General features: G+C 41.4%; 4 protein-coding genes across 14 annotated transcripts in view; 1 reads left to right on the top strand and 3 right to left on the bottom strand.

Moving 5' to 3' along the window:
* Positions 1-23,063, bottom strand: part of LOC132349814 (bMERB domain-containing protein 1) — a 199,764-nt gene extending 176,701 nt beyond the window's left edge. For 7 of the 8 annotated variants that reach the window (XR_009497751.1, XR_009497750.1, XR_009497749.1 and 4 more), the window contains exons 1-3: positions 22,745-23,063; positions 20,018-20,088; positions 15,070-15,099 (exon numbers count right to left, since the gene is read on the bottom strand). Coding sequence is in view for 5 of the 8 variants with exons in the window: in XM_059898615.1 (XP_059754598.1) it covers positions 15,070-15,099; positions 20,018-20,088; positions 22,745-23,054 (411 nt within the window). In the remaining 3 variants the exon portion in view is untranslated. Of the gene's footprint in view, positions 1-14,320; positions 14,987-15,069; positions 15,100-20,017; positions 20,089-22,744 lie in introns of those variants that run through there. The other variant, XM_059898618.1, reaches the window with a different exon arrangement.
* Positions 23,064-40,721: 17,658 nt separating this feature from the next.
* Positions 40,722-98,367, top strand: PDXDC1 (pyridoxal dependent decarboxylase domain containing 1). The gene is made up of 24 exons (XM_059898173.1): positions 40,722-40,918; positions 59,967-60,040; positions 60,546-60,611; positions 62,362-62,442; positions 64,177-64,323; positions 65,813-66,002; positions 68,015-68,083; positions 68,911-68,989; positions 73,351-73,435; positions 74,322-74,370; positions 74,523-74,624; positions 75,504-75,629; positions 80,083-80,133; positions 85,323-85,386; positions 87,102-87,190; positions 88,331-88,436; positions 89,923-90,094; positions 90,698-90,816; positions 91,086-91,207; positions 92,184-92,276; positions 92,365-92,461; positions 93,339-93,443; positions 93,961-94,187; positions 96,868-98,367. Exons 1-24 carry the CDS (start codon positions 40,898-40,900, stop codon positions 96,925-96,927), a joined length of 2,394 nt encoding a protein of 797 aa, XP_059754156.1. The 5' UTR covers positions 40,722-40,897; the 3' UTR covers positions 96,928-98,367.
* NTAN1 (N-terminal asparagine amidase) lies at positions 96,182-109,980 on the bottom strand. 3 transcript variants are annotated; one of them, XM_059898174.1, is made up of 10 exons: positions 109,819-109,980; positions 104,167-104,269; positions 104,025-104,090; positions 103,632-103,740; positions 101,676-101,749; positions 100,074-100,127; positions 99,478-99,531; positions 98,369-98,466; positions 96,922-97,035; positions 96,182-96,527 (listed from the first exon to the last, which is right to left on the bottom strand). In XM_059898174.1, the coding sequence occupies exons 1-10, from the start codon at positions 109,897-109,899 to the stop codon at positions 96,348-96,350; spliced, it is 933 nt and encodes a 310-aa protein (XP_059754157.1). In that variant the 5' UTR covers positions 109,900-109,980; the 3' UTR covers positions 96,182-96,347. The 3 variants fall into 3 exon arrangements, with proteins under 3 accessions (XP_059754157.1, XP_059754158.1, XP_059754159.1); XM_059898175.1 differs by lacking the exon at positions 104,167-104,269 and having other exon boundaries at positions 109,819-109,900; XM_059898176.1 differs by lacking the exons at positions 104,025-104,090; positions 104,167-104,269 and having other exon boundaries at positions 109,819-109,901.
* A 1,622-nt stretch (positions 109,981-111,602) lies between these two features.
* RRN3 (RRN3 homolog, RNA polymerase I transcription factor) lies at positions 111,603-137,490 on the bottom strand. Of its 2 annotated transcripts, none has more exons than XM_059897479.1 (18): positions 137,362-137,490; positions 135,975-136,080; positions 134,784-134,840; positions 129,940-130,029; positions 129,698-129,827; positions 129,245-129,304; positions 128,831-128,894; positions 127,994-128,063; positions 126,647-126,745; positions 124,523-124,615; positions 123,383-123,521; positions 122,050-122,180; positions 120,473-120,603; positions 119,335-119,519; positions 118,211-118,319; positions 115,460-115,612; positions 114,393-114,480; positions 111,603-113,491 (listed from the first exon to the last, which is right to left on the bottom strand). In XM_059897479.1, exons 1-18 carry the CDS (start codon positions 137,448-137,450, stop codon positions 113,330-113,332), a joined length of 1,956 nt encoding a protein of 651 aa, XP_059753462.1. In that variant the 5' UTR covers positions 137,451-137,490; the 3' UTR covers positions 111,603-113,329. The 2 variants fall into 2 exon arrangements, with proteins under 2 accessions (XP_059753462.1, XP_059753463.1); XM_059897480.1 differs by having other exon boundaries at positions 135,975-136,029.
* Between the last annotated feature and the right edge of the window lie 6,330 nt (positions 137,491-143,820).

Below are 143,820 nucleotides of genomic sequence, written 5' to 3'. Positions count from 1 at the left end.
GTGCATTAATTTTGTATCCTGCAACTTTACCAAATTCATTGATTACCTCTAGTAGTTTTCTGGTGGCATCTTTAGGATTCTTTATGTATAGTATCATGTCATCTGCAAACAGTGACAGCTTTACTTCTTCTTTTCCAATTTGTATTCCTTTTCTTTCTTTTTCTTCTCTGATTGTTGTGGCTAACACTTCCAAAACTATGTTGAATAATAGTGGTGAGAGTGGACAACCTTGTCTTGTTCCTGATCTTAGAGGAAATGCTTTCAGTTTTTCACCATTGAGAATGATGTTTGCTGTGGGTTTGTCGTATATGGCCTTTCTTATGTTGAGGTAGGTTCCCTCTATGCCCACTTTCTGGAGAGTTTTTATCATAAATGGGTGTTGAATTTTGTCAAAAGCTTTTTCTGCATCTATTGAGATGATCATATGGTTTTTTTCTTCTTCAATTTGTTAATATGGTGTATCACACTGACTGATTTGTGTATATTGAAGAATCCTTGCATCCCTGGGATAAATCCCACTTGATCATGGTGTATGATCCTTTTAATGTGTTGGATTCTGTCTGCTAGTATTTTGTTGAGGATTTTTGCATCTATGTTCATCAGTGATATTGGTCTGTAATTTTCTTTTTTTGTAGTATCTTTGTCTAGTTTTGGTATCAGGGTGATGGTGGCCTCATAGAATGAGTTTGGGAATGTTCCTTCCTCTGCAATTTTTTGGAAGAGTTTGAGAAGGATGGGTGTTAGCTCTCCTCTAAATGTTTGATAGAATTCACCTGTGAAGCCATCTGGTCCTGGACTTTTGTTTGTTGGAAGATTTTTAATCACAGTTTCAATTTCATTACTTGTGATTGGTCTGTTCATATTTTCTGTTTCTTCCTGGTTCAGTCTTGGAAGGTTATACCTGTCTAAGAATTTGTCCATTTCTTCCAGGTTGTCCATTTTATTGGCATAGAGTTGCTTGTAGTAGTCTCTTAAGATGCTTTGTATTTCTACGGTGTCTGTTGTAACTTCTTTTTCATTTTTAATTTTATTGATTTGAGTCCTCTCCCACTTTTTCTTGATAAGTCTGGCTAATGGTTTATCAATTTTGTTTATCTTCTCAAAGAACCAGCTTTTAGTTTTATTGATCTTTGCTATTGTTTTGTTTCTATTTCATTTATTTCTGCTCTGATCTTTATGATTTCTTTCCTTCTAACTTTGGGTTTTGTTTGTTCTTCTTTCTCTAGTTCCTTTAGGTGTAAGGTTACATTGTTTATTTGAGATTTTTCTTGTTTCTTGAGGCAGGCTTGTATAGCTATAAACTTCCCTCTTAGAAATGCTTTTGCTGCATCCCATAGGTTTTGGATCGTCGTGTTTTCATTGTCCTTTGTCTCTAGGTATTTTTTGATTTCTTCAGTGATCTCTTGGTTATTTAGTAACGTATTGTTTAGCCTCCATGTGTTTGTGTTTTTTACGTTTTTTTCCTTGTAATGCATTTCTAATCTCATAGCATTGTGGTCAGAAAAGATGCTTGATATGATTTCAATTTTCTTAAATTTACTGAGGCTTGATTTGTGACACAAGATGTGATCTATCCTGGAGAATGTTCTGTGCGCACTTGAGAAGAAACTGTAATCTGCTGTTTTTGGATGGAATGTCCTATAAATATCAATTAAATCTATCTGGTCTGTTGTGTCATTTAAAGCTTTTGTTTCCTTATTTATTTTCATTTTGGATGATCTGTCCATTGGTGTAAGTGAGGTGTTAAAGTCCCCCACTATTATTGTGTTACTGTCGATTTCCTCTTTTATAGCTGTTAGCAGTTGTCTTATGTATTGAGGTGCTCCTATGTTGGGTGCATATATATTTATACTTGTTATATCTTCTTCTTGGATTGATCCCTTGATCATTATGTAGTGCCCTTCCTTGTCTCTTGTAACATTCTTTATTTTAAAGTCTATTTTATCTGATATGAGTATTGCTACTCCAGCTTTCTTTTGGTTTCCATTTCCATGGAATATCTTTTTCCACCCCCTCACTTTCAGTCTGTATGTGTCCCTAGGTCTGAAGTGGGTCTCTTGTAGACAGCATATACGTGGGTCTTGTTTTTGTATCCATTCAGCAAGTCTGTGTCTTTTGGTTGGAGCATTTAATCCATTCACATTTAAGGTAATTATCAATATGTATGTTCCTATTACCATTTTCTTAATTGTTTTGGGTTTGTTTATGTAGGTCCTTTTCTTCTCTTGTGTTTCCCACTTAGAGAAGTTCCTTTAGCATTTGTTGTAGAGCTGGTTTGGTGGTGCTGAATTCTCTTAGCTTTTGCTTGTCTGTAAAGCTTTTGATTTCTCCATGGAATCTGAATGAGATCCTTGCCGGGTAGAGTAATCTTGGTTGTAGGTTCTTCCCTTTCATCACTTTAAGTATATCATGCCACTCCCTTCTGGCTTGTAGAGTTTCTGCTGAGAAATCAGCTGTTAACCTTGTGGGAGTTCCCTTGTATGTTATTTGCCATTTTTCCCTTGCTGCTTTCAATAATTTTTCTTTGTCTTTAATTTTTGTCAGTTTGATTACTATGTGTCTCAGTGTGTTTCTCCTTGGGTTTATCCTGTATGGGACTCTCTGTGCTTCCTGGACTTGGGTGGCTATTTCCTTTCCCATGTTAGGGAAGTTTTCAACTATAATCTCTTCAAATATTTTCTTGGGTCCTTTCTCTCTCTCTTCTCCTTCTGGGACCCCTATAATGCGAATGTTGTTGCGTTTAATGTTGTCCCAGAGGTCTCTTAGGCTGTCTTCATTTCTTTTCATTCTTTTTTCTTTAGTCTGTTCCGCAGCAATGAATTCCACCATTCTGTCTTCCAGGTCACTTATCCGTTCTTCTGCCTCAGTTATTCTGCTATTGATTCCTTCTAGTGTAGTTTTCATTTCAGTTATTGTATTGGTCATCTCTGTTTGTTTGTTCTTTAATTCTTCTAGGTCTTTGTTAATCATTTCTTGCATCTTCTCAATCTTTGCCTCCATTCTTATTCCGAGGTCCTGGATCATCTTCACTATCATTATTCTGAATTCTTTTTCTGGAAGGTTGCCTATCTCCACTTCATTTAGTTGTTTTTCTGGGGTTTTATCTTGTTCCTCTGCCTTTTCATCTTGTCTATCTTTCTGTGAATGTGGTTTTTGTTCCACAGGCTGCAGGACTGTAGTTCTTCTTGCTTCTGCTGTCTGCCCTCTGGTGCTAAACATTTGTTGAATAAATGGATAAATGAATGAATGAGCAGTAGGTAGTGTAGTGAATTGTTTTTTTAGTTCCCTACCACCATTTATTGTATGCATGGCCCTACCCTAGTCCCAGCAGCTCAGAGGAAGTAAAATATAGTAAAAAAAAAAAAAAAAAAAAAAAGGTGCTGATAATTCACAAGTCAGTCAATTATTAGCTTTTGGATTTCAAAACAGGTTTTGGAAACTAATCATAGAAGGATTCTGAAAAGCTCTACAGTCCCCAAACTAACCTCTGAGTATCAAAAGTCAAGTCCCAAAGGGCTCACAGCATAAAGTTTCTGCAATCATGGACAGATTTATGAAGAACAAATGAAGAGCCAGATGACCTTGCCCTGGGAGATAGATTCCTTAACAGAGGAAGGTGAAAAGGAGGGGTGCTGGGGGCCCTGGGAGAGAGGTCCCTGGGGCTGGAGAGACTGCTTGGAGAGTTGAGTCACCACTGAAAGGCCTCCAGCCTCTCTGGAGTGAGCACTGGACCTCATCGGCAAAGGGGGACCAGGTCAAGGCTCACAGATCACCCGAGTCACTGCCTAAGCCAAGGCCTACCTAGGTCCACAGCCAGGAGCTCTGTGGCAGCCCTCCTCAAGGCCCGCATGTTCATTTTCCAGCAAGACAGACACATCTGCGGCTCAGATGTGGCCCAGCTCTCTAAATTACCCTTGTGTACATAAGCCTACTGTTCTTAATCCTGGAGGGGAAGTGGGGGGAAACGGAAGGGAAAGCCTTACGAGCCCATCCTGACTGGAGCCAGCATGGGGATGAATATTAACCTGGCAGAAAAAAATCTTTTTTTTCAAGTTTGATTAACAAGTAGAATTTGAATAAAAAGAAGGCAAGGACACAACATCCTAGGAGGGGACACACAAGCAAAATGTCAGATGTTCTGATGGAGCCACAAAGAAACCAGTAGTAGCAGGAGAAGCATACATAGTGGGGAGTAATAAAATTGATTTTCGCAAACCATTTGCCTGTATTGTTCATCATTCTGTCTACACATTTGCATTTAGAATTTGCCTCTTCTTGGAAATTCCCTGGTGGTCCAGTTGTTAGGACTCCTTGCTTCCACTGCTGGGGGCCCAGGTTCAATCACTGTTCAGGGAACTAAGACCCCTGCAAGCCACGCGGTGCAACCAAAAAAAAAAAAAGGAAAACTAAATAAATAAATAAAATAAAATTTGCCTCCTCTAGCTTTTGCTTTACGATAGACTATTTTATACACCTTTTTTTCTTCTTTTATACAGAGTGAAAAGTTTTTCATTTCTTCAAGGCAAAGCTTAATTGTGCCAAACTGTTGAGAAATGACTCAAGATGTATATGTTGCTCCTTATTTCTCCCAGAGGATAAAATAAACTACTTGCATTCATTAACTCTATTCAAAAATTTCACACATCGGACTTCCCTGGTGGCACAGTGGTTAAGAATCCACCTGCCAATGCAGGGGACATGGGTTTGAGCTCTGGTCCAGGAAGATTCCACATGCCACGGAGCAACTAAGCCCGATGCACCACAACTACGGAGCCTGCAATCTAGAGCCCACGAGCCACAACTACTGAAGCCCACCCACCTAGAGCCCGTGTTCCGCAACAAGAGAAGCCACCACAATGAGAAGCCCGCGCACCACAACAAAGAGTAGCCCCTGCTCACCGCAACTAGAGAAAGCCCACGCGCAGCAACAAAAACCCAACGCAGCCATAAATAAATAAATAAATTAGTAAATAAATAACATATTAAAAGCAACTTACCTATCACCCTTTAAAAAAAAAATTCACACATCACCTGCAGAAGATTCTCTAATACTGTTCTCACAAATTCATTATTGGCCAAAAGCCTGGAAATCGTGGTTCACTTTAGTAATACTTATCATTATGGAGGAAAAACAGACTGCAAAACTTGGCAAATTATAATTTCTGTGTGGTGGGTTTGTATCTTACTGTTCAGTATATTAATTTAATACTTCATGTCCCTTTATTAAGTCCTCTAAATATTATTGTTTTCTCTGGCATTCAACCCATGCATAAACTGACTTTTTCCCATTTTCCTTTCATAGCAAAAAGTTAAAGTAAAACTGGCCAAATGTACAACAACTTTACTGACATACCTTTTTTTCCCCTAAGAACATTCTCTTAATCTTCAATTTAGAGGCCTGCTATTGAAGAAATCAACTGGACGGGGAATATTTTCACTTTGGTTTAGCAGTTTCTGTTTCAACTTTCCAATTTACAACCCTTATGCAGAGAAGACATTCAGAAAGAATGACGCATGAAAATTTAACAAACCTGAACTCTACATGTAACTTTATTTCAATTGTTCTATCCCCCTTCAAATTCTAGAACTAAAAGCTAACAGATGGGTACAAGGAAAGGAATTCCATCTCCCACCCTCCAAGTTAACTTCCTGACAGCCACTTACTATTTCCATTATATCCACAACAGTTTAATTATAATATTGAAACAACAGAAAGGGACCTGATGGGAATGTTAAATCAGTACAGCCACTATGGAGAATAGTATGGAGGTTCCTTAAAAAACTAAAAATAGAGCTACCATATGATCCTACAATCCCACTCCTGGACATATATCTGGAGAAAACTCTAATTCAAAAAGATTCATGCACTCCAATGTTCATAGCAGCACTATTTACAATAGCCAAAACATGGAAGCAACCTAAATGTCCATCGATAGATGAATGGGTAAAGAAGATGTGGTATATATATATATATACAATGGAATACTACTCAGCCATAAAAAAAGAATGAAATAATTCCGTTTGCATGGACCTAGAGATTGTCATACTGAGTGAAGTAAGTCAGAAAGAGAAAAACAACTATCACATGATATCACTTATACGTGGAATCTAAAATATGATACAAATGAACTTATTTACGAAACAGAAACAGACTCACAGACATAGGAAACAAATTTATGGTTACCAAAGGGGAAGAGGCAGAGAGGGATAAATTAGGAGTTTGGGATTAGCAGATACACACTACTATATATAAAATAGATAACCAACAAGGACCTACTACATAGCACAGGGAACTATATCCAATATTCTGTAACAAACCATGATGGACAAGAATATGAAAAAGAACATATATATATATATATGAACTGTACACCAGAAACTAACAGCATTGCAAATCAACTATTCTTCAATAAAAATTTTTTTAAATAAAAAATAAAATTTAAAAATAAAACAATAAAATAAAGAAGGGGACCTGAACTGAAGATGCAATCATACAGAAAGGGGAGCCACAGAAAGATCTAATGTGACCTCGTGGCATGTATGTATACATGTTCACAAACAGCATAAATGTATACATTTGCTGAACTCAACTCCAGAACAAACCAATATATTTTTCAAATACGCATTTGCAATTCCTTCATGGAATGTGTCCAGGGAAATCTATTTCAGTCACGATAGTAGGAAGGAAGGAATTTAAATCACGAAGGAAGAAATGAGTGGACTCCAGGCCAAAGGAGCCACAAGAACACTGGATGGTGGAAAAAGCAGCTTCAGTAACTTGCAGCTGAAGCTCAAGTTGGCCTCCTCAGTATTAATATGAGGAATCTTAATACTGCATTTTTTTCCTACTTTATGCTCAAAAAGAATGGTTTTTGAGAAGTCACTTGGGAATGATTTCAACTCTAAATTTTCAGCTCTATGAGAGTACAAACATACACAGGAAGTACACCATAAGTGACGACGAGCACATATAGACAGATAAGGACAACCTGTATCTCAATCCAAAGTAAAGGCATAAATCTTACATTTGCAAAAGAGGTGATTAGGAAAGATTACAGGATGTAAATCTCATTTCCTTTACATATTTCCCAGAATATTCATACCACCAATAATACAAAACAGCCAGAGTCATTTGCTTTACCTAACTAAAATTCATTTATTTTTCATTTACATTAAATCACACTACCCTAAAAATTTAATATACATATTTTATACATAAAATTTAAACTTAGAAATGAAGCAACTGGTGTTGCTTTTACAACCCTTTCCGCCCAAAATATGAAGAGTATTCTGGCTCCATGGCTCAGAGGGATAGGCCACTGATATGAGTGTTAGAAAATGAACAAATAGTTCTTCATCATGAATAGTAGAAAGGCAATATTCAGAAACGGCAGGTGTCTGCCCAACTATCGGACCTCAGTATTGAGGTAGAGTATCAATCACACTGACAGAGTCCTTCACTAGGAAGCATCATCAAACACTGTGATAGTCTCAGCTCCAAAATGGCTTGCCACCTTACCGGAATCAATTCTCGGTCCCCAACATTCACAGAATTCACAACATACATATTCCATCCACTGTCAACCTAAAGTGAAAATGTAGTCCGTTCTGTTGTTGGGCCATTATCTGGCTACCTGGCTGAATTTCCATTTTCAGGTTATATATGGAGGCTGTGGAGTAGGAGTGGATGACCACCTACATATTATGATTTCAGGGGGGTCCCAGAAATTAACATCCAGAGTAAATCTGTAACAGTTGTGAGCTGGTGGTCATCACCCAGACAACCACACTGCATGAACCACAAACTATGAAATATTAACATACATAAACAGGGGGAAATATTCAGGGTTCTCCCAAAAAACAGAACCAAAGGGCTGTGTATAGAGAAGGACATTTATTATAAGGAATTGACTCACATGATTATGGAGACAAGCCCCAAATCTGCAGGGTGAGTCAGCAAGCTGGAGACCCAGGAGGGTCGATGGTTTAGTTCCAGTATGAGTCTGAAGGCCTGAGAACCAGGTGAGCCGATGGGGTAGCTCCCATCTGAAGGCCGACAGGCTCAAGACATAGGAAGAGCCAATGTTTCGAGTCCAACAGTAGAAGAAAAGCCAATGTCCCAGTTTGAAGGCAGTCAGGCAGTAAGAATTCTATTACTTGGGATGAGGCCAGCCTTTTTGTTCTATTCAGGCCTTCAGCTAATTGGACAAGGCCCACCCACATTAGGGAAGGCAATCTGTTTGACTTAGTCTACCAATATAAATGTTACTCTCATCCAAAAACACCTTCAGAGAAACACCCAGAATAATGTTTGACCAAATATCTGGGCACCCCGTGGCCCAGTCAAGTGGACACATAAAATTAACCATCACAAAGGGTAATTTAGTGGTTTGGAGAAGGCCCAACTATCACGATTCCACCCAATTCCCCCTTTTTTGTTTTGGCCACGCCACGTGGCTTGCGGGATCTTAGTTCCCTGACCAGGGATCAAACCCAGGGCCCCTGCAGTGGAAGCATGGAGTTCTAACCACTGGACTGCAGGGAATTCCCTCCACCCAATTCTTTCTTTTTTTTAAAAAAATTATTTATTTTTGGCTGCATTGGGTCTTCATTGTTGCGCACGGGCTTTCTCTAGTTGTGGCGAGTGGGGGCTACTCTTCATTGCGGTGCACGGGCTTCTTATTGCAGTGGCTTCTCTTGTTGCGGAGAACGAGCTCTAGGAGCATGGGCTTCAGTAGTTGTGGCGTGTGGGCTCAGTAGTTGTGGCTCGCAGGCTCTAGAGCGCAGGCTCAGTAGTTGTGGCACACGGGCTTAGTTGCTCCGCGGCATGTGGGATCTTCCCAGACCAGGGATCAGACCCGTGTCCCCTGCATTAGCAGGCAGACTCTTAACCACTGTGCCACCAGGGAAGCCCCCTCCACCCAATTCTTAAAGACAAACAATCCAGTCTTTGTAGAGCTGGGGAGAGGTGTGACGAGACGGTTTTCAGAGGGTATGTGCAAGTTGGGCCAGGGGCATCAAAGCCTACAAGTCATAACCATCTCCAAGAAAATACAATTTTATGGGCCTGAGGCCAAAGTAGGTAAGGGTCTGGACTGTGCCCAGCTTAAGACAGAACAGCTGCCTGCACAAGGGGATGAAAATGAAAGGGCCATCAGTACAGACTGCTCAGCAGCAGTCCAGAGGCAAAAAACAAAGATGAGAAATCCACAAATTACATTCATTCATTCAGCAGTATTACAGGGCCTCTGCTACATGCCCAACACTGTGCTAGACATTTCAGATACAAGTATGAATAAGAAATATATTCTTCCCTCCAGGAGCTCAGTCTAGTAGGGAATACAAATATGCAAACAAATAATGATCATCCATTGTGGAAGGTTCACAACACATTGCAGTGATAGACAGCATAATGTAAAGTGTATCAGAGGTCTTCTGCTAAAAAATACCCTCTTATTTCCACCCCCTCCCACCACAGCAATAGTTACTAAAATTCCATCCAGAGAGTCCTTTGTGTTAGCAATTAAAACAAAACAAAACAAAACTCAACTAGAAAGGCTGTCATCCACATCTCAGTAAATTAGCTTAATAAACCTACTTTTCTAAATGTAGCTGAAATCAGTCAGATAGAGAGAATGGGAGTTTTGAAAGGTGAGGAAAAGACATGAGAACCGATTTGGAAGATATTGCACTAAGTCAGAGAGAATGCAGGGAACGGGCATCCAGAGGAAGGAGAGGATCTCTGAAAAGAAAGGGGACACTTCAAGGTCAAAATCTTCAAGTACAAGGACCCATTAAGTTTCTAATACTTTCAGAAGATGAACCTAATTTCTAATGGAAGCTGCCTCCAGAATGTTCACTCACTTCAAAATTCTCCCTAGGGCTGATTGATCCTTCCTCATTTTCTTCCCCCAGAGGGAAGAAAAGATCCAAAGAGGAGGCTCTGCTACCATCTCTCTAAATCATGACTGTCGTGTCACTTAAGTAGTCTGATCCCTAACTTCATCACAGTTATTCTGTCCCCTTGGATTGTCTGGGTGGTCAGGGTTAGGGAGGGATGAAGGACAGGAGAAGGGGGCTTGTTATGGCCATTCAACAGAGAAAGGAAGGAAGGTATGGATAAATAAAGATTTAAGGAAAGAAAGACACAATGGGGAAGAGAACTAAAAAAAGATAGGCTTCTAACTGATACATGCCAATAATGTTACTCAGTTACTAACTATTCCCTTTTATTCACTTGGTTGGCTACTGCTCACAGTAGCTTGAAATTCCAAGTACATCCTTTATTGTTAAACTCCAGATTTCCCCTTTCACTTATTCCCCATTATTAAAAGAAAAATTTTCAATAGTTGTTTAATTGCATTTTCTGTTCCTTTAGATTCTAAACATTGTGGGTAAAACTAGATTAAGTGTAGCCAATGCAAGGTCAAGATCTTCAGGCACAAAAAATCCATTAAATTTCTAATAGTTTCAGAAGATGAACCTAATTTCAAATGAAAGCTGCCTCCAGAATATATGGTTAAGCATGTTCTGGGTATAATTTGTTTTGGCAAACACTATGGAAATTCACATAAAATTTCACTGAACTAAAAGTAAATTGCCCACCTAGCAAAAGATATTTTTCAATAGCTTCAAATGAATCCTAAAGGATGACAATTCTTGGAGAGAAATAAAGTATGGGTGAGTTAGAAATTGTAATTCTGGGTCATCTACCTCAATCAGAGAGACTATCTATGTTTAATTTGGTTGTGGTTAACACAGTTGATTTGGAGGCCTTATTTAGACACAACCTGAAATACCAAAGTTAAATCTCTATATCTATGTGTTTTATAGTGAAAGAAATGAAACAAAATTTTCTTCAAAGTATTAAAAACCAAAATTGCAATTATTAATGAAGTACTAGAATGTGAAAATGTTTTCCTCTTTGAATTATCTTTTAGTAGCTGTAATTCCTCTCATTCATTAAACACTTTTCTTATTCTGGCCCCCCAAAATATCAATACAAATAAGATAAAGTTTTCCTAAAGCACCCTTCATTTTCATGAACCCCTAAATGCAAAATTTCACTATGTAGTGGGCAAATAATCACTTTGTCTGCTGAATCACCTTACTGACAGATTTTGAGGAAAATATTTTTACATGCCACTCTCAAACTTGTTATCAGAAATTTTTAAACACATGCAAACTCTCACATTGCCTAATTTTTCCTCACCAAACCCACTATGATATAGCTAAAAGGGAATAACTTTCATTAATTTTCCTATAAATGAAAAAGACTGATAGGTAACAAATTATGCATGATTTTTAATTACAAGTAAGCTGGACAGAAACATCTACTTTATTCAAAGTTGAGGAACAGCCAATGGAAATTTCCTTCTAATTTAGAACTTAAATGCCTTTTCTTTTTCTTCTCTTTCAAGATCTCATCTCGGGCTTCCCCGGTGGCGCAGTGGTTGAGAATCCGCCTGCCAATGCAGGGGACACAGGTTCAATCCCTGGTCCGGGAAGATCCCACATGCTGCAGAGCAACTAAGCTCGTGTGCCACAACTACTGAGCCCACGTGCCACAAATACTGAAGCCTGCGCGTCTAGAGCCCGTGCTCCAGAATGAGAGAAGCCACTGCAATGAGAAGCCCGTGCACTGCAACGAAGAGTAGCCCCCGCTCACAGCAACTAGAGAAAGTCCGCGTGCAGCAACGAAGACCCAACACAGCCATAAATAAATAAATTAATTAAATAATTTAAAAAAAATAAAATCTCATCTCATCTGATCCTACCATCACCACTCCAGTTCACAGACCTTCAGTCTTGCGACTTTCCATCCTTCAAGACCCAGCTCAGGCATCTCCTCCATGGAGCCTTCCCAGGTTGCCTCGGGCACCATGTTTCAAAGTACCTACTGCTTATGTCACTAACCTACAGCTGGGAGGCATTACTTGAGTAATATTCAAGCTTTCTATTGACCACTTGTCATGGATGCTGTTCAAGCAATGAATGATGAATCGGATTAGATGTCCTGAGAACCTGATTATCAATTTCTTCACTTAAACTCCCAACTAGACCACGGACTTCTTTTAACAGTTATCGCCTTGTTGTTTACCCTCTTCACATCCCTACAGTGGCCCTTTAATAACATTTATTATTTACATAAGGGTTATGAAATTTTATCTACTGTGGTTATCCTGGTGGACTATAAAAGGGTGGTTGCATCCACTTGTACAGAAGGAAAAGATCTCCCTTGAACTGAGAAATCATTTTTCAGTTATCTGGGTAAAAGACCTATATCTGAGACTGGAAATGGAAACTACGAGTCCAAAAAGATGGGACTAGGCACTCCTGATTTTACTGGTAGCGGGGCCAAGAAGACAACTCCCTGGTAGTGGTGGCCAATGGCATTACCATACGATGGCCATCAGGGCATCAGAAAAGTAGGAAAGCTGGGTAGGTGCCATTGGAGTTACAAGGTAAATATCTCAAATGCCAGGACCCAGGATCAAAAAGCAATATTCTGTAAACTTTTTTCAAAAAAATGCTTCAACATCCTCTAAATTTCCTTTCTGTTTTCTACGTGTATTAGGTAAAGTTGTTTTGAAAATCCAGTCTACCTCAACTCTGTCAAGGGAAATGAATGAAAGGTTTTGCCTTTGCCTGAGCAACCAGGGGCCCCAGAAAAGGAGCCAGGTGGCAACACACAAGCAAGTTAAAGAAACCTTATGAATGGGGAAATCTGGAAGAAGAATAAGAGCCACCTGCTCTGTTCTAAACACTGGAAGGTTGAGAGTGTGTTTTACCAAGGACAGCAGCATTTTAAAACAAACACTGCATTATTTCGAATGAGTTCCATTTCTCACACTAAAAAAAAAAAAGTACTCCTGCATAAAAATTAAAAAGGTATTATTTGCAAAAATTCAGAGAATACATGCTACATATTCTCTCTACAGTACAGAGTAACACATTATTGAGTAAAGATTATCATACTTTTATGAATAATAAGCTTTTCCCCCTTGACAGTATAAACAAGGTTTGTTTTCTGAAATATTTTCCCAAACACTATTCTTCCACCATAAGTAATATTGAAGCTCATCTAAAAGATTGCCTGGTAGTTCTTTCTATAGTTACTCTGGATATTCTTTTTAAACGACAAAACGTGTCTTATACGTTGTGAAATAGCTCTTCTGTTGTATGAACTAACTTTTAGAACTACTGAAAAAAAAATTAGGGCTTCCCTAGTGGCGCAGTGGTTGAGAGTCTGCCTGCCGGTGCAGGGGACACGGGTTCGAGCCCTGGTCTGGGAGGGTCCCACATGCCGCGGAGCAACTAGGCCCGTGAGCCACAACTACTGAGCCTGCGCGTCTGAAGCCTGCGCTCCGCAACGAGAGGCCGCGATAGTGAGAGGCCCGCGCACCGCGATGAAGAGTGGCCCCCGCTTGCCGCAACTAGAGAAAGCCCTCGCACAAAAACGAAGACCCAACACAGCCAAAAATAAATAAATAAATAAAATTTAAAAAAAAAATTATTTTAGAATTAAACTATCTAGAAATCCTTACTCTCGCCCCAATAATGTAAAATATATTCATATCTATTAAATTCAAATAAATCCACACTTAAAAGTTATTTACTTATGACATATAAATTTATATTACAAGTTATATAAATTATATGCTTAAAATATTTAGGCATACATTCTTAAATTAATCTTAAATATAAATTCTCAAGATAAATATATTAACATCTCAGTGCTTCACATCTTTAAATCTGTGAAACACTCCATGGGAAGCAACAGAATAGTGATGCAATTCTCGGGTGAAAATTGCTAAAACTTCTTGAAATAGTCAAATAATTGATAAACCCACTGGTTTTGTAGTTAGAAAAACAGTAAATCTGAAAAACTGGATCAAGTTTCTCATGTACACCTTAAAGATTACCTATAAAGATTTATGTTAAAGCACTAATTTTAAAAAAGAGAACATCAGTGTGAATTTGGGGTAACTATTTTCCCTGGAACTTTATGGAATAGAGTTCTTCCTTCCAGAAGAAAACTTATTAATTTTTTTTAGAAACTTCACTCAATATATTTTTTTTAAAAGCCAAATATTTTATATATTTCATATATCTAGGAAATGGGATATTTAGCCAAGTGACTATGCTGAAAACTAAAAAACATTAACTAAAAAAATAATTAAAAACTATAAAAGTAGAAGACATCAGTAAAATACACTCTATACAGAACACTAATCATACACTGCGCACATATTTTTTTACATAAAACGTACTTGCAGAACTTTAATATTAGCATAACAATAAATTATTATACAGCATTTTAGGGGAAAATCTGGTTATTCAATCTTCCTGATTGAATTCTGTGTAAACAGAAATTAACTATAAGGACTATTTTTGGTATAAAAGGTAATCTGATCCAAAAGTGTTTAAGAGATAACCTGAGATTTTAGAAGAGAAATGTATACAATCAAAATGGAAGTTCCTTAAATCAACTGGCAATAAAATATTAGACCAGAAATAGTAACGATTATAAATTGCCATTTTGCCACTGTTATTGATATTAACCAAAGTATTAGGGAAGTGAAAATACTAGAGAAGTATCAATAATACTTTTGGATTAGAATGAAAAAAAAGGAGATTTGAATAAAATTGAAAGTTATCATTGCTAATTAAAAAACAATCGGGTCTACAGAATAGTAATTCTTCAAAATGGAGCACATAACTGGTAAGCAGGGTACTTCATCTGCAGGCAATCCTCTGTATTTAAGGGAAAAAAATTAGTCAATTTCAGGGAGTTCTTGACTTGTCATTTCTCTGGGGGTCTTTCAACTTCATTTGTTCCCTTTATACAAAGGAAAGTAAAAGCTGACTTCAAGGTACCATCACCACCCTGTTGTGAAAAGCAGAGGAAAGTGGCCCACAGAAAACCACAGAGCCCAGTGTAAGCTGTTCTCCAGTGAACAGGAACGAGGCTGAAGTTGGTCAGCTATAACAGAGAGAGAGAGAGTCTTTTAGGGCTCCATATAAACCAGACCCATGAGTTAGCATTCTAAGTAGTTTGAAACTCACCTGTACAAAAGGCCAGTACATCAGACCACTCTGGAATAAAGAAAAACTTTATTAGGATGCTTTTTAATCGCACAAAACAATCACACAGTTCGTTCTATAAAGCATTAAGAAACACCAGGCAGGTGGAATGTGGACGTGGTATTATATTTCAGACTAAGCAGATTAAATTAGACTACTTATGGTCTCTTGAGTGGAAGAGGGTAAGGAGTTGTACAAACAGCTGTTAGGCACAAGAATAAAGATTTTTATTATATTCACAAATTTACAATAAAAAGTCTACCTGAATCAGTACCAATTCTGGAAGACAACTGCTTTCAAAATAACAACACATATTTATTTATTTAAATTTATTTATATTTTATTTCTGGCTGTGTTGGGTCTTTGTTGCTGCATGCGGGCTTGCTCTAGTTGCAGCGAGGGAGGGCTACTCTTTGTTGTGGTGCGCGGGCTTCTCATTGCAGTGGCTTCTCTTGCTGTGGAGCACGGGCTCTAGGCGTGCAGACTTCAGTAGTTGTGGCATGCAGGCTCAATAGTTGTGGCTCACGGACTTACTCGCTCTGTGGCATGTGGGATCTTCCCAGACGAGGGCTCGAACCCGCGTCCCCTGCATTGGCAGGCAGGTTCTTAACCACTGAGCAACCAGGGAAGTTCACAACACATATTTATATATTGCAATTTTCCTGTTTGCCCAAGGGAAATATTGGATAAAATACAGGCTCATCAATGAATTTTTAAAACTCTAGACTAAACTGTTCTTTATGGTGATTTGATAATAATATATTCTAACTACTTCATGCTGCAGAATAAGTTTAGCTTTTAAGATGTATTTATTTGTGGGAATTCCCTGGTGGTCCAGGGGTTAGGACTCGGGGCTTTCACTGGTGGGGCCCAGGTTTGATCCCTGGTCAGGGAACTAAGATGCTACAAGCCACGTGGTGCGGCCAAAAACAAAAAAAGATGGATTTATTTTAACAGGCTTTAACCTGTTCATTCTGACAAAAGAGTCATCATTATGGATTTTTTTTAAAGATAGAGATCTTGGTATGTAAATTACATCTTAAAAAAAAAAGCTAGAGGTTTTTGTTTTGTTTTGTTTTGTTTTGTTTTGTTTTTGGCTGTGTTGGGTCTTCGTTTCTGTGCGAGGGCTTTCTCTAGTTGCGGCAAGCGGGGGCCACTCTTCATCGCGGTGCACGGGTCTCTCACTGTCGTGGCCTCTCTTGTTGCGGAGCACAGGCTCCAGACGCGCAGGCTCAGTAATTGTGGCTCACGGGCCTAGTTGCTCCGCAGCATGTGGGATCTTCCCAGACCAGGGCTCAACTCCGTGTCCCCTGCATTGGCAGGCAGATTCTCAACCACTGCGCCACCAGGGAAGCCCTAGAGGTTTTTAAAATAGTCCTTACAAATGGTGTTACACTAGTAATATAAAGATGGTATTATTCTTTTTTTTTACTAATTTTTATTTTCTAAAGTTTCTATAATAAACTGTTGCAATGAAAGCTATTTAAAGTTTAAAGTGTATACTCATTTAAGAATTTACTACTTTAGGGGCTTCCCTGGTGGTGCAGTGGTTAAGAATCTGCCTGCCAATGCAGGGGACACGGGTTCGAGCCCTGGTCCGGGAAGATCCCACATGCCGTGGAGCAACTAAGCCCATGTACCACAGCTACTGAGCCTGCGCTCTAGAGTCCGCGAGCCACAACTACTGAAGCCCACGTGCCTAGAGCCCGTGCTCTGCAACAAGAGAAGCCACCGCAATGAGAAGCCCGCGCACCGCAGCAAAGAGTAGTCCCTGCTCTCAGCAACTAGAGAAAACCGTGTGCAGCAGCAAAGACCCAATACAGCCAAAAATTAAATAAATGAATAAATAAATAAATTTATTTTTTAAAAAAAGAATTTACTACTTTAGGAAAAACCCATCCAAACATGGCTTCACTTCTTATGGCAATTTTTTTTCTTCAGAATGTAGCATCGCTCAGTGTGCAGATCTTGGTCTCCCATGCCATTCCCCACAAAAAGGAAAAAGGACTCCTCAAAGAAATGGTTGATTCCAGGGCCAGAATAGGGGAGGTACAAGGTACAAGGTACAAGATGAGCCGAGAACATCTATCTTTATGATATAAAGTAAGAAAGTGGCTTAAAATAAAAAAAAGATGGGGGGGGTATCACAAAGACATAGGAGCCAGCTTGAAGCAACTCTCACTGGCCAAGTCTGGGACATTTGCACACCAAAAATAATTAAACACAGCAATGAATTATAAACCATCGATAAAATGGGAATCCCTGAGTCCCTACTGGTAACAGAGAAATAAGCAAATAACTGGGAGAGAAAAGTGGGCTCTTGCTTACAGAATGCTGTGTGCTACCCAGTAAATGCGGATGGGTCACCGTAGATGTGTCCTTGCCCATCAACCCTACTTCCAATCCATCATCAAGACCTACCAATTCTATCTCCTAAGTATTTTTGAAATCCTTCCTCTGCCCACTGCTTCATGATTTCTTACGTGAACTTGGTCACAATAACCCCCTAACTGGTCTCCCTTGCCAGTAATTACTTAAGTTCAAGATCCTTGGCATGGCCTTCAACACCTTCCAAGATCCAAAGTCATTTGCAGTTGCTCCTCAATTCATATTTTATATTCTATGAATAGCATCCCTTGTAGTTTCTCCCTTACAGGTACACCACAGTGTTTTATGCATTCCTTACTCGGCTCCTTCTGCCCCTGGAAAGGCCCCAGGTATCTGCCTAACTCCCCTGAGTTCTTTAAGACTCCGCTCAGGCATAACCTGCCCCCGGAAGCTTTCCTTGAGCCGCACCCCTACATCTCCATGCTGTGCTAAGTACCCGTTTCCATGCTCTGAGCAACGCTCGTGGCACTGAGGTTAATGTTTGTCTATTCACTTGTCAATCTACCCCACTACATTGTAAGTCCCTTAAAGACAGTAGCAATGTGTGTGTGTGTATATCTCTCTCTATATATATTTATATACATGCTTTGTGTTATCTTCCGCTAACACCTAGCGCAATGCCTAGCAGATAGTTTCTTGTTATGCGAGATCTTCAGGAAAGTCCCCAAATGGTGCTGGGCATCAGACTGCCGGTACCCTCTTTCTTCTCAAGGGCATGGATACAACTGACTCATTTGGAACCACTGTTTTTGTTGTGTTTTGCTTTTTTTAAAAAAAATATTTATTTTTTTTTTTATTTGGCCGTACCGGGTCTTAGTTGCAGCATCCAGGATCTTCGTTGCTGCGTGCAGGATCTTTAGTTGCAGCATGTGGAATCTAGTTCCCTGACCAGGGATCGAACCTGGGCCCCCTGCACTGGGAATGCAGAGTCTTAACCGCTAGACCACCAGGGAAGTCCCAGAACCACTGTTTTTAAAAAGGTGTGTAAAAGCTGCCACGTTTCTACCCAATGAAGATAGCCTGTATGTCTTCATTAAAGAAGGAGAATCTGAAATATCTGCAAATCCTTGGTCAAAGCCCCTTTCTTTTACAACTCTGCTTGGCTTGCTCTTCGTATAAATGTATAAATGTCAGATGTACCTATCTCCATGAGATCCATGACATCATGGGCAAACTTGTTCCTTTTCCAAAGTAAAGCAGAAGAAAATCATATTTGGATGTCACCATGGGCCTATAATTTTTGCCTCAAGAGAAGTAACAAGAGTTCTGAATGCTTTCCCCCCGGAGGGGCTCGGCAGCATGTGGCTTCCACCCTCCCTGTCATCTGCTTTCAACCACCAAGCGGGTGATAATGGTTCTCGTGCTCAGAATAGTTCAACAGAAGATGCTGGCGGTGTGGGTGAGGGTGGCGGGATGGCTGGGGTGGCTTGGCACTGCTTTTGATCGGGAATTAAGTAGATGTGGAGCCCTAGACAAGGCTGTGTATATTCTGGAATCCTGAAAATTCACCTCATTGTCATTAATAGAATCAAATAGAATCAAACATTGTCATTAATAGAATCACACTAGGCCAGAGATGGAAAGCATCCCTGACTTTGCCAGGTCTTGAGGACACTGCTCAATAAATCTTCATTGAATAAATGAATAGATATTTGTGGGATTGGATTATATATATATTTGTATTGAGCAAACAGGACAAGAGGTGACTTGATTCCAGCCTCAGGATAACCCTGGGAAACATCTTCCTTTTCTGTAAATACCTTTGTGATGTCAAGAAGGTTCCTTTCAGGGCTTCCCTGGTGGCACAGTGGTTGGGAATCCGCCTGCCAATGCAGGAGACACAGGTTCGAGCCCTGGCCCAGGAAGATCCCACATGCCGCGGAGCAATTAAGCCCATGTGCCACAACTGCTGAGCCTGCGCTCTGGAGCCCACGAGCCGCAGCTGCTGAGCCCGCATGCAACAACTGCTGAGGCCTGCGTGCCTAGAGCCCGTGTTCTGCAACAAGAGAGGCCATCGCGATGAGAGGCCCGCACACCGCAATGAGGAGTAGCCCCCACTCGCCGCAACTAGAGAAAGCCAGCATGCAGCAACGAAGACCCAACACAGCCAAAAATTAATTAATTAATTAATTAATTAAAAAAAAAAAAAAAAAGAAGGTTCCTTTCATAGGGACTCAGCAGAATGCACACTTGGAAACATCGGCTCTAAATGTGAGAATGATTCCATGAAGCCACTCGCATTCTACTATTCCTATTTTGCAATAACCTCTTTGGTTCCAAAAAAATCACTGTGATCACTAACAAGAATAAATATAAGAATGTCAGAAATCGTTGTGAACATTGACTAAAATTCAGAGACACTCACATATAGACACTCTTAAAGCTTCTCATTCAACTATCAAAACAAATTTAAGATCTGTCAAAATATAGTACCCTGTGCCAACCAACTGGAGCCCTAATTTAAGAATATTTTTATTTAAATGTATTTAATGTTAAATAGATACAAAAAGATCCTGGTCATATTTTCAAAAGTCTGTCTTACCTTATATGTATTCCAGAATTTCTGTCTCAGGTCCAAAAATATGTCATCCTTTTCCTGGAGAATACTCATACCTATTTGAAAAAACACACACCAAAAGAATTTTAAAAGATTTAATATGAAGAATACTGTATAACAGTTCATGTTCAAGTTTTCTATTCCAATATGCAAGGTAACCACCACTATCACTCACTCAGTATGTTCCGTCTGACCCAACAGTGAAAACAAAAGATAATCTCCATTCTAAAGTTAGGTAAATTTTAAAGTGATGATAAATATGAAGTGAGAATAGCAGGGTACCGAGTTATAGCAGAATGATTATTTTTTTAAAAAAGCTGTTAGAGAATTCAAAAAACCTCAGTGTTAGCATGGTGGAACTACTGGTGACTTTTCTTCTCTCCCTTCAAAACATTTTGTGAAATGTTTAAAATTTTAAAAATTTAATTTCCTTCTTTTACAAAAAGGCTGCCAGACTCTGGGTATTCTAGCAACTACAGATTTCCCATCTAAGAGGCTTTCTAAACAGGATTTGAAAGCAGAACACCAGTTCAGACTTCCTAAAAACATCTGGAAAACTTTGATGTTCAACAACCCTGAAAAGGAAGTCAGGGAACAAGGACAAAACCCTCCTAATTTAGGAAAGGTGTGAAAATGAGAATGCTTTAAAAAGTCTCCCCCAACTCTGATTAGGAAGAAGGGGAAATAAAATCTTTTTAGTCAATTGCAGGGGATTCTTAGAACAGGACCAGTAAGAAAACCGAGCCCAATATTGGTAATAGTATTCCACTTACCCAGCACTAATTAAGGGCTAAGCACTTGATGTGTTTTCTTTCATCTGACCCTCCTAATCCTCAGCTAAGGATGGTCGAGTTGCAGAGGAGGAAAAGAGCTCAGAGAGGTTGACAGTGATCCAAGTCTAACCCAGGTGTGGATTCCGAGCCAGACCTTTTAATCACAACTATTCTAGCTCCCAAGGCAGCCCCAGCACAAAGGATCATCTGATACAGGCAATTTCCAAGTCTGAGGTGCCTTGAACAAACATCCAACCCACCCCCTTCCCACCATTCCCCCTTCAGTTTAACATGAGGAGAGGGAAACAGGGCCCAGAAATCTGAAATGCAAAACAAAGAAGCAATGTGGGCAGGAATCGGTTTCAGGGGCCTCGGGCTTGAACCACAGGCCCCAGCAGCCCTGTGACTGCAGCATCTTTCTGGTTTCAGGAACGCTGACATCCCTCAGGGAGATGAAGACCATGACGTGGATTGTGTTGCTTTCGGGCAGGTCGTTTAATCCCTTTGAGCCTCAGTTTCCCTGTCTGTAACATGGGAATAACAATACCTGCCTCACTGGGTTGTCTGAGGATTAGATAGGAATCTGACTCCCAAACACCAACAGCCCCCAACCTTCCATCCCATCACCAGAGTACAAGGGCACTGCAGTAACAGGCATGAGGAACCTGTCTGCCAATCTGGCCTGGAAGTCGTGCTGGGATCAGGCACAGATCTTCTGATAAATCAGGCAGCTCCTGCTCTCAGGTCCTCTATCCCCTGACCTCACTGACCCCATGGGCCATGCGGTTGGCACTGCATCAGGCATGTTTCCTGTGGAGTTTGTGACTCTGGCCCCCAAAATAAGATCCATGGGGCAGTGTAGGTTCCTTCAAAGTGGTGACTTGACCACTTCAACACGGTTTAGAAGAAAGCACCAACAGCCACTGACAAGACCCCTTGGGGGATCTGTGATCCCCAATGCCAAGGCCAGGCCCAGGACCCTTGAATTTTCTTAGGGGATTGGGTGCCCCTCCCCTGCCCACTCCCTTCCAAGCAATAGAAAACGCTATGAAGATGAAGGCCACAGAGCCCTTGCCATTGTTTTTAGAATTTAGGGTGCTAAGAAAGGTTCCCAAAGTCAGGCCCTCAGGCTCCAGGGTGGACTTTTTGAGGAGGGGGCGCCCCAGACCCTCACAGGTACAGAGACCTCTCATGACAGGGGTCCGAGGTCTCCTGACAGTTTCTGTGGGTTTTGATATGGGGACGGGACCCCCTTCAAGGAAATCTTGTTACAAAAGCAGGACTACCGCCCTGAGCACACATTTTGAGGGGAACCGGGCCGCACCTCAGATGCCACCGGCTCTGCCTGCACCATCCTGAATCCCCTCACCTTTTGTTTGTATGTTGGAAAGGAGGCCCCTAGCCCCCGGGTGGATCTTCCCAGGAGCAGGACCAGCCCTGCCCCACAACGTGGTCACGGGGCTCACAGCTGACATGGTAGCAAGCTGGGGTCTCCTCGACGTTCCCGTGGACCTTTATCAGGGGAAAATGGATCCCCAGCCCTGCCTCCCCACTTCCAGCCTACATACGCCCCAGGCCCCCTGAAACCTCCAGCCCCAGACTACGGGCAACCCAGCGTCCGAACTGCGACCCTGGTCCCCTGATCCCTGGCCTCTCCGGCAACCGCCCCTCAATTTCTTTCCCCTCAATCCTGTTAATCCACGGTCCCCAGACTTCTCGACCCTCGCACCTCGACCTCCGGCCCTCGTCCAGACCCTCCCAGTCCCCTGAACCCTGGCCCCCACCCCAGGATTCCAGCCCCGGTCCCCGGCCCCCAGAGCCACAGGCTCCTGCCCGGTCCCAGCCCCTTGAAACCCCGACCCCTGCCTCTCGTCCCCCAATTCCGTATCCGCCTCCGTCCCCCAGTTCCGGCCCCCAGGTGCCTGGCCCGGCTACTCACCGAAGTAGAAGGCAGAGACGTACACCGGCCCGCCGAACGCCTGGTCGCACAGCACCTTGGCCAGGACGGCGCGCGGCGCGCGCCCCGGCAGCGCGCGCTCCAGCAGGCGCAGCCACACGTAGTTGAAGTTTGCGTGGAAGGCCACGGCCACGGTGGCCACGTGCCGCGTCTGCCGCCAGTCGGCAGGGCCGCCCCGCAGCCGCTGCTGCAGCGCGTCGCCGGCTGAGAAGAGCGCGGCGTAGAGCAGCACGTTCGTGGGCCAAGGGTAGCGCCGGGCGGTGCGCAAGAGCTCCCGCCGCCAGCCCGCCATGCCCGTGCCCTGGGCGCCGGCCAGCGACCGCCGCCAGCTCCGGGCCACGCCCACCGCCCCCTGCCCCCTACGCCCCGGCCTCCGCCCTCTGCCCCCAGACCTCGGCGCACCGCCTCCCGCCACCTGCACCTGCCTCCTCTCCACGTTCGAAGGCGATTGGGCGCCCCGCGCACACCCAACTGCACCGACCAATCCCGTGGCCACTGGCGATCCTGGAGGCTGAGCTTTTGAAATACTGCTGGTCCGCATATGCATGATCCCCTTACAAGTCATGTCCAGAGAGGCAAATCCTTACAGACTTCAGGGGCTGGGCGATGGGGGGGATGCGAAGTGACTGCTAACCGTGTGTGGGATTCTTTTTTGGGGTGATGAACTATTGTATAATTAGATAGTGGTAACGGTTGCACGGAAAACCATTAATGACACTTTTTAAAAAAAAAAAATTATTTATTTATTTATTTTTGGCTACTTTGGTTCTTCGTTGCTGCGCGCAGGCTTTCTCTAGTTGCGGCGAGCGGGGGCTACTCTTCGTTGTGGTGCGCGGGCTTCTCCTTGCGGTGGCTTCTCTTGTTGGGGAGCACCGGCTCTAGGCTCACGGGCTTCAGTAGTTGTGGCGCGTGGGCTCAGTAGTTGTGGCCCACGGGCTTAGTTGCTCTGCGGACCAGAGCTGGAACCCGTGTCCCCTGCATTGGCAGGCGGATTCTTAACCACTGCGCCACCAGGGAAGTCCCTAATTACACTTTAAAATGGTGACTTGTATGGTATGTGAATTATATCTCAAAACGAACCAAAAAAGGTTAAAAAAGAAGGGGAAAATTGGGGAAAAAAAGTGGTGTGGGGGGAATACCAAAACTCAGTTACCAAGATGGCAGTGTATTTTAAATGTCTTAACATACAAGGAATTCACACTTTCGACACACACACTGACTATGTAACAGTCTTTGGAGACAACGTCAGAAGTTAAACTTTGAGGCCTTTCATGAATGTGAGGTGGGATTCAATGGGACTACTGCCTTCTCTTCAGAGTCTGTGCCTCAATGAATATTACCTCCCAAATCATACGCTGAGCTCCCAGAAGCAGGGGGTCACTGGAAACCCAAACAGCAGATGTAACCTCTGACCTCATGGAAATCAGTTTCTTTTTGCTTCTTTTCCTCTATTTTTCCTTCCTTCATTGTCACACCCAATTCCATTCTCATTTTCTCCCTCTCTCTTCTATTTGTTTACCCTATTTTAGTTAATTATTAATTTTTTGATTTTTAACTTTTCATTTTGAAATAATTCCAGACTTTCTGAAAACTTGCAAAAATAGTACAGAGTTCCCATATATTCTTCAACCAAGCTTCCCCAAATATTGACATCTTACTTAACCATAGTACAATTTTCAGAATGACTGATGTAATACTGCTACCCAATCTACAGACCTTATTCAAACTATTGCCAATTGTCCCACTAAAGTCCTTTTTCAAGGACTGGCTTTCAATTCTGGATCACTTTGCCTTGTATTGAATTGTCATAGATCACCTTAGTCTCCAATCTGGGGCACTAATCAGTTATATTGTAGATTGTTTCTCAGTTTGTCAACCTTATTGTTATGGGCTGCATTGTGTCCCTCCAAAATTCTTATGTTGAAGCCCTAACACCCGGTACCTCAGAATATGACTGTATTTGGAGATAAGACCTTTAAAGAGGTGATTAAGTTAAAAATGAGGCCCTGGGACTTCCCTGGTGGTGCAGTGGTTAAGAATCCACCTGCCAATGCAGGGGACACGGGTTCAAGCCCTGGTCCGGGAAGAACCCACATGCCATGGAGCAACTAATCCCCTGCGCCACAACTACTGAGCCTGTGCTCTAGAGCCTGCAAGCCACAACTACTGAGCCCGCGTGCCACAACTACCGAAGCCCTCGCACCTGGAGCCCATGTTCCACAACAAGAGAAGCCACCTCAATGAGAAGCCTGCACACCGCAAAGAAGAGTAGCACCCCCTCGCCGCAACTAGAGAAAGACTGCGCGCAGCAACGAAGACCCAACGCAGCCAAAAATTAATTAATTAATTAATTTTAAAAAATTTTTTGAAATGAGGCCCTTAGGATGGGCCCTAATCCAATCTGACTGGTGTCCTAATAAGAAGAGGAAATTTGGACACACAAAGAGACACGAGGGCGGTGCATGCACAGAGGAAAGATCATGTGAGGACATGGTGAGAGGGAGGCCACCTGCAAGCCAAGGGGAGAGGCCTCAGAAGAAACCAAACCAGCTGACACCTTGACCTTGGACTTCTAGCCCGGAGAACTGGAGAAAATACATTTTTTAACCCACTTTGTCTGTGGTATTTTGTTCTGAGAGCCCTAGGGCAGATTAATACACCCCTTCTCTTCAGTTCTTGGGAATCTGCCAATTTCTGTGTTCTTTGACCCTTTCTATCTGCCCACATGCTGATTCTCATCCCTCCCCTCTCCTTGTGCTTGTTACTGGTCCCAAGCAAATCTTTCTGTCAGACTTGTCCCAGCTAAGCAGCCTCCTAGCGCGCACCTTTCTTTGTTTACTACTTACATTCATTCCCCTTGTATTATTTTCCCATTGTTGCTGTGACAAGTTGCCACAAATTTGTTGTCCTCAGAGGTTTGGAGGTCAGAAGTCTAAAATGGGTCCATGGGGACTTCCCTGGCAGTCCAGTTGTTAAGACTCCACGCTTCCACTGCTGGGATCCCTGGTTGGGGAACTAAGATCCTACATGCTATGCAGCGCAGCCCGAGAAAAAGAAAAACGGGTCCATGGGCTGCATTCCCTCCGGAGGCCCTAGAAGAGAATCCATCTCCTTGCCTCTTCCAGCTTCTAGAGGCCCCCTGGCATTCCTGGATGGCCCCTTCCTTCAAAGTCAGCAGCATAGCATCTGCCAATCTCTCTCTCTGTCTTTCCATTGTCACATAGTCTTTTCTGACTCTGACCCACCTGCCCTCCCTCTTAGAAGGACCCTTATGATTACATTCAGCCTACCTGGATAATGCAGGGTAATTTCCACCTCTCAAGATCCTTATCTTAAGAGTCATCTATAAAGTCCCTTTTGCCATGTAAAATAGCATATTCACAGGTTTTGTGGATTAAGACATGGACATCTTTGGAGGGCCATTATTCGTGCCTTTCTTCTCTGTAATCCTTTTGATCTCCTCTAACAGCAACTGATCACATTAGCTGAAATCAAACTACCCATTTCTCAGCACACTGAGATCAGGACCATCGGTTTTTCCAGGCAATCTTTCATTCATTCATTCAGTTGATCAATATTCATTGAGCACAGTTATGTGCCAGGCACTAAACTATGGGCTTGTGGGAAGGATTTGTATTTGCAGTGCTTAAAAAAAAAACCCCAAAAACTAATTCCTGCCTAGATTAGAGAAAATTGTGGTCTTCATTATGAAAAAAAGAAAATCTCCCTAATGATTCCTACACAATTCCCTTAACCAAAGTTTTTAGAGAGAAAAATAGAGCAAAATTGGAGAAAATTGCAGGAAAGTAGGGTGGGGGGAGGGATTAGGGTTTCCAGGTAAAATATAGGGTGCCAAGTTAACTTTGAATTTCCTATGAACAAAGAATAACTTCTTGGTGTAAGTATGTCCCAGTGCAATATTTGGGGCACACTAAAAAAATTTTCACTGTTCATCTGAAATTTGAAGTGAATTGGGCATCCTATATTTTTCTTTTTTTTTGGCCTCACAGCATGCAGGATTTTAGTTCCCTGACTAGGGAGCAAACCCATGCCCCCTGCAGTGAAAGCTTCGAATCCTAACCACTGGACCACCAGGGGAGTCCCAAGGGCATCCTGTATTTTTAAAATTTATTTTGCTAAATTTGGCAACCCCAAAGGGATGGGACTGACATTTATGGAGAGCCCACTGCAGGTGTCAATTTTCTACTAAGCACTTTACTACATGAATTCATTTTCTCCTCACAGAAAGCCAGTGAGGCTGGGGATTGGTAACAATCTGTAGAGGCAAATATCCTCCAAAATCTATGGTGATCTTTATCAAGCAGCTCAATGTATTTACTTAATGGGAATTGAAAGAAAGAGAAATGAATACTTCGAAGGCTGAGATGGTTTTACGACTATTGCTGTATATTTGTCTCTTCTTAAAAGCAACAAAAAAATGCAGTAGTTAAAGACAATCTAATTCAGTAAAGATGCTAAAGAACCTGCTTGGCCTTCAAAGGGAAGAGATGCTCTAAGATTAATTCATTACATTGATGCTTCATCATCTGTGCAAGCTGTGATTCAGAGCCCTCTGGCAATAATGGGACAACACATTTATGCGACATTAATATCTCTGAACACTGGGGGATAACCAGAGAACATAGTTCTGTGTTAAAACGGAAACAAGGTGTTTTGTTAAGAGCTTTTTCAGCAGGGAATAAAGTACTGATGTGGGAACTGAGCTTCAATTTACAACTAAGGATCACATTAAACATACATTAAGATGATTACAATGAAGCTTATTTGTAACCATTATTATTTCATTTTATTTAAATGAACGGGGGCTTAATAAGAACCACCAAGTGGGCTGCAGTGTCTAAAATCTTCTACCTTCTCTTGCTAATCTGGAAATTTCTACTGACAAACAAAAGGCTACTACTCTTAACAGGCTCCAAGACCAATAGGTCTGTTTTCCAATGAACGGAGGAAGCAATCAGCTTCAAAAACAGTCATGACCTTCAAAAAAGGTCATGGAAGTTCCTCCAGCCCCTTCAGTATCACCTCTGAGATATCAATTGTCTCTGAGGGTGTGAGTACAGAGCCAGAAACTGAAGCAACTGTCTTCCTCCTTGTCACCTGAAGTGAGGTTGGCAATAAAAACCCTTATCTAATCCTCCTTCTTTCAAGATTTTCTCACCCACCCACCCCTTCATTCCAGAACCCTTCATTCTTAATGGAATTTCTCCAGCTTAGATCTGAATGGAAGAGGGTACTTTGATTTGAAGCTGGGCATGCCCAGTAAACACAAGGTTTTTGTTTAGTGTGGCTACAGATGAATAAAAAGAGCTATGCTTTATGCAAATGTTAATATGATTTTCTTTTTCAAAAATTATTTTTATTTGGATGAGTTCCAGTGGGTGGGATTGAAATGATGGAGGTGGGGGTAGGAGGCACCACCACTGCTGACTCCCTATCTGAATGTGCACGGGAGAGAAAGAATGGGTGCTCAGCTGGAAAAGGTCAGGAGGGGAGGTTATTAGAAAGAAGATACAAGCCTGGTTCCCACCAGAGCGTTAATTTTTCCTGTTAACAGAAATGATATTAAACAATTCTTTCATGAAATCATTACATTTCAGCTCTGCTGTGGAAAAACCATGCCTAAGAATTCTGCCTCTATGACCTAGGCAACTCTTATGCCCTTGACGTTGGCACCAATTATGTGAAAGGTGCTTGGTTCCATATGGTCATTTTCAGACCATCTTAACATTGGAACTAAAACAAAGTACTAAGGTGAGAATTGTACCCGTCCTTTGCTCTTGTTTAGAAGTTTGGAACACTTCCCCATCCTTCTATCCTGCCCCCAATAGAGTACGAAAATGTGGCAACAGATTTCTTAAGAGGGATGGTGGCCATCAGAGATTCCACCTTTGACTTGGTGCTTTGAAAATGTGCCATTTGGAAGAAATATTCGAAGTAGAGTGTTCAGGAACTCTGTTTTCACCAGCTTTATTTTAAGAAACTATTCTGCCCACATTGGTGTGGGATAATAAAGCAGCCAATTAAATTATTTCATTAATTTTTTCATTGTTAAGCTTTGAGAAAAGAAATACCTTTTTAAGTTCTAAAATACATAAAGAAGAGATAAAATAAAAAATCTGAAATTATGAAAAACCCAACATTAGAGGTAGCTTTAAAGATCTTGCATATTCAAATATGCAAATGATTAAGAATTCCCACATAAAAGGTGGAATTAATTTCAGAGAGTTTTCTTCTCCAATTATGCTTTTTTGAACCTCTGAAACTTCAATTACTATAGAAAATGTGTGACTCTACTAATATGTGGAAGAAATAACTAATTAGTGGAATAATGGTTTAGAGATGATTTTAGTACTCTGTATGATCCAATCAGGAGGGAGAAATCACACTGTAATTAGAACAGGGAAAGTTTAATCCAGTCGATTCTTATTACTTGAAGTAGGTACATTCTATAAAGTTACTATGAAGACTGCAGAACTAAACTCGAGGGCCATTTAAAACAGTGAAATTCCTGACAAAAAGCTCAAAAAATGTGGGAATAGACTGTGAAAAGGACACTTGCTTGCAGTATGAGAGACACAACAAAAAGGCCAAGCATCACCTTGTTTGACTGTAGCTGGGAACGTGCAAGCTGGGTGATTCAAATTTTTTGCTGCTCTGAGCATGTGAATGTCTTCAAATGACGGCAAAAGCATCAGGAGTATTTACTTTGGGGTTCCAAAAAAATTTTAGCAAGTAGGTGAATTTGCAAATATGGAATCACCAAATAATGATTATCGACTGTATAAATAATTATTAACAGGGAATTGGAATGATGAGGGGTTGAATAATAAGAGAACCCTCAAGAGTATAGAAATAGCAAACATAAGGACCAGCCACTACCACTAGGACTGAGATAAAACACCCAAGAAGAACCCTCCCTACCCTCTAGGGCTGAAATCCTGATCTTATTGGGAGGGTACAGCCCTGTCTCACCGAATGACAAAGAAGTCAGTTGCTCTAATGCCCTGACAACCGGTGGAATTCGCTGGACATCTGCTCTCTAGGGTAAACTGTTGTGGGAACTCATTGGAGGTACTCGGCTACAAAACCACCAGAGTGTGTACCAGGGTTTGATACAGTGATTTATAATAAGAAATATTTATTTGGTCTGTGTCCTGTTTCTGGTACAGAGTTCCTAAAATGCTTGGAATTTCCTGAGTGATAAGAGCAATGGGAGCATCATTTTGTTGTAGTATTTGGTCCACAGTTTTGTACTCTGCCTGAAATAGCTTCTGAGTCCTCGAACTGAAAGGAGTGTCTTGTTGTTCATAGCAAGTCCCTTTCAACCACACCTGAATTTATGTTATTGCGGTAACTTTTGGAAAGCTTCTAAGGGTGGACTTGTTGCCAGGGGAAACCGATCTCATCATTAGAGGGTTGGAACTTTTAGTCCCACACCCACATCTGGGGATGCAGGCTGGGGACTGGAGATTGAAGCAATCACCAGTGGACAAGGGTTTAATCAACTGCACCTTTGTAAAGAAGCTTCCATAGAACCCCAAGATGATGGGGTTCAGAGAGCTTCCAGGTTGGTGAACGTGTGGAGATTTGGGGAAGAGTGGCCCCCAGAGAGGACATGGAAGCGCCGAACCCCTTCCCACATACCCTGCCCTGTGCATCTCTTCCATCTGGTTGTTCCTGAGTTATATCCTTTTATAATAAACTGGTGATCTAGCGAGAAAACTGTTTCTCTGAGTTCTGTAAGCCACTCTAGCAAATTAATCGAACCCAGTGAGGAGGCTGTGGGAACCTCTGATTTATATCCAGTTGGTCAGAAACACAGGTAACAACCTGGACCTGTGATTGGCGTCTGAAGTGGGAGGAAGTCTCGTGGGAGTGAGACCCTAACCTATGAGATCAGACACTCTCCCCAGGTAGATAGTGTCAGAATTGAGTTAAATTTAGGACACCCAGCTGATGTTACAGAACTGCTTGATGAGTGGAAACCCTCACATCTGGTAGAAGTGAAGTAGGGTTGTAGTAGGGTGTCGAGAGTAGAGGAGACACAGGAGGAGTAAGTTTTTCCTTACATCCGGGGGAAGCTTCGCAGGGCTGGTGGGAGAAGCCCACCAGCAAGAACCTGGAAGCAAACCCCTTTCCTCCTGCAATGTCTCTCCCACGCCCTCTACTGATAAAACTTAACATTGTGCCAGCTGGCAAAGGAGAAATATTTAAAGGGCCCAGATCCATTTTTAGAGAGCAGGCAAAAAGAATGGATTTGGAGCCAGGAGATTACAAATTAATAACTAGCACAAGTACTATTTAATGTTATACATGCTATTTTCTTAGATATCTTTTTGAGTTAACTACATATCATCTTTCCATGTCAATAAGTAGGTTATCTACATCATTGTTTGAGAAGGTGTGTTTTGACCAAGTTTACCATAACTTAACCAATTTTTTATTATATTATTGAATATACAGATTGTTTAAAATGTTTCACCAATATAAACAATGCTGATGTGACATTCCTATAGTAAAGTCTTTAACTTGATGTCTTTAGATTAAATTTCTGGGAGCAGAATTTTGCGGACAAAAGATACGTATATTTTAGGCTTTTTTGGTTGTTATTACTGAATGCCAAATTGCATTCAGTTGAATATAATTGAAACCTATAAAAGGTTTATAACAATTTGAAATTCAACCAGTAATGCATGAGAGTACTTCTTCTCTCCTACTCTAATAAACCGTAGATGTTATTATTAAAAGCAAAAAAAAAAAATTGTTAATTTAATAGGCAAAAAAATTCACTTGGATTTTGCATTTTTTTAATCACTAGTAATGTTGACACTTTTTCATGTTAATTGAGCATCTGCACATGTTTTTCTTTTCTTATATCGTCTGTTAATGTCTTTGCTCATTCTTTTGAGGTACACAGTTTTAGAGAAGGCTGAATTCTTTCATAAAATATAAATAAATCTGAAACAAATGAAAGGTGAAATCACCTTTTTATACTATTTCACCTTTTTACAGCATCACCTAAAATTTAAGTATACTCTAAAATCCTACTTAGAAGAAAGTATTCTATTTATTTCTTTATTTATTTATTTTTAAAGTTTTGGCTGTGCTGGGTCTTAGTTGCAGGATCCTCGTTGCGGCATGTGGGATCTTTAGTTGCAGCATACGGGATCTCTTTTTAGTTGCAGCATGCGAACTCTTAGTTGCAGCATGCATGCGGGATCTAGTTTCCCGCCCGACCAGGGATCGAACCCAGGCCCCCTGCATTGGGAGCACAGAGTCTTCCCACTGGACCACCAGGGAAGTCCCTAGAAGAAAGTCTTAAACATAAATTAAATCATAGTTTAAAATGTTAGCAAAAATTTTTTTCATATGGCTGTATCAATGTTAACATATCTGCTTCAGATTTTCCAAGACATCACACCCAATCCTGCTCCAGGGATAATTAGATGATGGTAGAGTGTAAATTACCAGAGGTGCTCAAACATCAAAGAAAAGTCCTTTAAGTAACAGAAATCAACAGAAACGCCTCCCTGAAGGTCTTGAAAATTAGTAAATTGTTGATGGTAGTAAGTTGGCTTTGCTTAATTTTCTTCTATTTCCAGCTAGTTATCACTGAACAAATATTTTCAATGTTTTAGAACAAAGATTTCAAATTTACGGCCTGAGGCATGGATTCATTTATAATTTACTCTCCATTCTTGTAACCTGCTTAATTTTCCTTATGATACTTACAACAAATTAATATATTATAGAGCCATTTTTTATCACCCCATTCCAAAAGAATGTAAGATCTGCAAATGCAGAGACAATCTCTTAATCATGGTATCCCCTATTCCTAGAATACTGCCTGGCGTATAGTGGACTCTCAGAAAGTACTTGCTGAATCAATGCATTCAGTATTCATTCATTGAACCCCCACTGCATCCTAGACACTGACCTGGCTAGACTTGGGAAGTAAAATCGCCACTTGGACTGTGGAGTTTTTTTAAGATGTGATACCCATTAAAACCAGATTGAAAATAATGGGAATGTTTAGGAATAAAATCTGCACATCATGCCAGTATGTAGATTCATCATTCATGCATTCATCCATTCACTCCACAAATAATTTTTAGAGCCTACCTGCTAGTCACTGGGGACAAAATAACATTAAAGACAGACTCCATCTCTGAAGAAATGGCATTTATATAGTCTTTTGGGGGGAAGACATTAAATAACTAATTAATTACAGTTATGCTAAGTACATTAAAAGAGAGACATAGGGGCCTATAGGTGCCTATATGTACATAAGACATTTCCCAAAGAATGACAGCCGAGACCGAAGAGGTAGAAAGGGTTCATACCACACTTGTGGGCCATGTGAAGGATGCATGCTTTATTCTATCATCAACAGAAGGCTTATAAGCAGAGGATCCAGTTTCTCTGTTTAACAGACTACTGTTGTTACCGAACACAAGTTCAAGTGCCTGACACACAGTGAGGCCAAAAAACCTCAACGTCAGAGTTTGGAGCAGAGAAAGGTTTATTGCAGGGCCATGCAAGGAGAATGGGTGGCTCATGTCCGCCCCCCCCACCCCTGAATTCCTTGCAGGGTTTCAGCAAAGCCTTTTTAAAGGCAAAGTGAGGAGGGGCATCCCAGGGTATGTGATCAGCTTGTGCACAGTTCTCTGATCCGTTGATGGTGAGGTAGCAGGGACGTGTCACAGGGGTTAAAATTATCTATATCTATCCTGAGGCATCAGTAGGTCTGGGGGCTATGTGCTCATGATCAACAAGTAATTAATTTCTTCCATTTGGTGGTGAGTTTTTTGGTTTTTGTTTTTGGCCATGCCACTCAGCATGCGGGATCTTAGTTCCCCATCCAGGGATGAACCTGTGCCCCCTCCATTGGGAGCACGGAGTCTTAACCACTGGACTGCCAGGGAAGTCCCAAGGTGGTGGTTTTTAGCATCTGAAAAACTCTGGAGATATGCATGAGATACTATTATCTGGGTACTTCAGAGAGGAGCTACAGCAGAGGATATAGGGGAAGGGTCTATCCTGGGAAGGCCCCATAGGCTCAGTTACACTCTGGGTTCTGTGTGGCTACAGAGATCACTTATATAATGGCAGTACTCAAGGTGTGGCAACAGAGATAAATTTGTAGACAGCTTTAGGAGATATTTAGGAGGTATAGGTGGCAACAGTGATTGAAAGTGACTAGGGAAGAGGAAGTTTGTGTGTGTGAGAGAGAGATACCAGGGTTCCTGGCTTGAACTACTGGGTGGATGATGGTGCCTTTACTGGGATGAGGAATGTTGAGGAATTTGGGGTGGAAGAGGATGAGTTCAATTCAGTCACTGCACGTATCTATATATACATAACTGGAAGAGGAGTTTCAGAAACAATGATTACCCTTACTACAGTTGATGCACTCTGATATCTTTTATCAACTTTATTGAAGTATGTTTTACATGCAGTGAAATACATTCATATTACTTGTACAGTTCAGTGGGTTTTGACAAATGTGTATACCTCTGAACCTCCACTACAATTAAAATACAGAACATTTCTATCACCTGCAAAAGTTCCCTAGCACCCCTACGCACTCAATTCCCTTTGACCCCTGGCCCTAGGCTTTCTGTCATTATAGATGAGTTTGCATGGTATAGAATTTCATATAAAGGGAATCACACAGTATACATACAGTATCTGTGTCAATTTGTATTTGGCTTCTTTCACTCAGCATAATGTTTTTGAGATTCATCTGTAACAGGGATCAGCAAACTACAGGCTGTGGGCCAAATCTGGCCCACTGCCTGTTTATTTAAAGGCTCAAGAGCTAAGAATGGCTTTATGTTTTCAAACAACTTTAAAAAAATCAGAATAAGAATATTTCATGATGTGAAAATTATATTAAATTCAAAATTCAGTGCCTATAAATAAAGTTTTATTGAGACATGGTCATGATTCATTTCCTTACGTATTATCTATGGCTATGTTCAAGCTACACAGAGTTGAGTAGTTGCAACAGAGACCAAATGGTCTGCAAAGCCTAAAATATTTTCTACCTGGCACCTGACAGAAAAAGTTTGCTGATCCCTGCTCTATGGTATTCTGTATATCAGCGGTTTGTTCCCTTTTATTGCTGTGTAATATTCCATTCCATTGTATGGGCAGACCACAATTTATGTCTTCACCTGTTGATGGACATTTGGAGTTTTTCCTAATTATTCTTATTCCATATGTCATGTGCTCTGATGTTTTCTATTCCATTTGATTTGCTAAAAAATGCTAAACATGACCCAGTAAACTCGTTTCACAACGCATTAATGAGGTGACTCTCAGTTTAAGAGCCCAGGTATAGATGTTACTTGAATAATGGAGGATGAGAGTGTGTAGAATAAGGAAAGAAAGGGGCTTTAGGGCTGAGTGCTGAGGAAATCCAACAACTATATGTTGGTAGATGGAGGAGCTACTCCAGAACACACTATTCCAGACTTTTACTCTCCCAGACTTTACTGGGATAATTGTCAAGACCTGAATAGAGTCCATTGATTAGAAAATAGTATCAAACAACAATGAGGTACCACCTCACACCAGTCAGAATGGCCATCATTAAAAAGTCTTCAAATAGGGACTTCCCCGGTGGTCCAGTGGTAAAGAATCTGCCTTCCAGTGCAGAGGACACGGGTTTGATCCCTGGTCAGGGAACTAAGATCCTACATGCCACGGGGCAACTAAGCCCATGTGCTACAACTACAGAGCTCGTGCGCCTCAATGAGAAAGCTCATGCACCACAACTACAGAGCCCACGCGCGCTGGACCCTGAACACCACAACTAGAGAGAGAGAAAACCCGCATGCCACAACTAGAGAGAAGCCTGAGCGCTGCAACGAAGAGACCGCACGCTGCAACTAAGACCCGATGCAGCCAAAATAAATAAATAAATAAAATACATAAATAAAATAAAATAAAAACAAAAGCTACTACTACAAAAAAAAAAAAGGTCTTCAAATAAATGCTGGAGAGTGTTTGGAGAAAAGTGAACCTTCTTACGCTGCTGGTGGGAATGTAAATTGGGGCAGCCACTATGGAGAACAGTATGGAGGTTCCTCAAAAAACTAAAAATACCGAGCTGTCATATGATCCAGCAATACCACTCCTGGGCATATATCCAGAGAATATATTCAAAAAGGTGTAATTCAAAAAGATGCATGCACCCCAATGTTCATAGCAGCACGATTCACAATAGCCAAGACATGGAAGCAACATAAATGTCCATCAACAGATGAATGGATAAAGAAGATGTGGTATATAGGTACAATGGAATATTACTCCACCATTAAAAAGAATGAAATATTGCCATTTGCAGCAACATGGATGGACCTAGAGATTATCATACTAAGCAAATTAAGTCAGATAGAGAAAGACAAAGAGCAAGTGACAACACTTATATGTGGAGTCTAAAATACGACACAAATGAACCTAGCTACAAAACAAAAACAGACTCATAGATATAGAGAATAGGCTTGTGGTTGCCAAGAGGGAAGGAGGGGGCGGGAGGGAAGGATTGAGGGTTTGGGGTTAGCAGATGCAAACTATTATATATAGGATGGATAAACAACAAGGTCCTACTGTATAGCACAGGGAACTATATTCAATATCCTGTGATAAACTGTAATGGAAAAGAATATGAAAAAGAATATATATATGTATAACTGAGTCACTTCGCTGTACCGCAGAAATTAAACACAACATTGTAAATCAACTATACTTCGATAAAAATTTTTTAAAAGAGGAAATAGTATCAATGTTAATTTCCTGATTTTATTACTTGTATTGTGGTTGTGAAGGAGGATGTCCTTCTTTGGGGGAAAATATACACTAAGTTATTTAGAAACCAAAGGGCATCATCTGCAACTGACTATGAAATGATTCAGAAAAAAAATAATGTGTGTGTATACATATTTATTTAGAGAGAGAGAACAATGAAGCAAGTATGGTAAAATATTAACATCTGGGGAATTTGGGTGAAGAGTTTTAAAGAATTCTTTGTACTCTTCTGGCAACTTTCCTACAAGTTTGAAATTACATTAAAAAAAAACCAAAAATGAAAGTAGGGTGATATGAAATCATATCTCGGACTTACACTCTCGAAGAACCTTCCTCAGATATAAAAATGTATATGGTATAAGAAAATCCACAGTTCTTCCCATTCAGGTCAGAATTAATGTAAGTTAAAGAATATTAGTGCCTGCTAACAACACAAAAAGAGAGAAAACCAGGTACTATGTGCCTCTTGGTGAAGAGAACAACACCATCTTTGAATACTTTTCCCCAAACTTCAAATCTGAATCTGATTAAGCCTAAGTCCAACTGCCAATTTGCAGGAAATATAGAGAACAGAGGAAAACCCAGACTAAGGGAAATTCTAGAACGATAATCTGGTGTCTTCAACAAATAAATTGCAAAGGAGGAAAAATGTGTAGGAAAACCTACAGATTAAAAGAGACTAAAAAGATATATAGATATAGATACAGATATAGATTAAGGTGGGGCTTTGTTTTTGTTTTTAAAGATGAAGCTAAGTTGTAGTGTTTAGGGATGCATCTTTGGGTGATAAAACTACAAAGAAAACGTAAGTGCATGATTACTATAAATGTGGGAAAGTGGTTATTTTTTCTTGGGAGGGGACTGGGATTGTTTTGGGGCTTATGGAGTATCTGAGAAGGTTCCTTTCATGGGGAGGATGGTGATTATAGGGTGTTAGTGATTATAGGGTGTTAGTCAATGACAATTCATTTCTTTTAAGTTGTTTTCTATATTTTAACAATAGAAAGATTAAAAAAAAATTGTTAGTGAACTTGGTGTAACTAATGAAGTAAGGTAGGATACAAATTGTCTCAGGGTTGCCACCTCAAGTCGCCTTGAGGGACTGCAGACTTCTCTCTCAAATTTTTAAAATATTAAAAAATGATTGCAATCTATTTTTTACAGGCAATTTACATTTTTTAATTCATAAGAGAAAATGCATGCAAATGATAAAAATTCAAATAGTGCAGAAGAATATAAAATGGAATATTGCCATTTCTTTCCTTTCATCTCCAAACTCCTAGTCCCATTCCTCCAAAGCCTTTACCGTCTACTTTGTAAAAAAATATCCTTATACCTGTTTCTTAATTCGGAAAGAATCTATTGACTCCTTACTATAAAAATGAGAAATTTATTGCCATTTGCATCAGCTTTCCTGTCTTCTCCAACTCCTGATTTTTGTTAATTTTATTTCTTCCGAGGTTTCATTTATGTCTTTAAATATTGTAGTTAAAACTTTGAATATTGATTTAGCCCTTTTATTTACTATTTTAAATGCTTTTGTTTGTTTATTTATTTATTTATGCCCGCGTTGGGTCTTCGTCCCTGCGCGCAGGCTTTCTCTATTTGCGGCGAGTTGGGGCTACTCTTCCTTGTGGTGTGTGGGCTTCTCATTGTGGTAGCTTCTCTTGTTGCGGAGCACGGGCTCTAGGTGCACGGGCTTCAGTAGTTGTGGCATGTGGGCTCAGTAGTTGTGGTGCATGGGCTTAGTTGCTCCGCAGCATGTGGGATCTTCGTGGACCAGGGCTCGAACCCGTGTCCCCTGCATCGGCAGGTGGATTCTTAACCACTGCGCCATCAGGGAAGTCCTTGATTTAGCCCTTTTAGAGAGTATCTACTTACTTCCTGGAATGAAGTTGAGGACATTAGTGATCCCCCTTACGTTCCTCTTCACCTCGCCTCTTCCTGCCCACTTTTTGGTAATTTATTATTTTTACATAACCATGGTGAATAATAACTATATCTTCCGTATGTGAAATTTGGTTGATTCTAAAACTTAAAGACTTAAAAACAACATCTACAATATGGGTATGTAAATATTATTCAGGATACAACAAAAATCATGTGAATGGACCCAAAAGGAAAAATAACCACAAACTTCCTTTATTTGGTTTGCTTTTTGCCTGTTAATCAGGAAAGGTCTATATCAGAACATATAAGCCAAATTGTCCCCACAATGAGTGGTTTCATGTTCTGGCTTCCTACAATATTTTCCTCATCTCTCTCTTCTAGCCCATAGAATGCCACATTATAATTTATCAGCTTACATATCTATCTACAAGGCAAGTGGTTTTAATTTCTTTTGACAGGAGTGTGTGTGTGTGTGTGTGTGTGTGTGTGTGTGTGCCCAACTTGATCTTGAAAGCTATGCAATGCTCCCCAGAAAAATGCACTCATGCAAAATTTAGAGCATAGTTTCAGGAGTTTCACAGACTTCCCCCTGGGTCCCAAAGTAAAAACCTCTGCCCTAAACAGCATTTTCTTAAGGGCAGGATCTTGTATTTCTAGCCCCTAACTGTCCAAGATGGCAGTCGATAAACATTTGGATAAATATTGAATGAACCAATTATTCCCACTTTCTTCATGTTGGCTTTTAAAGTCTACTTTTAAAATAGAAAATGTAAGTTTCATCTCTCTAGTATTTGTTTTGTAGAATCTACTTTTTAATATAATCCAGATACTTGGAGGTGTCTTTAAAAATCAGGAGTTTTTAATGATACCCAGGCTGAGGTGTTAAGGGGTGAAACGTACTGATGTCTGCAACTTTGGAACGTATCAAAACATAAGACGTATTGATGGATAGATAGATGGATACTTATGTAAATATCATATTTGTAAAGCAAATACAGGTAGATGTTCATTGTAGGATAGGCATATGGGTGTTCATGGTATAACTCAACTTTTCTAAATGCTTGATAATAACACGTTGGAAAAGGTGACTTATTTAGCTCAAAGAGGTACATTCCACTTTTACATCTTGGAAGACATAAATCTATCATCCTTTTCTGTTTGCAGAGCTCTGTGGAGGATCTGAATAGTTCCCACTGTACACAAAGCTTCTTTTGGTTGAAAATAATTTTATTAACATAACTGGGCAATTTATCTAATACAGTTTAGAGACCTCAAATAATATAATTACTACACTGAAAATGTAACCCAGTCATTTACACAGATTTTGGAAGAGAGGCGCCCAAAACAGGAGAGAAGAGATATGGTTTTGCGGTTGTAATGTCATCGGTGTTCCAGTGGTGAATTGTTTTACGGACTGTAACCGTGATAGACTAGTTCATTTCAGTTTTCCTCATTTAGAGGTAAGAATAAGGAAATTTATGTCCTCTCTTATTCCCTGGAAATACCTTATGATTATACAGGAGGGGTGGAAGCGGTTATAGAGGCAGTATGTGTAGTGTACAGACGCTGGGGTCAGGGTGCTTGGATCCTACCTAGATTGGCACTGTGAAATGGAGATAATAATGATCTCTACATCACAGGGCTGTTGTACCATAAAATGGAATAGCAGCAACTGATCTATTATTATTACCTAACAAGTCATAATTGTGGCCTGACACGAAGAAAGAGGCTGAGCCAGTTGTCTCAAAGTCGTTTCCGTCTAGAATTCTGCGGTAAGGTCTGAGACAAATACCTCCGCTCTGATCAGCGCCTTTTCAGAGTAGCGGTCACTGGTCAGAGAGTCCAATACCTGAAACCCGCGAAGCCCTGAGCACCTAGGAAACCACCGAAGCTGCGCGTGCGCGGGGGCGCACGCTCGCCCCGCCTCTCCGTGGTGAATGGCCTGTTCCATTCCTGAGGAATGTCGATAGCGGGGGGAACTTGGAACACTAGGCCCGGAAGTACAGGTGCGTTACTAGTATCTCCAGCATTTTGCTACATGAGTGATGCCTTGTAATTATTATACTTCTACTCTGACTCCCGGACAGGCTTCTGAAGAGAGTTTGGAACGGCTCCACCATCCATTCTCCCCCTCTCACCTGGGAACATTTGGGCTGGCCAGAGTGACGGCCCGGTACGGAAGCCTGGAGGGCCCCGCCCACACCGTGGGCCCCGCCTCCTCCGCCTCCCCGAGACCCGCTTTCCCCTCCCCGCGGCGCCGCCAGGAAGTTCTTTCTCATCTCCGCCCCGCCGGCCGCGGGCGAGCGGGACGTCAGCGCTGCCAGCGTGGAAACGGCGGCGGGGCGCGGGAGGCGGAAGTAGTGCCCGGGATCGCCGGGCCTCCATCGGGCTCTACCGGCCGCCTCAGCCATGGACGCGCCCCTGGAGAAGGTCCGTACCGGGGGTGGACGCGGAGCGGCGGCCCGAGGCCCCCGACTGCGGGGCGCCTGTTTCCTGGTCGCGAGCTGCCATTGTGACCGGGGAGGGGGCCGGGGGCTAACGGGCCCACCTGAGGAGGCCTGGTCGCGAGGGCGTCCGGCCCGTCGCTCGAGGCTGGGGCCTGGTCACGTCACGGGGCCGGTGGTCTCTGGGGTCCCCGTAGGCCGGGAGAGGCTGCGCCGGGTTCTGCCCGGGGCCGCGAACGACCCGGAACCCAGTCGGGGGCCGCGGGGCCGACCTTGGGGCCTGCGAGAGCTCGGCTCACCCTCTCGGATGACGGAGCTAACAACTTGCGGCCGCAGAAGCGCCTGGAATGAAGCCCCAGTTGTTTCGGAGCCAAATGGAAACCTGTAGGTCGTCTGTGGTCTCCAAGTTAGGAAGGGAGAGGTGCAAGCAGTAATTTGCCATCTTCAGCGAGCCTAGGAATCACCTGGGGCCCTTGGTAAAAATCCAGATTTTCAGTCCTCGGGTCGGAGCCTCGGGGGGCGGCACCGGGATCTGTGGGTTTAACGAGGTCCCCACGTGATTTTGATGCAGTAGTTTGAAAGACCCCTGAGGTCCAGAAAGGGGCGGGGCTTCTGTAGATTGTGAATTTCGTTTTTGGGGATGCTGCTGCTCCACAACTTTCTGGCTCCCCCTTTCCGTGGCGAGGGGAGACCCTGAGGTCAGTCGGAAATCCACTGGTAGCAGCGTTTTACTCTGGTTTCCTCTTGGGGGAACAGCAGCGTGATGTACCTGGCTGACCGCTCTGGCATGTGAAATGGATTCTAATTGTCCCGGATTTAGGGCTAGTAAACGAGAACCAGTGCTTGGATTTCTTCACGGATACCTACCTTCAGACCCTGACTTTCTGCCCTCCCTCAAAGTCCTTCTTTCTTTTCAAGCTTGGGAGTCCGCTTGTCCAGATCCGGTTTTTCATATATGTGGAATTCAGGAGCAGTGCTAGTGTTTCAAGACTGCTTTATTTTAATTTTGAACTGGCAGAAGTAACATATTTTCTCATTTTTTCAGTGCAGCAGCTGCTGTGGATTTGTTCACTTGTCACTGGAGAGTTGAAGGGAGTAATTGTACAAGTTGAGCCAGATGTCTTCATATGCACACAGTGGTATAGCCTACGCCTCCGTTGTTTCTCATATATTGGGTGGAAGGAATCAAGAAAGGACAAAGATAATATGTTTTTCTTACACCGCCTCTGTGGTGAATGTTACATGTTTTTCTGTCTAGGAATAAAGTCTTCCCAGGCTTTTGATGAGCACAGTGTCTACCTTGTGGTACTTTGAGTTTCAGTCTAAATCAGTGATTCTCAACCACCAGGCTGTTTTGTTCCCCAGGGGATATTTGGCCAACGTTTGGATACACTTTTGATTGTCACAATCAGGCGTTAGGAAGGGGCTGCTGGTACCTAGTGGGTAGAGGCCAGGGATGCTGCTAACATCCGACATTGCACAAGACAGACCCTGTACCAGAGAATTATCAGTAGTGCTGAGGCTGAGAACCCCTGGTCTACACCGTGTGTGGACCAGTAGTTGAATACAAACGCCAGTGGTTGAATACAAAATGATGCTAAAAATGTCCCTTCAGTGTTGTTTCCTTTCCAGTTTCATAAAGAAGATGGGAGGGGCTTTGTGGCATTTCACTTAGAAACCTAAAGAACTGGAGTGTTCTTTCCTCCAAAAGTAGTTCGTTATAGGCAGATCTGCAAAACAGAATGGGTTGGAATCCTTCATATATTACTTTTCTGGTATTTGATTACTAGATTACAGTGGTTGCTCCCTAAATGTTAATTGATGATAAAAGATCTTAAACTCTTCAAATGAAGATCTGAAGAGGTACTGAAACTCCAGCGTGCTTAAGCCTGGCACATTCGCAAAAATTGCAGGGATCTTTCAGGAATTCAGAATGTGTGGGCTGGAAGTCTCTGCCTTAGGCCAGTGTGTAAATTCTGAATGTAAGTTTTTCAGAACTAGTACTGTGTCTTATTTTTATATTCCCTGAAGGAATACAGGGCTTTACTTGTAATGAACAATTTCTCTTGGTGCTAAGTGGGCAGAAAAGAAAAAGCATTGCTGTAATATGAATGTTGAAAATTTTGTGTTGTGAAAAATAGTTTGAATCAAAGCAAAACATTGAATTGTGTCCATTATTCTGGTTTCTCTGAGGAATAGACTGCTGGGTTAAATTCTACATTGCTAGTATAAATTTAAGAACTATTTGAGCAGTTCTGAAGGATCCCATTTAAACTAATCCTTGCATAATTCAGACTGGCTACAGAAACCACAATGTTATTTGATACCCATCCTCTAAAATTTCAAGTAATCTCTCTCACTCTAAAATGTAGTGTGCTATCATTGTTTAATAGAATCACTCAGTACATTTCCTTTGCTCCAAATATAATTTTGTACCCTTGCTTTTTCTTTAAGTAATATGTAGACATGCAGACCTGCGATGACAGAGCCATTTTCTTGCCTTGATTTGCTTTTCTTTCACAATATATGTTTTCTTTTTGTATTCGAAATTAGTGACATCCAGAGAAACTAGAGATAGGTTAATTATAGGGACAAGGAATTCAAACTAGAAGAGTAAGGCGCCTCAGCCCCCCCAATACTGTATGTCCAACTCGTAAGGAACAAATCTCACAGTGTTTACTTATGTTAATATCCAAGTTTAAAAATGCCACAGGAAGTAATAACGCTGATGCTGAAGATCTTAATAAGGTATTCAACACACCTACACAACACCTGTTAGTAAAAACCTGCTACTTTAAACTTGTAGAACAGCCCAGATCTTTTCCTGCTGCTTGGAAAAATCTCATTCTTCCTGGGTATTATGTTTAGACAAGGTGTATAGCAGTTTGTTTTGCACTTTTAATTCCAACCTTGAGTAAACTTAGAGCAGATGTCTCAACCTTGGCACCACTGACATTGGGCTGGATAATTCTCTATTGTAGGAGGCTGTCCTGTGCACTGTAGAATGTTTAGCACCGTCTCTGGCCCCCACCCACTAGATGCCAGTAGCATCCCCTCCCCCCAGCGTGACAACCAAAAACACCTCCAGTTGAGGCAGTTGTCCCCTGGGGGTGAGAGGATCCCCTCTGGTTGAGAACCACTGACTTAGAGAATCTAGAGCTGCACTGTCCACCAGCCACATTTTTAAAAAAGATTTAATTTATTTATTATTTTTGGCGGCGTTGGGTCTTTGTTGCTGCGTGCAGTCTTTCTCTAGTTGCGGCCAGCAGGGCTACTCTTCATTGCGGTGTGCGGGCTTCTCGTTGCAGAGCACAGGCTCTAGGTGCACAGGCTTCAGTAGTTGTGGTGCATGGGCTTATTAGTTGTGGCGCACAGGCTTAATTGCTCTTCGGCATGTGGGATCTTCCCGGACCAGGGCTCGAGCCTGTGTCCCCTGCATTGGCAGGCAGATTCTAAACCAGTGCGCCACCACGGAAGCCCCACCAGCCACATTTGGCTATTTAAATTTAAATGTAATTAATTAAAATTAAATAAATTTAAAATTCATTTCCTCAGTCACATTAGCCACATTTCAAGCGTTCAACAGTCACAATGTGGTTTGTGGCTGCAGTACTGGGGCAGCACAGATAATAGAAATGTTCACCACAGAAAGTTCTATTGGATAGTGCTTTAGAGCGGGGCCAATTTATTTATTGGTCCGTATATCTAATTCTTGTCTCTAAAAGAGGCAACCTCGACCCTGTTTCTGACCTAAATAATTACAACCAAACCCATTTTTTACTGTTGTACTCATCCTGAGCTAAGTCCCCCCCTACCCCCTTGGACCTGATTTTGGAAAATTCTGTTACCACCTTACTGTTTATAAGGAGCAATAGGAGCTGCGTGGATGGAACATTGCTGATCATTACTGATAAGGACGACCAGAATTTCTGTTCCTGCTCTTTACTTAAAAAGCTCATGAAAAGAACCCCTACTAGCCAAGCTTGAAATGACCAGTTTCTGTGATAAGCCTTTGTAGATCCCTCTCTTACCTAGAATAGAAGGACTTCCGTGAGGATATGATAGCCTATAATGTTACCATTCATTTAAAGCTGATCTCTATATCATCATGATTGAGGGTTTTGCATACAGGTGCATGGTGCCTAAGGCAGTAAATGATTATCAAATGCTGGGTGTCAGGGAAAATGAAGTACAAAGTTCCTGATCCTAAAAATTTATGGCGTTGGTGGTTCTCGATTTATTCAAAATTTCAGCTGTAGTTAGCAGAGCTGTTGGTGGTCCCCAGTCCTGTGTGTTCCACCTTATCTAGAATTATAAGTTATAATTATAGATAGCAGTTGCTTGAGCTTAAAGTCATCTGTTTTCACCCGAAGCAGAAACCTGTTTTTACTTAAATTTTTTATTGCTGGCCAACTATGGTCAAAGCCCAGTGCTGAGTGCTGAGAGAGACACAAGGTGAATAAGACATGATCCCTGGGAGAGGTTACATTATAGTAAGGGGCATACAAGTTTAGGCAAAGCCTTGTATAGCAAAGAAGGGTAAAAAGAATCCCAGGAATTAAGAAACAAAGGGCATCGAGTGAGTGACCAGGAAAGAGTATGTGGAAGAGATTCTTTAGGTAGAATATTTAGTTCAGAATCATGGCTTTTCTAGGTTTGTTTTAAATGTAAATATAATGTAGATTTTTACTTTATAATATGTTTGTGCCTAATGTTATTGCTGGTAGAACATAAGAGAAAGGAAGCCATTTTACCTTTTAAAGTTAGATAGAGAAAATATGCCTCCAGTCACTTTGAAAATGTTTAAAAATTCCTTTCAGAAATTTAATTTATCTAGCTTAAATTAAATCCATTCTCTCCAAACAATAGTCAAGGGCCATAAAACTATTTTGAGTTTAATATTTTGTTTATTTAATTTCTGTTACTATTGCAGTAGTTTTTGTTTTTTGTGGCAAATGCTAAGTGTTTAGCTGCCTTAAGGTTAGTTAGTCCTTGAGGCCCAGCCTGGGGCCCTGTCCACTTTTTTTTCCCCTAGCGCCTGTGGAAAAGGCATTCTGAGTTTCAAATGACTGAGGGCAAAGTAAACCTTTCTGAGATCTTTTTCCTATGCGCAGAAAAACAAACAGCAAAGTAAAGCCTTCAATTTGAAGGTGGAACTCAGGGACATTGAACATCTTGCTACAATGAGATTTTCAGGAGCCTAGTGAGACTGAATTACTTATTAGACTGGACATTGTATTGGGTGCAGTCATATGAAATCGCTGTTTTTGTCCCCTAGAAATATCTGGATGTTGGCAGTTTCACACAGTTTACAGTTTTACAACAGTAAAGGTCTGAAGATACATAGAAGGAAGGAATTGATGCGTTCCTTTCCTTAGAATTATTATTTTTAAGATAAGGTTGGCAAGATTAAACCTGCATAATTCCAATTCAGTTTTGAAAATAATGATATTGATAAGGGTAATGGATATCTTTATCTTTCTGAATTGATCCCCCAACAAATCCTAGGAAACACCTTCTTTAAGAAGCATATCTTAGTGACTTATTTTTTCCAGTGACTATAGCATGTTTTGCTTTAAGCAATTTTCTTTTTGTTCCAGAATAAGTATGTGATTCCAGATAAACTAGTAAACTTCTTAGAAATAGAGCTTGCCTGTTGTGGTATTTTTCCATCCGTGTAGTTATCGGCAAACACTCATAATAAAATGTCTGAATGAACTATATGTAAAATAGATAACTAATAAGGACTTTACTGTATGGCACAGGGAACTCTACTCAATACTCTGTAATGGCCTATATGGGAAAAGAATTTTAAAAAGAGTGGATATATGTATATGTATAGCTGATTCACTTTGCTGTACACCTGAAACTAATGCAACATTGTAAATCAACTATACTCCAATAAAAATTTAAAAAATAAAAAATAAAATAAAATGTCTAAGTGAATTGATTCTCTTGGAATACATTTTTTGAAATTTAGACTTTGATCTCTGGCCTTCCCATCATGTATCTTAAGGCAAGTAAATTGAATGCCCCTTTTTTCCTTCTGTGTACTTCTATTTTTTTTTTTTTTAACTGTTTTATTTATTTATTTATTTTTGGCTGTGTTGGGTCTTCATTGCTGCACACAGGCTTTCTCTAGTTGTGGTGAGGAGGGGCTATTCTTTGTTGCGGTGCATGGACTTCTCATTGCGGTGACTTCTCGTTGTGGAGCACGGGCCCTAGGCGCGAGGGCTTCAGTAGTTGTGGCACACAGGCTCAGTAGTTGTGGCACACGGGCTTAGTTGCTCCGCAGCATGTGGGATTTTCCAGGACCAGGGCTCGAACCCGTGTCCCCTGCATTGGCAGGCGGATTCTTAACCACTGTGCCACCAGGGAAGTCCCTGTGTACTTCTACTGATGCCAGGTTTGATCTGGTGTTACTAACTTTGCTGCCTCCTTATTGCTACCAGATTTTCCCCGCTCTTTTGTATATTTTTGCCCCTTTTTTTCCCTATATGTTGTTTTTTGCCTCTTTTCATGAGGGATTTGTAAGTTTAAATACTGACACCTCATGCAATATTTGCAAATCCCTTTTCAACTAAAATATTATGCTTAATGAGCCAATAAGTACAGTATGTCTTCATGTTCTCACACACTCAAGCGTAAAGTCCACACTCAAGCATAGTTAAAAATAAGATTTTCCAAGAGTATCCAATTCTTAAAAGACAAACATAGACGAAAGTGCCTTGTTCTTAATTAAATACTTTTCTGTTGGAACTACACAAAAGTATTTACAGATGTAGAAATTGAGGCTCCAGTGAGTAAGTCAGGTTTGCAAGGTGCTATTATTACCTTGGAGAATCCATACATTTTCTCTCGTTGTTGACCCGTAAGGAACAGCTGTGTTCCTGAAGCAGCTGCTGCTGTTCTTATTGCTTCTCTGAGATGTGTAATATTTGGGGCACTTGTTTAGTGCTAGACAGCAGAGCTGTCTTTGTGTTTTCACCTGGGAGGAAAATATATGGTTTTTGGAGAGTTGATACTTGCATGCTTATCACTATCCAGGATTAACCTTGCTTAGAAAGCTGTGGAAGGCAAAAGAGTAGGTGAAATGTTAGAAACATCAATTCAGAGCTTTATCTGATCACGTTGATCAATTGAAGAAAGGTAGTGATTTGTTTTTTATTGAAGTATAGTTGATTTATAGTGTTGTGGTAATTTCTGTGTAGTGATTTTTTTTTTGTAAGTCTAATGCAAATGTTGGAAACTAGCATTTGTTAACATCAAGCCCTTCTATCTGGTACGATCAGCTGGTATTCTCACATGCTTTAGTTTTTCTTCTGTCAATAGTCCTAGAACCCCCCAAAATGAACATTCCTCCCCTGAAAAAAGTTTATTGAAACATGGTATTGTATACTTCTATTATTAATGAATGTTGTGATTTATATATTTTAAAATTACTATTTAAACTTCCCCTTTTCTGGACGTTGCTTCTTTTTAAATGTTTAGCTCTGCGTTTTTCAAATAGCTAACAGTTATTCATATACCATCTTTGTGAATTTTGTCACAGCAGTTACCACTTGTACTGTTATTTGCTTAATATTTCTTTTCAGTCGACTAAATCAATTCGACCTCCTTCTTTAAAATTGAGGAACAATTTATATACAATAAAAATATGCACTTTAATTATACAGTTTGAGTTTTGGCAGTTGTGTATAGTCGTATAACCACCAGCATAATCAAGATATGGAACATTTCCATCTCCCTAAAAAGTTCCCTTGTGCCCTTTTGCAAGTGGATCCCAGATCTGCTTTCTGTCACTACAGCCCTTTTTTTTTAAACTTAGATTTGTGCTAAACAATAATGTTTATGAATTCAGGGTTTAAGGTATTATTTTTTCCCTAATTCATGTGAAAGTAAATCATATAGTTTTTGGTCACACTTTGGTAGGCTGGTTTAACTTAAGAAAATGTATACAAGAGCTTGATTAAGCATTTGAAAGCTGAGAAAATTTTAAGTGACTGGAGAGCAGTAGTTCCCAAATCTTAGGCCCTAAGATTTTATTATTCTTCTGCTGTAGTTTCCACTTTTGAAAGGTTATTATAAACAACTTCTCAGTTAATAAACTTTATTAACAAATGATTGTTTATTCCATTACTAATAACTGGATGTTAATTTTCAATAACATCCATTAAAATAGTGTGGGTTTTCCCCCCCCAAACTGCAGGTTACATCCTATATATGAGATGTCAAATCAATTTAGCAGGTCATGACCAGCAGTTTTTTTTTTTTAATGAAGTAGAATAAAATGATAAATATAGTGTGTTCTGAATAATACGGGTAAGAATAGTACCAGTGTTACCTCATAACTAAGTTGATATATTTCTAGCCAAAAGCAAAAATAAGTGATTTTTTTCATTAACCCATGTTGCCTTATTCCAAATAAATTTATAATTTCCTACTAGCTTGAAAAATAGAGAATTACTTCCTGACCTCCTTTACTGTTTTATTTTGCATTTGACTTTCAACTTTTTTCCTCCAACATTTAAATTGTGAGAATTTTAATGATATTTTAACATTACGTATATACTATTTCTTCTTCTGATAGTGGCAGGATATTTTAATATTTAATATTTAATATCCCACACTGACTGAAAGTGATGGAAATCAACTAGTATAAAAATGATTGTTGAAAAGATGCTTATAAAAGGATGAATGGTGAGGCTTGTTTTACAAAATGAGCTGTCTAGTTCTGTGACAGTTATCATATGAACAATTGAATGGTTCTCCTTAGGAGTTTTGAACTTGCTTTAAGCCATGCCATGCATCTATGTTAGACGTAATTGAAGCAAAAATACTGAATCCACTTCATTACACAGAATCGACATAGCTGAAATATAATTTACAAATTTGCAATCTAATGACTAACAGTCTAATAATGGTTTCTGAATCTTCAGTAGTGAACATGTGGTAGTTTTGTAATTAGAAAGTGAACCTGTGGATATACACACTCCATAGGTGCACAGGCTTCAGTAGTTGTGGCACGTGGGCTCAGTAGTTGTGGCTCACAGGCTCTAGAGTGCAGGCTCAGTAGTTGTGGCACACGGGCTCAGTTGCTCCGTGGCATGTGGGATCTTCCCGGACCAGGGCTCGAACCCGTGTCCCCTGCATTGGCAGGCAGATTCTTAACCACTGCACCACCAGGGAAGTCCCCTAGGCCCCAGATTTTTAATCAGGTCACTGTACTCAAGATTTAAATGAGGGGGACTTCCCTGGTGGTGCAGTGGTTAGGAGTCCGCTCCGCAACAAGAGAAGCCACCGCAATGAGAAGCCTGCGCACCGCAATGAAGACCCAACGCAGCCAAAAATAAAAATTAAAAGAAAAAAGATTTGAATGAGGGAAAATGTACTCAGGTATATTTATAGGTAGGAAAAGAAGTCTCTTGTAGCAATACTGTGTGATCTTGAGCATTGAGACAAGTGCCGTGGGCAGTACTTGCACTGCGGTGCACTCCTTTCAAATTATATGTCGTCTTTCATTTTACCTTATAACTCATAAACAGCCACCACTGCAAACATTTGCATGGCCTTCGCTAGGTGGAATACTGGTTTAAGATATGAAGTAAACATTGTAGTAAATGCTAGGGTAACTGTACATCCTGGTTTGCCCAGGACTGTCCCAGTTTGTACCTGTTGTCCTGACTTAATTATTAATAGTATTGCCTTGCACTCTTAAAAATGCCCTGGGTTTGGGTGATAAGTTTATGGTTGGGGCTGTTGCAGAATAGAAATTTTACCTATAGGGAGAGTCTTCTGATATACTAACTTTATCTAGGTGAAAACATCAATCAAGCAAGGATTATCTTTATTTGTTTTTTAATTAATTAAGTTATTTTATTTTTGGCTGCGTTGGGTCTTCGTTGCTGCATAGACTTTCTCTAGTTGTGGCGAGCGGGGGCTACTCTTTGTTGTGGTGCGCAGGCTTCTCATCGCGGTGGCTTTTCTTGTTGTGGAGCATGGGCTCTAGGCACACACGTGGGCTTCAGTAGCTGTGGCACGCGGGCTCAGTAGTTGTGGCTCGCAGGCTCTAGAGCGCAGGTTCAGTAGTTGTGGTGCATGGACTTAGTTGCTCCACGGCATGTGGGATCTTCCCGGACCAGGGCTCAAACCCGTGTCCCCTGCGTGGGCAGGCGGATTCTTAACCACTGCGCCACCAGGGAAGTTCCAAGGATTATCCTTAAAATGAGACCTTACTTAGCTCTAATTATGGTTCTTGAGACAAGAGCTTTTTCAAAGTGTGAGTTGCTTTGTTTACTTTTTTGATGAAATTGAGGAGCAGTATTGCCTAGTGGTCAAGAGCACTGGTTCTAGAGTAGTACAGACCTTGTTTTAAATTCTGGCTCCAAAGCATACTAACTCTGTGCCTTTGGGTTAGCCAGGAAGTAATGCATGTAAAGGTGTTAATTAGATGATGCTTGAATATAGCAAGCAACTCAGTAAGTGTTAGTAATTATTAAGGATCACAAATCTTATTGAGCCCTTTTTCTGTGCCTGTGTTAGATGCTAAGGGTTGAAAAAATATGACATTCTTCTGGGAACCTGGCATAGAATACTATTTTTTTTTCTTCCCTCAATATTGTAAAACAGCCTCCTTCTAAATACCGAATAATGGACATCTTTATTCAACTTAATTCTTCACTCATTTTGGTTTGTGTCTGGCTGTTGCCCTGCTGTTATTTATTAACATTTATCACACAAGTACTCTGGCACTGTAACAGGTACTGAGGATATGAAATGTGAATAAGAAAGTAGTTGCTGCCCTTAGTAGAAGCTTATGGAGGCATGGTTTAAGGAACCAATTTATAAATATTTTTCTTAGAGCATTTCTTGACTTAAGGCCTAATATCTTGCAACTGGATAACATTTATACTTTGGATTATCCCATTAACACAAGCACATGAGGGTCTACGTCATATTCACATTTAATTGATTCAAATTTAACTAAAAGTGCTATTTTCCCTACCCACCCACTACCCACTCCCCACTGTCCCCACTTCACTCCCTACAAGAGAGTAGGAGCAAGAACAATTTAAATGTCAGCCTTTCCATTCAATGAGTGTGTGCTTGCTCTCTCTCGAGAGACTCGGATGGAGAAATGTGACGCTGCACTTCCCTCTTGCCTCTCTCAGTGTAAACATCTTGTCATCACATGTGATTCTGGTGTTTAAAAATAAGTATTGTCATATGAAGTGGCTTCTAAACTAAGGCAACTATTTTGTCTATTCTTTTTTTTTTTTTATACTGCAGGTTCTTATTGGTCATCAATTTTATACACATCAGTGTATACATGTCAATCCCAATCGCCCAATTCAGCACACCACCATCCCCATCCCACCGCAGTTTTCCCCCTTGGTGTCCATATGTCTGTTCTCTACATCTGTGTCTCAACTTCTGCCCTGCAAACCGGCTCATCTGTACCATTTTTCTAGGTTCCACATATATGTGTTAATATACGATATTTGTTTTTCTCTTTCTGACTTCACTCTGTATGACAGTCTCTAGATCCATCCACGTCTCAACAAATGACTCAATTTCGTTCCTTTTTATGGCTGAGTAATATTCCATTGTATATATGTACCACAACTTCTTTATCCATTCGTCTGTCGATGGGCATTTAGGTTGCTTCCATGACCTGGCTATTGTAAATAGTGCTGCAATGAACATTGGGGTGCATGTGTCTTTTTGAATTATCGTTTTCTCTGGGTATATGCCCAGTAGTGGAATTGCTGGATCATATGGTAAATCTATTTTTAGTTTTTTAAGGAACCTCCATACTGTTCTCCATAGTGGCTGTATCAATTTACATTCCCACCAACAGTGCAAGAGGGTTCCCTTTTCTCCACACCCTCTTCAGCATTTGTTGTTTGTAGATTTTCTGATGATGCCCATTCTAACTGGTGTGAGGTGATACCTCATTGTAGTTTTGATTTGCATTTCTCTAATAATTAGTGATGTTGAGCAGCTTTTCATGTGCTTCTTGGCCATCTGTATGTCTTCTTTGGAGAAATGTCTATTTAGGTCTTCTGCCCATTTTTGGATTGGGTTGTTTGTTTCTTTAATATTGAGCTGAGTGAGCTGTTTATATATTTTGGAGATTAATCCTTTGTCCGTTGATTCGTTTGCAAATATTTTCTCCCATTCTGAGGATTGTCTTTTCGTCTTGTTTATAGTTTCCTTTGCTGTGCAAAAGCTTTGAAGTTTCATTAGGTTCCATTTGTTTATTTTTGTTTTTATTTCCATTACTCTAGGAGGTGGATCAAAAAAGATCTTGCTGTGATTTATGTCAAAGAGTGTTCTTCCTATGTTTTCCTCTAAGAGTTTTATAGTGTCCGGTCTTACATTTATGTCTCTAATCCATTTTGAGTTTATTTTTGTGTATGGTGTTAGGGAGTGTTCTAATTTCATTCTTTTACATGTAGCTGTCCAGTTTTCCCAGCACCACTTATTGAAGATGCTGTCTTTTCTCCATTGTATATCTTTGCCTCCTTTGTCATAGATTAGTTGACCATAGGTGCGTGGGTTTATCTCTGGGCTTTCTATCTTGTTCCACTGATCTGTGTTTCTGTTTTTGTGCCAGTACCATATTGTCTTGATTACTGTAGCTCAGGGAGTCTGATTCCTCCAGCTCCGTTTTTTTCCCTCAAGACTGCTTTGGCTATTCAGGGTCTTTAGTGTCTCCATACAAATTTTAAGATTTTTTGTTCTAGTTCTGTAAAAAATGCCATTGGTAGTTTGATAGGGATTGCATTGAATCTGTAGATTGCTTTGGGTAGTATAGTCATTTTCACAATATTGATTCTTCCAATCCAAGAATGTGGTATATCTCTCCATCTGTTGGTATCATCTTTAATTTCTTTCATCAGTGTCTTATAGTTTTCTGCATACAGGTCTTTTGTCTCCCTAGGGAGGTTTATTCCTAAGTATTTTATTCTTTTTGTTGTAATGGTAAATGGGAGTGTTTCCTTAATTTCTCTTTCAGATTTTTCATCATTAGTATATAGGAATGCAAGAGATTTCTGTGCATTAATTTTGTATCCTGCAACTTTACCAAATTCATTGATTAGCTCTAGTAGTTTTCTGGTGGCATTTTTAGGATTCTCTATGTATAGTATCGTGTCATCTGCAAACAGTAACAGTTTTACTTCTTCTTTTCCAATTTGTATTCCTTTTATTTCTTTTTCTTCTCTGATTGCCATGGCTAGGACTTCCAAAACTATGTTGAATAATAGTGGTGAGAATGGACATCCTTGTCTTGTTCCTGATCTTAGAGGAAATGCTTTCAGTTTTTCACCGTTGAGAATGATGTTTGCTGTGGGTTTGTCATATATGGCCTTTATTATGTTGAGGTAGGTTCCCTCTATGCCCGCTTTCTGGAGAGTTTTTATCATAAATGGGTGTTGAATTTTGTCAAAAGCTTTCTCTGCCATCTATTGAGATGATCATATGGTTTTTATTCTTCAATTTGTTAATATGGTGTATCACATTGATTGATTTGCATATATTGAAGAATCCTTGCATCCCTGGGATAAATCCCACTTGATCGTGGTGTATGATACGTTTAATGTGGTGTTGGATTCTGTTTGCTAGTATTTTGTTGAGGATTTTTGCATCTATGTTCATCAGTGATATTGGTCTGTAATTTTCTTTTTTTGTAGTATCTTTGTCTGGTTTTGGTATCAGGGTGATGGTGACCTCATAGAATGAGTTTGGGAGTGTTCCTTCCTCTGCAATTTTTTGGAAGTTTGAGAAGGATGGGTGTTAGCTCTTCTCTAAATGTTTGATAGAATTCACCTGTGAAGCCATCTGGTCCTGGACTTTTGTTTCTTGGAAGATTTTTAATCACAGTTTCAATTTCGTTACTTGTGATTGGTCTGTTCATATTTTGTTTCTTCCTGGTTCAGTCTTGGAAGGTTATACCTTTCTAAGAATTTGTCCATTTCTTCCAGATGGTCCATTTTATTGGCATAGAGTTGCTTGTAGTAGTCTCTTAGGATGCTTTGTATTTCTGCGGTGTCTGTTGTAACTTCTCCTTTTTCATTTCTAATTTTATTGATTTGAGTCCTCTCCCTCTTTTTCTTGATGAGTCTGGCTAATGGCTTATCAATTTTGTTTATCTTCTCAAAGAACCAGCTTTTAGTTTTATTGATCTTTGCTATTGTTTTCTTTGTTTCTATTTCATTTATTTCTGCTCTGATCTTTATGATTTCTTTCCTTCTAACTTTGGGTTTTGTTTGTTCTTCTTTCTCTAGTTCCTTTAGGTGTAAGGTTAGATTGTTTACTTGAGATTTTTCTTGTTTCTTTAGGTAGGCTTGTATAGCTATAAAATTCCCTCTTAGAACTGCTTTTGCTGCATCCCATAGGTTTTGAATCATCGTGTTTTCATTGTCATTTGTCTCTAGGTATTTTTTGATTTCCTCTTTGATTTCTTCAGTGATCTCTTGGTTATTTAGTAACGTATTGTTTAGCCTCCATGTGTTTGTGTTTTTTACGTTTTTTTCCCTGTGATTCATTTCTAATCTCATAGCGTTGTAGTCAGAAAAGATGCTTGATATGATTTCAATTTTCTTAAATTTACTGAGGCTTGATTTGTGACCCAAGATGTGATCTATCCTGGAGAATGTTCCTTGCGCACTTGAGAAGAAAGTGTAATCTGCTGTTTTTGGATGGAATATCCTATAAATATCAATTAAATCTATCTGGTCTATTGTGTCATTTAAAGCTTGTGTTTCCTTATTTATTTTCATTTTGGATGATCTGTCCATTGGTGTAAGTGAGGTGTTGAAGTCCCCCACTATTATTGTGTTACTGTTGATTTCCTCTTTTATAGCTGTTAGCAGTTGCCTTATGTATTGAGGTGCTCCTATGTTGGGTGCATATATATTTATAATTGTTATATCTTCTTCTTGGATTGATCCCTTGATCATTATGTAGTGCCCTTCCTTGTCTCTTGTAACATTCTTTATTTTAAAGTCTATTTTATCTGATATGAGTATAGCTACTCCAGCTTTCTTTTGATTTCCATTTGCATGGAATATCTTTTTCCATCCCCTCACTTTCAGTCTGTATGTGTCCCTAGGTCTGAAGTGGGTCTCTTGTAGACAGCATATATATGGGTCTTGTTTTTGTATCCATTCAGCAAGCCTGTGTTTTTTGGTCGGAGCATTTAATCCATTCACGTTTAAGGTAATTATCGATATGTATGTTCCTGTGACCATTTTCTTAATTGTTTTGGGTTTGTTTTTATAGGTCCTTTTCTTCTCTTGTGTTTCTCACTTAGAGAAGTTCCTTTAGCATTTGTTGTAGAGCTGGTTTGGTGGTGCTGAATTCTCTTAGCTTTTGCTTGTCTGTAAAGCTTTTGATTTCTCCATGGAATCTGAATGAGATCCTTGCCAGGTAGAGTAATCTTGGTTGTAGTTTCTTCCCTTTCATCACTTTAAGTATATCATGCCACTCCCTTCTGGCTTGTAGAGTTTCTGCTGAGAAATCAGCTGTTAACCTTATGGGAGTTCCCTTGTATGTTATTTGTCATTTTTCCCTTGCTGCTTTCAATAATTTTTCTTTGTCTTTAATTTTTGCCAATTTGATTACTATGTGTCTCAGTGTGTTTCTCCTTGGGTTTATCCTGTATGGGACTCTCTGTGCTTCCTGGACTTGGGTGGCTATTTCCTTTCCCATGTTAGGGAAGTTTTCGACTATGATCTCTTCAAATATTTTCTCTGGTCCTTTCCCTCTCTCTTCTCCTTCTCGGACCCCTATAATGCGAATGTTGTTGCGTTTAATGTTGTCCCAGAGGTCTCTTAGGCTGTCTTCATTTCTTTTCATTCTTTTTTCTTTAGTCTGTTCCACAGCAGTGAATTCCACCATTCTGTCTTCCAGGTCACTTATCCGTTCTTCTGCCTCTGTTATTCTGCTATTGATTCCTTCTAGTGTAGTTTTCATTTCAGTTATTGTATTGTTCATCTCTGTTTGTTTGTTCTTTAATTCTTCTAGGTCTTTGTTAAACATTTCTTGCACCTTCTCGATCTTTGCCTCCATTCTTATTCCGAGGTCCTGGATCATCTTCACTATCATTATTCTGAATTCTTTTTCTGGAAGGTTGCCTATCTCCACTTCATTTCATTGTTTTTCTGGGGTTTTATCTTGTTCCTTCATCTGGTATATAGCCCTCTGCCTTTTCATCTTGTCTATCTTTCTGTGAATCTATTTTGTCTATTCTTAACTGAAAAATCTGTTCAATCTTATAGGAGAAGTTAGCCGTGTTGAACTTAGAGCCAGTATGTTGATATCCAATATGCCATGCCTTCCTAAGGGGTTTCAGAGGTAATATGACAACCCAAGAATCAAGCTGACTTTAGATTCTTGGTCCTATAAGAGAAGTCAAAATTAGTAGGAGTCTGAATGGCTTCTTTCAAAAAGCGTATAATCTAATTGGGGAGAATACCTATACTGGAAAGATCATCTATAAAACAATTCACAGTAAAGGATGTAAAGAATCGTGAGGATGAATGGCAGTTGCATATTAGAATGGCCCCAGTTACAAGCCTTCCGTCCTGTTGTCCCCATAAATACAATCATTTGTCAAGCAGTGAGTCCAGATTTTTGGTTTAGGAAGAAATGGTATCGATATCATTAGGGGGGATGTGAACATGTAAAAATGGTTTTATCCATAGGGGTTTCTTGGAAGTAGTGAATTGTGATTTAATAGGTAGGTAGAGGTGGATAAAAGGTACAAGGACATTTCAGATGGGGCAGATGTTATAAGCATGAAACATGGAGGTGTAATTGATCAAGCAAACTGTTTATCTTTTCATTTGGCCAGATGATCAGGGATTGATGTGTCACAGGAGATGAGGGTGGTAAGGACCATGACCAGCAGACTGAGGAGCAAGAGCAGTTCTCTTGACCATTATCTGTTCCTCATCCTACCCTGAATTGTTAACGGAGAGCAGGGAGACCCTTTTAGATTACTCTCTAACCCATCTGGTGCTTACATTTAAATCGTGATTTTTATTGGAAACACCTGGGTTTTTTAATTTTTTTTTTCTCTAGTGTAAAAATCAGATCGGATGTGGCTATGTGATTATTTTCTAATCTCTTGTAGAATCAGTGTGATGTAATAGAAAGAGACAGAAACAAATCAGGAAGCCAGGGTTCTGGCACCTCTCTGTCATTTATTAGTTCCATGAGCCTAGGCAAGTCAGTGTACCTCTCTAAGTCTTAGTTTCCTCTCCTCTAAAATGTTATACCAGAATCAGAGGTTTTCATGCTTATACTTTTTTTTCTTCTTTTTAATGAAACTTTTTACAAGTGAAACTTTACTCAAAACCCTATTGTTAAAAACAGCTGATCTCCTTAAGGCGGAGCAGAGAGGTAGCAGCTCCAACTGGCTACCCAACCCTTTCTCCTCAAAGTTCTTTCCAGGAGTCTTAAGGCTGAGAAGAACACAGGTGGGAAATCCCTGGACTAGACCCCTAAGGTCCCTTCTAGAATTAATATTTTCTGATACTTACATTGATAAACAGTAGAATTTCTTTAAAAAAAAAAAACAATTTTGAGGAGGTAACACAGTACTAAAGGTAATATACACTCACTGCACATCTACATTGTATAAACTATTACGAGGTACAAGAGACAATATGAAGAGAAAAGCAGATAAATACACTTGAAGTGTATTTGAAGAGTAAGGGGAGACAAAAGAGAGCTTCTGTGATTGTTTATAACCCAATTCATACTATATAGAGATTCAAGGCAACAAGATTGTCTCTCTCAAAATTTTTACGGAGATGCAAGAAGAAAGAAAGGAAAATGAGTGTTTCAATTCTGTAAGAATTTTTAAAAATTTGTTTTGTTTATGTTTCGAATGGGAGGTAGATGTACACGTGGTACTAAAATCCAAAAGGAACAAAAAGATATGAACTAAAAAGACTCCCTCTGACCCCTGTAGCCATTCTTTGGAGGCAATCACTATTACTAGCTTGTGTAAGTGTCCCAGAGTTTTTAGAAGCACTTGCAGATCTTTGAGCGTATTAGTTTCCTGGGGCTGCTGTAACAAATGAGCACAAACTGGGTGGCTTAGAACAACAGAAATACATTCTCTCTCAGTCCTGGAGGCCAGAAGTTTGAAATAACTGTCGCGGGGCTGAAATCAAGGGCTGGCAGGGCCGCGCTCCCTCCAGAGGCTCACGGGGAGTGTCCCTTCCTTTCTTGTTCCGGCTTATGCTGCTTGCCAGCCATCCTTCCCTGTTTGGTGGCTCCATCGCTCCAGTTTCAAGGCCAACATCTTCAAATCTCTCTCTGCTCTGTCTTCACATAGTCTTCTCTCTCTGTGTGGTCTCCCTCCAATTCTCTCATGTGGATACATGTGATTGAATTTAGGGCTCACCTGGATGATTCAGGGTAATCGTGCCATCTCAAGATCCTTAATCACTTCTGCAAGGACTTTGTCACATAAGGTAACGTTCACAAATTCCAGGGATTAGGATGTGAATATCTTTTGGGGGGCTATTTTTCAGCCTACTACAACAGTAAAATGAATAGTATACTATACATACTTTTCTGGACCTTGCTTCTAATAGTGAAAAACTGGAATAACCTAAGGGTCCATTAATTCAGGACTGGTTCAATAAATTATAATACATCCATCAGATGCAAAAAGGTGTAACCACTAAGAAGAATGAAGTGGACCTGCTGACATGGAACCATATTCACTATAAAGTAGAAAAAAGCAATTTGGAGAGGTGCATATGAGCAAAGTGAAACTTTGGAGAGACACATGTCAAACTTCAAAGTGGCCTCCCCTGGGGAGTGGGACTTTTTTATGTTATACCTTTGTACTGTTGGAATTTTAAAATCAAACATGTTCTTTAATAATCCAGGTATTTTATAATAAATCCAGAAGAAAATGGACTTGCATTTAGTTTTTCTGGATGAATTATGTTGCAGAAGTAATAGAGGGTTGTTAAAGTTTAACCTTTTGAAAATTTGTTTCTCAGATAGCAGACCCTACACTAGCTGAAATGGGAAAAAACTTGAAGGAGGCCATGAAGATGCTAGAGGACAGTCAGAGGTGAGCCTGTGGAACAGAAGTGACCCCATTAAATGTGTTCAACCTGCTGTGAAACTGGCGGCACTTGTTTCCTTCTGTTAAAGACACCTCTTGGTTTCAGAACGTCACACTTAGCTTCAGCTGACTTTAAAACTGGTATTTGTCTTGGGTATAAGGTGCTTTGTAATTAAAGGATTTTGAAATTAAGGGGCAGGACTTACAATTTTCAGTTCTGCCTATTAAGAGTTTCATTTATTTAATATATTGACTTGAATCTATAAATACTTCTTACTGTATATTCAGGTCATATACGGCATCAACTAACCAAGAAATGGGTTGAAGTATTATTATACTTTTAATATTATTTTCCTGAAACTAAACCCTACCCCAGCCTGGGGGCTGGGATGAGAAGGCGAGGTGTGTGTTTCAAATCTGACATCAGTTACTAAGAGGTTGTGAGCAACATTATCACATGTTCCTGCTCAAATGTTACAAGGTTAACAGTTTTTTATTTCCTTTAAATTAGAAGAACAGAGGAGGAAAATGGAAAGAAGCTCCTATCAGGGGATATTCCAGGGCCACTGCAAGGCAGGTAGGTGGCAATGAAGATAAGTACCTTTACTTACGGTGTACACTTTCTTTAAACCAAGATTTTACCATCACTGACTTACAATTTTAGTTTTAATGAGCACAAAGCAAATTGAGAGTTATATGCAGTGTAACATTAGAAAACTGAAATGCCATTGGTTGCTTGGTGATAACGCTAAACCTACTGTTTCTCCCCCTTTCCTGTTCAGAGTTTAACACAACCTCTTAACTCAAAAGTGATATGCAAACTCATAATTATAACTCAACTATCACACTTGGTTCATCCTTGAAACCAGTAATCTATTTGGTAGACTGAGCTTTATTGTGAGAGTTATTTTAACTTGATAAGATTTATCACTTTATTATATAGTAAATGAAAGGAAAACGTCAACTCTAATTTATTAGCAGAGTGGTTTATTTTTTGGCAACTAAAGCAAATCTGTCAAGTGTTTGTGACTTGAGCTAGCAGGGAAGAGGTCAGAAAAATAAGTAGTTATCCAACTAACATTTTCACAGGATGTTAGCACTCAATCTGGAGTTAAAGTCCCGGCCCAGTTTCCCTCAGACAAACTTATTATTTTTTTTATAACCAGGAAACTGTACGTAGGTAAATAGTACAACCCTCTTAAGTTGTCCTTTGACCTGAATATAAATATGTACAATAAGTATGTTGCAAAAGAATAGTATAGAGGAAGGATCCCAGTGTGCCAATAAATGTCACATCTAACACACCCAGATACTGATTTTTTTTTTGGCTGCGTTGGGTCTTCATTGCTGCACATGGGCTTTCTCTAGTTGCAGTGAGCAGGGGCTACTCTTCGTTGCGGTGCGCAGGCTTCTCATTGCGGTGGCTTCTCTTGTTGCAGAGCATGGGCTCTAGGCGCACGGGCTTCAGTAGCTGTGGCTCACGGGCTCTAGAGCACAGCCTCAGTAGTTGTGGCGCACGGGCTTAGTTGCTCCGCGGCATGTGGGATCTTCCTGGACCAGGGCTCGAACCCGTGTCCCCTGCATTGGCAGGCGGATTCTGAACCACTGCGCCACCAGGGAAGCCTGAAAGAGAGAACTTTTTATTAGTCACATTCTCATTAATAGAGTGATAGTATTTTGACGTCACATGTTTTACAAGTCGCCTTGCCATTGCTTAGAACTTCACCTTTCACATTCTTCTCCTAAGTTTCCACCTCCTCATGTGATGAGCGTTTAAAAACATATCTTGGATAGAAGTAAGTGTTTACACTCCAAGCGAATCTGCAGTTTCCCCAGCTTGGGGAAGAGGTAATAATAAATCATGCTTCCATTTCATGTTTAGCTCTGTTAGAACAAACAGACAAGACTCCCACGTGGAGGGAAGCTAGATACACCAGTGACATTGGAATATTCTTGCTGCTTTTGTGACCTTCCAACAGCTTATAAGGACTACTTCGGCCCTTATTACATGCTTATTAAATAGTCTCCAAGATTCAAATGAACAGGTAGAGAAATATTGCTAAAGCTGGTAAAATTTTTAAAAATCAAATTAATATTTAGGAAGAAGATTTAATCACAAGTAAGGTTATTTTCAGAATTCAGTTGATAATTTGAGGTTTGTTTTAAAAATGATGTATACTGTATCTCAAAACACATTATTTCTTTCGTAGCTCCTCAGTTAAAAAAGAAAACATGTCAAGCTAGTTTAGACGAGAGAAAATAGTGAGAGACTGGTGAGGGACGTGTGCAGTTTCCCCCTGTTTGTCAGCTGTTTTTCTGTTCCGCAGTGGACAAGACATGGTGAGCATCCTCCAGTTAGTTCAGAACCTGATGCACGGAGATGAAGATGAGGAGCCCCAGAGTACCCGGTAATGGAGAACAGTTGGCAGCTTCTGTTTCAAAGTATATGTGTTCTTGATTTTGATAATGATTGCATTCTCACAAGTTTCTGCAGTAATAAGCTATATTTAATTCCTAGTTACATGTGATATTCAAATGATGTTCAGTTTCTTCAGAGAGACATTGACATATTTTAGATAATATATTTTGTAAAAGGAAGTCATTTACTAAAATCTTGTCGTTTTTATGGTCTGGTGTCTTAGGGAGGGGCTGGCACAGGGGCCGGAGAATAGCTGCTGTGTGCTTTTCTGTTTCTGATTGCTTCTGCTCCTGTGCTTCCGCCTCTGATTGCTGAGAAGTGCTGCAGCTGAATTCATTGGTGGCAGGCCACGTTGTCTGTGAATCATCTGTTTATTTTATTTCTGTTTATGCATCTATCAAGCAATTTATTTAGTTTCATTTTCTCTTTAATAGTTTTAAATTTAATTTTTTTGGAGTAAGTAATTCATTCTTCCAGTTCAAATTTCAAAATATAGAAAGGGTGTATATACAAAGGCAATTTTCCTTCTTACCTCTGCCTCCCTACCTTGTTCTCCTTCCTAGAGATAAGTTGCCAGTTTCTTGTGTATTTGTCAGAGATACTTCATGTGTATGTACACCCAAGCAAAATGTCTGTGCTCACCCCCTCCAGTACCTAAATACTATGCACGTTGTTCTGTGCCTTGCCTTTTTCATTTATGTCTTGGAGTTCCTGGCATAGCAGTATACAAGGAGCTTTCTCCTTTAAGAGCTGTTTAGTGTTACTCTGAATGGATGAGCCATATTTCATTTAACTAGTCTACTTTTCATGTTTTACTCTTACAAACATTCCTACAGCCAGTAACTCTGTACATGTGTCATTTCTCATAGAAGAAGTGTTTCTGTAGATTAAAGTCCTAGAAGTGGGATTGCTGGGCCAGATAAGTTTGTGCATTTGTAAATTTGGCAGATATTGCCAAACTTCCCCTCGTGGAATTGTGCCAGTTCACATTCCCACCCATAATGTGTGAGAGTACGTCTTTCCCCACACCTTTGCCTGAAAGAGTATTAGCAGACTTAAGGATCGTTGCCAGTCTGATAGGTGAGAAATGATATTTCAGCATAGTTTTAGTTTGCATTTTTCTTATGAACCAGATTAAGTGTCTTTTTGTATGTTTTAAGACCCATTTATATTTCCTATTCTATGAACTGTCTCCTTTGCCCAGTATCCTGTCAATTTTTTGTTTTTTTCTTTTTACATTTATTCTTTATAAGGGAAATTAGTCCATCCACTTTAATAATATGTAAAACAATACCTAGTTCCCCTTGAATGTGCTGTATTGTTATAAATAGCTATTTAATGCAGGGAATTGATCTTCGTCTATTGATTCTTAAATTTTCTGCACATTTTATCTCAGCTCTACTCTCCATAGTTCTTCAACTGGTATTTAATTTAAAAAACTTTTTTGGAGAAAATTATTCAAAAACAGTTTGTGAATTTAGTTGGTATTCAATAAAACAGATATTTATCTCCTAGGACTTGAATTTAAAAAAAATAATTTTCCCCCAAACTATTAATACCTTATGCATTGAATTTTCTAAATGTATCTCAGTGTCTGCCTTCTAGGCCATTAAATGCATTTCAAGTCTGACAGAAATTTCTGTGGCATAATGTGTCTCTACGTTTTATTTATTTATGCTTTGACTAATACTTTTTTTTTAATCTAATAAATTTTGATTAACAGAATCCAGAATATTGGAGAACAAGGTCATATAGCTTTGTTGGGGCACAGTCTGGGAGCTTACATTTCAACTCTGGACAAAGAAAAGCTGAGAAAACTTACAACTAGGATACTTTCAGACACTACCTTATGGCTATGCAGAATTTTCAGGTAATAAGTTTTTAGTTTCTGGTAAAGACATTTAAGCGTTGGGTATAGACTGTGAGAGATCTCTTTTCTGGAGCTATGCTACCTGGGTTCAGCTCTGCCTCTTCCCTTTCCTCTTGGAAGCGTTGCTTAACCACTCCATGCCTCAGTTTCCTTATCTATGAAATGGAGATAGCCTTAATATCTATTTGATGACATTGTTGTGAGGATTAAATGAACTAATGAATTAATATATGTAAAGAGCTGAGAACATGAGCACATACATGTTGGATAATGTCCACAGTTACTTGTTCTTAAGATTCCTAATAGGCACATGTTGATAGAAGGTACAGCAGTGAAATAGATTCAAGTATTTTTTTTTTTTTTTTAATTTTATTTATTTCTTTATTTATGGCTGTGTTGGGTCTTCGTTTCTGTGCGAGGGCTTTCTCTAGTTGTGGCGAGCGGGGGCCACTCCTCATCGCGGTGCGCGGGCCTCTCACTGTCGCGGCCTCTCCTGTTGCGGAGCACAGGCTCCAGACGCGCAGGCTCAGTAGTTGTGGCTCACGGGCCTAGTTGCTCCGCGGTATGTGGGATCCTCCCAGACCAGGGCTCGAACCCGTGTCCCCTGCATTGGCAGGCAGATTCTCAACCACTGCGCCACCAGGGAAGCCCCTCAAGTATTTTTAATCAAAGTATTAGCTGTGCTTTAGTAGAAAGGAAATGCTGTCATAAGGAAGATGAGTATGTGTTATGAAATTGAAATTTGCCTTATACTGTGATAATATTGGCATTATTAAGGAATTCTAGCAGATTAAGGAGTCAGTAGAAGAAATGGGACCAATGGTATTTTGTGTTTATTTATGCTATTACGTTTATGGAAAAGGAATGTTTACCTAACGTTGGAACATTTAACTTGGGAAACTTGTTTTCAGATGCTGGGAAAGAGCTTGACCTGGCGAGAGTATGAGTTTGCCTAACTGTATGGCAAAGGAGAAATTTTCTTCTGTTCTAATAAAAATCCAGCACCTGTAACTGAAAATCTCTCTGTCCTTCTTTTTGGAGATTGAGAAGAATAAAATGTCCCAGGCAGATATTAGTGAAAGCAAAAGTTAGCCTGACTAGCATTTTTGACAGTTTTACTTAACTTTGGATGTTTTAGGGCTGAAACTACTAAGAACCATGCCTGCATTATCCAGTGCTGGCTTTCCTGTAAAGTAAGCCAGTCCATGATCTTCAGCCTTTTTATATCTGAGGGATTCCTATTCTCTACTGGTTTTCATAGTTTCTGCTCTTTCTGGAGCTGGGTGTGGATGAGGGGTCATTGCCGCTGTTCTTTATAACCTCCAGCTGCAGTGAGGTGTCAGCCCTCTGAGATGAGAGTGATTCCTATCTCCTTTCACTGATCTGGGTAATAGTTTCCGGGTTGAGAAAAGAATTACTTCCATGGTTATAAGACTGGGATATAAAATCAGAGATAAGAACATACTGACATATGGGTGTCTCTTAACAGGTATGAAAATGGCTGTGCTTATTTCCACGAAGAAGAAAGAGAAGGACTTGCAAAGATCTGTAGGCTTGCCATTCATTCCCGTTATGAAGACTTTGTGGTGGATGGGTTCAATGTGTTATATAACAAGACGCCTGTTATATATCTAAGTGCTGCTGCTAGGCCTGGCCTGGGCCAGTACCTCTGTAATCAGGTAATGTGGCATAAGGTGGATATTTTAAAGAAACGATGTTTTGTTCTGTCCTGGAAGTTTTTCTTTAGCTGCTGTTTTTTTCAAGTGAAAAGAAAGGTGATTTTCTTATATGCTTGTTTTGTCATTATTATGTATAACTGTGTATTAATAAATTTAGATATATATATATGTATTTTTTTTTAGTTGCCCAAAGGCAACCACAGTCAACATTTTACTTTATTTCTTTTCAGACTTGGCTTAATCAGAGTGTATGTGTGTTTTTACATAGCTATATCTGGCTTTTTTCACTTACTGTTATAACAGGTTCATAACATGTTTTACCAATTCTCCAAAGTAAAGTAGGTTTTTAATGTCTTCATAATATTCCTTCAAGTGAGTGTATAGTATTTTAACTGTTTCCCTTTTGGGCAATTAGAGTGTTTGCATTCTTTTGCTTTTTATGACCATTTTGAGGAAGTGCTGTTTGTATAATGCTGTTATGGACATCTTTTTGCATGAAGCTTTTCTATACTTTGTGGGTTTTTTAAAAAATTAATTAATTAATTTATTTATGGCTGTGTTGGGTCTTCGTTTCTGTGCTAGGGCTTTCTCTAGTTGTGGCAAGCGGGGGCCACTCTTCATCGCGGTGTGCGGGCCTCTCACTATCGCGACCTCTCTTGTTGCAAAGCACAGGCTCCAGACGCGCAGGCTCAGTAATTGTGGCTCACGGGCCCAGTTGCTCCACGGCATGTGGGATCTTCCCAGACCAGGGCTCGAACCCGTGTCCCCTGCATTAGCAGGCAGATTCTTAACCACTGCGCCACCAGGGAAGCCCGAAGCTTTTCTATACTTTGGGTTGTATTCCTCAGATGGATTTTCAGAGCCAGTCTAGAATTATTAGATCAAAGAACATTACCATTTTTTAAAGTTCATGGTAGCCTGATTATGGGGCTACCTTCAGTCAAGAACTTGTTAAGCCTCTTGGCCAAGAATGTTTTAAAGCAAAACCCATAGGATTGGAGGGGTTGTCTTTTGTAAGATGGAGGAGTCCAGGGAGATACATAGGGGAAACTCAGGGCTTAAGTTGATTCTGAGCTGTGGTCATTGGTGGCAAGAAATTATGTCCTCTTCTTGAGGGTGTACAAAATAAGGAGTTTTACAGTATCTCTGTAGAAACATGAAACAAATTACTTATTGAGTATCTACTATAGGCCAGGCTCTTATGGACCCAAAGCTGTCTTGGAACAGCAGTCCAGTCTGCAAAAGATGTGTGAGAGTGTTCTGTTAAGTGGGAAAGGTAGATGGCAGAAGAGTCATGTTCATGTTTTAAAAAGTGTGTACATGCTTATATGCATATGTTTTTTATACCTAGAAAAATATATTTATATAAATGTATATATTTTTGCCTAGCAATTATCTGCAAGGTTCTATACTAACCTGTTAACAGTAGCAGATTGGTGGTTTATGGGGGGGTATTTTCACTTTTAATTTCTGTAATTTTTTATTGTGTGTTTTACTTGGCTTTCACTTTCATAATTTAAAAGAAAAATTCTTTAAGGGGAAAAAGTGTGAATAAAGTGCTCATTAAATTTTTGGTCTTTAAATGCTTCCAAGTCTTAGTTATACAGAGCAATATGCTGCAAATGTTAAAAAAATTCCTAAAACATAAACTCCTTAAGGATTTGGAAGCTAAAAATGAGGAATATAAAATTTATTTGACAATTACTGTCTCCATAATGCTGACTTCATTTCTCTCAAGATATGTACATCTGTTAGTCCATATCTATTGCTTTTTAGGAATGGGTGGACCCTTAAATAAGATATTGTACTTTGAATGCCTTTAGCCGGTGTTATTTACCACTAATCCTTGGAGGAAGGATTCTAAATTATCCCCCCAAATGCTCATATTAAGAGTTCCTAAGGAGAGAGAATGTTTAAAAAGAATAATTGTGACTTAGAGCCACAATCTTTTGGGGACATAAGGGAATGGTGACAAAGATCTTTCTTGTTAAATTGCATGTTTCTTCCTGCAGCTTGGCTTGCCCTTCCCCTGCTTGTGTCGTGTGCCCTGTAACACTATGTTTGGATCCCAGCATCAGATGGTGAGTTCTTTAGGTTTATAAAATAATAAAGAATTGTGTTTTGAAACCGTACCTTCCTTTAAACTGCAGTTCTGTTTGCTGGCCTCCAGATAATTATTAGCTTATTCATGGATTGCTTAGATCTTCCCATTGCATAATACATGCCGCCAGGTTTGAATGTCCAGGAAGGCTGGCTGGCATAAAGGTGAGGAGTACCTGGCTCTTAAGGAATCTTGTAATCACTGTATCACCTGTTTTATGTAGAAACATGGAGTCCAGTTAAGCCTCAGAAATTCCTTCTAAAGCTCATTCTTTCAAATGGTTATCACTGTTGCCTGGATTTATGAATGGGCAGATTTTGATTATTGTAATCCTTGGCATTGGATTCTGCTTATTTTTAGACATGCAAGTGATATGCCTTTCCATACTGAAGTCAGAAGCAAAAGGGATAGGTTTTAGGGTTCTGCATTTCTTTTTCAAGGTAGTTAGATTTTCTGGTTCAGATACATCAATGAGTAATATCGAAGATACATGTTTGGTTGTTTTTTGGGAGGGGGGGTTGAGAGAACTTTTTTTTTTATTGTAGATGTTTAAAACTAGAGAAATGTTGGTTCTGTATATGCAGTTTCTAACTTTAATCTCATTTAACTGATTTTTCTAGTTAGTCTTCAAGGAAAACGATTTTATTTTCACAACTATGATCGGAGAAAAAAAGGAAAATTGTCAAGAAAAGAATTGCTTTGATAAATTTTGAGAGTCATCTGCTTCTTTTAGAAGTTATAATTTTTCAGTGTATACGCTTTTATGCTGGTTGTCTCATGTTTTTGTGGTTTGTCTTTCAATCCCAGGACGTTGCCTTCCTGGAGAAACTGATTAAAGATGACATAGAACGAGGAAAACTGCCCCTGTTGCTTGTTGCAAATGCTGGTAGGTATCATGAACCTGAATCTTCCATTTTGGACATACAAGAAAGAGGCTAGGTAGTTAGCCTAAAAGAGATCAAGTCTTACGAATGTTTGTGTGCCACATGTTTAAGGAAGTCAGTATCAGCACTGTGGTGAGAATTACAATTCTAAAGTTTTAGCTCATTAGATTCCCTTAATTGTTGGTTTGTTTTGGGAGTTCTTGTTTGTGTGTATATACTTTTTCATTTAGGTTGTGCTTCTCTATTCCTTCATGTGCTTCCTTTCTAAATTGAATTTTTTTTTTTTTTTTTGGCTGTGTTGGGTCTTCGTTGCTACACTTGGGTTTTTCTCCAGTTGCAGCGAACAGGGGCTATTCTTCGTTGCATGCATGGGCTTCTCATTGCGGTGGCTTCTCTTGTTGCAGAGCCTGGGCTCTAGGCGCACGGGCTTCAGTAGTTGTAGCACGTGGGTTCAGTAGTTGTGGCTCGCGGGCTCTAGAGCGCAGGCTCGGTAGTTGTGGCACACGGGCTTAGTTGCTCCACGGCATATGGGATCTTCCTGGCCTAGGGCTCGAACCCGTGTTCCCTGCATTGGCAGGTGGATTCTTAACCACTGCGCCACCAGGGAAGCCCTAAATTAAATTTTTAAATGTCACATTTAAATGTCCACCTTTGAGACAGCAGGTCAACTACCACTTTCTGCTGTGCTTACCAGATTGTATTCAGCATTGTACTTGAAGCTCTGGACAGTGGAGTAAGGCAAGAAAAATAATTAAATGACATACAGATTGGAAAGGACGAATAAACTGTCTTTATTTGCAGATGGCATGATTGTATAGGTAGAAAGTCCTAAGGAAACCACAAAGAACAGCCATTGGAACTAATAAGCAGATCTATCAAGGTTGCAATGAACAACTGAAATTGAAATTTAAATGCCATTCATAATAGCATCAAGAAAAAAACCTTTATGGATAAATTTAACAAAATAATGCAAGATATGTACACTGAAAACTACAGAATGTTGCTGAGAGAAATTCAAGAAGACCCAAATAAATGGAACAATATGCCATGTGCATGGGTTGAAAGACACAATATTATTAAGTCAAATCTCCCCAAATTAATCTATAGATTCAACTCAGTCCTTATCAAAATCTCAGCAGACTTCCAATTTCTTATAGAAATTGATGAGCTGATTCTAAAATTTATATGGACATAAAAGGATCTAAGAAGAGCCAAAATAATTGTGAAAAAGAACAACACTGGAAGACTTATCCTATCTGACTTTTAGACTTACTGTACAGCTACAAATAAGAGAGTGTGAGATTAACTGAAGAGAACAGACTCACTCATAGAAATATGGTCACTTGGTTTTTTTTACAAAGATGCCAAGATAATTTAAGAGAAAAAGGATAGTCTTTTCCACCCGTGGTCTTGAATCAATTGGATATCTATATGGAAAAAAATTGAATCTCAACCCTTACCTCATTCTGTATGCAGATGTTAATTATAAATAGTTCATAGGTCTAAACATAAGTGCCAAAGCAATAAAGCTTCTAGGAGAAAATATAGAAGATCTTTATGACCTTGGCTTAGGACAGAGATTTCTTAGGACACAAAAGGCAGAACCATAAATTGGACTTTATCAAAAATTAAAAGCTTTTGGGCTTCCCTGGTGGCACAGTGGTTGAGAGTCTGCCTGCCAGTGCGGGAGACACGGGTTTGAGCCCTGGTCCGGGAAGATCCCACATGCTGCGGAGCAACTAAGCCCATGTGCCACAACTACTGAGCCCACGTGCCGCAACTACTGAAGCCCATGCGCCTAGAGCCCGTGCTCCAAAACAAGAGAAGCCACTGCAATGAGAAGCCCATGCACTGCAACAAAGAGTAGCTCCACTTGCCACAACTAGAGAAAGTCGTGTGCAGCAATGAAGACCCAATGCAGCCAAAATAAATAAATTAAAAAAAAAAAAATTAAAAGCTTTTGCTGTCCAGGGAACTATATTCAGTATCTTGTAATAACCTGTAATGGAAAAGAATCTGAAAAAGAATAACTTTGCTGTATACCTGAAACTAACACAACATTGTAAATCAACTATACTTCAATTAAGAAAAGAAAAAGAAGCTTTTGCTATCCAAAAGACTCTCTTAAGAAAGTGGAAAGGCAAATAACAGACTGGGAGAAAATATTTGCAAAACGTTTTTCTGACAAAAGACTATATCCAAAATATATAAGGAAGTTTTACAATTCAATATTACGGAGGTAAACAGTACAGTTTTTAAAGTGAACAAGAGATTTGAGTAGACACTTTGCTAAAGAAAATATATGAACGTATAAGCACTTGAAAAGATGCTTAGAGAAATGCAAAATAAAACCACAGTGAGCTACTACTATATATCTGTTAGAATGGAGAACATAAAAAAATACAATGCCAAACACTGGTGAGGATGCAGAGTAACTGGAACTATCCCTTCAGTTAGGGATGCAATATTCCTAACTGAAAACAACCCAGATGCCCTTCCCTTGATGAATGGATAAACAAATTGTAGTATAAACATATCATGGGATACTAAGCAATAAATTGAAATAACTACTGATCACGCATGTCAACACAGATGAATTTCAGAAGCATTCTAAGTGCCAAAATCCAAACATGAAAGAAGTTACATAGTGTATGATCCATTTATATGAGATTCTAGAAAGATAAAACTACAGTGACAGAAAACAGATCACAGTTGTCTGGGGCCAGTGAGGAGTAGAGAGAAGGGTGAAACTTCAGGGGGGATGAGGGAACTTCTGGGGTGATGGTGGTTGCACACTGTATTTGTCAAAATTCATTGAACCATAGCCTTAAATGAGTGGATTCTATTGTATGTAAATTATACTTCAATCAGTAAAGCTAATTATTTTAAAAAATAATAATAAACAGAAAAAACACATATCCACGTTGTTGCCAGCAGAAAAACTACCACTTCCCGCCTGACTTAGTATATTGTATGTTTAAAAAGAAACATAACCAGTCTACTATCAATCACTTAATAGATGGGAGAGGCTGCAGTTTACGTGTGATTGAGTGGTTTACCAGAGTGACTGCATTGCCGTCACCAGAGCGCACATCCCAGTGGTTAGCAAGCAGACATTGCCAAAACATGAAGAGAATCTAAATGTGGTCCAGTCACTTAAACACGGCACAGTGCTTTATGTTTTGATGGCTCATGTGACACAACCCTTGCGTTGGCCTTTGATCTTGTTTCGACTAAACAAAATGTGTCATTTTAGATTTTTTTTTTTAATTTGAGACAGATTTGGGTGGGGGGAGGAGTGGAGTTGTCAGCCCTTTTCCTGGCATAACCACTGCAAAAGAAGCACTTGTATTAGTTGTGTTTGTTGAAGCCATTGGTGAGCGTTTGGAATCTTGTTAGGTGGGTTCTGCTAACTGGAAATTTAGGACAGTTGGGAGAATGTGTGACTCTGCATTTTACTAAAGGCTCTGTGAGGAGGATCTGCCCAGCAAAGCCCGCAGTGTAAACAGATCACCGAGGGAATGGGTTAAAGTGTGTAACGTGTTTAAACTGACTTCAGAATGCTTTCTACATTAAAACAAAGTACCTCTCGGGAATTCCCTGGTGGTCTAGTGGTTAGGGTTCGGCGCTTTCCCTGCCGTGGCCCGGGTTCAATCCCTGGTCAGGGAACTGAGATCCCGCAAGCCGTGCAGTGCAGCAAAAAACAAAAAACAAAAAACAAAACAAACACAAAGGACCTCTCAAATTGGGTTAAAGCAAACAAAACAAATTCATCTATGTATTTTTTATAGAGAGCACACCTAAATAAAAATAACCCAGAAAGTGACAAAAAGTAAGTGTGGAAAAGGGATATCTTGGGCAAATGCTAACGAAACAAAAGTACTGTAGCAAGGTTGCTGTGAGATAAAATAGACTTCATATTAATAATAATTCATGGCATCTACTCAGAGATATGACAGGTATGAATGCTTATGAATATAACTTTGAAATATATAAAGGAAAAGTTGATAGAATACAAGTATAAACTGACAAAACCACAATCTTGGTGGGAGACTTGAATATATTTCTCATGAAACAACAGATCAAGTAAATAGAAAATAAGTATATAGAGGATTTAAATAACACAGTTAACAAGTTTGATTTTATAGATACATATAGTGAACAATACACACTCTTCAAAACTTGAATACCCAGCTTGCAAAAGTTGATTTTAAGCCAGTGCACCAAGAAAATCTCAATAAAACAGAGATACAATGTTACTTCTCTCATAGGGAGATAATGTATATAGAAGCTTTTATCATGCTGCAAAGACTCAAAAAATATTTGTTTCTTTTAGTCTCCTTTCTTGTGTGTTTTATCCTAGGAACTGCAGCAGTAGGGCACACAGATAAGATTGGGCGTTTGAAAGAGCTCTGTGAGCAGTACGGCATATGGCTCCACGTGAAAGGGTGAGTGGAGGGGAGTTTGGCTGCGTGGTGGGCTGGCAGAGTGCCCAGGAGGCGCTCACTTTGTCGTCACATACATCACTAAGGGCTCTTTGGCTTGCACATTACAAAATTACCCAAATTGGCTTAAGCAAGAAGAGGTTTTATTGGCTCCCATAGCTAAGAAGCCCAGTGTTAGGATTGGCCGTAGGCACCACGTCAGCCAGGTCACTTGGCTGAAGTTCCTCCATGGTGGTGGCTCCGTCTGTAGATAGCCTTTCCTGTTCTGGTGCAGAGTAGCTGCAGCAACTCCAGCCGCCTTTCCAGGTGTGTGCAGAGGGTCAGAAGTCCCAGCAGGAGTCTCATGCCGAGCCAATTGCTGTGGCCAGGGAAGTGTAACACTCCTAATAGTTTAGGTGATTTGTGAAGCTGTGGTCTCATAGAGGAGATTGGGGTGGCTTCCCAGAAGGCCGTTGGAGTGCTGCTACGAGAAGAGAGGGGAGGGGATGCAGGGCAGCCCAGGTAGTCCGTTTCCAGGACGTCACACACACACGGTGCGTTGCTGGTTCCTGTTGTCCCTCTGGGAAGGAATGATGACTGGGGAATAATGCTGGTATCTACCAAAGATATAAAATAATATAAAATAAGACACCCATTGCACTAAATAAGTAGAAGTCACCCCCTGAAATACGTTTTGATTAAAATGCATTTTCCAGGTTTTCCTGAAAGTTGTATATGTACCCCACTTTATGTTGCTGTTATAAAAGCTACCAACACAGCTGAAAGACATGTAAATGTCAGCGTGGAACAGCACAGCCCTTTTTTAAAAAATTTTTTAAATTTAAAGTATGTACTTAGTGAATAAGCAGCAGTAAATAATTAGTTCTTAGGTCTGTGTTTTTTCTTCCAGTGTGAATCTGGCAACATTGGCTCTAGGTTATGTCTCCTCATCAGTGCTGGTATGTTGTTGATTTACTGAATACTGTGTTTTTAAGAAGGAATTTAACATCACTTAATCCCTGATGGCTTTTCACAGTTTTTATGAATGGAGAAAGATGTTGGGTTTAGTGTATCCTGATAGTCTAACAAGAAGTTGTTCTCTCTGTGGTAGGCTGCAACCAAATGTGACAGCATGACGTTGACTCCAGGCCCATGGCTGGGTTTGCCAGCAGTTCCTGCTGTGACGCTTTATAAGCACGACGATCCTGCCTTGGTAAGCTTACTCTCACTGGGAGGGAGTGGGGAGTGGCTAATAATCACTGGGTCTGGGGGCAAAATACAGAAAAAGGAAAAAGTGAACATTTTCCTTTAATGTTACCTCTGTGACTTTTTTTTTTTTGAAAAAAATGTTTTTAACATAAATGAAACTATACCATATATATTTTTCTATTTAGTCTCCCCATACTACCCCATGTGTATGAAAAACTTTTTATCACTGTGTAATATTCCATCACTTGAGTACCACAGTTATTTAATCATTCTCCATTTGTGAACTTTTAGGCTGTTTTCAAATTTTTGTTACTAAAATAATGAGCATCATTCTGTGTTTCAAATTATTCCTTAGACTGGGTTCCCAGAAGTGGAATTAATAATGAGTAAGAGTATTTTAAGGTTCTTGATCCACATTGTCTAAAAGGTTGTAACATGATATAGCTTTTAAAAGCATAGTGGTGGTTCTTGTTAGTGGATCAGTTAGTGATAGGCACATGCAAAATAAGCTTTCATTGATTCTTCTTAAACAGTTAATACCTTGCTCAGGTGATAATGGCTAGGTGTTTGAGGATACTCAGAACAGCCTTGGGAGGGGCTGCCTCTTGAATGGCTAAGAGCTCCAGCTCTGGGATGAACCCATTTGGATTCTCATCCTGGCTTTGCCACATCTTAGCCATGAACCCTTAGACAAAGCAAGGTCTCTGAGCTAAGTTGCCTAGAATACTTACCTCATGGAGTTGTTTGATGATCAAATGAATAATGCAAGCCAAGTGCCTGCATAGCATCTGACACAAACTAAGTGCATAGTAAATGGTAACTAGTTAGTTCTGCTATGTGATTTCATTGGCTTTGATTAATAAACCCATATTGGCTTTTTTAGACTTTAGTTGCCGGTCTTACATCAAATAAGCTAACAGACAAGCTCCGTGCCCTGCCACTGTGGTTGTCTTTACAATACTTGGGACTTGATGGGATTGTGGAGAGGATTAAGCATGCCTGTCAGCTGGTGAGTAGAAACCTGAAGTTCCAATGAGTCACAGATACTCCATGGCAAAAACAGAGACAGAAAAATGCTTCATTGATTTACCCTCCCCCCAATACTTTGTTGTCTGGATTTCCCATCTCATAAGCAAGCAGACTAATTTCCCTGCATATATAGGTTTCTTGTTCAAAGTTATGGGAGAGACTGCTGGGGCTGTCCCAGCTTTTGTGTCCAAATGAAATCAGATTAAAATGAATGCCGGTGACAGCATGGGGGAGAAAAGAAGTCACAAGGTGACAGCGAAGGAGTGGAGAAGAATGCAGAAGCCGGGATAAATGTTCCACTTGACTGACCGACTCTTGAGGGTAAAGGATTGTGATGGTTGGGGGGAGTAAGGACGGCATGGATATTTTTAACACACGCTGGCTTGGGCTCCCAAATTGCAAGGCTCTAGGGACAATTTTAATTCTCTGTTTGAGGTGTTCTAATTGTGAAAAATATATAATTATGTTGTAGTTTAGAAAGCAAAAAAAATGCCATATTTACACAGTTTGAGAGCTGAGTTCTACCTAAGTCTAAAGCATGATGTCACCTTTCTGTACCTCCAATTTCTCACCTGTAGAATAGGGGTGATGATGTAATGGAAGATTGTTATGAGGACTTAGTTCGTACATGTAAAGCTCTTATAGCAGCACCTAGTCATATAGTAAGGTATGCAGATAGTTTTAAAAATAAATCTTTGTTTTAAATATATTCTTGGAATTGACACTTCCTCGTGTCATTTTTTTTTTTTTTCTCGTGTCATTTTTATACTTAAGAAAAATTAGTATTTTCATATTACTGTAGCAGGAGTCCTTTGGTTTATAATATTAGGCTAGTTCATTTTAACATTAGTTTCTAATGAAATAGAAACATTCTAAATGAAGTTTCATTTTTACATTAAGTAATATTAAGATTTATGTTCATTATGTTTACAGAAGCACCACATTTTTAAAAACATTTTCTCACTGGGCTGTTGGCTCACATCTTGAGGTTTGGTCCTTTGGAAGGAGAAGCCTTCATCACCATGGTAACTAAGTCAGTTTGGGGAAGGTTTGGGCACCCCAGGGACAGTTTTTCAAATCCCTTTGGTTTATGGGGCGCAGGAAAATAATGATGACAATCAGCCACCAAACCCTTGAGGTCACTGCAGCTCTGGCATCTTCCTGCCAGCAAACGCTGTGGCGGATCTCAAACCCTCCTGAGCACTTGACTCTGCTGCTGACTCACCGCTGCTAAATGCACATGTGAAAACCGCATGGAGGCTTAGCAGGTGTGGTCGCCTGTGTCCAGTCCTGCCTTGTAGTCCGCACCAGGTCACATGTTCCCTGAGAGCAAAAATCAGTGTCCTCCTTCTTTTCTTCCTCCTTCTCATCTTCATCTTCATGAGAAGCAGTTCCTGAGCATTTACTCAGTGCCAGGTGCTGTGCAGCACTGTGGATGCAGGCTCTCATTTGGTCCCTACAGCTTCCCCAGAATGTAAAGTCCACTGATAACATATTAAGAATTAGTTTTCATGGGGCTTCCCTGTTGGCGCAGTGGTTGGGAGTCTGCCTGCTAATGCGGGGGACACGGGTTCGGGCCCTGGTCTGGGAGGATCCCGCATGCCGCGGAGCGGCTGAGCCCGTGAGCCACAATTGCTGAGCCTGCGCGTCTGGAGCCTGTGCTCCACAACGGGAGAGGCCGTGATGGTGGGAGGCCCGCGCACCGCGATGAAGAGTGGCCCCCGCTTGCCGCGGCTGGAGAAAGCCCTCGCACAGAGACGAGGACCCAACACAGCCATAAAAAAAATAAATAAATAAAAATTTTTAAAAAAAAATTAGTTTTCATGAGGGGTTTTCCTGTGTCCAACACTCAAACATCTGTTGAATTAATGACCCCCAGGCCATGCAGTATATATTATTTTGTCCCCACATTAGTGATGAGAGAGCTGGGATTGAGATATTAACGATGATGACAGTTGTCATCACTTATGTAACGCATGCCACGTTCTAGACACCTAACATGTATCAACTCGTGGAGGATAGATACTGTCACCCCACTATGTAGTTGAGGGAACGGAAGCACAGAGAGGCTGAAAAACTTGTCCAAGGTCATAGCTAGTAAGTGGCAGATAAGTAATTTACCCACAGTCCCACAGGTGGTAAGGGGCAGAGCCAGGCTTTGAACCCAGATGTGGTTATTCCAGACCCTGTGCTTCTGACGAGCTCTTAACGGTGCTGTGCACTCTCATTTACCTTTGCTCTTCCTCCCAATATCGGTACTGTGCCTCGCACACATTTGTACTCGGTAGTTTGGTTTTGTTTTTTTTCTGTTTTTGTTTTTGTTTTTTAATATTTTCTTGGCCACGCCATGTGGCATGTGGAATCTTAGTTCCCTGACCAGGGATTGAACCCACACCCCTTGCATTGGAAGCACAGAGTCTTAACCACTGGACCGCCAGGGAAGTCCCTGGTATTTTGTTTTTTGTTTTTTGTTTTTGAGATATAATTGATATATAACATTATATTCGTTTCAGGAGCACATCATAATGATCTGATATTTGTATGCATTGTGAAACGATCACCACAATACATCTAGTTAACATCCATCACCACACATAGTTACAAAAAATTTTCTTTTCTTGTGATAAAGACCTTTAAGATTTATTCTCTTAGCAACTTTCAAACATGCAATACAGTATTAAAGTTACTACAGTATTGGGAATTCCCTGGTAGTCCAGTGGTTAGGACTTCATGCTTCTACTGCTGGGGCCCGGTTTCAATCCCTGGTCGGGGAACTAAGATCCTGCAAGCAGCAAGTTGTGGCCAAAAAAAAAAAGTTACTACAGTATTATTGACTATATTCCCCATGACTCATTTTTTTTTTTAATTTTTTTTTTTTTAATTTTTTTAATGATATTCTTGTCTGCTTACATTCTTTTTATTTATGTATGTATGTATGTATGTATGGCTGTGTTGGGTCTTCGTTTCTGTGCGAGGGCTTTCTCTAGTTGTGGCAAGCGGGGGCCACTCTTCATCGCGGTGCATGGGCCTCTCACTATCGCGGCCTCTCGTTGCCGAGCACAGGCTCCAGACGTGCAGGCTCAGTAATTGTGGCTCACGGGCCGAGTTGCTCCGCGGCATGTGGCATCTTCCCAGACCAGGGCTCGAACCCGCGTCCCCTGCATTGGCAGGCAGATTCTCAACCACTGCGCCACCAGGGAAGCCCATGACTCATTTTTAATAACTGCAGTTTGTACCTTTTGATCCCTTTCACCCACCCACCCCCAGCCCCCGCCTCTAGCAACCACCAGTCTTCTCTGTAGCTATGAGCTTTGTTTTGTTTTGTTTTAGATTTCACATGTAAGTGAGATCATATGGTATTTGTCTTTGTCTGAATTATTTCACTTAGCATAATGCCCTTAAGGTCTACCCATGTTGTTGCAAATGACAAGATTTCATTCTTTTTTATGGCTGATTATTTTCTATTGTGTGTGTGTTTGTCTGTGTGTGTGTGTGTATGTATCCCATCTCCTTTATCCATTCATCCTTTGATGGACACTTAAGTTGTTTCCGTATGTATCTTGGTGATCATAAATAATGCTGCAGTGAACATATCTTGTCGAATTAGCGTTTTCATGTTCTTCAGTTCAGATAACCCACGTGGACTTGCTGGATCATATGGTGGTTCTATTTTTAATGTTTTGCGGAAGCTCCATATGTTTTCCACAGTGGCTGCACCAATTTACATTCCCACCACCAGTTCACAAGCATTCCTTTTTCTCCACATTCTTGTGAACACTTGTCATTTCTTGTCTTTTGATGACAGTCATTCTAACAGGTGTGAGGTGATATCTCATTGTGCTTTTGATGTGCATTTCCCTGATGATTAGCGAAGTTGAGCATCTTTACATGTGCCTGTTGTCCATCTGTATGTCTGGAAAAATGTCTGTTCAGATCTTCTGCCCATTTTTAATTGGATTGTTTGGTTTTTTGCTGTTGAATTGTATGAGTTGTTTGTATATTTTGGATATTAACCCCTTATCAAATAAATGATTTGCAAATATTTTCTCCCATTCCATAGGTTCCCTTTTCATTTTGTTGATTATTTCCTTTGCTGTGCAGAAGCTTTTTAGTCTGACATAGTCTGCTTGTTTAATTTTGCTTTTGTTGCCTTGCACTCAGTAGTGATTGAATGACCTATATTGCTAATATGACAAATTCACATATGTCTCATTAGAAAAAGCTTTTCTGGAACCACTAAATGTAACTTGTAACTGAAATATTGGGGAATATTTGCAGATGTTTAAATGCAAAAATTGGCAGCCGAAATTAGAAATCATCAAGTTGCAGATGGCTTTATCTGCCTGAGATCCTTGTTTGCAGACCTGCAAAGACCCTCATAAAAACCGCTTCTTAATATGAAATTACATAAGCTGTTTTTTTGTCATTTGCAGAGTCAGCGATTGCAAGAAAGTTTGAAGAAAGTGAACCACATCAAAATCTTGGTATAGTACATAATTTGATCTGTTTTTTGAAGTAAATAACTCTTAACTTCAGTGACTTAGAATGATTTTCTCCAGATTTGATGCATGTCCATGGAATTGTGGCAGCTCCAGTAAAACCACATTCTTTGGGAGAGAGTCATGCATGTACTGATGACCTAATTCTGCAGTTAGCAGAAGCCTAGAAATTTGCCCCTTATACTGTTTGAACCCATACAGTGCTTTTCATATAATCCATTTGCAGTTTTTATTCTGTTAAAATTTAGCATTGCACAAAGATGTAATAAGCACCATTGATTTCACCTGCCCAAGGATTTTTAGAACACCCATCTTCCTGAAATGAAAAATCATTTTGTCTGTGAGTGCTTTGGGCTACTCTTTCTGAAACCCTTTGACCCCAGAGTTGGCATTTGCATGAAGGGGAATAAGGCAGAGAAAAGGGGGTGGCCCTGGTGTCTTCCTGAAAGATGCCACCATCTGTCAGAGATTGTGCCCTAAGGCTGGTAACTAGACAAGTAGATGAGGATGTAGGGGGTCTGATAACCAAGTATCAGTTCAGGTTTGAATGTTTTCATGTTTTGCTTCATTGTATTTTAGGATTTCAGAAAAAATGTAGATCAGATTCTAATTTAAACAGGGTCACTGGTGTTTCTTTGACAATTCTGCAGGATACAGTTAAGTTTAAAACGAATGTTTGAGTTTATTTGGGGTTCAGGTGAGTGCAGTTTATTTCCACTTTAGTACACAGTTCGGTTTAAGTGCGTGAATGGGGGCTGCTCACATTGCCTTCTGAGTAGGAGCTTGGAGCTACTCAGCTGACCTGAGGTGACTCAAGTCCTAGCTTGGAAGAGGACAGTGGCCCCTCCGGAGAAGCAGAGGGATGAATGTAAGTCAGGAGACTTGGGTTCCAATTTCAGCAGTACCACTGGGGCCCTGTGACACTGACTCATTCTGTTAACCTCCTAAGCCTGTGAGCTCAGCTGTCGGTGAAGGTATGTTGGTTGGACGCCCTTGACTGCAAACAGAGAGAACTAAATTATGGACTAGAATGAGTGCGCTGGTGGGGTGAAGGCAGTGCTGGGCCTGTGTACTTCCTGTCCCACCCTTGCTGAGCCCTCTGGGGCTCCTCTTCATGTCCTCTCCTTCCTCATTCTCCTCCAAGCAGGGAGGAGCAGATGGTGCTAACTGATCTCCAGCTGGTTCGGAGCGCCTCTGTAAGGCCACATGTGGCCCGGGCATAACCCTGCGCCCTCCCTCCTTGCAGTGGCTGCTCTGCTCCGTAGGGGGTACAGTAACTGGCAGACACCATGAGGCATCGTGGCCTGTCGGTAATCCATCATCATCATCATCATCATCATCATCATCATCATCACAGCTGCTGTTTGTGAAATGCTTGCTGTGTAGCATACGTGGTACTAAGTCCCTTTCATGCCTATTTCTTTTAACCCTCACAAGTCTCCTTTGTACGTGCTGTTCCCTGTACCTGAAAACACTGTTCCCCCTAATTCTTCTCATTACTGATTTCTTATCCATCAGATCTCAGTTCAAATATCATCTCTTCAGAGAGGCCTTCCCTGAGCCCCGACCCTACCTAGAATAACATCCACCACCTTCCATCACTCTCTGGGCTCTGGGTTTTTTCCTTCATTGAACTTATTACTACCTGGAATCGTGGTCTGTATTTGTTTGTTGTCTGTTTTTCCCCTGTAGAAGCCTTGTAAAGGCAAGGACTTTTGTCTGTTTTTTCATGGTTTTATGTCCTGTGCCAAGTATGATACTTGGCGTACAGTAGGCATGCGAGTGTGAATAAATACATAGAATCTGTGAGTTGGACGCAGTGGTTATTCCCTTTTTACTAGTGAGGAAGGTAAGGCACAGATAGGTTGAGTGCGTGCCCAGGCTGCCCAGCGAGGCAGTGGTAGAGCTGGATGCACCCTCAAAGCCTGCGACCTTAGTCAGTGCACCATCCCTCTGCGGTCAGTTACAGGAGAGTGAATTCCTCCTGCCTCAGGCTCGTTATGAGGGGTATATCACATAATGCGTGGGAAAGCAAAATGAAGACTGTCAGGCACCATAAAATAGAAGCAATTATTAAGTGTCTTTTGCTCCTCACCACAGTATTTGTCTAGTGCTTTCATAGGTACTGACTCCGGAATCCTCACAATAAGTCTCTGGGGTAGAGTGGCGTTATCTCCATTTCTGTGGCTCAGATGAGTCGTGTGTCCACAGTCCCAGAACTAGTATGTGGCAAAGCCAGGACTTGACCCCAGGTTATCACAGAAGAGCTTCTCTGCTGCTCAGCCACTCCCTTCTCCAGGCGTCCATGGCCTTCTTCCTTCCCATCTGGACGGCCCTTCAGGAGCCTCTCCCATCCCAGAAGCACAAGCCCACTGCCCGAGCTCACCACCTCCAGCACCAAGGCCTTTTCCAGGGCCCGGGATGGTGCTTGTGCCCCACTTTATCAGTGCCCAATTCAGTCTCCTCTGCAACTGCATTCTGATAAGGCTGTTGTTTCACAGGACTCTTATCCAGCACATGGAGTAGATTCTAAAGTCAGCATGTGAGGGGAAACTCTAATATTGTCACCCTTACGCCTGAAAATTCCAAAATGCCTCTGGGGGGCAGTTAACACGGTTTCGTGTTTACGTCTCTGCTGGCTTTTAAGATTTTCTTGGTCCTTAGTGTACTGCCACTTTCACCATGATATATCTAAGTAAGGATTTTTTTTTTTAATCTTGCTTGGGACTTGTGCTAATTGAACCTGAGGATTCTTTTTCTTAATCCTGTAAAATTCATTTTTTCAGCTATGACCTCTTTCTCTAGTCGTACCTTCTGGAACCCCAGTGGGCTGCATATTGAACCTTGTCATCCCACCTTCCATCAGTCTCTTGGATACCTCCATCTCTTTGCTGCCTTCTAGTGTAGCCCTTCAGATCCATCTTGGAGTTCAGTAATTTGCTCCGGAGCTGCGTCTAATCTGCTGTTTAACCTATTCACTGCGTTTGTACTTTCAGTGACCTCTTTTTCATTTCAGGATATTCTCATTAGTTCTTTTTCAAGTTATTCTCTGTTTTATAAGCATCTTCTTAAAAAAAAAAAAGATTTCTGGTCCTTCGTTTCTGTTTAAACACAGTGATCGACGTCTGTTCCGATGGTTGTTTCAGTGTCTCGGTTCTTGGGGCCACAAATTCTCCTCTCAGCTGTGTCTGCTGACTCTTGCTCCCTGTGTGTGTTGTAATTTTTCTGTTATGAGCTAAATTTTTTTTTTCTTCTGTGACTGGCCTAGGTCCATTTATTTATGTTGGTTTCACAGCTCTAGGAGTCTTACACTACAGAGGACATCACACCCAGGTGCAGAACACACCTGACATTTTGATTTCTCATGAGAGAATTTTTTCTCTCTCTACAGAGTATCAGGCAGAGTTAAGCTTTCTTACTGATCAGTGGGTGGAGTTTTTCTCTCTTTTCATGAAGAGTGTTTTTCAAGGGTCCTGGCTTTATGTAAACTCAGCACCATCCCTCACATGGGCTTCAAACCCATGACCTTAGACATTAAAGCGAAGTTCCAGGCCCCATCCGTGCTCCCCCCCGCCCCCCAGCCCCTGCAGCTCAGCTTACACTATTCTTTCTGTTTTCTCTTCTTTCTGGATTCACCTTTTTTTGTGAGCCTAGCAATGGTTTGAACTTCTTTTGGTTATTGGTGACATTTAATCAAGCATTTCAGGTATTTAGAATTGATGACTTAAGTATTAGCTTGGTCTACCATGTTGCCGGAACCAGAATTCTATGTATGTAACCCTGTACAGGATTTCTTATGCAGGCTGACATTTGAGACCACTGAGCTCAAAGAAATAAGAAACAAAAGACTATAGAAGTCTTGGCACTCAAGTCATTCTGCCTTATCCTAACTGAGAATAGGGGAATGGGTGTAGAATTTTGTCACTTCGTTCCTCTTTACTTATTGGGCTTACTTTGTTCTATATAAATATTAAACCCCTCTAACTTTAAAGGTATTAATAGATTTATTTGTTTATGTGAAAGTTAAAGGAGATAGTACCTATGAAAGCACAGGAATTGGCTCAATAAATAATTGGCAGATTCGAATGTACCTCTTGCTTGATCTGAATCACATCCACTGTTCCTTTGAAAAGCTTAGTAGAGAAGATCTTGCGCCAGCTACTTCCTGTCTCTGCAGTTAGCACATCCTGTTGTGGCCCTACGAGTGAGCCATCACTGGCAGAGCCTTGGGAAATGGTTTCAAGATGAGAATTGTAGTACTGGAATTGTTAAATGCTTAGAGATCTTCTCTCCCTTCTCCCACCTCCCCCCATTTCAAATACCACAGTCTGTCAAGGGCATTGCCGCTCCCTTTGTGTCCTGACCCCACAGGAAAGCTGACGGCTCACTGTGCATTCATTCAGTGGAGAACATGAACCTAGTGCTGTGCAATCTTAATGCAGTGGACGTCTTCATCTGTTATGAAATCTGTTAGTGAAGATAGTTGTCTGATGCCTGTCCCGAATATAAGTACCGCTTCAATGATTTAGAAAAACGTAGCTTCAGTTCTAGACTGTGGTTATCCACTTTGCCAGCAGGACTTGCATCCTGCTCAGAGAGTTTTACAGGGTGAGTAGAGGGTGAGTAGAAAAAGCTCCAGTCAGTCCTGCTTGAGGTGGCGTCACTTCTGGATTCTTGAAAGCTCGGACGCTCGACAGTGATTCTAGTGCCACTTTTTCCTTGCCTTTTTTGATCTTTCACGTTAGACCCATGTTTATCCATAATTATTAAAATTTCCTCCCACTTTTCATTTTCAAGGTACCAGTGTCAGATGTTATAATTCAGCCATGTATTCTCGGGACTGGCTTATAATTACGTCTAAGAATTTTACTAAACCCTTGATTTTTGTTTCTCTAGCAAATGAAATTAACCTTTGAACTTTTTTATGTGGTTTTTTGGTGGTGGTGGTGTGTGTGTGTGTGTGTGTTTCGGCTTGCAGGAAGTTAGTTCCCCGACCAGGGATTGAACCCAGGCCCAGGCAGTGGAAGCACCGAGTCCTAACCACTGGACCACCAGGGAATTCCCTTTATGTGTTTAAGTGCCAATGTCTGTAGCCTGTTTTTCAAGCTCACTGACTGATTTTGTAGGTGTTTGAAATTTACTGTTACTTGGTAATAATCAGATTCCATTTTTAGGTGGAGGATGAGCTCAGTTCGCCAGTGGTGGTGTTCAGATTTTTCCAGGAGTTACCAGGCTCAGGTAGGTGATTTTAAAAAGGGGGTTATTTTTCTATCTGTGTTTAAGGGCTTTGAATTTTAAACCACTTCAAGTTTAACTAAATAATCCAAAATATTTTGATTGCTAGAATCTTATCATCATTTCAAAAAAAATTTAATAATGTTCACAAGAACTCCAGACCTATTTGCCTTAGCATTTTCCTGACAGTTTCCTATGATTAAACCAGTGTTTTCCAAACACCAGTCCCTGGACTAGTGCTGGAATGAATGAGAGAGAGTCCCTTGAAAATAGAGTTGGGGGCCCTCCTTCCTGAGTATTTGACTCAGTAAGCTGGATCTAGGAATCTCTATCTTTAACAAATGTCCCAAGTGCCCCCCTACCCAGTCCAGGGCTCTGTTATCTTTCACCTGACGGCCACGGTCCCCTCTCACCTGACCTCTCACTTCCACACATTCCACACGCTCCATTCCCGTCCGCTCTCCCCATCCTGTCACCTCCCTGCCCAGAAGCCTGCGTATCTTCCGTTCCAGATGGAAGGCCTGCGGGTCCTAGCCCTTGCCTTCCCCTCCGACTTCCTCTTCTTGCTCACTGTTCTTCAGTCAGACTGGTCTTCCCTGAGTCTCTAGAACACTCCACCGTTTCCCAGAGCAGGACCGCTGCACTGCTGTCCCCCCCCGCTCTTCTGGCTCCTCCTCACCATTCAGGTCTCCGCAGCGTCCGCCTCCTCATGGAGGCCCTCCCTGCCTGTCCTGTCCAAGGTGACTCCCTCACATTATATCAGAGCTCCTGCCTTCTTTCAAGGCCCTAACAACAATGTATGGTGATTTCATTTCATTTCCTTATGCTATTTCTTCAATAGAAGGTAAGCACCACCCTGACAAAAACCTTGTCTGCCTCATATCATAACCCCGTGCCCAGCGCAGTGCCTGGCACAAGCAGGCACCTCGACCATTTAACAAAAGGAGGCCAGTTGTGTTCTGAGGCCTGGTGTGCTCCTGGGTCTCTGATTTCCCTGCACGGTGCTCAGTGCTGGTAGACTGGTTGGTAACTTATAATTTTATGCTTTGATTTTCCCTCAGAATTCCTTGAAAGAAAAACTTTTTAAATGAAATTAAGAATTCTATTTGTGAGAATATATTCAAGTGTTGTATTTTTCATGAGAAAAAAAAGTGAAAGCTTTAAACCCTCTGTAACATATATATTTTTTAAAAATTTTAATTGTGGTTAAAAAACCCCATAAATTTACCACCTTAACCATTTTAAAGTGTACAGTTCAGTAGTGTTAAATATATTCACATCGTTGGACAACAGCTCTCCAGAAATTTTTTGTCTTGCAAAACAAACTTCATACCCATTAAACACTAGCTCCCATTCCCTGCTCCCCCAGCCCCTGGCACCCACCATTCTACTGTCTCTCTGAATTAGACAACTTTACCTCATGTTAGTGGAATCACACAGTGCTTGTCTTTTTGTGACTAGCTTATTTCATTTAGCATAACACCTTCAGGGTACATTATGTTGAGCATGTGACAGACTTTCCTTACTTCTTACGGCTGTATGTACTCCGTCGTATGTATGTGCCATTTTGTTCATTCATGGTGAGATATACATTTGATTTCCGGTTGAGACATTTCTCTCAGGTTAACGTTGGGAGCTAAGTGAAATGGGGTTGGAGGGGTGTTTTGTAATTAGCTGTGTTTCTGGGAGGCGAATCCCTTCTCTGTGTTGTGTGTCAGATCCAGGACTTAATGCCATCCCAGCGCCCAACATGGCCCCGTCAGCAGTCAGCCAGGAGAGGCACTCCTGCGACGCACTGAACCGCTGGGTAAGAATGGCTGTCACGTGCCCTTTCTTCTGCATCCTGGATGGTTGGGATAACACATGGTCCTGTCTGGGAAATCAGAAACCCACAGGGGCAGCCTCTTGTGAAGGCGCGGGGCTTCGTCCTGGGCCTCTGAAGCAGACCACAGCCCCACATGCTGCACGACTTCCAGCAGGTCCTGTCAACACTGTTCCCGCTGGTTCCTCACGGGACTGTTTCCCTGCTGCTGTGTAAGGCTGAACAACAACATGCAAAACGTGGCCTGCGGTGTAGCCACTTTGGAGCTCTGGTGATACCAGAAGCACATGAGCCAGACCCTTGCACGCCTCTGGCAGTCTGGCGACATGGATCAAGAGCATTATGCTTTGGCTGCTTTTTGACACTGAAATCATACCTCCTGGATTTGAGTGTAAAGAATATTCTAAACAATGTAAAGATGTTCACCAGAGCAGTACCAGTCCTAGCAAAACATTGGACAAGCCCCCAGTGGTTAGGACTCCGCGCTTCCACTGCAGGGGGCGAGGGTTAGATCCGTGGTCGGGGAACTAAGGTCCTGCAAGCTGCATGGCTCGACCTAAAAAGACACAAAATGAAACAAAAAACATTGGACATGCCCAACCTAGGGGTTTTGGTGGATAAATTATGGTACATCCACACAGTGACATTCAGAACTGCCAATATAAACCACATAGCTGCATGTTTATGGCAGAGGGGAAACGGTCATTGTAAATTACGTGAAAAAATGCAGATTACTACACAGCATGTGGAATGTCATGTTTTATGACAACAGAAGACACACACACACACATATACACCCCGAAGATCCAGGGGGTGGGGGATGGTTATGCCACATGTCAACAGTGGGTGTCTCTCAGTGGTGTATTGTGGGTAAATTTTCTTTTTTTTTACTTTACCTGTATTGCCTAGATCTTTCTATAGTGAACTTATATTTTTTAGTAAGAAAAAATGTAAAATTTACGGTTTTTAAAAACAAGGTGCCGTAAGTATTCAAAGAAAATTAAAGGTGAAAGGAAACTAGCCTCCAGTAGCCTCTTGGGTCTGGGCTGAGCGGACGAGGGCAGGTCCAGAGACTCTGGATTCCCTCCTTGCGGGAGTGTGTGCATTCTGCCCCTTTCCCTGCAGCTGGGAGAACAGCTGAAGCAGCTGGTGCCCGCGAGTGGCCTCACGGTCGTGGATCTGGAGGTGGAGGGCACGTGCGTGCGGTTCAGCCCCCTGACTACTGCGGCAGGTAACCAGTCTTCGTGGGTCGCCCTCGCTGTTCTGGGAGCACCAATGCTGTGTCTGTCAAAGTCCAGGCTGTGATATTCTCTTCTCTCCCTGGAGAGGCTTTTCCTTTTCCTTTGGTCTGAGTTTAGGTAGATTAACCTTCCGGGGTAACTTCTGAGAAAGAGAGACCTCTGAAGTCAGTTGAATTCCTGTGTTTTGATGTCCTGTGACCCTCTGTTCAGTGGTTCTCAGCCCAGACTGACTTCAGAATCCCTGTGGAGCTCTGAAAACTCCCAGCGCCTGGGCCCCACCTGCAGAGATTCTGGTTGACTGACTGGGTTTACTTGGAGTGGAGCCTGGGCACAGTAGGCCAGTGAAGGTTGAGAACCACTGTTGTAGACATTTTAGAGAACTACAGAGCTGAAAGCACGTGGACTTTTATGACAAAGTCCTGGGGATTCTTGTTTCCCCCCTCGGCCATTTCATACCTGTAGGACCTGGAGCAAGTTTCTTATCTCCAGAGCTGTTCCCCACCCCCTCATAGTGGTGACGTGAAGATTAAACTGTGAGATTGTGAATATGAAATGGCTTGGGTAGTGGTTGGTGTATTTTATAGTAGGCACTTAAAAATAATCTGAAAAGAGGTGCCTTAAAAATCTGATTGTGCTTTTTTCTGAGATGATTTAAACATTTTCAGAAAATGTTTGATGGTTTTTCATGAGGTGTTTTCAACATTTTTGGAAAGATATTTTCTCAAAAACATAAAAGTGGTGAAGTGCAGGCAACTGCCCTGCACAGAAGAGCCATCGTGAAGATAGCCAGTGGCCTCCAGGCCTTCTAGGAGTCTCTGCTCCTGCTATGCAGGGGGCCTAGCCCCAGAGGCTTAGCCTCTGAACCTGGAAAAGCTAGCTGTGGATACCCCAGGCCACCTACGTTGAGGCTTAGATCACATAAGTGTTGGAATCAGCAGAAGTGAGGGCGCCGTGATGTTGCCAAGACTCTTGGATCCCTGAACCCTGAGCCCTCTCAGGCTCTGACCTGCAGAAGTACTTGGTACTGTCGCCATCATCACCCTGCCCTTCTGCCCCCAACCCTTGCCCCCAGAAACCCCTCTCTTTCTCTCCATGTGAACGTAGAGCGAGAACTGTGTGGTCGCCTCCTTGTTTCTAACCTGTGCTATGATGTTTATAACCTGACTTAAGCAGAGTCTTTCTGTGAGAAGAATCTGATTTCTATGGTAGGATTTCCTTGTGTATTAAATCGGAGAGGTTAATTCTTCGGTGTAAGGAAAAAATGTGTCTACACCTGGGGCAGCCAGCTATATGAATTTTCAACACCTGATTCTTCCATATCTGGGTTTAGTGGCTTTTTTTTTTTTTTTTTTAACTCCTCAGCTCAGCTAATGTGCTGTACCTAGAGCTGCTTTCTGACAGTAGAAGTGGGAGCACTGCCCCCTCATTTTCAGCCATTCTTTAAGCGTTTCCCTTGCATTCTGTGCACGTGTTCAGTTTTAGGAACTCGGGGAGAGGATGTGGATCAGCTCGCAGCCTGCATCCAGAGCAAGCTCCCAGTCCTGACCTGTACGCTGCAGCTGCGAGAGGAGTTCAAGCAGGAGGTGACGGGAACAGCAGGTCTCTTACACGTTGATGACCCAAACTGGCCTGGAATAGGGGTTGTCAGGTACGATGTAAAGACCGTGGGTGGGTCATTTTGTGAACCAGCTTAGAAATCTAAGATGACTACGTGGCGTGACAGTGTTCATGTCTGATGAAAGTTCATCTAGATGTGCTGGGCATTTACAAGAGCACAGCGGGCAGGCGGCCCAGCGCGCACTGAGTGAAATAGGAGTTGCTGTGTTCTTTCTGTGCCAGCTTGAAAGTTAACTAGGAGAAGTACGTTGGGTGCACCACTTGACGTGCGTACAGAGAACTACAACTCACTAAGGAGAAGCCAGTTCCCAGTTCCTCTGGTTCAGTGTGTGTCCCTCCTGTGGCCCCTTCGTCCCCTCTCTGGATCAGGGAAGCCTCCTGTTCCTCTTACAAGTGATGGGACTTCCCAGCCTTGCCCCTCCTTCTACATTTCATGCCCCTGGAGACTTGGGCTTCCCTTGGGACTTTCTGGAAAGGTTTGATCTTGAGACCCTCTGAGTGGCTCCTTTGCCCTTTGTCTCATTCCACACCCTTGGTAACTTCCAGTAGCTTCTATTCCACCTGTTATCCTGTGTCTGAAGAGACACTTGATCTTGTAGATTCCTGAAGTACTGTTATGTGATATCGTTTATAGGTATGAACACGCTAATGATGATAAAAGCAGTTTGAAATCGGATCCAGAAGGGGAAAAAATCCATGCTGGACTCCTGAAAAAGTTAAATGAACTGGAATCTGACCTTACATTTAAAATGGGTAATTACTCCTTCTAAAGTCAACTGTGAACTTTGACAGCTGTTTTTTAACTGGTTTGAAGGGAAGTGGCCTCTCTTAGCTATTTAGATCTTCCCAGGGTGAGAGAGCCCTCTGCCCCTTCTGCAGCCTCTCTGGGTCCCATCTCCTCATTAGATCCATGTCCTCACCCCCTCGGGGAGGCTCCTCTGTGCCTGGTCGCGCTGCTGTACAGGGAGTGGCCCGTGTCTGAGGACTTGGGAACCAAGTCGGTCTGTTGTTTCTGCCCGCAGGCCCTGAGTATAAAAGCATGAAGAGCTGTATTTACATTGGCATGGCGAGTGACGACATAGATGTTTCTGAACTAGTGGAGACCATTGCAGTCACAGCCCGAGAAATCGAGGAAAACTCCAGGGTCTGTAAGACTAATCAGTGTCTCATTCCTTTCTGGGTTTTCCCTGGGCAATTAGCTGGAGTCACAAACGAAGAAGCTACCCTTGGCAGTGTCTGTTCATTCATTCTTTACCCAAGTTTTTAAAGGCTTCCTGTGAGCCAGGCATTGTGCAGGCATCAGGGATGCCGGTGATGTGATGCGGTCACTGCCCTCAGTGAACTCACAAGCCAGAGCGGGGAAGAGACGCATGTGAGCAACTGAGGTAGTAAATGTTGTGGACAGAAGTTAGGGGAGGCTGTGCATTCAGGAAGATGTGTTCACCTCTGCCCGACAAGGCCAGGGAAGATTTCCTGGTTGGAGCTGGTCCTGAGGCTGGATGGGATGGTGCTTCTGATAACAGAACTTTCCGCCAGTAATAGACCTGCTTCTCTTGGCCAGTTGGCACGGAGGACCAGGCTGTCAGACTTACAGGACGCTCTCCACACCAGATATGCGAGTCACTAGAAATTACTCAAAAGGAGAGAAAAGGGACCAAAGCCAGACTGGTCTGAGAGGAGGCAGAAACCTGTGTCATGTGATTCACTTTTGGTAGTAGGGGTGCGGAAGAGAAGGGAGTTTGAAATGAAGCCTAGGAGCCAAGCTTATTCATTCTTGGGTGGACTTCTTGAAGTTTCTTCCAAACCCGCCTATATTACTTCTGCCTCTGTCTCCATGAATGTTGAGAGTCATGTCTGTTTTCTATTGATATGACATTCAGATCACAGGGACAGTTATTGCTGTTCCCTGGAAAATGAGGCTGGTCACCAAGGTACGTCTGCCTAGGCCTCCTTTAACATTTTGACCTCTTCTATTTGACATTCTGTTTTATTTTTACACTGACATTTTAAAGTGCCATTTACTAATATACTTTTGAAAAATGTCCCCAGCGCTATGTTAATAGTTCTAGGCCTTCAGCAAGAAGCTTAGACAAATAATGCCTTTCTTGGTCTTAACACAGCTTCTGGAAAACATGACAGAAGTGGTTCGGAAAGGAATTCAGGAAGCTCAGATTCAACTGCAGAAGGCAAATGAGGAGCGACTTCTGGAAGAGGTGAGGCCCCAGGGTGGGCTCCCCCGCTGGCCTCAGGCTGGGCGCCAGCCTCCACAGGACGGCCTTGAGCAACGGTTATGTTTTGCAGGGGGTGTTACGGCAGATCCCCGTGGTAGGATCCGTGCTGAATTGGTTTTCTCCAGTACAGGCTTCACAAAAGGGAAGAACTTTTAACCTAACGGCAGGTAGGACTCTCTCTCATCTGGAGAGTTTTGCCAGATGATGCCCTGGGATCCCCCGCTCGTGCTGAGGAGCCTTGTCCGTGCCCCAGGCTTTACACCGAGCACTGGGCCGGGACTCTTGTGAGAGGAGGCGAGACGTGTCTGCCCCTGGGACTCTGCCATCTTTCCTCTCCTGCCCCGACAGCTGAAGCAGTATGAAAGCAGATGCCCGTTGCCCACAGCCGACTCCTCTTGGCCTCAGCAGGAACGCGTTCGCTCGGCTGTTCAGTCCTCCAGACAGTGTGTCCTGGACGTTTGGGTTCAGTGTTAACATTCTGTGCAGTCCTCATTAGTGTTTTGCCCCAGCAGAGAGCTGCTCTTGCCAGGGGCAAGTGAAAGATTATAGTCTGTAGCACTGAGCCATTTTATTTCAAACCAGGCAACCAGCAAGTATTCCCAGTTGCTGGGATCTGGGGAAGATGATACTGAGCTGCAGGCCCCTCCTTTCCTGTTCTACCAGTGGAATAATTCCCTGAACCTGGGGCCCCTTCCCCAGGAAAGAATGACTACGGTGTCATATGACAGCAAGGGATAACCTGACACTGAACCCGCCAAGCCTTTAGCAAAGAGGCATCCATCCCTTGTCGCTAAAGGACATTTCCCACCGGGGCCTGGCTCCCCAGGCACACTTGGGCCCCCCTGCTGTCTGGTTGTTTTCACACGTACACAGGACACGTGGGGAGACGAGGCTGAAACACCCCAGCAGGGCCGGGACTCACTCGTGGGCACAGCTGCGAGATGGCTTTGTCGCTTCCCGGCACGTGTCAGGAGGCCCAGGGCCTCCCCCAGGGCGCCTGCGCCAGGACCTCCCCCCACACCTCCCCGCCCCCCCTTTCTGCAGGCTCCCTGGAGTCCACGGAACACACATACGTGTACAAAGTACAAGGCTCGGGAGTAACACCGCCTCAGACCCCCTCAGGCGCTCGCACTAAACAGAGACTTCCAGGTACGTCACGTCTCCGTGTTTGAGTTCATTAACACTGAAGAAAACCAGTTGTATTTCCCCTGGTAAAACAGACCTTTGCATCATGTAACGCTTTACCCGTTTGGTATTAGCTGCATTCCTCTGTTTTCTTGATTCTTTAACCCAAAGTCCTATTTCTCGTCATTTAAGGACAGCTGTCACTGTCCCTTTAGCCGTTTCAAAGCCTTGGGGAAATACCTGGGTAGCACTCCCCGGGGGAGTCAGGGTCTGGACAGCTGTCATGCTTAACCTGGGGCTCACTCCCCTGAGCTTTTCCTGACTGAGGTTCCCTCAAAGTCCTCGGCGCTGGGGGCGCGTTAGTGTCACATCAGCTCTCATTTCTCACCTCCTCACTTACCTGCTTCAGAGTCAGTGATCCCAGGGGTTTCTGCTGAAGCCGTTGTGATTAAATAAAGCAATCACTTAGAGCACAGACAGCTTCCATTGCAGGGGTGTCGTTTTCCGAGTGTTCAGTGCCGTTCATTGATCTTCCTTCCAGGCCAGAAGCCTTTTAAAAGGTCCCTAAGAGGTTCAGATGCTGTGAGCGAGACCAGCTCAGTCAGTCACATCGAGGACTTAGAGAAGATGGAGCACCTGTCGGGTGGGCAAGATGCCTCGGAAGCCAACAGCCCTGAGCGGCACCCAGGGGCGCCCACCCCTCCAGAAGCCGAGCAGACGGGGGCCCTCCAGGACAGGGCCCAGCGCCTGGAAGATGACCGCCCACAGGTAGAAGAGCCAGAGAGCTTAAGATAAAATTCAGTGTTTGCCTGGAGACTGGACTGAATGTTCTTTCAGGGAAGATGAAGTTATTCTGAAAATGTGAACTGTGCCACATGTTAGTATGAGAGAAATTACTGTTATTTGTGCTTAACTGGGATTTTTGCACAAAAATGTGCCTGAAAGCCAGGCTTCTGGGAGGGCAATTGACTTGTCTAATTTTGTGGGTATGTATTGATAGAACAACAACTACTGTTTCTGTCTACCCAACTGTAGTAATACCTTTTCCCCCCCAGTTACCATAAACACTTTTTATTCACAGAGAAAACTTAGAATTTCAAGTGCCTGCCACTTGAAACACTTGCTCTTATCTTTCTAAACACATGTGTAAGAAGTTACTAGGTTGCACATAATAACTCTTTGGTAAGACAGCTTTCTTTAGAACTCTCTGGGTTCTCTGTTGTCCTGCTGCAGAGGAGACAGACAGCGTTCTTGGCCATCTGTTTTGCTTGGTGTTTAGTTTGATCAGGTTGCAGTATACAACTGGATTGCGTTTGGCTTGAAGGAGAGTGGGTTTCAATGGGATTGTATATAAGAGTGTCAGAAGCCCTCTCCTGCCACCCCCAATTGCTGCTTCCCCGGAGACGTCAGTAAGGACCGTGTCCGCTCAAGCTGTGGCAGGGTCGTCAAGCAAGTTAGACTGGACAGTGCTTCTGTCTGACTTAGCTCTGCCACAAATCCATTTCTCCCTTTATATACTATTTGTAAACAAATTAAAGGACTCATCTATTAAGAGTAACTGTAAAGACTCTTCTTGACCATATTTTATATATATATATATATATATATATATGTATATTTTTAAATACTGATAAAGCTTTTAAATTGGCACACAAGTACAGACTGTACTTATTTCTATGTTTAATATCTGAAAACTCAATAGATGCTACTCTTAAAAGCCTCGTATTAAACATGCTGTATAGCACCTCGTTACGTTGAAATTCTAAATTAAGTACACCTTTGACCTGTTCTCACGGGAGCTTCTGTAGCTTCTGTTCCACTAGCAGCTCACACTTTTGGGCCCAACTCAAACAAGAACCAGAAATGTAATCTTTCTCAGGCTGATCACGCCAGACTACTGCTGAAATGATTGGAAGTAACCCTTGATTAGTGCCTGTTTCTACTTTTCCAAAAGTACTGCATCACTTCGTCTATCATAGGTAACGGCCCCTGTGCCTTTTAGTCCAGTGAAGTCGAGCTACAGGAGACCTTAAGATGGTGGGGATTCACATAGGGTTTGTGGACTGTAGTACTGAAAGCCTTAGTTATACCACATTAAGCCTATAATTACACTCTGATCTGATGTGATTTCTGACATTTGGCACTTGTCAAAATGCAATTTTCCTTTTTTTTTTTTTTTTTTGGTGCAAATGATTAAACAAAGTCTTCCCTGTTTATTTGGTGCAATGAAGTATAGCAGATAAAATGGGGGAAGGGGAAATTATTACCTTTAACAAGATTAATTTTTAAATGTTTTTATATATATTTGAAATTGTTAAATTGGTTTTGCTGAAACAGAATTTCACCCTTGAGATACTATTTGAATGCTGGTTTCAATAAAGGTTCTTGAAATTGTTACCACTGAGGTCACTTCATAAATCTTAGCATTAATTGGGCATGGTAACTTCCTTTTGGATAACAATTTCAGAAAAATAAAGGTTTCTAAAAATATAACATCAGTTTTGGATTTGATGCTTCTAAAATAGTTTGAGGTCAAAAAAAAAAAATCTCTGTGAGATGTATAAATTCTCACCGAACTTTACTGCATTTTAAATATTGTTCTTTTAAACAAAATAGATGACAGTTTTTTCCCTCATTCACTAATTTAGCAGAATTAGACTGACTTACCCAAGTATCTGAAATAGCTGCTTATAGCACAGTGCGAAAGCTGGCTTCTCCTCTGCCTCTCATTACTAACCAAAAAGTAAACCTAAACAAATGCCTTTGCCAAAATAAGATTTTATTTTAAAGTCATTTGAAAAACACGGAGCAAGGAAAGAGACCTAAGACTGAATGGATGTAGATTCCAAATTCATATTCTTTCCTACCTCCACCAGTGGTCTTTTGTCATGCCAAAAAGTTGCTTTCTTTGGTAATTCCTATTTATTTTTAGCTTCCTGGAGAAGAGATCTTTTCCCATAAGCCATCTTCATTTTTTTTGTAGAGTAGAGCCTTATTTCCAGGAAACAGCATGTTAGCTGGAGAAGGGTATTTCTTTAAAAACATCAAGGTAGATCTGATATGTTCAACAAAGTGGGGGGGCTCAGCCAGAGGTGACGTGGAAAGGTTCTGGAAAAACAAACAAGATTTGGGGCGTGAGAGAAGAACCCTGCTCTGTTCCCTACTTTGATAAAGATGTCAGAGTCTCTCTGTGCTCCTTAAACATTAATCAGGCTGTTCTCAGATCACTATATGTGTAATTTGTAAAATTACATAAGAAACGAGGTGTCCTGGGTTAATGAGAACAAAGCAGTTGGCTGCCTACTGCTCCCCTGCGTTGATGTCCATCCAGGACTCCACTTACCCCCGACTGATACAGCAGCTAAACAGGGTCTGCCAATGGCATCCTCCAAACACTGAAGGGAAAGCTGCTGTTATCTAGTCTAATCCCTTTTTTTTTTCCTTACAGATGAGGAAACCAAGGTCCACAGATTTAAGATTTACCCAACCTGTAAATTCTCACCTCTAGTATTTGCTTATCATCTTGCTGCAACCAGAAATCCACATGGGGAAATGGCATCCAGGAATATGGTCCTATACGAAGTTGTTCTGTCTTTGCATCGTAAATACTAATCATCTGAAAAAGAACATTTCAAGGATAGAATTTAAGGAGTGTTATCAGCTTAAACCCTACCTTTAATGGAAGCTCCAGTGTAGTCTTGAAATTAAGGCATTTGTCTGGATGATAAGCTTCTTTCAATTTTTGTCTCATAGTAACAGAAGCTGCTACTTACTGAATACTTTCCACCTCTCTGGTACTGCACTTTGTGGGAAACAGACATTACTTTGTTTAGTTCTGACAACAGTCCTGCAGGAAGATGGCATTTTTCCCATTTTGGCTGGAAACCCAAGGCTCAGAGAGACGGGCCCGTTGCCCATGGTCACACGTCCATAAGCGTTAGGGCCAGGCCCAGACCCAGGTGTGTCTGACTGAAGTCCACACTCCTCAATGCTACATGAAACACTGCCTCATTATTCACACCCCGAGTAACCTTGAAACTTAAAAGTACACATGCCGTTGCTCCATCAAAAGAAGGGAAAAACCAATTTGTAAAAATGTTAATTTGCCAAATGATCAATTCCCTGAATTCTCAAATGTGCCAATGGTAGTGTTCAGCTTCACCAGCAATGTTCAATTTTGGTTACTGAGACTGAAATATGTCCTGAATCTTAGCTAAATCAAGGCTGTTACGCTACTTGAGAGGCTGCAAAAGGATCCCTAACAATGTCAAAGGGTTGGCAGAACAGACCACTGAATCCAGACATTTCCAATGAAAGTGGCAGCATTTCATAAGTGAGATTTCTTTTGGGTGCTCTGAATGCGATTTCTATTTTTTTCACACTTTAAGCATTTTAAAAGGATTCTTTCTCCCATTCCTCAAACAACGTGTAAGTCTTAGGTTTTTATTTTTCTAACTTTTAAAATGAAGGTGTTACTTAATTAAAAAGCATCCTAAGGCAACGAGACTTTTAAAGTGATTCGATTATTCTTGGGGTTAATCAATTAATCCCAGCAAACTGGTCTTCAGTTACTTGGTCCAGAGGAGAGTGTGATCCTGAGGTGCAGAGGGGAGAAGGCTCTTCTTCCCCCTTAGCTTGCCTTTCTTTACAGCAGCTTCACTGGTAAAGTTCTTACAAAGTAAAAGGGGCTCGTTCTCTTTGGATCTGGGTGCTGGGTGTTCACATACCTCCCCAACATCTTCACGGCAGGGAACTGGGGTCTTGAGCTTATAACTGAAAACGTTCATTATTATTCTACATGGTGTGTTCGTGGTGGTTCCTGATCATGTACAACTTTAAAGAACTGACATAAACTTTTCATTTCTAAGGTCTATAAAACTTAAGACTTTGGAGTTTGATGCCCCCCTTTTTTCCTTAACCCTGTAACATAAAGATGATATCAAACTCACTGGTCCTCCTGTTAAAGCTCGTGCGGCACGTAGCTCCTCCTCCGGACCTCGGTCTTGGAAGGAGGCTCTGTAGATCTCTGAGGTTTTGATGTTGACAGCTGTTGAGGGACAACAGGGTGACTTCCTACTGACAAAAGCCACAAGGGTTGGCACAGTCTCACACTTCCACCACCACATGTAATAGAATATGGATGAGTCTCCCTCAGAGAGAAAAGAGTGGAAACTGAACAAAGTTACTCTTAGGTGTCTGTAGCGTCTCCCTTCCTGGAAAGGGATAATGCAACCCTTTAGCCAAGCATCTCGCTGAGAAGAGCTGAGGCCTGAGCTGGACTAGGTAAGACCTGGTTCCGAACCAAGGGTCCCCCCCACAGGAGGTGCGCCATCTCTTCAGGCAGCGCGTGGCAAAGCCTCCCTGGTCAAGCCCTGTGACCAAACACGGCTGCGAACATGGCCTGGGACTGGGGCCAAATCTGGTGTTTGTGTGTTGGTTTTTACTAACCATTTCAGACATACAAAGTATAGAGAATAAAGCAGTGAGCACCCAGCCGAATAAATCAGATGTCACAGGTATGGCAGGAGCCCTCTGTAGGGACAGCCGGGCTCACCCTATTCCAGCCTTGGGAGTCCTAGGGGCTGTTATAGGAGGGAGGGAAGTTCTGGGTTTTCTTCAGCCTGGTGGTTGCACACTTTCCTTTGGATCTTTGTTCTCAATCAAAACCTTAATTAGTTCCCTAAGTATAAGAAGATTCAAATTCAAATGCCCTGCTCCAGCCCCCAGAGCACTGGCTGGAAAAAAGCAGAGAGGCCTCTTGGGGGAGCAGAGACCACTGACATTCAGCTTTCCCCTAACGGGGGTGATGCCTACACTTTATATTTGCTACCCTTTTTCTTTTCACAGCCTTAGGATTTGGATGTTTTCTCTATTTTGTAGATAAAGGTTAGAGAAGGTAAGCTTCTTGCCCAGCAAATACACCGAGAAGTCAGGATCTGAACCTAAGGCTGTGACACACCAATAGCAACGGGCTTACTAGCTGGTGGAATTGCCCTTTAACCAGAGCTTGTCTTGTCAGTGTGAGACCAATAAACCCTCCGATCAACACGCTACTTACCAATGCCATAAATTACTGGAAAGTGATTTTCATTTTCCTCCCGGTCATTTAATTCTAACACGTAAAAAAAAAGAAATTTTAAGATCAATTTTTAAGAAATACCAAACAATCACTTTTATTTTCCATAAATAAAGGCCAAGAAGGAGCCCCCACTGCAAAAGGGGGGAAATGAGAACATGAAAGGGACTGTGTCCCTGTTTCCCCGCTGAGCCCCAGAGCAGTTAAGGTCATAGCAAACAAACGCCTCTCCAGAGTCCGGGCCTCCCAGCCGCCTACACGCGTGGCGGCAGCTCCTCTCCGGGATCTGGCCCCTCCTCCTTCCCAGGAGTACAGAGCAGACCGCTGAGAATCCCAAGGAAGGACAGAGGAGTTGCACTCAAGGGGCGTCAGGATCTCAACTGAGGTTGAGCAGGATTTGGAGTGGGGAGGGCGGGGAAGGCCATCCCAGAAGATACGGGAAAAGCCAGAAGGCATCACAGCATTGACAAACAGTGCCGTCTGCGACTGAGGCATGGATGCTGGGTCCTGCTTTAAGAGCGAGGGCAAAACATCCCCAAAATCTACAGCTTTGCTTTGGGAAAGATGGCAGAACTTACCTGTCACACATAATGTCACCAAGTGAATGTCATCTTCCTGTCTGTCAAATTCACCTACAATGAGAATTTAAAAACTGATGTCAAAAAAGTTCCTTTAGGGACTTCCCTGGTGGTCCAGTGGGTAAGACTCCTCGCTCCCAATGCAGGGGGCCTGGGTTCGATCCCTAGTCTGGGAACGAGATCCCACGTGCATGCTGCAACTAAGTCCTCAGGCTGCAACTAAAAAAAGGTACCACATGCTGCTGCAACTAAAAAGATCCCGCATGCCACAAGGAAGATCCTGAGTGCCGCAACTAAGCCGGCACAGCCTAAAGAAATAAATATTAAAACAAAAGCAACAAAAAAAACCCAAAATCCATCTGCCAATATATAAGCCAGTTCTGAGCTGTGTGCAGTATTCAAAAGATTTCAGGCATCTGACACACAATTTAAAAAAAAAAAAAAGTTCCTTTAATTAGCAGAGCATATGCTGAACAAGTCAAGAAGGGGACAGAGAGTCGGATCCACTAGCCTTCCAGTCACAACCTGGCCTCTATCAGAGGTCAGATCCACGTGAGCTGATGCCCAGAACCCTGCCTGCCAACGGACAGATGTGCTCCTAGCCTCAAGCTCGAAGGAAACTTCGACCAAGGCTTTCCATTCTTCTCTCCATTCTGAGAGGTTGGGCGGACAAACTCATTCATAAGATTTTTACCCTTTTCCTAAATAACTATTTTTTCCTGATTATCAGTCATAAAAAATTTGATCATTATGAAAAATTTGGAAAATACAGGAGAGTGGAAAGAATATGTGGGTTTTTAAAGATACAAGTGTATGGGCTTTTAATGCCCATAATCCTAGCAGTTAACATTCAGTATATTTCCTGCCATATTTGTCCGTGCACAGCTAAGCTCAGATGTAGACAATTTTATATCCTGATTGTTTTGTACATATGTATTTTCCCATGTAATTCAAACCTCTTCATAAGTATTATTTTTTAATGGCTATATAACTATTCCTCTACTAATGGACATTAGATTATTTCCGATTGTAAATAACATTCTACTGCCCATCTTTGGGCATAAATCTCTGTGTACATTTCGGATTATTTTCTTATACTACATTCCCAGAAGGGGAATTACTGGGGCCTTGATGGACCATGATGCCAAATGGCTTTCCTGACAGGTTACACCAAAGTATGTTCCAGTGCTGCAGGAATACACCCACCTCGCTGCCTCATGGTTAATCAAAGAACATCTTTTTTTTTTTTTTTGTAATATTTGCTAATTTAACAGGGAAAATTGGCTTTTATCAGAGTTTTAATTCTCTTCAGATTAAAATGGACATTTCTGCCCAGAAGGTGGTTCCTGTTTTCACACAATTCACAGCACTTGCTATTTCGGGATGCATCACCTGCTATTTTGAAAGAAAATCTTGTCCCCATCCCATTAGCTCTGAGCATTTAGCTCCTTGCTATCCAGTCTTTATGGAAGATTCCAAGCTGAGCAGTTTGTGTGGCTCCAAGCAGGTGCACCCCTCATAGGTCCTGTACTAATTGGGATTTTTATCTAAGCAAAAATAGATACATATTTTTATCAAATGTGAGGAAAAAAGTGAACTTACTAAGAAGCTGATGCGTCAGTTTTTGTGACAACTGCCTGTCATCACTGAAGCCGCCCACGAGGTGCACTTCCAGCCTGGCGAAGAGACAGGAGGTGGTCAGAGGCCGAACAGCACGGGACAGCGTGTGCTGGGTCTGCTGTGAACTTTAGCTCTCGGCTCCCGGGCCCCGTTTACGCCTCAGCACACGCACAAGAACCGGTGCAGCACACTGCGACCCTGCCCGGGTGCCTGGGGGCCGAGCGGAGCCGTGTCTTAACACAAACATGAGGCCACCTTGAGGCACAGGGTGAAAAAGGCTACCCTGGAAGAAGACAACCATGTCACACTATCAACCCGCCCCCAGCGGGATGCTTCCAAAACCTCTTAAAAGTCTCAGCCTAAGAGGACCTGGGGTGCAGAACTGGGAAGGGCGGGACTGACACCATCCCTGCACAGACGCCGTCTTCTCTACCGCCCAGCATCGTGGAGAGACGGGTTCGCATCTCCGTTTCACGGAGAAGGAAACTGCGTCTGTGTCTAAAGCACATGCTTATCTACAACACCAGCTTTTCCCAAAGTGTGTTCCCCTGAACACTGGCCTCATGAAACAGAAAAAAGTGTTCTTGGGGTTAAATAAGTTTGGGAAGCCTTGCCTACTCCCCAAGGGAGTCACCATGCACAGCAAAGCTCCACGTAGGAAGCCCTACAGCTGGAAAGACCACACTAACTTTGTTAACCCTGAGTGCCCCATGCACACTTCTCTGCTAACCCCTGGTCCTCAGCCTGTGACAACCTGGCAACCAAAGCTTAGGAAAGTGTGGCCGTATTTCACATCCCTTCTACTGACAGACAAAATCCTGCTGAGGAATGAACCAGAATCTTCTGCATCAGCAGCACAGGGCAAAGCATCAAGTCGCCTCATGACATATTCTATCTCACAACTGTGTGCTGAGAATCACGGAGTTGGGCCCATGGCCCAGTCCGGCTACGTAAGCTGGAGGGCCCAGCAGTCTGGCGACTGCACAAGCCACAGAGCCGCGAGGCTAGCCCAGCCTGTCGCAGACCTGGCAGGAGAAGAGTTCAATTTAAAAACTGCTCTGTGTTACACTAGTGAAACTCGGACAGAGACGCTGGTCTTTTAAACCCCTGGGATTCTAAGAACTTGCATATGACTAGACTAGTTCATTCAAATGAACTGCTGCCTTAGACTTCAAATAAGATGAGATGCCTGCCAGGCCCGCCAACGAGAGAGAAAGGGGAGAGGACAGGCGTGAGCACCAGCCAGAAGCCAGGCCGCGGCCGTGGGCCTCCCGTTTAACTAACCCTGTGGCTCTGGGAAGCTGAATCTCGGGGCCGCACACGTGAAACAGGTGGTCACGCTTTCTGTCACCGGTGAGAGGGTTGGGCGCTGTGGTGGACACCCAGGGCAGGCGTCAGCTCTTGCACAGAATCCATGACGCTGAGAACTGCATCCCCTTCCTCCCGGCCATCTCCGGCTCCTCCCCAGCCTTGTGTTCCTCAGAGCCCTGTCCATCGTTAAAATCCTGTTGTGCTGACATCTCCTTGCTGTGGAATATGAGCCCCGCGGGGGCAGGGTTTGTCTACTCCATTCACTGCTATGTCCCTATAACAAGTTCTAGTTCACAGGAAACGTTCAACAAACAACTGCTGAAGGAATGAAGAGATTCCACCGCTGGGGTGTAACAAGGCAATGTCCGCAAAACGGACATCTAAGAGGACATTACTGAGAACAGAACTACAGATTCAAAGTCAAACCTCCCCTCGTACCCGCCACCCATTCACTCCCTCAGCAACTACTGATGAGGGGCCGACGCTGGGCCACAGTCTGCTCCAGGGGGACCAGGCGGCCACGGTGCTGGTGACAGGCCACGTTGCTGGAACAGCTGCCACAGCTGTTTCCTCTACGCGATGGTGTCAAGTTCCCAATATCACAAAACAGAGTAGCGTGGAGCTCACCTTCCACATTGAGTGTGGTCGGAAAAGGATTTTATGGAGTTCATGATCAAGGGGACCTCAGCTTTGGTGTCAGTTCCGTCACAATGTGTCAAGCAGGTAGCCCCATTACCTGAAGAACAAGGGTGAAACGACTCATGTTATTCCCGATGAGAACTCGGGGAGCAGGCCAGGTCTACGCCTGTCCATTCGGACCGCCTCATCTTTGAACAGCCTGTAAAAGGAAAAATAGAGACGTCTGGGCTGCCCAGCCAACCCATCTGACCAGGGCCACAGGGAGGGGCCATGCAGATGGAGAAGAGGTAAGCGGAGCCAGGAAACGCAAATCGAGAAATTCATGGTCCCACGTGTCGGGTCCGTTTAAGTTAACGGTTTCCTTCATCTCTCTCATCATACCTGTGTGCCTCAGGACCACAATGTGACAAGTGGTGGCATCATCAGAACCCAGAATGGAGATGGAGCCTGTTTAAAAAAGAAATAAAATAAAATATCCAATAGCCTTTGGGGATAACGCCCAATTCACTGCTTCCTAACCTACCATCCTTTGGGGAGGTCACTGCAAGCTCTCTTTGCTGAACATACAGAAGGCCCTGGGGTCCCACTTGTTGAACAGACTGACCTCTGAGAAGTCTGGCTCTTTCCTGTTTAATTAAAAAAAAAAAAAATACAATAGTGATGGAAATTAGTGAGGACTGAGTGACTAGAGAGGTGGAGAGAGCCAAAGTGTGCCCTACGTGGGAAACACACTACGTGGGAAACACACACTCGTGAGGTCTGAGGTGTGTGTATTATCTGACAGAAAAGCTAAAATAAAAAGGCAGCAGCAGTAACTACCTGTGGAACAATGTGAAGGAAACAAGGAAGTTCTGTTCTTTTTTCACCCTACAGAACAAGACTCTAGTACCTATGAAATAAGATGCAAAACTCTTTTCCCCACTCTTCACAATTGTAAAGAGAATCAGATCCTATGGACTAGGGGATTGGGTGGCTCAGAAATCACAGACCTTCTTCACTTCCTTTAAAGAGGAGGAGGGATCCAGACCTTACCCATCTCCTAATCTAGTAATCCCCACCTCTGGAAATCTGTACTGTGGAAATAACCCAAAAGGCACTCAATCCCTCTGTTATCGAGAATGGCACAAAGCTGGGGACAGCCACAGAAAAGGCAAGTAAATTATGCAGAACCAACTCACAACTGCTAACTGCACAGTCATGAAAAATGAAGACTATGGGAAAAGAGTTTGGAAATGTAAACTGAAGAGCAAGATTCGAGTAAAAAAAAAAAAAAATTTAAGCTGCAAATATGCTGTTAATACAACAATGCTAAAAATGTTGCCACATATAGGGAAAAATACTGGAAGGAAATTCACCAATATAACCATGATTGTGTTAGAACAGGGCAAACACAAGTCATTTAACTGTCGCTCTATTCTCCAAATGTCCTATGATGTAATTATGTTATTAAAGTAGAAAACCAAAAAGGAGCCCTCATAAATAAGCAAATTTATGAAAAGATAGGTTAATATTAGGTGTGAAAATTCTGACTAATTGAATATTTGTATAAATTCTTATTAGTAAGCCTGGGGGGAAAAAACTCAGGTGGTTAATTCCTTCATGAGAACTAAATTAAACTTTTTTTTTTCAAAAACGTCAAATTGAGGCATCACTAAAATGTTTCATAATTTTCTTCTTACTTGCAACAAATAAACTCCTCAATAAGCAATTTCCTAACCATGTGTGCAAATACAGAGCTTGTGTACTGTCTAGACCAGGGAACATTTTTATGGTCTTATACTGGCTTCCGGCCATTCCTCACGGTTGGTGCTAATTTAGGTTAGTACTTGCTTACTTAACAAAATACAAGAGATGTAAAAAAACATGATGATATGCTTGATGAGTTCTAGAGGGTTCTCTTTTAATAAGATTTCATTAATTGGAAGCAAGGCAGCAGTTATAGTGAGACCGGCCCCTCCATTTAAGAAAGGAACTAAGTTGGGATTAGCAGATGCAAACTATTTTATATAGGATGGATAAACAACAAGTTCTTACAGTACAGCACAAGGAACTATATTCAATATCCTGTAATAAACCATAACGTAAAAGAATATGAAAGAGTATATATATATATATAACTGAATCACTTTGCTGTACAGCAGAAATTAACTCAACAATGTAAATCAACTATACTTCAATAAAAAAAATGTTTTAAAGAAGAAAGGAACTAAGGACTGAGTGAAGTGCAGTGTGTGATCGGACGGCCGAGTCAGGGAGAAAGAGATGCAGCCAATTGTGCAAAAACTCGCAACACCTCATAGCAGTAAGCACTTTTCATTTTCACACCATTTCTCACCTTAATTCAAGATAAGATAAAGGAGAATGCAGAATTTCCTTTTTTTTATTCCTTTAATACTTACCTCTTTTTGTTCTTTTTGGGGAGGGGGAGGGAGAAGTCAAGGCAAATTTTTACCACTCATTTTCACAAATTGGTCACCACCCAAAAGCAAAGCTATTTCTGAGAAATGAATTATCACTTGCATGCCCAAGACCAAAAATCACAACGTCTCTCATCGACACAGCTCCTACTATTTCCCAGAGAAACAGAAGCACAAATTATCAGGAGAGAGAATGGCCAGAAAGTGAAAACAGCAACATTGCTTTGGTCTTTCACTTTAAAAAATGAAAAAAAGTTAGCCAGAGTTCTCTTCTGTGGAAAAACACACAGTCCTACTTTATAAACTCGCATCCTTTCTGAAATAAAAGCAGTCGTTTTCTGAACTTTTTCTATCCGCTGGATGCTCAGATTCACAAAAACATATCTTTTCCCGCAGTCTCTCCCTGCTACGGCTCATCCTCGTTTCCCAGTCCCTATCGGAAGGCACCGTTCTCTTAACCCAGGGGTCAGTACACGTGTTTCAGAGAAGGGCCAGTCAGTAAGTATCCCGGGCGTTGCAGACCGTGCGGTCTCAGCTCCTCAGCGTGAAAGCAGCATAGATGACACATGACAAGTGGCCGTGGCTGTGTCCCCAGAAAGCTACTTATGAGTGACACTGAAATTTGAAGAAAACGGGAGAGCAAGTATGAGAGCGCCACCAGGCGCAGCCCTCAGAACTGAGCCTTCTTCCCACCCCTTGGGCGCTACCTTATCTCAGTCCTTTCTTCCCTTACACCTAAATTCCTGCAATATAGTGCCCGGGGGAAGACACAGAGCATGGTGGTGCTGGGGGGCCTCTCCCTGAGCCAGTGACCTGGGCATTAGGCTGAGCTTCGGTGCTTCGTCCCCTCCTCTGGGAAACGGGGCTGATGACGGCCACTCCTTCGGCTGTGGGAGGATTAACTGACAGCAGGTCTGCAGGGGGTGGCTGTCACCATTGCCCACCTCTGGTCCCCTGTCCTGACCCCGCTTTTCTGCTCAAAAAAACCCTTCTGAGGAATAATTACAGGGGTTTATAAAGATTTAGCTCTGTGAATGTTCCTAATGGGAAAAGAGCATAAATATTGCGCATGCTTAAAGGCAGGAACTAAGTTACGTGGAATTCCATGGGACTGTTTCTCAAGAGGCCGCAGGACCAGTTTCTGAGCGTCCAGTGACTGGTTAAGAACAAAGGCTCTAGACAGCACCGCCCAAAGGCGCTTTCTGCAGCGATGGCAAGGATCTGTACCTGTCCTGTCTCATACAGCAGCCACTGGCCACACGTGGCTGTCGAGCACTTGAAACGTGGCTAGTGTGACTGAGGAGCTGATTTTTAAATTTTAATTAACTTAAATGTAAATCGCCACATGTGGCCAGTGGCTAATGTATTGAGCACTGCTGCTCTAGAGGCAAAGGCAGACCGCCTGGGTTGCGATCCAGGCTTCACCACTCACAGGATGTGGGATCTTGGGCAACTGACTCCACCCTCTGTGCCTCAGAGTCCCCATCTGTAAAATGGGAACAGCAGCAGTACCTGCTTCCTAGGGCTGGGATGCTCAGCAAGTTCCACGGCGTTGCTATGATTGTTGCTGTTGTTACTACTATCCTATGCTAAGCATAGCTACGGACAGGCTTGTAAGTGCTGCTACTGCATACTCACAACCTACTGTCACGTGAAAAGGACACATTATAGAACAGAATATATAGTATGCTATCATGTAAAAAAGTATAGCAAAATGTGAAGCATGGTTGTGGTCACAGATTCTTTTTTCTTCTTTTTGAGATTTATAATTTCTATTTTCTTACCAAGGGGACACTACTTGTTATTAAAAAAAATAATTAAACCTTTCATTTCTCCACACTGCACGTCAGCTGAAAGATCCATCTAAACCCCTGCCACCTAGGTACGACCTACCTCTCCCGGCTTATCTTCCACTCTGCCCCTCCTGCCCTCTCTGCCAGGGAAACGGGCCAGTCCACCCGCCTTCGGGGCCCTTCCCCTCCCGCCCAGGGGCTACGGGGCACAGTCCAGCTTGCTCAGCTAGAATGCCCTCCCCCTCTTCCCTTAGGCTGCTGAGATGGAAGTGCCCCCACCCCCGCCTCCCCGTTCCTGTAAGGCAAACTGGTCCCCACTACACAGCATTTCTAGGCCACGTCTCCCCAAAGAGGCCAAACCTCCCTTCTAGGGGGCCAGCCACCCTGGTATCTCATCTCATTCCCCCTGTCTCCACACTTAGGGGGCTGCCTTGGACACTGATCTAACTTTTTATCATAGAAAATTTCAAGCAGACATAAAAATAGGGTGCCACCTATATTCTTTAGGCAGCTGCACTTTTTCTCCCTTGGTGAGTCGTACTCCCAACTGCACCAGTTCATGGTGTGGCAGTGACACAGTACAAGGAAAGTGCTTAACACTTAACCTAGTGTCTGCTAGGTGCCCAGTATGTGTTGGCTAATATCACTACTGTTTTCTTGAAATGCAAGTTGAGAATCACACAGAGTTGTCCTCTTTTCCCCGTCAGTAACACACCCCCCCCCTCATCTTTTGGGTCATTTTCAGGGGTCATTCTGCTCAGACATTTGTGTAACAAATATTTACAAAGCACAGATTCACTGACAGGGCCTGCCCTAGGCTCTGAGGATACGAAGACACACTGTCTGCCTTCAGGAAGCTTACATTCTGGGGTAGAGACCAAAGGAAAGTAAACAAAACAAGCATGCAGACAAAATCACCCTGCAACTGTTACAGAAGAAAACCCAAAAATACCTTCCCTAAGCCTACAGACTCAATCAGGTTCCCCGGCTTCACTTTGCAGAGTGAAAAGGGGCATTTTTTTTCCCCCTTTATGGCACTTAATTAACAGTCATGGTATTTGAGCCACCCTGTGATTAAAAACCATCCCCACCCTATAAATGTCCTGATTGTGGGGAAAGAGGCAAACACCATAGGCAACGTACATTAGAGGCTCAACATGAATCTCTTAAATCAATGAAATGGTTGATTTCCCCTTAGCTGGATCTGGGGCAAGTGGGAGGTTTGGTTCGGATTTTTCTTTTACAGTAAGAACCCTTTTCCAAACAGTCTCTGCATAAGCCTGGACTAAGGGTTCAGAGGTCCATCTAAGGACAAAAGCAGGAAACAAAACAAAAAACCCTTCCATAGGGTGTGGTTCCTCAACACGGCCCCAGCTGGGGGAAAATAGGGCCCTTTCTTCCGACTGAAACTAACCGGGAGCCCCAGGCCCCGGGTCTAGAAGACTAGGCGACCCGCCAGGATGCCCCTGCCCACCCCAGAAAACCTCCTGCTTCCTGAGGACCCAAGGACGATGCCGCGCTCACCACGGGTGGGGATCCCCGGCGAGGGAGCGAGCAAGGGCGCTGCCCAGATTTGCCTAAACGGGCCAAGTCCGGATTGGAGGTTGGGACCGCCCTGTCTGGAAAAAGGGGGTCCCGGGGTGTCCTCAAGCCGCGGTGCTGGGCGACCCTGGACAAGTCACCTAACCTCTCTGGGCCCCCGTTCCCTCCCTTCGAAAAAGAGGGGCTTCAGCAGATGCCCTCTGAGGTCCAAAGAAGGTAAAAGCTCCACAGATGCCTCAAGCGAGGGCAGAAACTCTGCTGCCGGCGGCCTGGGCTCCGGATGTGCCGATAGCACCTCCGCTGCGCCAAGTTTCGAGCCTGATTCGGGGAGAGCGGGTGGTGGCGGCGGGGTGAGGAGGGCTCTGGACCGCCTGCGGATTCCCTCGGGCCCGCCTCGAAGCCCCCCGCCCGGGCCCTGCTCACCTCCAGAAGCGGGTGGGCTCGGACGAGGTCCCCAGCGGACTGCGGCAGCCTCACTCGCCGCCCCTCCACGAGTAGCGGCATCGCGGAGGCGGCCGCCCCGGCAGGCCCAGGGAGGCGGCGGCCTCCTCAGCCGCGGGCCGCCCGCCGCCCCTGCCCCCGCCCTCGCCCTCGCCCTCGCCCTCGCCCTCGCCCTCGCCCTCGCCCTCGCCCTCTCTCTCGGGCCGCCCCGCCGCCGCGCCCAGCCGCGGGTGCCACCGGGAAATGGAGTCCGACGGAAGCGGCGCAGCCCCAAGAGGCTGAGGAAATCTACGGGGGCAGCAGGGGGGCGCATGGCTCCATGGGAAACGTAGTCCAAACAGGAGGGAGCGGCCCGCCTCCGCTATGGGCGCTGGGAAATGTAGTTCTGAAAGCGTGAGGGAGGAGGAGCTGCGCTCATCGCCAGGGCCCTTGCCCTCAGGGCCAGGCTCACATTTCAGCCAACCTGGCCAGAGTGCGGGCTCTGGGGTCGCCGCCTGCCTAGGTTCATATCACGGCCGTACCACTTCCCATAGTGACCTTGAGCAAGTTTTCCGAGTTTGCCAACCTGCCGTGCTGCTCCATAGGATTGTATTTAATAGTAAACACAACCTGTCTTAAACTGGGAAAATGGAGCCTAAAGTTTGCTAGCCCCACACATTCAGAAATCATTAATAACACTTGGTGCTTGACATTCAGTAGGCACTCACAGGTGGGCTAAGAACCCTGGGAGTAAAGATCAGCAAGATACCCTACAGACCCTACTGAGGACAGGTACCCTGGCGTGAGACTTCTCACCTTAGCTGAGTTTAGAATAGTTTTAGCTATTCTAAAACTTGGAAATATTACCCAAATAGATCCAACTCCACATTAACAAAAATAATTTTACAAAAGACTGGTGAGACGAAAAAGAGGCCCCACTTCACACAGAGCAAAACCTATTAGAATGTCTATAGGATGCTGTAATAAGCACTGCCTGGCAGGTGGGGCCCTCTGGCCCTTCCTCTCCAGTTGAGATTGTTTAAGTTGGTACCAAGTAGGTAATACAAGTGAAACGGAAGTTACTTTTGCCTTGAAAAGACCTTCCCATGAAACTGCTTCCAGCTTAACTAGACTTTCTCACAAGATAACCAAACAGCTGACTTTACGTGCATTTTCATCAAATCCTCACAACTATAAAGTAGGTATTAGTAATTTCCACTTATTTTCAAAGTGGAGCTCAGAGAGAGGCTAGGTAACTTGCTCAAGGTCACACAGCCGATTAGAAAGAGAAGACAGGTCTGACACCCATGACACTGGTCCTTTCACACTTGTATGAATTAGCCACTTCTCATTAAAGAAGACCCTTTGCCCATAGCAGACAAACAAAATGATGGACCCTGGAACTCCTATCCCAGTTGAAAACCTGCTTTTGAGTAAGAGGGATAGGAAAATCCTGTTTTCATATATAATTCCCAAGGAGATTAAACAACTATTTTTTTTGCACAGATGTTCCTTAAAAGCATGTAAATTTTTGGAAGTGTTTGTTTTCCTTGGACCAGTTGGGTGTGATCAAGGAAAGTCACAGACACTTCAGATGCACCTGGAAGCCATTCTCATCACCAGTATGCAATTATTTTTGAGTACTTGCAATCACACTGGCAATACTTTTGCCTCTAATAAAGTATCAATTAAGTACAGTCTCAGTTGCAGTTTTCTATTGCAAAACGGTGCTTTAATACAGTAGATCAATAAATATAAAATAAAAAAAACACAGGAGTCAAAGAACATTTACATGAGAAGCTTCTTTACTGGGGTACCTCCCTTTATTGGCATAAGAACAAAAGTTCCAGATTAACCACGTCATTGTTTTATTTTCACAGTATTTTTTTTTCTCAAACTCCTTTGAAATTTTAGACTTATTTGTCGAAATACTTCTACATTAAAACTACTTCTCAACTCACAAAGACCCCACTTACTGTTAAATTTCTATGGACACATTTTCAATTACTCATTTTATCCACTATACAAAAATCCCACCTTTTTGTCAGCAGTTAAAAAAACAGAGAACCTAAAGGCTCTCAAACGACTTTCCACCAAGTCACCAAAAGAAAATCACCAATACCCAAAACTTTTTAAAACAATAAAAATTTCTATTTTCTAAAAACATATTTTCAGACTGAAATTCAAACTCTACATTGCCATCAATGTAAATATATGAGAGCATACAAAGCCCTAGGAAAGAGAAATTATTTCATTACAAAATATTTGTGATCAAGAAAATATCACTTGCCTTTAAATAAAGAATAGGAAAGTGACAGAAAAATAAATATATTTAAAAGTGTCCATTTTCACAAATAACAAGTACACAAATAAGGAATGAAGCTAAAATATGCAGGAGCTTCAAAATGACTAGCAGCGCTTGCACAAATTTATTATACAGCGAGGTTGTTTAGACTCCTCTCTCTCAGTGTTTAGTTATAAAAATACAAAAAGAGCCTCGCCAGAGGAGGATTTCACTGAGCTGGAATCCATGGTACGAACAGCCAGTAGACAGGGAGTGTAGCTGTAACCCTGACCTATTGTTGCTAGCAAAACCATTCCACCAATAACCTAAAATCCCCTCTCTTCCCCTACTTTTGGACAAAGAAATTCTCAATGACCAATATTACATTCCACTACAAGTAGTTCCAGTTCTGACAGCACTTCTGGGAGTGTCAGGGTACAACACTGTGAGCTGTGTTTTATAGAAGTCCAACCCCACTTCAGTCAATGTGAATTACATTTACCCGGAACTCCTTTTTTCTTTTAAACCCATTTTTACACTCACAAATGTATGATGTGTCTGATTCTGTTTCTCGAAATCCTCTCTCGTCCCTCTAGGCTTTTATTGGTTTCTGAAGTCCCTGGAGATCTCCTTCAGTGCCAGCTCCAACTTGCAGCATCCAGGACCAGCCCTGGCCACCTCCCCACACTTTCCTGCTATCCTCTCTGCACCCCACTGAAACCCCAGAACACAAATACAGTTACAGCAGAGGGGAAACAGCGTATCCAAAAGAAACTCATTCTGAAGACTTCAAAGAGTGTCCTTGAGGATTTTTCAATGAAAAGATATCATATCAACAAAGTCCTGTAAGTATGGCTCTGACAAAAACCTCATTAAAAATGCAATCTGTTAAAATAGGCTGTTGGTGATATTAGAAATTTCACAATAATTATGTCAAAAAGCTGTAACAAAAAAATGTATACATTAAACAAACGAGCCAAGCTTTCAACACTTATCATCAACTCCACCATAAAATATTGCACATGATATTCTGTCTTTTCCTTTTGTCTGTACAGGAGCAAAACAGAAAAAACAAAAACAAAACAAATAACCCAACCATGTCTGTTCAGACAGTAGAGTAAGTCTAACTTGAAAGTGAGATGCCTGAAGCATGTACTCGCTCTAGTTCAACACGATGCTCAAACAGTATGAACCTTGGTAGTGAAGGGCACAACGGAAGGAATGTCAGTCTCAATCACAAATCCTTGTGATCATGGGGGACTGATCTGGCAGGTATAAGACAGATGGGGAGCCCACACTGCTTGAAGGACTGCGGAAATGCGCATCAAAGGAGCTCGGTGTAATCCCAACTTCACCTTTCAAAAAATCATCTTCTTCATCTTCCACCACCTCCTACACAAAGAACAGAGATTATCCACAAGATCACAAGTGGCAGTTTGAAATGCTTTCAAGAATCCCTTTCCTCAGGAACGTGCTACTTCCGGAAAGACAAAGGTGAAGAAAAAGAATCTTAATTTCGAGAGCTTCCCAACGCACACTTCTTTATTACGAACCATCCGCACGACGGCTCATCACATGCTGTGAGTGTTTGTTTAAAGTCTGATTTTTTTTTTAAAACAGATTTTAAGCTCAAGGAGGGCAGGTAACATGATATGTCATTCTTGCTCAATCTAACATAATGTGAATGAATGAATGAATGACCATCCTCCTCAAACGCAAAATTTAAAGAAAGAATAAAACTAAAAAGAGCTTTCCAATGATTACTTATGAAAAAGAAGACAGGCACATTAAAGCTGACTTTTAATATAGAAATGAATGTGCCACAAAGAAACAAATGGTGACATTTTTTATTATTGGATTCTAATTTTCTCCTTTGGCAACAGCTGCCTCAGCTCCATGGCCACGCACTGGAGGACATGCTGCAGACCTGCATCTTCACCACCTGTTCATGAAAACCTACAAAATTAATGTTAACTTCTGGGAACATTTCAACAGTAAGTAAATCTGAGACTGTTACTTGGTGGTAACGATCAAGTGGTAGAGATCTAAATGTGTTAGGCTGATTTTTAATTACCCTTCACTTCCCAAAGTCAGCATGTGAAGTGTCTGGTTTGAACAATTCATTAAAAAACAAACACTATTCTCGTAAGAACATAACCTGGGCTTGGAATTCTGTAAAGGCAGAATGAACAAATGTAGTTATTTTTCAAGTGTAACATTGCTATTAACTATTTGACTGTGCTCTGCAACCACATAGGAGATTCCCAGAAAGTATGTTGAATCACAAATTTACCTTTTTAATGGGTTTCTTAAACTCCTGAAGCTCTTCTGCACTCATGTCTTCCCACACCTGATAAAGAGGATCAATGAATTTCTTTGACCTGTCAAGAAGATCAGGTTTCAAAATCAAATTAAATACTACAGCAAAGGTCACCACATATATAACTCTTTTCTCACAAGACCCATTACCCAAAATGAAGAAGTAAAAACTATCGCTCAAATAATAATAGTGTCCAAAAATATCCTATGTAGGTTCTGTAACTAACGGGGCTCCTTCTTTGTAAGAGTTCATCCACTCACGAAGATGGAGTATTACACCTACTGTTTCTCAACTTTTCATTTTCAAGTGAAATTACTTCTCAACTTTGCAAAGATTAACAGTGAGTTATAATATGTCCAAATGAAGATGAAATAATATTATTCTGGAAATTCCTTTTTAATATTCTTACAGTCAGTCATTTACTAAAAATAAATCTGGGAAAAAAGACTAATCTGGTTTCAGTCAACCAAGACTTGGGGGACCAGATAATCCCAAATCATTGTGTTGTTAGTTACAAACTGTCATAAGCAGAAATCCTGCTTCCTTATATATATATATATATACATTTGAAGTTAAGACTGGCCTGGAGGTTTTCCAGAACTACCCATCCAGATAAATCACTTGGCATTTGCTTATCCTGTGCAACAGTATGGGATGTGGTCTCTAGAAGAAGGAACAAGTCATTTGGCAGAAATTTATGAGCCAAGAAAAGGCAGCATCCTCCCTATCCAGGTACCTCTATCCCCAGCCTCTTGTATTTTTAAACCAACAGGTTTCAAGAAAAACAAAAACCTCCTGGTGTCAATCTGGGCTCCTACTGAGGGAGAGACCTGCAAGCCCTCGTGTGCCACGACCCTCAGCAGCCTTTAACAGGCTTCTCCACACTGGGCCTGGAAAACACGCAAGGAGACCACGAGACCCCATCAACGGCCAGAAGGGCCACTCACCACAAAGAAACCCCAAATCCCGATCCTGGTAAGGGCACATACACACTGCACTTAAATTCACCATCGAAAGGTCGACTGTCTAAGTGTACCCACCTCTTCAGTACACAAGGATCGAAGGGGAAGAAAGTGTCAAGTGGGTTCGTGCAGGTTTGCACTGAGTCCCCCCCAGCAGTGTTTCTGATAACTGGCAGCATCTGGCGGTTGTTCCTCTCAATGAGGGTGTAGCAGAAGACAAGCTGGTATTTGCTGTGGAATAAAACCAACACAGACAGAGGCATTAATGTGCTGGAATTACTCTGCATGGAGACGCCTGTTCGTGTGTGACAACTACCCCGACTATATAGATCTTATTGAACATAACAACTACAAGAAAAAAAATAACATAAAGTAGAAAGTAATGCTTTTAGGGTACAGTCCTCTGGGCCTACTATTTACAAGTTAGCTAAGGAGAAAGAAAATGCGCTATCACTTTATAGAATATGAGAGTGGGCTTAGATTACTAATTAGGCACAACTCACTAAAAATTAATGCATTCACGGTAATTCTTTTAGTTTACAGAATTATGTAGCTGTCTTTACTTATTTTTTACTGTTTGTAAGAATTAGTGGGTTGGTGAAAAAGGGATTCAGGATTCACTGAGAGGGGATATGGGTTGTTGGTGGAGACACTTGGCTGTTGAAGAAATTAAGGAGGGTACTAAGGGAGAGCCATGGGGTTTACTGAATCACGACCTCAGAAAATGGTAAAGAAAAGAAAAGGCATAGTGAGTGAAAACAGTTAAATGGACAGACAAACTTGCAATAAAAACCAATAGGACCAGGACTTCCCTGGTGGTGCAGTGGTTAAGAATCCACCTACCAATGCAGGGGACATGGGTTCGAGCCCTGGTCCGGGAAGATCCCACATGCCACGGAGCAACTAAGCCTGTGCGCCACAACTACTGAGCCTGCGCTCTAGAGCCCGAGAGCCACAACTACTGAAGCCCGCATGCCTAGAGCCCATGCTCCACAACAGGAGAAGCCACCCGAATGACAAGCCCTCCCACTGCAACAAAGAGTAGCCCTTGCTCGCCGCAACTAGAGAAAGCCCGTGCGCAGCAATGAAGACCCAATGCAGCCAAAAATTAATTAATTAATTAATTTAAAAAAAGCAAAGCCCAACAGGACCATTATGTTGTCAATCTCCCTGGTGGTTATGACTTAGGAACTTCAAAAATCATTCACTGGGCCACTTCTTTGAGAGGAGGATTTAGCTCACCTTTGCCAACTCTCCCCCTCCCACCCTCCCTCCCACAGTACTCATTCAGGTATCTGTTCTCAGGCTCTCAGGTCACTACTGCTATTTTAAGCACCATATGTTCATTTCTGTTCCATTAGCCAAGGATCACATTTGACTCTTGGTGTTAAATGGCCAAACCACACTGGAGTACTTCGCAATATCCGGTAAAAGTGAAGATGTGCACCTCCTACAACCCAGCAACTGCACTTCTGGGTGACAGGAAGTATGTGCCTGTGTACCAGGACACACACACAACCATGCACCCACACTGAAAAAGGAAGACAGCTTAAATCCCAACAAAGAATCGATGTTTTAAAATTATGAGAACATTACGCAGCAGTCAAAATCAAAATACAGCTATATGAGTCAATGTGGTTAACTCAATAACCATTACGTAAGCAGAAGCAGTAGCTACAGAATGATACATAAATTCCTTGACACAGACCTTTATTTCGACCTCTCACTCTCGCCTCACGTCTTACTAACCTCCGTGCTAATCCCAACCCCAGATCTAGAGCCTCTCTGACCAGTCTGCTCCTCAGCTGCAGCCCTCTACTCCCACCCCATGAATATTCTACGGGCAGCTGCCTCTGCTTTGCTCCATCCGTCCTACTCTCCCAGCTGCTTCCTATCTTCCCGTGATGTGCTGGAAACGTCCACCCAATGGACACTGTTGCTTGTTGGGTTCTTATCTTAATTCTTTACTACCATTTTTGAGATCTGAGGGAGAGAGAATACCTTGAACTAGATGGCCAGCAAAGGAAAAATAAGCCTGCTGAATGAGAGCAACAAGATGTTTAAAGGGGACTGAGGGATGCAGAAATTATTCTTATCTTCTAATAGCTCAATCTGTTAAAGATTTTAAGCTATGATCCTGCCCTCAATATCATGATAAGATACCCAAGGTCTCCAATTCACTTTCTACATGAAGCAAAATAATTCACTGAATGCTTACGAAGGAGCCGGCCTGCCGGCATTCAAACCTTAGCTCTGCCACAGTCTAGCCATGACTCCACCCAAGTCATTCAATCTCTCTGTGCCCCCCATCTCGCCATTTATAAATAGGGATTAATAATACAGTCATAGGATTGTATGAGGATTAAGTGAGTTCTATGCAGAGTGCTTATCAGAACTGTGCTGGGCACACAATAAATGCTACGCACATCAGCTGTAGCCACAAGGCCCTCAATGAACCAATTTCCTATTGTTGGATGTTCATCTCATGTCCAGTCTATTTTTATTACCATTATGAGAGTCACTCTAATAAATATCTGTGGTTTGTACCTCTCAGCTTGCTAGCTGCCTTACTTATTTCAAAGTGCCTAAGCTTCTGCTGAATTATCCTCCTTAGATTAAAAAGTAGTAGCAATTTCCAGTGCAACCAAAGTATAAAAACAATACCTTCAATGCAGTGTTTTCCACAAGTACTGGGTTATTGGTTTTTAAATGATTTTGCTATTAATTGTGTTAAATAATTTCACAGAAATTTAACGGAATTTTACAATACTAATACTAACATAAATTCACTTTGAAATAACTTCCACAAATAAAGCATAAATCACTTACTTTGTGATTGCAGCAAAAAAGTTAACTACCGAGGGCAGGCAAATCTTCAGAGGATTTAGCTGACTCATCACTATCCGTTCAAAATTTAGACTTTGAAGGTACCTCAAACCTTTGATTAAAAAACAAAAGATTTTTTTTTTAAAAGGTACAAACACAACAGTCTAAGCAGCACTTATTATTTTATACAGTAAAAAAACAAATTTAAAAAAGGTATTTGCACAAATGCTTTAAAGGTCCATGTAGACAGTCACACAGTGTAGAGCCCAAAGAATATCACTAGGCTTAACCATATGTATTTATGACCAAACCAACTTTTCTAAAGAAAAGAGTTTATTCTTTTAAATATTCAGGAAGTAAACATACATTCCCAGTGGGCAATAACCTTACATGACAATTTGGAACTCAGATATAAGCAACCTCAGCACATGCTGAGCGTACAGAGGGAAACGACTGTGTGATGATTTCTGCTAACAATCATGGCATCATTAAGAAGCTGAGGCAACACAGTGATTCTCCATTCCTTAGAGGTAATGATTGTACAATATGGAATTTCTCCTTCTTGAATTCCATATGTATACACACACACACACACACACACACAATCTGTCAATCTGACAGCCAACAAAACCAAGAGAGACTTACATGTCTTAAGTTATCAGTAAAGTTGAGCATGTTTTTCAAGTGCGCATTAGTTGTTTGTATTTCAGGGGTTTTTTTTGTTTGTTTGTTTACAAAAAACTATGGAGGTAGAAGGAAAAATTAGGTAGATACTAGTGTCTTGGAACCGATAAATATACTTCTCTCCTATGTTAAAGACACCACACTTATTCTAAGAGGCAAGCAAACCAACTTGTGCCTAAGTGTCTTTTGTTAGGAGATTCTTTGATGTATATTTTGATAAAAATTACTAAAAATGGCATAATGTAATGGCTTACAAGAAAGAGGTACTCTTTAACCAAGACGCTTACCATTTATTTATACCAAAAAAAAAGCGATTTTACTTACATTGTGATAAAACCTTGTCCTACTAGAGTTCATACAACTATTTTTAAACCCCACATCTTTTTAGAAGTGGGGCTTAAAAGGAAAATCCAGTTCATATCCATCAACCCCACATCACTGACCTTCCTTCAGGTTTCCACTTAAAAGCTGCCTGTGTCTAAAAACAAAAGTGTAGAACACAGCTTGGCAGGCTGAATAAAATGGTCCGTGGAGAGCAACGTCACAAAATGCCTTTGTTCCTGAATCCTGGTTATTAAGGTATACGTGCAGCCACTTAACCAAAAGATCTAGGCATGATTTTACAGTACTAGAGAAAAGAAAAATTCAAGTCAACTTCACTTGCTTCATAAAAAACTAGAATGACATAAGAACACACAATTGCCTCTCCTTACAAACTAAGAAAAGTCTGTCCATTGGCTTCTGTATCTATCACCCATGGGCACAGAGGAGAAGCAAAGAAAGGAAAGAAAATGGTAGGCAGGTGGAAAGACAGCCTTCCAGTTACAAGCTCAAGCACATGGACCTCCTAGGAACAACAGGCAGGCCCCTAAGAATGCTGAAGTCCCAAGAGCTGGAGAACAGTTTCTCCTCATAAACTCAGAAGGGCTTCTCCGATGGCCTCCCAGCCCTCTTGGGGGAATATGGCCAAAGAGCAGGGCATGTTTACCCACATCCTACAAGAGAAAGACAGTCTGGTTGACCTCACCATTCCCTAAGGGGTTCTGATGAAATCCCATGGTCAACAATTTAGGACAGAACAGCCAGATAGCTTTTAGCTGTCAGGAAAGGGTTTTTAATAGCATCCTTGTCCAAAGATATCTTCATGGATAACTAGAAGAAACAGGCCCAGAGCTGGCCTCCTAAATAGATCTATTACCTTTAAAAGGATTTTTTTCTTCAGCTTTAACAGATACAATTGATTCGGAATGCAAATGAAAAATGACAAACCTATAAAAAGAATCAAAACAGTATACAACACTGTACACCATCCATGAAGACAAATGGATCTTCATATTCAAGTGCAACCATACAGAACAAATTACAAAAGCTTTTCATGTGAGGTTTTACATTTTGAAAAGGAGACATTTTATTCTGAAATTGCCTCTCAGAAATATAAACATCTTGAATAGAGTGGGGGAACAGATTTTTTTCACTTTAAAGACAGACCAAAAAAATAAGGCAGATATTTCTCTGACTTGAGACAATACTATACTTTCTAAAGCATGATATGAAAAGCACTTGGAAAATTAGGTTACTTACATAAGAGGAACAAATTTAGCTCTTGCCAAAAAGCTTCCAATATAATTTGCAGCAGCTTGCCTGATGATAGCAGGATTATTTGGATCCTGCAATTTTTTCCACAGATGTTCCAAAAATGCTTCTGCAAATCCCTATAAAAAGAGAAGGTGTTGGTCTCATCTTTTTTTAATGCTTAAGATATTCTGGCGATCAGAATCCTAAGATTTTTAACTCACCAATATGGGAAAGTTCTAGTATCTCAGTTATACTGCTAGATAAATAATGGATACGTTATCATGGTTCTTATTTTTAAAACACCTTGAGATAATGCTATTAAAAACAAAAGGTGTTCCACAGCATCAAATAATTCAATGGATCCCAAAACTAGATGAACATGAAAATCAACCCTACAGATTCAGGGCTTTGGAACCCTACAGATTTGTGACAGGGCTTTGGGATCCACCAATTTTTAAAGCTCTGTTAGCAGAAATTCTCTGGTGGTCCAGTAGTTAGGATTCGGTGCTCTCACTGCCGGGGCCCGGGTTCTATCCCTGGTCAGGGAGCTAAGATCCCAAAAGCTAAGTGGCACAGCCAAAAAAATAAATAAATAAAGCTATGTAAGTGATTCTGATATTTAGCCGTAACTGGAAACCAGTGATTAACCACGCTCACATGGGAACTCCTTCTGCAGTACCTTTCAGACTGCACATATCAAACTTAACCAGAAATAGAGACTAAAGTATAGTCGGCGGGACTTCCCTGGTGGTCCAGTGGGTAAGACCCTGAGCTCCCAATGCAGGGGGCCCGTGTTCGATCCCTGGTCAGGGAACTAGATCCCGCACACATGCCCCAAAGACCGCATGCCGCAACTAAAAGATCCTGCATGCTGCAACGAAGACCCGGTGTAGCCAAAATAAATAAATAAATATTTTTAAATAAATAAATAAAGTATAGTTGGCATTTGACTAATTATGCTAATTGTAGGAAAAAAACAGACCAATTCGCCTCTTTTCAACAAAGGATGCAACCTCCAACTTCTCCCAAATAGCTCTTTTCAAAAGCTACTAACACATGCTTTGGGGCAGATTGAGTTTAACCTTCCTATCCATGACCAATACTCTCCTGGACAATTCTAGGAAGCTACAAAATAGTTGCAAAGAAGAGTCCTGTGTTCTTTTGTTTTGCTTTGTTCTCAAAATAGAAAAACAAAGTCTGAAGTTTTAAAACCCTAGATTAAAAATTTAGTTTGGGCTAGTTAAGATCAACTGAAAGAGAATAAAGAAAATAAACAGTTAAATATGCCTTATGAGATTTTAATAAAGGCTTGAATTAAAGGGAAGGGCACCACCTAGTGGACCAAATGCAGGATGACATTTTCAGAGCACTCAGCTTAAGCTGACAGGCAGCAGCAATGCCCTCTGCTCCTTCCGTGGGTTGAAAAGGGCTTGTTATTTCATCAGGGGCACTAACTAAAATGAGCTCAAGACAAAGAAATACCTCACGGTCTCTCTTCCACACCTCCCTCCACCCCCCATTTTTTAAGGGAAAATTCTGGGCAAGAATAAAATAAGCTACAATAATGTGAATGACATACTCACCAATTTAAAGCTACAGAGGTAAAACATGAAAAACTGCACATGGCAAGAGGCATGCGTGGGCAACAGGAGTTTGTCAAAGATGGTTATGAGATCTCGATATAAATCCTTTGTTTTGTTGTTATCAATCTTACCTACGAAGAAAATTTGGCATTTCAGTTTTATAAAGACATTATTTTCAAGCTACCAGTTTCATTTACCAAATTTGTAAAAAGCAAACAACACCATTAAGACATACATCATCTATTAAGCTACGGGGGGGGGTGGGGGGGAATGCCATCTTTATTTTGTACAGAGTTTCCTTTTTAATTACAATAACCCAGCACTGGCAAGGAAGCAGGCTCTCATCTCATACACACTACTGTGATGCCACACATTGTAAAACTGCCATTTAGAAGCAGAAGCCCTCTGATCCAGTAATTCTACTGCTAGAAATTTATCACAAGCAAATAACTGACAATATACATACAAGGATGTTCATTATACTGTTATTTATAATGGCAAAAAAAGCAGAGGGAGAAAAAAAATAAGAAACCAGTTAAATCCATATAACTATTTTAGAAGAACAGTGAATGGTATGAGAAAATGTTCACAAGAGGTGAAAAGGGAAGATTATAAAATACTACATATAGTGTGATCCCCAAATCCACTGAGAAAAACACATATACCCATGCAAACAGAAAAGAAAAAAAAAAAAGCTAATAATGGTTCTCCAAATAGTAAGAATGTGGCTGTATAAACTTTGTAAATCCTTTCCTGTATTCTCCAAATTTTCTCTAATCAATATGTATTATTTTTATAACAGCAAAAAAGTTAAAGTAGTAACATATTAATTCAGATTCAAGCCCTAATAATAGAACTGAGTGGCATGGCAAAGCCTCTAGACTAAAAATTCTGCAAGGACAAGAAGCATATCAATTTGTTCACTACAGCACCAACACCTGGCAAAACCAAAGTTACCTAGACTCTCTAAATTCAATACGGAACACCAAGTACCATGTATCAATGTCTACTATACCATTTCTTAAATGTCTTGAACTTGAGGTCTGCCTAAAACTGTCCAAGCTCCATATATAAGCTTTCAATACAGTAATCAGTGAAAATATCATCAAGGGCTTTGAAGACAAACATAACTAAGCCTGAATCCCGGTCCCACTATTCTCAAGCTATGTCATGTTGGCAAGTAACAATCTCTCTAAACCTTCTCTTCCTCATACTCAAAACAGTGATTTATTGACAGGATTTCTATCAGTACTAAAGTATGAAAAATACCCAGCACAGTGCATTGTAGGTGTTCAACAAAGCAGGGGTTACTGTGACTACTACAGGTTGTTACCATCTACATAGCAGACATCCTTAATGTAGGACAAAAGTAAAGACAGCAGGATGTCCAGGCGTTCAGCTACAGGATGGACCATCTGATCAAGCATTCCCGGATCAGCCTTTGTTTCATGGTCAGTTTCTTCATCTTCGTCCTTTGAAAGTAAAGTAAAAACTAACATTAAAAGCCTCAGTAAAAGTAGTTTAGTGAGAAAATTCTGAGGTAATCGTTTCCTTTAAAAGATAAAAGAAAATACACAAAGACCTTTCCAGGCAGGGGCTCTCAACCAGAGGTGTGAATCAGAACCACCCGTGGAATTCAAAATGAAAGCACAGATTCAGCCTCTGATTCTCATTTAGACACCCATTTACAGTGTGGCCATGCAAACATCACAGATTTCCCCCAGCTCCTGGCACCCACTGTTGGTGCCAGTTTCCTTTCCCAGGACAGGGCACCCATCCCCAAGCTGCTATGAGTATTGGCTGCCAACAGCTCACAGCTTCTCCCCCTTCTCCAGAGAAATGCCCTTGCTGCTCCCATTCCCTCCCCATCAGAACTGACTGACACGAGGTCACAGGAGGCCATCTCTCTGGTCTCAAGGCAGGACTAACTCTATCCTGCAACTCATGCTCCAGAGCTTCTGCGGGGGATCAGGCTGTAGCTTCTTTCCAACTGAGACTGAACTCTCACTTAGTTCCTTCCCCTGCCTTTTCCAGCTTCCTCACACCCTTTGTCCCAAGGGCACCTGAATCCCCATCTCAGGCTCTCCTCCCGGTGAACCCAACCGAAGACACTGCCCCAGGTAGAGAAGCACTGCATTAAGGTATACAATTTGTAAAACACAGAAGTTACATTGGTATGCTTTTCCATTTATCACTCTTTCACAAGCAATATGTGGTTTACAAAAACAAAGAACAAACAGAAGAATAAAAATGAAACATAATTCACCAAACCCAAATTCAAAGCCTTGGAAATAAGCTCTACTAGTCAATAAGCAACAAAAAAGCAAACTACTCATTTAAGAAATCATTTTCAAGTTTGCTGAACTACTGTTTTAATTCAAAGCCTTGAAAAAGGTGAGAAGCCATTAGCTGTTTCTTCCCACCCTCTGGGACTGTGAACTGCGTATGTCTGATTTCATTAATAAATGCTGACCATATTAAAGAGCCCTTCTGTGGCATCTGTTCCACTACTAGTCTGAGTTGCTGTTTCCTCAGCATCTTCAATATCCTGCCGGGATGCATTCACCTACATTACAACAAAGAAAAAAAAAAGAATAAAAGCTTTTAAAATATAACTACATTATTCAGGGACTTGAAATTCATCTGATACACATGCTTTAAAGATGTCCATATTAGCACCCTATATACCACTGTAACTCAATAAACAATCACAATGCAAACCTATAAATGGGTCTGGGTCATGGAGAAATTTACAAGATTACAAATTAAGCTCCCTGTATTACATATGTACATAAAATTAATATGAACTGTGCTATGTTGGTCTAAAAAAGGTAGCTTCAACAAACTCAACGTTTATTCCAACTCTTACTATGCACAAGACACACGCATGGTGTATAAGAAGCATATCATCAATCAACTGAGGAGAAAATTATTAAATGCAATCAATTTTGAATTAATGAATATTTATTTGGCTATATAACCCTTCAGATATCTTATTTAACATACCACTCATATCATGCTTTTTCAACTGTCTATAAATGACCTTCTTCCTAAATATACTCTAAAATGTTCCATAAGCATACATGTATGCAGTTGACCAGAGAGGTTTAACTCCAAGTGAACAACGTGCCAGCCCACCCAACCTCCAGCCCTTCCTAGACCTCCTACAGAATCAATGTCCTTCCCATCAACTCCTATTTCTTTAGTCCACAAACCTCAAGTCTCCCCAACCCTGAAACATGTCTCTCACCCCGCCTCATCCCCTCTTTACACCACAAACCCTCACCAGGTCTCTAGCAGCCCCACTTCCTATCCATCCATGCTCTCTCCAGCAACAGACTACCTCCTAAACACCAAACCCAAGGACTTTGCTTTTCTCATCCTCCTTAAAAAGCTCAGCAATAGGGGACTTCCCTGGTGGTCCAATGGTAAAGACTCCGCCTTCCAATGCAGGGGACGTGGGTTCAATCCCTGGTCAGGGAACTAAGATCCCACATGCCACGGGGCAACTAAGCCCGCATGCCACAACTACTGAGCCTGTGCACCTCAACTAGAGAGCCCGCATTCTGCAAACTACAGAGCCCACGCACTCTGGAGCCACGCGCCACAACTATATAGAGAACACCCGTACACCACTAGAGAGAGAAAACCCGCACACCACAACTAGAGGGAAATCTGCGCGTTGCAACAAAAGATCCCACATGCCGCAACAAAGATCCCGCATGCTGCCAACTAAGACACAACGCAGGCAAAAATAAATAAATAAATAATGATAAATAAATAAGTAAAATGTTAAAAAAAAAAAAAAGGTCAGCAACATCTCATGCTGCCTACTAAAGCCTTCCTCCCTCCAGATCCTCCCTGGGTGTCCAGACTCTTGGTTTTCCTCTCATTTCCAATCTCACTTCCTCTCTCCTGTTGGCCTCATTCTCAGTCCCCTACCTGCAGCTACAACTGCTTGCTGAATATTCTCCATCTAGCTCCCCACCTGCACCTCAATCCATCCAAAATGGAACCCATCATCCTGCAACTTCCTCCTGACGTTTCTTATTACTGTTACCGCAACACCAAACTTTCATTCCACAGGGAGCTACCTTTGAAGGGTTCCTTTCCCTTACCTTCTACTCCCCTACTTCCAATCCAGTCTCAAGGACCTTTCCTCCCTGTGTCACCAGAATCCATCACTTTCTCATTCCCATTGCAGCTTATTGCAAGCCTCTTTAAGAAAAGTATAAAGAATCCCCAAATAACTTCCTTAGGTATGCATTCCCAACTTCTTCTGACTACATCAGGTTTTCTAGCTCATAATGCATGTGTTCCATTCACAGCATTTACCACAACTGTACTTTTCCATTTACGTGACTATTTAATTAATGCCTTGTTCCCCAACCATGAGAGATGGGACTGTCTATAAACACCAGCACATCAATGCTCAAAGAAATGTTCAAGAAATGTTCAAAGAAATGAATCAAAGGCGGAACTGTGGATTTTTTTCCACTGTTGCTACTACTGTTTCAAATATTATGATTATAACAAATACTATAACATTATTTAATAAATAAAAATCAAAGAGAAAAACAGATTACCCAATACTTACGTCCAACTTGAGCAGCTTTTCAATAACGAGCTCCAGAATTTCATGTCTCAAGGTCGGAAAATACACACTAATCCTTAGTAAGTTATGAACATAACATTCCTAAAACATAAAAAGATGAACATTTCAACAGAGAATAAATGTTTCATAATTATGCAAGCAAAACATCAATTACACAATCTTTAGTTTCAACTATTCAAACAGAAAAGACTATCAAGCAACATAGAAACGACACTGTTTATACACACAATATTAGTATAATTTAATTACCCCCAGTAAATTAAGTTTGTGATTTGTATACTTCTACAATGTTTTTAAAACAGGTTTGTTGAGATATAATTCATATAAAATTCACCTATTTATAAAGTGTACAATTCAATAGTTTTTAGTATATTCACAGAGTTGTGTAACCACTACCATAATCAATTTTAGAACATTTTCATCACCCTAAAAAAATACCTTGTATCTTCTAATAATGTACCTCCTCCCAGCCCTAGGTAACCACTGGTCTACCTTCTTTCTCTATGAATTTGCCTAGTATAGACATTCCATATAAGTTAGTTGTGAATTTTTCATAGATGCCTTTTATCAGGTTGAGAAAGTTCCCTTCTATTTTTGTCATAAAAGGGTTTTGGCGTTTTTCCATCTATTGAGATGACCATGTGGTATTTATCATTTATTCTGATACAGTATACTAATTGGTTTTGGGGTATTAAATCAACCTTGCATTCCTAGGATAAATTTCATTTGATCATGGTGCATAATTCCTTTTATATGTTGTTAGGTTCAATTTTCTAGTATTTTGTTGAGAATTTTTGCAACTACGTTCATAAGAGATACAATTTGTAACACTCCACTTGAAGCACACCATCACAAATAGCAGCAAAAGTTATTAACTCCTTATTTAATACCTGTAATACATTTAGGAAAAAATAATCTATGCTTAAAAGGGAACCACTATTGAAAGTTACACAGATGATCTAAATATTACACAAAAAACTTAAGACTTCATCTATAGAAGGCTCCGCCTTCATGTTCAAATAAAGCATGTTTATAATTGGTAGTAAATGAACTATTATTTTCTAGTAATTCCCATCTGTGTAAGCATTAAGCCTATTTAGATATTTCTGAAATGGACTCTGCCTTTGACTTGCACGTAGGAATAAGAGAAAAGGCACTGAGAACCCTCAGTCAGTCGCTTGCTAAGAAAGGAACCTGAGTCAAATTCTTAGTCTTGAGTTTAAAATTCAGCAGACAAAACAACTTTTAAGAAAAATACCTAAACTCACTTAAAACTAAATCACAAAAAACAACTTTTCCATTAGTTTCCCCCATGAAAAGATTTCTTACCAACGTTCTCTCTGATTTTCGAACAAACGGAAATTTTTCCACCAGTATCGGCATAAGAAACCATGGTGTTCTATTTTAAAAAGAAAAAACATGCAACCAATCCATGTTAACTGGACTTTCTTGGAAGGTTAACATTTCCATTCTAAGAGCAAATATAGATACAGGAGGCAAACGGTAACTCTTACTTCAAGCAATTGGAACTGAAAATAAATGCATGGCTTCAGAGAAAATCTGTAACAACTCAGGGAAAAATAAGCTTCTATTAAGTTTGATATCAACAGCAAATTAAAGGGGGATCCTTTTTTCCACAAAAGTTTAATGAAGAGCTTCAGTTTAAAATCTAAACACTTCCCACTGCACATATATATTATTTTAAAAAGGAGAAAAAATTATCAACTTGGACTTTTTAAAGTTAGCTTATTTGCTAAACTTACTGGGGGAATTTGAAGTTCACCCCTCCAAAAGAAACCTACACACCTTAAAAGATTTTCTTAGAACTAATTTTTATTCATATGGCATGACACAAACGCAGGGGCTTCTCACTGAAAAGTTTTGGATATCGTGTCTGTCGAAGATAAAAGCAAAATTCCAACCACCATAAAAAGCTGGAGGGGAGAATTTGCATACAAGTTTTGAAGAATAGTTAAAGGCAATTAATAGAGAACTGAAATGCCATTTTTTGTAGAATGTGATGTGATATCAACAGGATACAAAAAATATGCAGCATATAACTTCAGTTTTGATGCTATGAACATTTTACAATTTTCTACTAACCGATCATAATTTTCTTGAGACTTAAACACCACAATTAAAAATAAGTAACCAAAGTATACTCACGATGGGACATATCTTGCTATTATTTGTAAGGCTCTGTGACATGTGTCAAAATTTGCAGGAAGATCTACAAGGTGAAAAGGGAGAGTATGAGCATCAAGATAAAACTGAAAACTGAACAATTATCTACCTAAGTCTAAAAATGCCTGCTAACCAAAACTGAATCATTTGTCAGCAAAATAATAATTTCAAGAGTTTTCTCCATGACCGACTATCAATGAAGACTATAAATAATGCCATTAAGGGGAATTGATTGCACGTTAACATTAAATATAACAAAACGATTCCATCAAGGTTGCCTTTTGTTGCAGTCTACATATTAGATTAAGTCCTGGAGGTGCCAGGATACTTTAGCATTCAGCATGCATTCACTAAGACACAGGAGGCAGTCTTTGCTTTAATCCTCTTTATACTTACTATCATCTTCGTCATCAGAATCCGAAACATCTATGTCACCTTCCTTAGTGACCACTCGGGCTTTTGAGGAAAAAAGGAAATATGTTATTCTTCTAATATTGATCTAAACAATCAACAGCTACATAAAAAAGTGATTTTTCCATTGTCCAAACTTAATACAATAAAATTTACAATGGGGGCAGGAGGTTTAAATAGCTAAAAATCCCTGAGTTCCAAGACTTCGTCAGAAGCTCAATAAAGCAAATTACAATCCATAAAAACCATAGCAACAAATGAATCTAGACACTTCCACAGAGGTCATTATAGGGGACAGACATGTACCAGAACTGCTGCCAATAAGCATCCTGGAATCTTCCATGGTGGCATAATCTCCAAAATATAGTGGTAAGGTAACTTTTTAATAGAGATATTTAAAAAAATAAGAATCAAAGCAAGCAAAGAGCAGCCACTTACGAGGTACAAAATGAGAAGCAATCATGCTGAGACATGGTCTAAGGAAGACAGTCTGTGCTGATACAAGATTACCAAGGAAAGCTAAATACTCCTCCACCACTGTCTGACTTCTATTTAACCACTGCAACCTCTACAGGTGGGAGGGAGAGAAAGACAAAAGGAACATTTTACTGATACAATATATACTATTTTCGAAGTACTGAATTACATATAATAGTTGATGAAATAAATGGTGAACTTACCAACAGAATATTAATAAGCTGCTCAAAGTCTTTTGTCAAGTACATGATGGAGGAACGGAATTCCAGTAGCCAGTTAATGATCTGGTCATCCTTAAGTTAAACAAAGAAAAGTACTTTCAAAATCACAAATTCTCTCAAATAACAGAGAAATGATATCTATCTGGCATTGATCATCTATCAACAATATTTAGGGACTTCGCTGGTGGTCCAGTAGTTAAGACTTTACCTTATGATGCAGGGGGTGTGGGTTCCATCCCTAGTCAGGGAGCTAAGATCCCACATGGCTCGTGGCCAAAAAACCAAAACATAAAACAGAAGCAACATTGTAACAAATTCAATAAAGACTTAAAAAAACACGGCCCACATCAAAAAAAAAAAAAAAAAAATTTAAATTGGGGGAAAAAAATGTCACAAACTTGGACTTAAGCCAAAGTTGGGATGAAAATTTCTTAGTTTGTATCAAAATGGAAAAGGATGTTACAATAAATTTTCCTTTTTTTTAAAGTAATATAATAACTGATATACAGGAAAAAGAATCAAATGCAATACTTAATTCTAAGCACTTCTGTTTGCCCTAGAAAAGTAAGAACACCTCAAATGTTGACACCTGGGACTTCTTTAAACTAAAGAATTGTAACAGATTCAAATATTCTAAGACCACAAGGACCAACAGGTACCTCTACTTCCTCTATACTCATGCTGACCTGCAAGCATGTTGACAACATTCATCTAAGCTGATTAACTAGAGTCATCAATAAATGTAACTTTTTCTTAACCCAACCTTCAAATGGGTTTAAATGAATTAAAATGTGTTCTATATAAATGATGGTTCCACTACTCCATTATATATTTTTCAGACAATAAAATTACTATTCATAATACTTTTAGTGACATGGGAAAACCTAAATAGCAATACAAAAAAGAAGTCATGTAGAGAATAAGATATCAGTTATATTTAATAAAGATACTGTTTGTATTCATGCATATATACAGCATACACAAGAAAAAAAATTAAAGCCCCTAATTTTGGGGAATTCCCTGGTGGTCCAGTGGCTTTCACTGCTGAGGGTGCGGGTTCAATCCCTGGTTGGGGAACTAAGATCCCGCAAGCTGGGCAGCACAGCCAAAAAAGAAAAAAAAAAAGGCCCTAATTTTTGAAAGAAAATGGTTAATGCTGATTAAGACTCAGTAGGGGAAAGAGACATATGGTGTTGTACCTTTAGCAACAGACTACAAACAGACAGTGTTGAACCTGCAGTGATGAACTATTAGCAGACAGGGCTGGACCTACAGCAATAGACTACTTATAGGGAGTGTCATTTAGTGAGAACACACCATGTGCCAGGCATGGTGCTCAACACCGTACATATATACCTTTTCCGAATCCTAACAATGCTGCAAATGGATTACTGTTATTCCCATTTTACAGTTGAGGAAACTGAGCCTAAGAAAGATTAATAAGCAATTTGCCCAACCAAACCAGTAAAAAACTAGGTTCAAACCTGACCGCCTACAGGAATAAAGACACAGACGTAGAGAATGGACTTGAGGACACGGGGAGGGGGAAGGGTAAGCTGGGATGAAGTGAGAGAGTGGCATGGACACATATACACTATCAAATATAAAACAGATAGCTAGTGGGAAGCAGCCGCATAGCACAGGGAGATCAGCTCAGTGCTTTGTGATCACCTAGAGGGGTGGGATAGGGAGGGGGGGAGGGAGAGGCAAGAGGGAGGAGATATGGGGATATATGTATAGATGATTCACTTCGTTACAAAGCAGAAACTAACACACCATTGTAAAGCAAATATACTCCAATAAAGATGTTAAAAAAAAAACCTGTCCGCCTAGATCAACGCTCTGCCCACTTTCCCACAATGCCTTGCTCCACATGAAGAAGCTCCCCACCTTTTCCCCACCGGTTCACCAGTGAGTGCTTCCTATGCATTATCTATGTGACAAAGCTCAATGACACTGACTATTTACTGATGAACCCTAAGTAACCTGGCAATAAAATAAAGTAAGTCGCAACTCATTTGCACTACAGTAACTTCATAATGTCCACAGTCATTAAGGATAACAAGGCCTGAAACAGAGAAGACAAGCTAAGTTACACACAAATAAAAATAAGTTAGCTCTATCCTGTCACTTTTCCACTAAAACAAGTGCAACAAAATTATAAGGACAATATTTAAACTGCTCCACTTTTTAAAGTAAACCAGTCAGAGACTTTGGTGCTTTAGTACTGAACTATTATTAGAAACAAATTATTTTAACACTCCTCTGAACTAACGTGGACACAAATGATGTGACTCTTGGTCTGTCAAAATCCCAAGGAGACGTGCTGATATAAAATACAGCAGAACACAAAGAATGTGGTTCTTCATACCTGTGGAAGAATGCACAGGTCTTTAAAGAAAGCTTTAAAGAGGAAGTGATGCTTCCATTGTCTTTAAACAGAGTGAGTATTCTTGGGGGCTCTATACCTTACAGAGGTAAAAGCATGTCTTCAGAAAACCAAAAGTAGTTCAGTATGGCTGGACTATATCGTGAGCAAGCAAGCCAACAGATAAATCTGGGGAGCAAAGAGGGGCCAGACAAATCAGTGAAGTCCTTGTAAGCCAAATTTACAATTAGAAAGATCTGCTGGCAGTGTAGGGTATGGACTGAATGAACAACCATATGCTTAGACAGAACCTGAGAAAGTTCATTGGTGAAGATGATATTGCAGTTGGATCTCAAAGAGTAGGAGTTTTATAATTACAGTAATAATAATAATAGTAAACACTAATATAAGACTAACTATGTGCAAGGCATTATTCTAAGACTTTAACATATATTAACTCGTTTAATCCTTACAACCGCTCCATGAGATAGGTACTACCATTGGTTCCCATTTTATAGCTGGGGACACTGAGGCACTGAAATGCAGTAATTTGCCCTCAGTCACAAAGCCAGTAAGGGAGGGAGACTATGTAACCAGAGCCCATGCTCAAATAGGTAGCAAACAAAGTAGATACAGAGGACCTCTTACAGCCAGAAAAAAAAAGGCACATGCAAAGCCCTGAAGATGAACAGAAATGGCAAATTTAAGAAATAAAGTATCTAGTGGGACTGAACACTGAAAATTTGTTGCAGACCATGCTAAGAAGCTGGTCCTTTATTCTTCAGTGGGCATGAAGTAGGGCAATGACATGTTTAGAATGTGCTTTAGAGATGACTTAGGCTGAGACAGAGATAAGCAATAAATCATTTAAGCACATGAAGAAAGCTCCAGAAGTGGGTTTGGGAGAGAGAGAATGCTAAGCTCAGGGCACTTGTTAACACCTGTGGGCTGGCAGTTTAGACATCTGTACAGCATTGTAATTCAACTATACTTCGATAAAAAATAAATTAAATTAAAATTTTAAGATTTTAAAAAAAGAACGAAAGAAAGAAAGAAACAGGTCTGGAGCCCACAAGAGCAATCTGAGCTATAGATGCAAATCTGGAAGTTATCAGGACACAGATAAATTTCAAAGCCATGAGGGCATAAGGAAAACACACAGGAAGAATCTGTAAAGTGAGGAAAGGGTTAAGTTTGGAAATCCAATCAATGCCAAATTTAAGAAGAACCTGTCAAGAGAATGATTAGAGATAAGTGATAAGAAGACAGGAAGATCAAAGAAACCGAAGGAAAGGGGTTTTTTGTTTTGTTTTTTCATTTTATTTTATTTTTTGGCCGCGCCACGCAGCATGCGGGATCTTAGTTCCCCAACCAGGGATCAAACCTGCACCCTCCGCAGTGGAAGCGTTAAGTCTTAACCACTGGACCCCCAGGGAAGTCCTGAAGGAAAGGTTTTAAGAAATGGGTAGTCAACTGTATAAACTGCTACAAGGAATTACTATGGGGCTTTAAAAAAAAAAGAAAGTCCATTGAAATCAACACGTAAGAAATCACTGGTAACTTCTGTCATAGTAAATACAGCAGTGGACTTAACAGTGGATTTAAACATGAATGAGAAATGAGAAAATGCAGACTGTCAACAGGAACAACAACTAACAATTACAAAGTCCTCTGAGTCAGAGGCTGTTCTAAATGCTTCTTGTATATTAACTCATTGGATCCTCTTAAAACAGCTACATTTAAAGTACTTCTCTTATTTCTCTGGTTTTACAAGGAGGAAAACAGAGGCAAAGAGGTTAAACAACATGCCCAATATCACACACTGGGAAACAATGGAGTTGGGATTTTAATGCCAGGCAATCCGACTACCAATGCCCACAGTAATAGACTATTCTTTCCAAAATTGGGCAATAAAGGAAGAAAAGGGAAATAACACTTACTGAGTTGTTACTACATGACAGGCATATACCTTGTACCATTTCCAAAAACACTGAAAGAGTAGTAGTTTGAAAGAAAAGTCATTTTTTGTTGTTTTTTTGTTTTGTTTTGTTGTTTTAGCACTGGAGAGACATGAGAGTTGCATGCAGCATAGAAGAAAGGTTCTAAAAAGGAAAAATTAAAGCAGGGTTTCTCAACCTCAGGACTACTGGCATTTGGGGCCAGATCATTCATTGCTGTGAAGGGCTGCCACGTGTATTGTAGGATGTTTAGCGGCATCCCTATCTATCATCCACTCACTAGATGCCAGTAGCACTCTTCCCTTCTCCCAGTTGTGGCAATCAAAAATGTCTCCAGTTCATCACCAAATCACCTCGGGGGCAAAAGTGCCCCTGGTTGAGAACCATTAAAGAAGGATCATAGAGCAAGTTCTAGAGAATGGAATAGGACCAAAAGTGCAAACCAATGTCTCTACAAAGTGGCAACAACTTTGCTAATAATCAAACACAAAATTAATTACCTTTATCTCTGGATCTGACAGCTGGTTCTTCAACAACTCAAAGTCATTTGTTTCCCCCTTAATAAGAAGGGGGGAAAAAAAATGAATTTTTCCTTGCTTGGGTTTCCAGTTAAAGACCAACAGCAGGATTTTTAACTTATACAAAAAGAATATTGTAACATACACATATCAGTTGCAGATTATAAAATCCTGACTATGAAAATTTTAAAACTCATGTTAGTGTAGCTAGGGGGCTTGGAAAAAAGAAAATGACAACAGGCCATTCATATTTAGCTATACTTGTGTACTTACATTTGAATATGATAGTCAATATTCCATGATACTATCCAATCATATATATGGATATAAATGCAGGTTACATGTAAAAATAGACAGTAATGCATATTTTCCCACCATTGCTGAGATACAGCAGAATCACTTCTAAACTAACACAAAAACAAAGCCAAAAAAAAAAAAAATCCCCATTAATAGAGCTGGTTTATTGTCCCAAAGCAATGCTTTGGTAACTCCTTAAGAAATAAAATGCGGGACTTCCCTGGTGGCGCACTGGTTAGGCATCCGCCTGCCAATGCAGGGGACACAGGTTCGATCCCTGGTCCGGGAAGATCCCACATGCAGAGGAGCAACTAAGCCACAACATAGTTGTGTGCCACAACTACTGAGCCTGCGCTCTAGAGCCCACGTGCCACAACTACTGAAGCCCACGCACCTAGAGCTGTGCTCCGCAACAAGAGAAGCCACCACAATGAGAAGCCCGCGTACTGCAACGAAGAGTAGCCCCCGCTCGCCGCAACTAGAGAAAACCCATGCACAGCAACAAAGACCCGACACAGCCAAAAATAAATAAAATAAATAAATTTATTAAAAAAGAAATAAAATGCTTCGAGCTAATGGTTTTTTATTCTACTATTTGCTGAAGATTTTAAAAAACACTAGGTAAATAAAGCACTTGAAGATGTGAAACCTCAGCAAAGGGGTTACTACTCTAATTTTGAACTGACAGCACCGTGCTGTTGTTAAATTTATTTGATTTCAATATTGATATCTAAAATCCATTTTATTTGTCTACTGATTTTTAGTATAACAGCTATAACTGTATTCCGACCAGCAAAAATCAAACCTCAATATATCAATTATATTTCAATAAAGCTGGGAAAAAACCCCACCAAACTTCACATTATCATCTCTTACCTTTCTGTACTTCAGCAACACTTCTGTCACAGTTCCACCGAACCGAACAGTTTTTCTTGGGGGAGAATTGAAGAAATCATTTTCTAATGCAAGCATATCTGAAAGCCTATGGAACCAAGATTATTAAGCCATTAAGTGCATGACAGGGAAAAATAAAAGCTATAATAGCCAACACTTATTGGACCAACATCATTCAGTGGAACTACTGCTAAAGCCTCCTAACGGGCCTCCCTCCTTCCACTTGAGTCCCCCAGCAATCCATTCTTCATTCAGTGATCTAATGATCTTTCAAAAACTTAAGACAGATCATGCTACTCTACTCTCTTGCTTAAATTCTCCAAAGGTTTCCTACTCTTTATCGTCTTCAAGGTCCTACATTAATCTGGCCCCTGCCTACCTCTCTGACCTCATCTCTAACCACTTACCGTACTGCAGCCAGGGTCCTTTCTGTTCTTCAAACCTGCCAAGCAGATTCCCATTTTACTATTCCCTCTGTCAGAAACACTCACTCTCCAGATGTGTACGTGGTTGGACCCTTGTCTTCATTTAAGTTGAAGCTCAAATGTCAGAGACCTTCCCCATCAGAAATCGAAAGTACCCATCCTCTCCCTCTCCCCTACCATCACACTGTTTTATTTCTTCACAGCAGTTACCGCTATCTGAAATCATCGTTTACTTATCTACTGTCTTTCCCTCCTTAGACTGAAGGTCTGTTGAGAGCAGGGACATTGTCTCTTTTGATATACTGTCCCCCATGCTTAACGCCAAAAGTAGGTACTTAAAAAAATATATTATGAATGATATTATGCCAAGTGTTCCGCCAAGTTTGCTTCTTTTAAACAAAGCAGATTAGTGAAAAAACATAGCATCCTGCTAAGGACTGTCAAAGTTAAACCCCGAAGTGTTTTACGGGGGTTAGGGGCTTTAAAAGCTGAGCTAGATATAAACACTGTTAAACAAACGTGTGTCAAAACAAATTTCAAACAAACAAACAAACAAAACGTAAGACGCAATTTTCCGTCAGTGGCAGCATCTGGCTAATAATCCAAATAACCCAGGGACCTCTTTCTAAAGCTAGTCGAAGAAGCAGGAGGGAAGAATAAAGGAGCAGAATGTAGTACCCAGGCCTGGGATGCTATAAGGGAACCCAGTGGGGAGAAAGGGGGGACTATGGAACAGAGAATAGGTTCATTTTTCCATCCCCTCTCCCACTTTTATTACCCATCTAAGGGGCATGGACTCACTCTTGAGGACCTGAAGTGATCCTCTTCCCTCTGCTCCCACCCCACTCCGTTAGCTCTGTACCAGACCCTTCAGCTCCGCTCCCCTAATCCCGGTCCTGGGCTTTGGTCCCAGACTCGCAGAAGGAAGCGTCCTGGGTTCTTACCCGGTCCTCGACGCGCCCAGCGTCTTGACTGCAGCTGCCGCAGCGGCGGCATCTCCGGGCAACCGCGTGTGAAGCAACGGTGCCGCCATCTGACCAGACACACGCGACGACTACACCTTACGCCGGAAGTCGTACTCCTTCTAGGACTGCCTCCATCCCGGAAAACGAGTGTGCGAGCGACGGCCTTCAGCCAATCAGGAACCCCACGTGGGGAGAGCTGAGTGACCTCGGCGGGCTAGAGTGCCGCCAAGGCGGTCTCTTCGGCCCCCTGCATCAGGCCCCTCTTTCCGCTTGGAGGACTTTCTCCGCCCAGCGAGGTGCGGCGATGAGGGCGCCTCCAGTATTAGGATTGGAGACGTTCGTAGGACGATTCAGTCCAGCCCTGAGGCTCCCGGAGAAAGGGAGAGGACACCGGGAGGTGCTAAGCGGTGGCTGGGTATGTCGAGTATTAACTTTTTGGAGTCAAAGCCTTCCTCAATCAAACTGAAGAACCCGAAGCCCTGTGATTAATCCAAACCCGCAGAGAGATAGGGTGGGTCGGGGTTTGAACAAGTCGGCTTGACCCAGGAACCCGCTTCTCCGTCCCCACTGCGCTATCCTCACAGACACGCAAGCTAATCTTACCCTCCCGGAAGCAGGCTTGACGAAGAGAGTTACCAAGAAATCTCAGAGCTGTGACGATGCTGGGATGAGAAATGAGAGAGTGAGAGAAGACAGTTTCCAAAAGGCATTAGCCCTTAAACTTAAAATTTTAAAGGAGGTACCGAGTCGGCCGACCAACAAAGCAGGGAAGGGTCTTCCAAGCATAGGGAACAACAGGTGCCAAGGCAGGGTGGGTGGGAAGGAGGCAGAGGGAAAGAGGGAGTGTCCCTCCCCTCAGTTTCTAAGAAGGGAAAATGTTGCAACCTTTGGAAACTGTATAGAGCTATACAAAAAGGACTTAAACCAGCTACAGCAACTTGTTGAATATAAAGCACTGTTCTGTTTTTGCAACAATGTAACTGTCCTTCTGCTGTCTCCATATGGTCGCACCATTTCTTCGCTCACTGCTTTAGAGTTCCTGCGGAATGCTGGGCAGAAATCATTCATGTCCCCAAAACAGAGGAAATTACGCCCTAGCTCACAAAGATGTTCAAGACAGCTGTTTAAGTGGGAATCTTTACCCCTCCACCCCCAGAGCTTAAAAAAAAACCACAATTCTTTGCACTCTCAGCCAGTAGAAGTTTAACTCTGTACTGTCAAGCAATTTGACAATTACTTTATTCTTTCATTTTTAAAAAGTCTGATATGTACAAAAGAATATATATTAATGTAAGTTATAAAGCATAGTAAAGTGAACACCTGTGAATGTACACCCAACTTACGAAACAACCTGTATTATTGATTCTTCCTGTGTGCTCCTTCCATATCCCACCTCCCTGCTTCCTCTCAAGGTAATCACTATCCCGATTTTTTAAAAATCATTTCAACTTTTCTTTATGCAATTACCATATATATTCCCAGACAATATACTGTTTATTTTCACTTGCCTTTCAATGATAAAATTACTTCCATGCTGTATTATGCTGCTGCTTCTTTTCAATCAACATTATGCTTCTAGAATCCATCCCTGTTGTATGTAATTGTGTTTTCCCTGCTATGTAGTGTTCCATTATATGAACATACCATGATTTATAAATCCATTTTCTTATCGCCAACATTTAGATTTTTTCCTTTCCGCACTCCCTCCCACTGTTATGTACATTGCTATGAATATTCTTATAATAGTCTCCTAATTCATATGTGCAAGGATTTTTCTAGGGTAGAGTTGCTGGCTTGGGGGGTATACAAGACACAGTCAAAGAGCTTTCCATGGGAGTTTGGGATTAGCAGATGCAAACTGGTATATATAGAATGGATAAACAACAAGGTCCTACTTTATAGCACAGGGAACTGTATACAGTATCCTCTGATAAAACATAATGGAGGGCTTCCCTGGTGGCGCAGTGGTTAAGAATTTGCCTGCCAATGCAGGGGACACAGGTTCAAGCCCTGGTCTGCGAATATCCCACATGATGCGGAGCAACTAAGCCCATGTGCCACAACTACTGAGCCTGCGCTCTAGAGCCCCAGAGCCACAACTACTGAGCCCGCTTACCTAGAGCTGGTGCTCTGCAACAAGAGAAGCCACCGCAATGAGAAACCCATGCACCGCAACGAAGAGTAGCCCCTGCTCGCCGCAACTAGAGAAAGCCCACGCGCAGCAGCGAAGACCCAGTGCAGCCAAAAATAAATAAATTTAAAAATAATAATAATGGAAAAGAATATGAAAAAGAATGTATATAGGGACTTCTCTGGTGGTCCAGTGGGTAGGACTCGGCGCTCCCAATGCAGGGGGCCCGGGTTTGACTCCGGGTCGGGGAACTAGATCCTGCATGCGTGCCACATCTAAGAGTCCACATGCTGCAACAAAGAAGCCCGCATGCCGCAACTAAAGATCCCACATGCCGCAACTAAGACCTGGCACAGCCAAAATAAATAAATAATAAATAAATAAATATTTTTTAAAAATACTCTTTAAAAAAAGAATGTATATATATGTATATATGTATCAATATGACTGAGTCACTTTGCTGTACAGCAGTAACACAACGTTGTAAATCAAGTATACTTCAGTAAAAAATAAAGAAAAGAAAAAAAGAGCTTTCCAAAGTGGTTGTGCCACTACACACTGCCAGCAATACCTTGTCCTTAAGCTTGAGCACAACTCCTTCCTTATTCTCACAAAGCACAAAGACAAGACTTCTAAGTTAAAATGTTTTTTCAGTGAAACCTGAGTACATTGCAAGAAAAATCCTAAAACTAAATAGCATAATCTACTATTGGAGTTCCTTGGTCATGTTTCTTCATTGCGGAACCTCTTCTCACTCTGTTCCATGGGCCAACTCAGCTGGCCAGGGAAAAGCCTCCTTTATCCAATCTTGCCTTTCCCAGACTCTGATCTCTTTTTGTCTCCAACTCTAATAAAAAATAAATAAATAATAAAGACCTCTCCTTCTCCAACAACAACAAGCAAACAAGAATTAGCATGCTCCTGCAAAGATGCAGCCTTGCTCACAAAGAAGTCATCCCTTTACATTACTGTGCATTACAGTTGTTCATAATTGTTTTGAGCTTCTTCACTCCAGAATGAAATTTTACTTTCTATACCCAGAAGACTCATTAAACTGTTTTTCAAAAGAGCAGTCTTCCCCTAGAGATGAATTTTACAGTCATCCCTAGAGTGGTTCTCTTGGTTAAAGCCTCTTGGCTTGAAAGTAACAGAAACTATCTCAAGCTATTTTAAAAGGAAAAGGAGAATTTGTTCTAAGGATACAGGATATCTTAAAGCACCGGAAAATAATTTTTCACTGGCCAAATTTGAGTCAGGCGCCCTCCTCTAACCCAATCTTGAGAGGTGAGGTCATATTGTACCTTTGCTGTAGATGAAAGTGTCACTATTAATGCTCCAGAAATGTTTTTCAAATGACTATATGGCAGGGATGATTCAAATGAACAAATTTCTAAATAGCAAAGCCAATAATAGATATCCCATTTGTCCCTTTCCCCTTTCCAAAAAGAGTCAACAATTATTTTATGAGTCACTCATCTTTACAAAAACGCCATTCCTTAATGCAAGATCTCACCTATATATCTTTATTGTTTATTTATTTATTTTATTTATTTTGGCTGTGTCGGGTCTTAGTTGCAGCACGCAGGATCTTCGTTGAGGCATGAGAGATCTTTTGATGCAGCGTGTGGGCTACTCTCTAGTTGTGGCATGTGGGGTTTCTCTTCTCTAGTTGTGGTGCGGGCTCCAAGGCACATGGGCTCTGTAGTTTGCAGCAAGCGGGCTCTCTAGTTTAGGCACATGAGTTCAGTAGTTGTGGCGCATGGGCTTAGTTGCCCTGCAGCATGTGGGATCTTAGTTCCCTGACCAGGGATCAAACCCACGTCCCCTGCATTGTAAGGTGGATTCTTTGCCACTGGACCACCAGGGAAGTCCCTGTGTATCTTTAATACATATAGTTAATGTATATTAATTAATAACGTATATATGTTTACTAATTAAAGTATCATATTTACACACAGTATATGTAATTATATATAATAAAAATACATATAAATTGTATTGCTATCTAATTATAATAGTTATATACAATATAATTAATGTATTTAATATATTATTAAATAATAGTATAAATATATCCCAAGACCATTAATTTAGAGCCTTCCTTTTCCCAGAGAAGTATAAAGCAGAGTTTCTCAACCTTGGCACTATTGATATTTTGGTCCAGATAATGCTTTTATGAGGAGAGGAGACTCCTGTGCATTGTAGGATGTTTAGCAGTATCTCTCGTCTCCACCCACTAGGTGATAGTAGCATTCCCCTCCTCCCCATTATGAAAAGCAAAAGTCTCCAGACATGTCAAATGCCCCTGGGAGACAATATTGCCAAAATTAAGAACCACTGGTATAAAGCAGGGCCTTAGTGAACTTTTAGTCCAATTGAAGACACAAAATATATAAGAAACAACTACAGAAAAAAAGGTAAAACAGTATACAAAATTATATTGTAAACAGTCATAAAATTTTCATTTTTTCCTTTAATATTCTTAGAGGATATTAAAAAATATTACCATTTTATTCTGTTGGGAAATGGTGGTAATGCACAAGAGCCTCGTTCTATTTAATGCCTATTTGGAATGTTTTTCAGATTTTTACCAGAAGGATGTTACAGAGAAAAGTATCTTAATTTCTTCCCTAAATTCCTTAGAAGGCAACTGCATCTGACTTAAGTTATGAATCAATAACATATTTTCTATTGTTTTATTGGCATAATTTCAGAACTTTGTTTTATCTGTCTTTCTAATTGATCTTTGGTTGGTAGGAACAACGAAACCTCAACTTTATCTTTGCCTACAGACTTTCAGTCTAATAGTGGTTAATATCTATATTCATCTATTCAACAAATATTTATTGAACACCTAGGTACCAGGCCCTGTGCTAGGCACTGGAAGTATGTGGTCAGCTAACAACAACAACAACAACAGTAATGGTCCTTGCCTCATGGAGTTTGCCATCTAGTCAGAGAAACAGACATTGATCAAATGTATCATTGATCACACTTACAAATCTATTAACTCCTTTACAGGAGAATACATAGTGCTGTGGGGTTCTATAATGAGCATAATTTATATCTTTAGGGAGTTCTGGGAAGTTTCCTTGAGAAAGTGATTATTGAGTTGAAATTTTAAAAGCACTAAGGGGGTCTTCCTGATGGTCCAGTGGTTAAGACTTCACGCTTCCACTGCAGGGGGCATGGGTTCAATCCCCCGTTGGGGAACTAAGATCCCGCATGTGGCGTGGCCAAAAAAAAAAATCACTAAGGGTGAAGGGGTCAGGAGACTGTGAGGGGACAGTGCTTTGAAGGCAGGAAGAAAAGTGTGTGCAAGACCCCATGCCAAAACTAGAAAATGGGATATCATTTAGGATTTTAGTCAGTCCAGGGTTGAGGTAAGTCATTTGGAGGAGGGTGGTGGTGGGTGAGAAGAAGAGAATCCACTGAGAAAACAGCCAAAATTGGAATCCTGAAATAAATGAATAATTGTCCAGGGATCCTATTGTAATGCAAATACTCATTCCTTTTCCTTCTTTATATTCAAATTACTCTATATTAGCCTTTTGCAAAGCAAGACACAAAGTACAGAAATCTAAGCTAAGTGGATGTTAAATTTCAGAAGAAGTGATATATTATTTAACAGCAATTCACCATGATATAATCTGATAATGGTACTGGAAAATTTTCTCCATACTAATGTTACTGAACTTAGGTTCACCTGCTCGTCGCTCAGGAATCCAATACCGAGAGGCAAGTGTTGGGTGAAAAGGAAAGATGGCTTTATTGAGGAAGCCAGCAATCCTGGGGAGAAGGTGGACTCATGTCCCAAAGAACCAAATCCCTACTCCCCAGGTTTTGCTTGGCGATTATACAGGGAAAAGAGGAAAGGGCTACATTCTGGGGAGGGTGCAATCTTCTATCTTCAGAGATGATTGTCTTGATCACACAAAAGTAGCCATCATGTCTCACTTGTTGTTGGAACACTATCTGAGCCATAAATCTTTGGTCAGCTAGGCCTTCTGGTTCCAACTGGCCTGGAGTCTTGGGGGCAGCATACAGTTAACTTCTTCTACCTTGTGGGGGTGCCAGTATCTGCAAAACAGCTCAAAGGATACGGCTCAGAATATTATCTATAGTCCTTGAGGAGGTACTAAATGTCCTTGACTTTGTTTAAGAGATAACCATTATTTTGTCTTGCTTGCCTATTTTCCTCTGCATTATCTCATTTCTCTGATTAAATTTATTCTTTGGAACTGAGGGAAGGCCTAGGAGGCTAAAGTTTTTCTACAAACAAGAGGCAGGTGGAGGATGGGGGTTGC

The sequence above is a fragment of the Balaenoptera ricei genome, chromosome 15 (assembly GCF_028023285.1).
Source record: "Balaenoptera ricei isolate mBalRic1 chromosome 15, mBalRic1.hap2, whole genome shotgun sequence".
NCBI classification, from domain to species: Eukaryota; Metazoa; Chordata; class Mammalia; order Artiodactyla; family Balaenopteridae; genus Balaenoptera; species Balaenoptera ricei.
The sequence above is the reverse complement of the archived record's forward strand: the minus strand, read 5'-3'. Positions and strand labels throughout refer to the sequence as shown.

Excerpts from the sequence above, each read along its gene's own strand:
- PDXDC1 (XM_059898173.1), top strand. The coding sequence starts at position 40,898 with ATGGACGCGCCCCTGGAGAAG. Across the intron at positions 68,084-68,910 it reads TTGGATCCCAGCATCAGATG|GACGTTGCCTTCCTGGAGAA; the intron begins GTGAGTTCTTTA and ends TTTCAATCCCAG. Across the intron at positions 93,444-93,960 it reads CACTAAACAGAGACTTCCAG|GCCAGAAGCCTTTTAAAAGG; the intron begins GTACGTCACGTC and ends TCTTCCTTCCAG.
- NTAN1 (XM_059898174.1), bottom strand. The coding sequence starts at position 109,899 with ATGCCGCTACTCGTGGAGGGGCGGCGAGTGAGGCTGCCGCAGTCCGCT. Across the intron at positions 104,091-104,166 it reads AGTGACCTCCCCAAAGGATG|GCTCCATCTCCATTCTGGGT; the intron begins GTAGGTTAGGAA and ends TTTTTTAAACAG. Across the intron at positions 99,532-100,073 it reads GGTGACATTATGTGTGACAG|AATTAAATGACCGGGAGGAA; the intron begins GTAAGTTCTGCC and ends TTTACGTGTTAG.
- RRN3 (XM_059897479.1), bottom strand. The coding sequence starts at position 137,450 with ATGGCGGCACCGTTGCTTCACACGCGGTTGCCCGGAGATGCCGCCGCT. Across the intron at positions 129,305-129,697 it reads TGCTTCTCATTTTGTACCTC|CCCGAGTGGTCACTAAGGAA; the intron begins GTAAGTGGCTGC and ends TTTCCTCAAAAG. Across the intron at positions 113,492-114,392 it reads TTAAGAAACCCATTAAAAAG|GAGGTGGTGGAAGATGAAGA; the intron begins GTAAATTTGTGA and ends TTCTTTGTGTAG.